This window comes from Dipodomys spectabilis, unplaced genomic scaffold, assembly GCF_019054845.1.
Source record: "Dipodomys spectabilis isolate Male_0828 unplaced genomic scaffold, ASM1905484v1 ptg000001l, whole genome shotgun sequence".
Taxonomy (NCBI): domain Eukaryota; kingdom Metazoa; phylum Chordata; class Mammalia; order Rodentia; family Heteromyidae; genus Dipodomys; species Dipodomys spectabilis.
In genome coordinates, this window is record NW_024870678.1 from 842,501 (window position 1) to 959,752 (window position 117,252).

General features: G+C 39.3%; 1 protein-coding gene across 2 annotated transcripts; it reads right to left on the reverse strand.

Annotated features, from left to right (window-relative positions):
- Positions 1 to 30,262: 30,262 nt before the first annotated feature.
- Atg5 (autophagy related 5) lies at positions 30,263 to 109,602 on the reverse strand. 2 transcript variants are annotated; one of them, XM_042665601.1, is made up of 8 exons: positions 109,338 to 109,602; positions 101,511 to 101,676; positions 95,002 to 95,129; positions 85,584 to 85,662; positions 74,200 to 74,362; positions 65,842 to 65,936; positions 48,943 to 49,060; positions 30,263 to 31,679 (listed from the first exon to the last, which is right to left on the reverse strand). In XM_042665601.1, exons 2-8 carry the CDS (start codon positions 101,616 to 101,618, stop codon positions 31,543 to 31,545), a joined length of 828 nt encoding a protein of 275 aa, XP_042521535.1. In that variant the 5' UTR covers positions 101,619 to 101,676; positions 109,338 to 109,602; the 3' UTR covers positions 30,263 to 31,542. The 2 variants fall into 2 exon arrangements, with proteins under 2 accessions (XP_042521535.1, XP_042521575.1); XM_042665641.1 differs by lacking the exons at positions 95,002 to 95,129; positions 109,338 to 109,602 and having other exon boundaries at positions 101,511 to 101,597.
- Between the last annotated feature and the right edge of the window lie 7,650 nt (positions 109,603 to 117,252).

The window sequence follows — 117,252 nt, forward strand, 5'->3', positions numbered from 1 at the left end:
AAGGTAGAGGTAGTATTTGGTGGGGTGAAGGGATGGGGGAAAGGGTAGGATTTTCTTTAAACTAAGCTAGGTGCTAGGGGCTTGGGCCTGAGTCTGAGATCTGAGATGAATGGTCCAAAGCCAGCTTGGGAAGAAAAGTACCATGCGATTCTTATCTCCAACTAACTAGCAAAGAGTCAGAAGTGAAGGTGTGCCTCAAGTGGAAGAGTACCAGCCTTTAGCAAAGAAGCCAAGTGAGAGCACAGGCCCTGAAGTCAAACCCCAGAACTGGCACAAAAACAAAAACAAAAAAAGAGAAATAGCTAAGCCAGCTATGGTACCGCACAACTATAATTCCAGCACTCATGAGGCTAAGGCAGAAAGATTAAGTTCCCGGCCAGTTTGTGCTACACAGTAAATTTCATACTCTGTCTCAAAACAACCGAACAAACAACAGCAAAAAAAATAGGTGACACAGATATCCTGGACAGTTGACAATAGAGTAGAAAATAAATTTCCCTGCTTTGAGAGCTGTTGATACATTTTAGCGTTATGTTTTGTTTTGTTTTGTTTTTGCCAGTCCTGGGGTTTGAACTCAAGGCCTGGGCATTGTCCCTGAGCTTCTTTTGCTCAAGACTAGCACTCTATCACTTGAGCCACAGCACCATTCCTGGCTTTTTCTGTGTATGTGGTTCTGAGGAATTGAACCCAGGGCTTCATGCATGTTAGGCAAGCACTCTACCACTGAGCCACACTCCCAGCCCATGGTATCATTTCTCTTTTTCTTTTGCATGTGTGTGTGTGTGTGTGTGTGTGTGTGTGTGTGTGTGTGTGTGTGTGTGTGTGTGTGTGTGTGTGTGTGTGTGTGTACAGGCATATGCAGGTACTGGGGCTAAACTCAGAGCCTGGGCGCTGTCCCTTAACTTTTTCACTCAAACTTGGTACTTTACCCCTTGAGCCACACATTCACTTCTGGCTTTCTGCTGGTTAATTGTAGATAAGAGTCTAATAGGCTTTCCTGTTTGAGTTGGCTTTGAACCAGGATCCTCAGATCTCATCCATATGAATAGCTAGGATTATAGGCATGAGCCACTGGTACCAGCTAGTGTTGTTTCTCTAAACAACAATGCTTTATTTACAGCAAATATCCAGATCTTCTGGAATTGTCTGTCCAACTTGCACTGAATGAGGGAGAATAAAGCCACTGCAAAGGGTTAAACACACAGTGATGCTAAAACTGATGGTGAGGGATGCTGGGGAGGGGAAGTGAGCTTTCTCTCCTCCATCTGTCTCCTCAACTTCAAATTATAGTGGAGAAAAACCATAAACAACCCAGGACTATGCAAAGTGGCATACTACAAGAAACTGGACATCCTGGGGGCTGGGAAGGTGGCTCAGTGGTAGAGCGCTTGCCTTGCATGCATGAGGCCCTGGGTTTGATTCCTCAGCACCACATAAGCAAAAAGAAAAAAGCTGGAAGTGGCGCTGTGGCTCAAGTGGTAGAGCGCTAGCCTTGAGCTGAAGAGCTGAGGGACAGTGTCCAGGCCCCACGACCAGACCCAAAAAAGAAAAAAAAAAAAAAGAAACTGGACATCCTGATTGGTCCCATCTAGGTACATGACAATCTGATAACTGTTGTACTTAGAGCAGAGATGCCAAAGTCATAAGCCAAATAAGTGACCAGGAGAAAGCGTTAGTCATCTGTCTTCATGAGCAATCACAATACTTCTGAAGTTCCCCTCAGCTGGAAGTTGCAATTTAGGGCCTGTCTAATGACAGGGTGAGCTCTTCTTATTGATCTTCAGACTTCTTACTAAATTAAATGGCAGGTACACAAAAAGGTGAGGGACAGAAATGTGACAGCTGCTTCAGAACTCTTGCTTGGGTACAGTACAGCTCTGGGTTGCCCCAGAATGCCAGAGCCAAAACTTATGAAGAGCCAGAGCATGCAGGACTTGTGTCTTATCCAGGGAGATAGACATCACCTGTTGATTAGCCTTTGATTTGTGGCCCAGCTCATGGCCTTGGGCTGTATCTTGTCAGATCTCAGAAACTAAAAGCAAGGTGAGCGGTTGGCTTAAATCTGGCTGGAAGATTTTGGAATGATAATAATAATTAACACAGCTCGACTTCCACTTGCACTATAAACAATAATTAATGCACACAGCAGCCCAATGAGGCATCTCAGTTTGAATTATGATCCTTATTTTGCAGACAGGGAAACTGAGGCCAAGAGGTTAAGAGGCTTTTTCCAAGGCCACACAAGGACTCCGTAGCATATCTGAAGTTAAAATTGAAGCATGTCTCCTGTTATGAGATTTAGATTATACCTGTCTGTAACCAAGGACTTAGGAACAACAACCAAGTTAACACCTATTCACAAAATAGGAAAAAATAAGAGATGAAGTATGGAGTAAGTCTTCTAGTTCCTTCTAAGCCAATCATCTAGTACTTAACTTAGGCAGGTTGTGACCTCCTTTCTCTGCCGCCTATGTTTGTGTGTATGCAGATCAAAGCAGTTTCTAGAGTTAATGTATTGCCTCAACTTCTTCTGCACTTAGAACTGAAGGTAATTTCTTAAACACTGAGATCTTACTTGTCTTCTGTTTACTTTGCCCAATTATCACATTAACTTAAAACTGCAAATGTAGTTGGACATCAGTGGCTCATGCCTCTCATCCTAGTTACCCAAGAGGCTGAGATCAAGGTTCAAAGCCTGACCAAGCAGACAAATCGGGAGACTCTGAACTTGAATCAGCAGAATGACAAAAGTGGAGAGTGCCAGCCTTGAGTGAAAAAGCCAAACTAGATCACAAAGCCCCAAATTTAAGCCCTGGCCTAGGTACCCCATACTCTTATAGCTAATAATCCATAAATCCCAGCATAAAATAAGACAAAAATGAAATCACCAAATCAATTGTTCTTCCTAGAAGATCATGTGTAGTACAATTATTAAAAAGAATAGCCTTATTCTACCCTTTTTTGCTTACCAGTGAAAAACTCCATTCAAACTGGTTCATACTAAAAACTCCAGGTAGCTTCAGGGACCACTTAACTCCTTGTGATGAAATCAATCATGTCAATTGTACTGAGTCTCTTTTCTCTGCCTAGCATTGTCCTCAGGCAGGGCTTCTTCTTCTTCTTCTTTTTTTTTATTGTGAAAATACTGTACAGAAGGGTTACAATTACATGGGCAAGGTAATGCGTACATTTCTTATCAAGCATTGTAGCTTCCTCCTTTGTTTCCTCTTCCCATCTCCCCTCTTCTCCTCTCCCTCCCCCCTCCCCGCCAAAGTTGTAAAGTTCTTTTTTCAACATAATGTCTTGTACATCTCATTGTTACAATGGGTCCACCTGTATCTCTATTTAAAATTTGTTTTTTTCCCTTCCCCTCCACAAATTATACCAACATCAAATACAGTGAAAACAGGGGTTATACCCTGGGGGAGGGACATACAAAGCAACAAAGAAATCACATGGCACCTTATAAATATGTTAGAAACAATTGCAAGAAAGAAAAAACATTTGAGTCCTTGGGGTTCCTTTCGCCTAATATCCACTTATCTGACTGTTTCTGCTTGAGGGCTTCTTTGTGAGGCAATAGTGGCCACTTATACTCAGGTTGTCTCCTTTACAGGGGTGGGGGGGCAGTGGTAAGGGGAGGTAATGCTCTTAGCTCCCTGCAGGTGGAGAGCCCTTTGCTGATAGTGCCGTCATGATTTCAACCCAGCATAACCAGCAAGTAGATCATGTCCTCTGGGTCACTGCAGTAGAGGATGCGCTGTTCTTGTTGCGTAGGCCAGTCCCATGTTTGTCCATGGTACAAAGGATACGGGGTGGTCCCTTGTAGACTACTGATGTCACAGATGGGGATGCAGTGGCTCCCCTAAAATTGGGGTTCTATTGGCAAAAGAAGAGGGGAAGGATGCAAAGCAGGTAAAAGCAACTGGAATTGAAAAGTTAACATTTTGCCATATGCACTAACGTCTTCTCCTGTGCACTATGTCACTCTCACTAGTGACACGTCAGGAGCTTGTCAGTTAATATGACTCTCCTACCGGCTAGAGTGTCTCTAGTCCTTCGGGCTGCTCTGGGAATGGCCCTTGGGAGCTCACTGTCAAGCTGAGAGAGGGACCCAGGATGGACAGGAAAGCAGAGAGCGTGGTGAACCAAGCAAGAGCCTGCCAACCAAAGCTGAAAAATAAAATGCCTTCAAATGCTCTGCATCACTCAGACTCACACAAGGAGCACATGCGGAATATTTTGTAATGGAAAATAACACTCCCAAAATACATGGAAAATAAAGACGCAGAGAGGCTGGGGGGGGGGTGGTAGTATAGCTGTTGGGCTGGCTGAACACACAAGGTCTGAACCCACTTCCTGCACACCTTCATAAATGTCCATGTCTGAAGGAAGTCCATGGGAGATTGCACTCCCTCTGTTAATAAATCCTTACAAACCTAGACCTCCCATCACCCTGTCTCCTGAGTAACCCAAGTGAGAACATTCAGCTCCCCCCATCCCTCTGGCCTTCCAGGAGTTCCTGGAAGTAGTTCTTCCTCTCCAAGTCCATCTGGTCCTTTTTCACTGTCTCTCCCTCCAGTCCCTCCTGTCAATGCCTCATGATCTGCATTGCTGTGTCCAAGGTCCCCTGTGGTTCCCTAAAGCGCAACCTACAGGCAGTGGCTCAACAAGCAGGTCCTGAGGGCTGCCACATAACAACGGGACTGCAGGGCAGAAACAGAAAGCTCAAAGAGATAGGAGTTCCTCCACAGGCTATGGGTCTTCCTTTTCCTGGTTCCACATCACCAAGGCAGTACTCTACCATCCCTGGGCCAGGATAGATGGCCTCCTACCTCTCCTGGAAGATTGTTAGAGAGGGAGAGAGGGAGACAGTCTGAGACAAGGAGGGAGGGAAGAACTTCTCACCAAAAGGGTTCCCTTCCGATCAGACCATATCCAGGGTGGCTCTTGTTTGGAGGGTACTTGGCAGGAGGAAGGTATGAGGCCCTGAATTCAATCCTTAGTACAAGCAAGCAAGCAAGCAGAAGATGCACTGACCAAAATGCATTTTCCCTTCCCCTTGTCTTCCTCTAAAGCACTGGCCAGAGGCCACAGAGTGCAGCATTCACTGGCTGGGAATGTAGAATTGCAGGTGCTGCCTCAGTTCAGAAGCAGGCTCCACAGCACTAACGCAGCCCCAGACTCTGACGCCCTCTTCCCTGTCCACCTCTGTCAAGGCCTGTTTAGGCCTATAGCCACAGACTTCCTTCCTCCATAGACAAGAGGCTGAAACATCAAACTCTGGGAGGTAGGTACTCATTCTGTTGCATTTGAAAACACTGTTGGAAATGATGTTTCGATAGTCTTCAGGACTTCACAAGGAAGGCTGGAGTCTGAGAAAGGATAGAATGTATCTTGCCCTCACCTGCTTTCTCCAGAACCATTTTCCTTCATACAGATGTGTGTTATTGTATAATTGTACTTCTTTTTCACAGTGGTAAATGTCAATCATTTAACCATCTGTAAGAATACAATTCACTGGTATTTAATAGAATCATGATATTATAAGACCCTGACACTTGGGCTGGGAATATGGCTTAGTGGTAGAGTGCTTGCCTGGCATGTGTGAAGCCCTAGGTTCAATTCCTCAGTACCACATAAACAGAAAAAGCCAGAAGTGGTGTTGTGGCTCAAGTGGGAGAGTGCTAGCCTTGAGCAAAAAGAGCTCAGAGATTGCCCAGTCCCTGAGTTCAAGCCCCAGGACTGACAAAAAAAAAAAAAAAGACCATAACACTATGCCCCAAATATTTTCATTCTCCCTAATAAAAAACTCTATACTCATTAAAAAGTAACTTTCCTTCCCTCGTTCACCATTCTACTTTCTACGAGTTAACCTATTCTATGTATCTCATATACATGGAAGTACATAATATCTGGCATTTGGTATCTGGATATTTCATTAGACTGTTCCAATGTATCAGAATTCATTTCTTAACTGGGTGTGACGGCACATGTCTATAAGCCCAGAACTCAGGAGGCCAAGGCAGGAGAATCATGTGTTAAAGGCCAACCTGGGCTACAGTGAGACCCTATATTTAAAAAAAGTTCCTTGTTATGGGTGACTAATATTCCACTGGGAATGGATAGATGACATTTTGCTCATCCATTGAACTGTTGCTAGTCACTTGGGTTGCTTCTGTTTTTGGTTATTATTGGGACCAGTGCTAGTGTAAACAATGGTATATATACTGTGTGCTTGTGTAGAATTCGGGAGTCATATGGTAGCTCCATGTTCAGCCTTTTGAGAAACTTGCAGTTTGTAAGCATGTTTCCATGGAAATGTTGAGCAGTTAGATCTCTTAGTTGCAGATGGTTATGATGCTTGAGCTGGGAGTCAAGACCAGTAATGGTTGCAACTTAACATCAGGTGAAAGAAAGCAGTCTGTGCCAAGTGCTGACAGGCCACCCAGACACTTCCTTTGTCAGGGCTGTTGTCATGCCAACAGAAACCAGAAAATCATGTGACAAACAATTTCTCCCTACTGCCCCCAACGACGTGAGCACAACCCAGTCATCACCTAGGCCAGAAATGGTTACACATAATGCCACGCATTTTTATTGCTTGATACATAATAGAATGAGTGGATAAATATAGGTTAAACAATGGCAAAAAATACCTTTTTTTGGCAGTACTTAGGTTTGAACTCATGGCTTTGTGTTTGCTAGGCAGGTGTTCTACCATGTAAGCCACAACCTTAAATAATGATAAATTAGTGCCATCAAATCCATCACTCAGAGGGGCTGGGAAAATGGCTCAGTGGTAGAGCACTTGCCTTGCATGCATGAGGCCCTGGGTTCGATTCCTCAGCACCACATAAACAAAAAGAAAAAAGCCAGAAGTGGTGCTGTGGCTCAAGTGGTAGAGTGCTAACCTTGAGCTGAAGAGCTGAGGGTCAGCATTCAGGCCCCAGAGTTCAGGCCCCACGACTGGACCCAAAAAATTAAAAAAAAAAAAGCTGTTTATTCCAAATCCATCACTCAGCATAAAAAAATAGAAGTGAAGCTCTCTGTCTTCTGCTTGCATTTTCGTGTCACCTGTAACCACTCTTGATTCTAACCTATCATTTTCTTTTTTGTAGCTGTATTACATAAATGATGTGCCTAAGTAATATTTGGTCCACTTTTGCATGCTTTGGAACCTTGTGTAAGTAAAATCATTGATGTGTGTGTGTTTTTCCATGACTTGCACTTTTCACACATCATTATAATGTTGGGACTCACCCATGAGTGATTGTGGTTCATTTATTTTCAATGCTGTGTGTTGGTTCCATTTTTTTGTACATCCTAAAAATATTTTACCTAGTCTACTGAAGCTGGGTCACTTTGCTTATTTCCTAAGAATTCATTATATACTCAGTAGACACTATGTAGACAATAAACTATACAACTTATGGGTAGGGACAGGAAGGAAAAACTGGGAGAGAGGAAAGGGGTGACACTGTCCAAAAAGAAGTGTACTCATTGCCTGACTTATGAAACAGTAACCCCTCTGTATATCATCTTTATAATAATAATAAAAATAAGTAAAAAATATTACTCATCATTAAAAAGAGTTCATTATAACTAGTTTTTCTCCTCATACTAATTAGCAATAAATTATTTTGATTGTCTTCCAACATCAAGGTTGTGAGCAAGAGGGAAGTAGGTACCATGTCTCCTGTTGAATTAATTCACTCTGAAGCAGTCCTACCATGACTCTTCCCATATTCTTCCTGAGCACTGCCTCTCTGCCCAGCAGCCATATCTGGATTCATGAACCAACTCTCCCATCAGAACTGAGCTGACTGGGCCACAAGCAGATACCTGAACCAAGCTGGACCAATCAGAGAATTATCTCTACTTTGTGAATGGCCCTGTCAGCATGTTGATTTAGGATCCTGGGTCAGCTGTGTCTCCCTAACCCTGTGTTTGGAGGGGAAATGGCAAGTCAGGTAAGAGGGCTGGGTAGTTACAAATGAGAGAGGTGGAGGGAGATAGATTGAATAACCTAGGGAGGGTGAGCCAGAGTCCTGAAAGTCTTTCAGCTCTCTGTCCACTTTGGGGAATTTGTGTTTGTTTTAGTTGTTTTCTATTACTTGGACACAAAATCTGAACTTACTCAATTTGCTTCTTTCTATTCATTCAGAAGAATTGAATAGATGTCCAGAAATGTTTAATTATCTAAGAATGAGTTAAATCCTTGCCCTGACCAATAATAGGAAAATTCTCTATTTCTGAAGGCAACTGGCTTCCTACAATGTAGTGGGAATTTATTCACAGCTACTATACCAGTTGTGTCACTGAGATATAAAGTAGATTAACTAGGTTTACCTTATCAGGTTCTATTGAGCAACTCTTAGAAATGACTGCAGAATTCTATTCCAAACTTCTTGGAAAATTTGCAGGATAAATATGGCCTCCCATTATTCTCTGTTGGTTGGGAGGGGAACCATAAATAAATGAATTCTATAGGTAATCTGAAAATCATATCTAAACTCTGATCTTAACAAATGGTTCCTCTTCAGCTTTTACCAGAGTTGTGGATAAGAAAAAAATGGACTGTGACAGGTGGAGATTTTATCTTCTATTTCCTTTATACATCTCTGCTGGAGAGCAGAGATGTTAATGAAATGGGGAAAGTAGACAGGTGGCAGGAGGGCAGAGAGAAGAAACAAAAACTCAGAGCACCAGGTCAGCCACATTAGGAAGAAAGAAGTTACTGGGCTTGAGAGTCGCATTACTGAAAGATGGATGTGAGAATGTAAGAGGAAAATGGTTGTTTTGCTGTTGTTGTTTGGGCACTTATCCCTTGGCTTTTTCCCTCAAGACTGGTGCTCTACCCTTGAGCCACAGTTTCACTTCTGGAGTTTTAGTGGTTAATTGGAGATAAGAGTCTCAGGGACTTTCCTGCCTGGGCAGGCTTTGAACTGTGATTCTCAGATCTCAGCCTTCTGAGTAGCAAAGATTACAGGCGTGAACCATCAGCACCTGACAATCTCTTACTCTTTATTCCCAACACAGTTTCTCAAAGTTTGCATTGTTGGATTTATGAAACAAAGATGAGGCTCTCACTAAATGGAAGCAATGTGCCCTAAGTTTCTTCCTGTTTGGTTTTACCTAAAATCTTTTATCAGTATGAGCAGTGTCCAAAGACATCAGAATTTTAAATTCTAGTCTCTGCCAGACGAAGAAGTCTGTACCACTATCTAACTCGTAGCCATCAGCTTTGAAGTGTAATTTTGAAGCAAGACATCTACCCTCCATGCTCTGTACTCTTTTCCATGAAAACTGCTGTCTGGTCACAAAGATGGGACACAGAAGCATGATGGCTGAGCAGCAGCTCCCTCCAAAGAGTTGTTTAGCCCTCAGCCAACTGCATCACACAATTCTTTATTGGAATCTTTCAAACTGTAGCATTTCAAACTTGCTCTCAGAAACTGTTAGGTTATCCATCCTAGTGTCTTTCAAGTAGGAAAATACCAGAACAGACAACTGTGAGCAGAATAAGACAATGGTGTTTCATTATTCATGGAAACATACTGCTCGTGTGTGTGTGTGTGTGTGTGTGTGTGTGTGTGTGTGTGTGTGTGTGTGTGTGTGCTTTTGGGTTCAAGCTTTTGATGAATAGAAAATGTGCTCTGAACTTATTTCCTTTTTGTGAAATCCTGACACAGCATCTCTGGGTTCAAAGGAAGCTGTATAAAAGGACCAACAAAAGCTCCACAAAATGAGACCACCTTAAAAATCAAGTTTACTGGCTAAATGGGATTAAGCTAGAGTTGTGTTTTAAGAAGAAGAAACCAGAAAAAAACAAGTCTCTGCTGTACAGTACCCACTTCGATCTAAACAGCTCTGAAGCCCAGATGCAAGCTGTCACTGGAGCATCTCTGCAGAGAGCGTGGGAAGTTAAAAGTCAGTGTTTTTGATTAATTAATAATCATCCTCAGCTGTGTTGGCAAATGATAAAAACAAATTGTCTGCCTTTAAAGTAAGGGTGGAAGATGTGTGCTTACCCAGACGGAGCGGGAAGGAGAACAGCTCTGTTGGCCTAGTCTGCCCTTAGCTGGTCTGGTAGTGCTAGAACAAAGACGGTGTTGTATGCTTCTTACTCTATAAATTCATGGTTAGGAAGTTTCAGCCATGGTTTGGGCAGTCAGTCAAGGAAAGAGGCCGAGAAGGCCACTGTCTAAAGAATAGCCTAAAGGACAATTTTATGGCTACCAAGTTGTCTTCGAGAACAACACAACTAAGCATGGACAGGAGTAACTTTTTCTGTGTTTGTCATTGGAAAAGTTGTTTGAGTTAAAGTCATTAGGCTATAGATGAGTGAAGAGTGTGTGTGTGTGTGTGTGTGTGTGTGTGTGTACATACATGGGATAAGGTAAAGTTTGGTTTTGCTTGGTAGTTTAGAGGAGAAATACTAGATTATTCTCCTTTTCTCTTCCTTTTTTCCTTCCTTTCTCATTTCTCTCTCTCCTTTCCTACATTTCTCCCTTCCTCTCTTTTTTCCTGGCAATGCTGGGATTGTCTCCAATGTTCTACCACTAAATCACACCCGAAGTCCAGTCACAGTTACTTTGCTTGTTTGCTTGGTTTGGGGAGACCAGTTCTTGCTATGTTGCCCAGACTGGTACCAAACACCTCACTACAAGCAATCCTGTTGCCTTGGCTTCCAGAGTAGCTTCCAGTATAGGCACATGCTACCCACCTAGCTACCCTCTCCTTTCTCAAATTTGCCATCTAGATGCCAGTCAGTGACTCGCTGCCATTCTTTCCTGAAGACCCTGTGCTGCAGCTGGGTGTCAATCTCTCCCCCCAAGCCCATTGTTCTGTAGCCACACTTCTCACACAGGATTCACTATTTTTTGCCTGGTATTGGACATTCTTTGCTCCTCAAATGAATGACTTTTGCCTTTTGAGCAGTACTTGGGTTGAACAGACATGCAGCTTACAGACTGGGCTGGAGAAAAGCTGGATTGAGGGGAGAGCTCTGCTGGAATGCTATTTTATCATCATGCAGTGGCTATGACATTTGTCACCTTTTTTTTTAATATCCCAACTGCTAGATCCACCATGAAGACTGATCGACTTTTGCCTAGTCAAACTTTCATGGTCTGGAAAGAATCCTCATGTCCTATATTTACTTCCATCCATTTTACACACTCAGTTTCCCTTGAGTCTATCCTGTCCAGTCCTCAACCTTTTTGTGGCCTCTCTTGCTTTCAAAATCGCCCAAGCTTAGTGCTGCCTGTGGCTCAAGAGTCTTCCCACGCTGTAAACCCAGAACATACCTCCAGCCTAGCCCACACTATGTCTGTGTTATCAAATGCCTTACATCCTGTGAAATTGAGCAACAAGCAGTCTCTCTAACTCACTCTTAATTTCCCACCTTTATCCTGAGGTAAAATTGACTCAGTCTTCAAGTGAGCCTTTAAGGCACATGCAAATATCATCCCCCAAGGATTTTATTTCATGTTTGGGTGCAATTTCCCTTCTCTTGATCTTTGGCCAGTATTCTCTTCAATCTCTTCTTTTTTTATGAAACACATTTTTTTTTAATTATGAAAATACCATACAGAGGGTTACAATTACATAGTCAAGGTAATGAGTGCATTTCTTATCAAGCATTGTTGCCTCCTCCTTTGTTTCCCCTTCCCATCCCTTCCCATCTCCCCCCCACTTCTCTCCCACACCCCCAACCCCCTGCCAAAGTTGTAAAATTCATTTTCGACATAACATCTTGTACATCTCATTGGTGCAATGGATCCACCTGTATCCCTATTTAAACAATTTGTTTTTTCCCTTCTCCTCCACAAATTATACTAACATCAAATACAGTGAAAACAGGAGTTATACCATGGGGGAGGGACATACAAAACAACAAAGAAATATCTTATAAATATGTTAGACACAATAGCAAGAAAGAAAAAAAACATTTGAGTCCTTAACTTGGGGTTCATTTCTCTTAACATCAATTTTTCTGACGATATTTCTGCTTCTTTTCTTTCTTTATGTGAAACTCTTTACTTGTTCTAATGACCTGATCAGAAACGCCTGAGGGCCAAAAAGCCAAACTCACCTTTGCCTCCAAGGCCCAACCTCTCTTGCTGCTAAATTATAGAGTGAACCAGGTGGCAAGCTCTCCTAATTTGCTGGAAACTTCCATTCCTCCTCTAAGACCTGGATAAATCTTAAAAAATCAGTCTGGGATGGGTGCCAGTGACTGATGCCTATAATCCTAGTTACTCAGGAAGCTGAGATTTGAGGACTGAAGTTTGAAGGCAGTCCAGGCAAGAAAGTCTCAGACTTTTATCTCCAATTAAATACCAAAAAGCTGGAAGTGGAGCTGTTACTCAAACTGGTAGAGCACTAGCCTTGAGCAAAAAAGCTCAGGGACAGCACCCAGACCCTGAGTCCAAAAACCAGGACCAGCACCAAAGGAAAAAAAAAAAAAAAAATCATGCTGGTGCTGGTGGCTCATGCCTGTATTTCTAGCTACTCTGGAGGCTGAGATCTAAGGATTCCGGTTGCAAAGTCCATGAGATTCTTACCTGCAATAAACCCACCAAAAAGCCCAAACTGTGGTTCAAGTAGTAGAGTATGAGCCTTGAACAAAAGATGCTCAGGGACAGCACCCAGGCCTTGAGTTCAAGTCCCAGGATCGGTACACACACACACACACACACACACACACACACACACACCAGCACACACACCCCAGCATACCCACACCCCAGCACACACACACACACACACACACACACACACACACACACACACACACACACACCCCAGCCTGGATATGGTAGCAAATGCCTATAATCCCAGCACTTGGAAAGTTGAGGCAGGGAGATAAAGAGTTCTAAGGCTGTATAGGGAAATCCTATCTCAAAAAAAAAAAAGAGAAAAAGAAAAATCCAAAACTCTAATAAGATTTAATATTCACTTATATTAGTTTATTGCTATACAACAAATATACTAACCTTGAGGATTCAAAAAATACCCACTTATTAGGCTCCAGGTGTATAAGTCAGAAGTCTCCTATAAATTGTGTGGCTGTGTCTTTTTCTTGGAGCATGCTATAGAGGCCATAAGACTGTTGTGGGAGGCACTGATTGGCCTGGGATAGGACTTTGTGCCCATGATCATTCTCTGGGTGGACTGGGTCTTCTGGGTTCCCAGGTAGGTAAGCTGGCCCTGACCTAGAGCCTGGGTTCTCCTGCAGTGTCTGTCTTTGGGGCTCGAGTTAGCATCCACTCCTGAGCTTCTCTGCTCAGCCTGGGCTCTTTCAGCATCTTGCTAGAACTGCTTGTACTGCCAATCTAAGGTGACAGAGCTGGTAAACCTTCCATTACTGTAGTAAGTACCTGAGGTAACTAACTTATAAAGAGAAAAAGGTTGTCTTGGCTCATGGTTTTGAACGTTTCTATCCATGATCAATTGGCTCCATGGCTTTGGGCTTGTAACAAGGCAGCAAATCATGGTCGAGCACAAGTTGAAGCAAACTGTTCTCATCATGATGGGAAAGTGAGGAAATGGAAGAGGCTGAGGTCCTCATAGTCCCCTTCAAGGGCATGACTGGAAGAGCCCCTATCTCTTACAGTCTCCACAATTACTCAGTAGTGTCATCCTGATGACTAAGCCTTCAACAAAAGGACCTTGGGGGGGGGGGGGGGATGGTCAGGGGACCTATACTGTGGCAGAGGCCTTGTTCACATTAGTTCTTAGCCACAGCTTCTGTTCCTGAATATATTACCTTTAACATCTATCATCATACCCCTACTCTGATGAGTAGCAGCAATTAGCCTAAACACAGATACTTAGTCAGCTTACTGACTTGCTTAAGTATTGATTTATAGGGAAGAATGTTTCCACTAACTCCACCAGTCAAGGCTTCTGTGACTTTGGCTAAGTCACTCTATGGGTTTGGATCTCAGTTTCCTCACCCAAACAATGAGGAAATGAAATAGATAATATCTAAGGTGCATTAGGCCCCAACATCCCAACATCCTTTATCTTACTGTCCTGGGGCCTTCCTTGAAAGCATTAGGTATAGATTCAACAAATGTTCATTCAGTCACTATCAAAAAGACAACTTCTGTGCTTGATGGGATGGTGGGATGGACTATGAATGGGACTTGGTCACTGGTTCAAGGAGTTTATGGTCCAATTTTTTTTAAAGAAAGAAGCCTGGCGCTGAGGGCTCATAGCTATAATCCTAGCTACTCAAGAGTCTGAGATATAAGGATCACAGATCAAAGCCATTCTTATCTCCAGTTAAGCATCAAAGAAGCCACAAGTGGAGCTGTGGCTCAAATGGTAGCTCACTGGCCTTGAGCAATCTAAAGCTCAGGGACAGAGTCCAGGCACTGAGTTCAAGCCCCAATAACTGTCAAAAATCATTGGAAGGAAGGAAAGGAGGAAAAATGAAAAGGAGGGAGGAAGAGAGGAAAGAAGGAAGAAAGAACCTTTTTTTTTTTGGTCGGTTGTGGGGCTTGAACTCTGGGCCTATGTACTGTCCCTGAGTTCTTCAGCTCAGGGCGAGAGCTCTACCACTTGAGCCACAGCACCACTTCTGGTTTTCTGGTGGTTTATTGGAGATGAGAGTCTCATGGACTTCCTTGCCCAGGCTGGCAGGATCTCAGATCTCAGCCTCATGAATAGCTAGGATTATAGCCTGATTATCGTAGAATACCAGACACTGGGTCTGGTACTGGGTACATTATAATAGACAGAAAGTTATTGGTTCAGGCAGGGTTCTATGGGCAGGAAGTTCAAGATTGAAAGGGGGGGGTGTTGTTATCTGACACAAGCTTTCTTGCTACATCATCCCAAGGTAGAAGAACAAATGGAGGGAAGAGTAAAGAGTGAGGGAGGAGAGGTAAAAAACCAACTTTTGTAAAATCCCATTCTGGTGATAACAGCATTGATCCACTCCCTCTGCTCCCTGGCCCTCATTAACTTTCATTAGGCTCTACCTCTCAGCCTTGTTGTATTAAGTTTCTAACACATGCTATATGGATGACATGGTCCAACTCTGGGTGGTGGGTTTTTACACCTGCTCCTTAGGAGATAAGAAGAGGATGCTGAGATTAGGTACATTTCTGCTTTGGAACTTAAGAAGATGGGAAAAGACTGTTCCACCTGGCTCCAGAGCAGACAAGAGCAGGCCATGCCAGCAGCTCAGAAGCCGGCAGCACTGGGGGCACAAGTCACTTTCACTCAGCTGCTGGGGCTGGCTGCAGCAGGTGCCCTCAAGGCTTCTTCCCAAGGGTCATTTCATCAAACCAGCAGGAAATGGATGATTATCAGAAACCTACTCTTTCTTAGACATGAACTGTATTTCTAATCTAGTTCCTGGCTTCAAAGGGCAACTGCCTTTAAGGAAGTGTTGGGCCAAATCCAGGTCTTCCTATTTGAAATAACATTTCTTGCTTTCTGAAATTATCCTAAAAGACCCCATTCCCAGCAGCCTTAACATCCCCTCCCTTCTCCCACTTTGCATCCACACTGTCTCAGCCATCCTAGCAGATGGCTAACCCTTGGGAATGGAGGTATAGCCAAGCAATCCCAGACCTCACCTCCTCTGGGACCATTTTACAAACCTTTACATAAGAACAGATCGCACAAGCCCACATGTGCAGTGTTGAGGGAGAAAGGGGAAGAACGATTTCTACTTATGACTGGGCCAGGGTGTTTCAGCTGAGTTTCATGGATTAGGGGGCCCAGTCATGTCAGCACTAGAAACCTCCCTGGTGTCAGTCATACATGTTACCCCACCTCTTCCGCACAGTCCATGCTATTCCTTTCAGAACCCCCCAGCACCCCCGCCCCACTTGTGCTTTCATAGACTGAAGCTGTTCTGAGTACTGTCTTGGCTCACACCCAGCACCACTGCCCAACAGAATGTGTCAGGAGAAAGCCGGGCGCTGGTGGCTCACGCCTGTAATCCTAGCTACTCAGGAGGCTGAGATCTGAGGATCGCGGTTCAAAGCCAGCCCGGTCAGGAGAGACCGTGAGACTCCTATCTCCAATAAACCACCAGAAAACCGGAAGTGGCGCTGTAGCTCAAGTGGTAGAGCGCTCGCCTTGAGCTGAAGAGCTGAGGGACAGCGCCCAGGCCCAGAGTTCAAGCCCCACGACCGACAAAAAAAAAAGAAAAAAGAAAAAAAGAATGTGTCAGGAGGTCTGGGGGATTCTCTGTGGCCTCTATCTTTGATCCTACTCTGGTCCCCTGCGATGGGCAGGAAGTAGGACCGCTGTGAGAGCGGGCCCTGGCATCTGTGCATGTATCTTCCCGAAGTGGTTCACTGAAGGAAGGCTGGTCCCACGAAATAAATCCACGGTGGCTGTGTGATGTGGGAGGTAGCAAGTACCATGTTCCCACACTGTAAGTCACAGAGAACTGTTAAAAAGACTAGTGGGTGGGGGAAAGTGAAAGAAAAAGAACAAGAGGGAACAGAAACCAAAGTGAGACACACAGAAGGACCAGGCATGTGACAGCCAAGGCATGAAGAGAGGCCCGGGGAAAGGAAAAAGGCCCCGAAAGGGAATCAGGGAAAAGCAGGCCAGTGAGACGAGGTAGGAGGAAAGATATTAGACCAAGGAAACACAGTGAGATGAGAAGATATACTCTTTTGTTTGAGTAAATGGGAGGTCTTCTGCCAAAACATACACCAATAGAGGGTGTTGTTGACCACACGCAACAACACTGGAACATCACCTCAAAAGACCCAAATATAGGCTCAAGCAGCCCAAGGCTTGGGAATCTGTCTCTCCTTGCCGAAGTTCTAAATTCTGGCAGAAAGGCCTGTGAGACTTGGAGAAAGGATATCAAAGCAGAGGAAAAAGGCCAAAAGGATTCATATGTCTTCTCATGAACTGATCCCCAAAGAGACTGTCTATGGTCTTATGGGGGAATAGGCTTCAAGAAATTCCAAACCTAGGACAAGGGATCAGAGGTACATAGGCAAGGCTCCCAATATTTTTGGACTGCTCAGGTAAGCATAGGGGCATGAGAATATCAGCTGACAGAATGAATAAAAGAATTTTTTTTAAAAAGAATGCAGAGAATGTGGGGTGCCTGTGGTTCATACCTGTAATGCTAGCTACTCAGAAGGCTGAGATCTGAGGATTGAGGTTGGAAGCCAGCCAGGGCAGGAAAGTCCATGAGACTCATCTCCAAAAAAGCCAGAAGTGGAGCTCAAGTGGTAGAGCATTAGCCTTGAGCAAAAAAGCTCAGGGACAGACCTTAGGCCCTGAGTTTAAGCCCCAGTGCTGGCACATGCACACACACACACACACACACACACACACACACACACACACACACACACACACACACACACACACACACACACACACACACACACACACACACACACACACACACACACACACACACACACACACACACACACACACACACACACACACACACGGGCAATTTCATTGTAGAAAGCATTTATTTTAGGTCCAAGACTGGGACTCAAACTTGATACATTCTGCTTTTGCTCATTAACTAGCATTCTACCAACTGAGCTGTACCTACAACCCCTGTGATTATTTTTAGTTTTTAGAGAACAAATTTCTTTTATTTTTATTGTAAGGTGATATACAGGGGGATTACAGTTACATAAGCCAGATATTAAATCTATTTCTTTTTGAAAAGTGTCACTCCTCCCTCATTTTCTCCTAGGTTTTTTTTCCCCCTACTGATGTCCCTCCCAAGTTATATAGTTCATTTCCAACATAGCAACACAATGGGGGAAAAAAGCAGAAAAGAAAAAAAAGCACCTCAAAAAGTAAACTAAAAAACCTTGTTTCCACTTCTTGGAGTTTATTTCAATATACATCATTTTATATGACCATATACACATAGCTATTGAGCCCTTATGATCCTCTCCTAAGAATATTTTCCTTTGGTCTCATTGGGTAAATGTTTAGAGTCGTATTTAATTTATTTCCAAGTGTAATTTTTTTAACTATTCATTTGGATTTACTTACAGATTTAAAAGCACATTCTAATGATTACAAATGCAACCTATGTTGCTTTGGGTCTGGCTTACTTTGCTTGATATAGAAAAATATTTTTAGTATATACAATTTGGTCAAACAGAGGAAATGTTTAAAACTGGACCAAGAAGTTCTAGAACCTGGGCTTAAAAACAGAACAGCACAGTCAAAGCAAAGAATAAGCCAAATCTAGTCTATGTGATTTGGGTCTTCCTCAACATATTTTATATCTAAAAAATACCTTTAAAAATTCGTACCCCTAGGAGTCCTGTTTAGCCCTCAAAGACAAGGAAAGACTGCTGGTTGGCTGTGGAGAACACCAGCTTGTTAGCATGGAAGCAAGGCTTGCCTTAGTCTGTCATATTTGAACAGAAGCAAACATTGGAAAACAACTTGAGATCAAAGATCAGATGGCTGAGGTTGAGGCAAGCCAGTAGGGAAGGATATGAAGAGCAGGCTCTGTACCAGGTGCTGTTCCAAACATTTTGCATATATTAGTTCATATGATCTTCCTTCCCTTTCCATCCCTTCCTCCTTTCCTCCCCTCCCTCTCTTTTTCTTCTTCTTCTTCCTCTTCCCCTTTCTTTCTCTGTATTTAAACCCAGGGCTTCTCATATTCTAGGCAATGCTCTGCCACTTGATCCATATCCTCCAGCCGTCTTGTTTTTATTTTTATTATTATTTTTAGGGAGTACTGGGATTTGAACTCCCATGCTCACATTTGCTAGGCAGGCACTCTAACCATCAAACATGTCTAGCCCTTCTGTTCTTATGTTTAAGATAGAGTCTCTGCTACTTTTAGCTAAGCTAGCTTTAAGCCCACAAACTTCCTGTGTTCATCTCCTAAGCAGCTTGGGTTATATGCATATGCTACCATGCCCAACTTAGTTCATATAATCTTTACTATATCCCCTGAGGTATATATTATTTTTATTTGTATTTCATATACAAAGAAACCCAGATACAAGAGAGATCAAGCAATGACACCAAAGTTAGCTCAGGTTTCTAAATAAATTCTATAATTCTCTGAAATCCTGTTAGATTCAATGATTCTATTTTTTTATTGGTAAATATTGTTTAACCTTCTTATGGAACCATTGTAGATCATAATACTTTTGTGAGGAGACTGTATTGCTATTAAAATCATTATTCTTAAGGCAATGCTTTTTTCCAGAAATACCAAATATAGGCTCACATTCTAATGTAATACTACCAGTTTTCAGGGACTCATCAAACAAAGAACTATCCAGTGTATTTATAATACACAGTAATGCTCAGGGATCTTCTCTTAAGAGAAGTAAGGTCTGAAACTATCAGAATATGTACAAGGTTTAGGGATGGCATGCTTTTTCTTCCTGAATAGAACAGCCAAGCTCTTGTTCTTGAAAGAGCATCTCCCACAGGGACCAGCCCTGAAGAGTGAGCCCCAGCAGAAATAAGGGTTTGAGTTTGGAAGGCTGCAGATAGAGACACAGCTAGCAAATACATCTGTTTTCACAAGACTCTGTTGTTCTCTGTACTATCTGCTATAAAAATGACATGAAACTAGCCACACATTAGTTTTGGTTCTCGTGACTAAATCAAGGAATGGCACGATGGTGCTGTGTCATTAGAAATGAAACCAGTTTTTAAACAAGAGAATAGGGCTGACATTTTAATAACCTGAACGATTTCATAGAAAAATCAAAGCTGAAACTTTAACACCCAGCACTGAACACCTGCTGCCTAAGATTGGTTCTGAACCAGTGAAACTTCTTTCTTGCAATGAAGGCAGGGGATGAGCCCTGACTTGCCCAGCACTGGTGGTGGCCAATCTTTCTTCCATTTGCTTTTCTGTCCTGCCAGAGGCCATGTGGGATCAATCTTCGCTTCAATGACTATGGTTGACACATTAAAAAAAAATACAACAAAGAGCCAGATGCCAGTGGCTCATGCCTGTAATCCTACTCAGGAGGCTGAGATCTGCAGATGGAGTTTGAAGCCATCCTGAGCAGCAAAGTCCATGTGACTCTTATCTCCAATTAGCCACCAAAAGCTGGAAGTGGAGCTGTGGCTTAAGTGGTAGAGTGCTAGCTTTGAGCAAACAAAACTCAGGGACAGTGCCTACACCCTGAGTTCAAGCCCCAGATTGGCATGCCCGTGCGCACACACACACACACACACACACACACACACACACACACAAATAAAGAATACTTCACATTGGATTTTAAAACATATTTCCTTGTATGTTTAGATATCTATACCTGTATTTTGCTATATGAATTTGATGCTCCCTGAAGCACTAGCATTTACATTTTTGCAGATGAAGAAATTGGGACTTGAAGAGGTAGCTTGGAAACAGACAGAGCTGAGGGTTTGAAACTGGAGTTTCCTATCTATATCTGCATTACCTCTAACTCTGCCTTTATCATAGTAATAATGATGCGGATGCCATAAACCTTCGTAGGTTGCCTCCCTAGAACCTATTTCTCCTTTCTGACAAAACACCTAGGATTATTTCTGAGGAAACCACCTTTTCCCTACTTTCTCCTCTTTCTCTAGCAACTATATGTATGGGAACCCCTACGTGGGAACACCCCTGTGCTTGGGGCTGGGCCTTGATGTACTAAGCCAATCAGAATATGTAAAATCAGGCCAAGTGATTGGTTCAGGAGTGGATCTATGACTCAGCTCAAGCCAATTTGGCTTGAGGAAATATTTGGCAAAGCTTCTGGGCAAAAGATTCCTCAGTCCTCATGGCAATGGGTGTGTGAGGATGGGGGAATGAGTAGGAAATTCCTCTTTCTAAGATGATGTACTGAAGAATGTAAGTTCCCAAGTCTTTTCAGGTATTTGTGTCACCAGAGGTGCCAGCGTCAGGATCTAGGACACAGAAAAGGCAATATTTATGAATGAAACAGATGTAGACCTCATAAAGAGGATATAAATTTTAGATCAATTTCTGGAGTTTTTAGGATATGAGTCAAAGTAATCCCTTATTTGCTTAAGCCAGTATAACTGAATTTGTGTCACAGAGAAATTCTTAACCAATGAAAACACTATTGGTGCCACTCCTAAAAACATTTGATTTGTTTTGGCTTCTAGATAACTAATACTCATTTGACCAAAATGACCAGCCCCTCAAAATCCATCAGCATTTCTAGAGCACACTCATCCCTGATCTCTTCCTGATATTCCAGAGACTTGGAGATTTCTATTCTGACATCTGGCTTTGTTAGCTGGACTTGACTGAGGAAATCAGCAGGGTACAGACAGTCAGTTGCAGATGGCAGACAGCACAGTGACAAGAAAAGTAGTTTCCAGGATGGATTCTCCCACAATACATTGTGTATGGGTGTAGATATGGATGGGCGTACATGTAAAAGTGTACACATCAGTACTTAGACTTGAACTCAGGGTCTGCACACTGTCTCTTGGCTTTTTCACTTAAGGCTGGCACTCTCCCACTTGATCCATGGCTCCATTACTGACTTTTTTGCCCATTAATTGGAGATAGTATCACAGACTTTCCTAAGCAAGCTGGCTTTGAGCTATGATCCTCAGCTCTCAGCCTCTGGAGTAGCTAGGATTAAAAGTGAGAGCCATCAGTGGCTAGCTTATATTTGTAATACGATGTAAAAACAGGTTTTTGGAACATATAGGATTACCTCACCAGTCCTCTGTGATTGAGACGGTTCTGACGATATTTATATGTTGGTGGTTGACTTTCCAAGAGGTCTACATATTTCACACTACAATATAGTTTATAGGTTTGTAATATGTGAACTGGTTTTTGTGATTCTACTCAATCTCAGTTTCTCTTGAAAAATTCTGTTATTTCCACTCCTGGCCAATATGACTAAGCACAGTTAAAAGAACTTTGCAACTATCCTCTGTACTCCAATGATGAGAAGAAAGCATAAATGAGTGTGCTGGGGTTAAATGTATAAAGTGGGGGAATTCCTCTTCCCATCCTCAATTCCTCTACACCCTGGGTATCAGCTAGATTTACCATATTCCAGGTATGACACTCACTTTTCTCCATCTTTCCCACAACTATGTAATTTACTCATTCAACAAATGGAGAGCTTCTATGCTGCAGGCATTGTTCCTGTGGCTTGGAGAAGACCAAACAGGGAATGAATACAAGCTATATATTCTAGTAATATCTCCTGCCTGGACAGGACAACCCATCCTCTGAGCTTTCGCTCAGGTGGCTCTCTCCAGCTCACTATCACTGTTTCTTCCCTCTGTCCAGTTTCAACCTTTCTTCATTACCAGGTTCAAAAGCCACTTCAAAAGAGCATTTCCGGGGTTGAGAAGGTGGCTCAGTGGTAGAGCGCTTGCCTTGCATGCCTGAGGCCCTGGGTTCGATTCCTCAGCACCACATAAGCAGAAAAAATGCAGGAAGTGGCCCTGTGGCTCAAGTGGTAGAGCACTAGCCTTGAGCTGAAGAGCTGAGGGACAGAGCCCAGGCCCAAAGTTCAGGCCCCCCCCAAAAAAGCATTTCCTAATGTACATCAAAGTTGAGTTAACAACCTGGCACTGGTGGCTCACACCTCTAATCCTAGCTACTCAGGAGGTTGAGATCTAAGGATCCCAGTTCAAAGCCAGCTGGGGCAGGAAAGTACATGAGACTCTTATCTCCAATAAACCACTCAGGGAAACGGAAGTGGCCCTGGGGCTCAACTGGTAGAGGACTAGCCTTGAGCTGAAGAGCTGAGGGACAGTGCCCAGGCCCAGAGTTCAAACCCCACCACTGACAAAAAATAAAAAAAATAAAAACAAACAAGAAAGTTGTGGAAACATGTACTCAGCAAATATTTAATAAACCACTGGTATTGTTGGTGATACAGACACAAAAAGAATAAAGCCTCAGTTCTCCTAAGACAACATGAACAACAGCAGTCTGTTGAGAGAACAAATGTAAGCCGAGGTAACTGCAGGAAGTGGGTACAAGGGTAGACTCTGGACTTTCGTTCCTGGGTCTTCTATTTGTCAGAGGCTTGCTGTACAGCCCAAGTTAACCTCAACCTTGTGACCCACCTGACTCAGCCTGTCAGGAGCTCTGTCTGGGTTTAAATCCTGACTTTATCATTCATCATACAGGGCAAGTTTAGTTGTCCTGTGTCTCAGTTTCTCTCTGGGGAAATATTAGTAACTAATTTAGTTCTAAAATGAAATGAGTTAATACTTGGAAAGCACTTAGAACAGTGCCTGGGCCACTATAAGTATTCAATGATGTTTATATAGCCATATGTCAAGAGGCACATCATTTCAGAGAAAGAATTTTTCTTTTTTTCTTTTGTCGGCCATGGGGACTGAACTCTGGGCCTGGGCACTGGTCCTCAGCTCTTCTGCTCAAGGCTAGTGCTCTACCACTTGCCACAGTGTTACTTTCAGCTTTTTCTGCTTACATAGTACTGAGGAATCAAACCCAGGGCCTCATGCATGCAAGGCAAGCATTCTACCACTGAGCCACCTTCCCAGCCCCCAGAGAAAGAATTTCTATGAAGGAGAAATACATGGGTGACAGTAAGAGGGGCCTGGGAGTAGGACATAATTTTAGTAAAGTTGTCAGAAAATGCCTCTATGAATGAGCACCATACTAGCAGATATCTGGAGAGAGTGAGGAAGCAAGCCTGCAGGGAGAGGTGAAATCAAGGAAAGCCTCAGGAAGAATTACCTGGTCCACATCAAGAGATAAGATGAGCAAAATCAGATAACAAAGTAACTGAGGGAATGAGAAATAGGCAGCATTCTCAGAGACCAAAGGAAGCAAAACTTGGTAGGAAATCTACAACCTTCTTGGTAAGAAGACACTGGAATGTTTTGACCAAGGAACTGACATGATGTCATTTATATCTTAACAGTATAATATACACTTGTAATCACAGTACCCAGGAGATTGAGGCAGAAGGATCAGGAATTCAATGCCAGTTTACCCTACCTAAACTCCAAAACAAAGAAAGAATAGTGTATAGACCTTATTCTGCCTAGAATGATCATTGTTCACCAAATATATTAGTTGAACTATTGCTAGTTATGATGGCTTGATTAACTTCAGTGGTTCATGTACTGTTGAGTCCAAGTCAATTTGGCTTTGACCCATGACAATCTGTTCTCTCCACTTTAATATCTGATCTTATAGTGGTACTCACTAGACACTATGTTGAAAATGAACTATGCGATTTGTATATAGGGAAAGGGAAGGGAGGGAAAAACTGGGCAAAAATGAGGGAAGGAGTGACAATACCCAGAAAGAAATGTACTTATTACCTGACTTATATAGCAGTAACTCCTCCATATATCACCTTTATAGCAATTAAAAAATACTAGTGCAAAAAAAAAATCTGCTCTAGGACCTGGTTATCATTATCTCTGCCACATGAATACCAGCACAATTAATGTACATCGGAGACACCAGGATAGGGTGACATTTCATATAATTCCAAAATCATGACTAGGATGCTATAGAGTTTTAGAAATAAGCACTAGGAATGACAAAATATTTAAAAGCAATATGGTTAAGATGGCATAATCAGGAAAACAATTTTTGCTCTAGCCTTGCACAAAACTATAGAGATCAGACATAATTTATGCCAATGAGTTAGATATCTCTGTAAAAGTAACACAAATATCAAAACCCTTCCAAAGTGGATTGGAGGCTATCAGAGGTTACAGCTGAGAGCCAAATCATGGTAAGCACATCCATTAACATCATTTTATCTCCAGGGTCTTCAATGCTCAGGACAGTGTCCAAACATCTTAACTGGTGATAAGCAATTGATGAGCGGTAGGTCTCTGCTCAGTGTTTAACATGCTCTTCCTCTTCCACTCCTTTTAGTGTCTAAAAACCTCCCAGATCTTCTTTGGAGTGCAGTTGTTATGGGCACAACAGTCCTCCAGTCAATAAGAAGACGTTACTGACAGTCCTGGCATGCTTGTGAATACAGCTCAGGCCAGATTCCCTCACACAGTTACCAATAACTGCTTCAAACAGAGCTCACGTAAGCTCTGGAATTCCTTCTAGCTCTTTAAAACATAGATTATATGCAATGTATATACTAGTCAAAACAGAAAATAGCCATTGCATCTTCAAAAAGAAAAAAAATTCATTATCTAGCTAGAGATCAGAAACATATGTTGACCATTCATATGGAAAGACTTGGAAAAAATCAAAATTATATTAAGTAAGCCAGACCCAGAGGAAAAAAGTTTGCACGTTTTCCCTTATTTGTGTTTGATAGAAAGAACCAAAAAAGCCGGGAGCTGGTGGCTCATGCCGTAATACTAGCTACTCAAGAGGCTGAGATCTGAGGATCTCGGTTCAAAGCCAGTTCAGGCAGAAAAGTCCCTGGAACTCTTATCTACAAATAACCACCAGAAAACCAGAAGTGGTGCCGTGGCTCAACTGGTAGAGCACTCACCTTGAGCTGAAGAGCTCAGGGACAGCACCCAGGCCCAGAATTCAAGCCCCACGACCAATGGGAAGGGGGGGGGGGGAGAGAGAGGAGAGAAAGAATCTATAAATGTATAAGTAAACACATTAGGTGATACTCAAGTGGCTACCTAACCAAAGACTAATAGAGTCTATGAAAAATCTCAAATAGTATAATCTTTTAGACTAGGTCAAAGCCCAACAAAATCAGCATCAGGAAATGGATACATGCAAGAGGGGGGATTGGGACTAAGGGGAAAAGAGTAAAGAAGGAAGAAAGAGGAGAATGTAGTCAAGAATTCATTGTGGGCTGGGAATGTGGCTTAATGGTAGAGTCCTTGCCTAGCAAGCATGAAGAAGCCCTGGGTTTGATTCCTCAGTACCACTAAACAGAAAAAGCCGGAAGTGGTGCTGTGGCTCAAGTGTAGAGTGCTAGCCTTGAGCACAGAGGCTCAGGAACAATGTCCAGGCAGAATTCAAGCCTCAAGACTGGCCAAAAAAAAAAAAAAAAAAAAGATTGCAACATACCAAAAAAATTAAGAAAAGGGAAGAACGAGTTATGTTGAAGGGAGTGACTCTTGATCAAAATGCATTGTATTCATAAACTGCTTTGTTAAAAGGCACCAACTTTGTCAAACTAAATTAAAAAAAGCAAAAGAAAAAATACCTGCTGTATGTGGTAGTACCAGAGACCCACACTGTAAGAGCTGACCCTGTATGACTATAACTTCAGTTCTAGTGCTCTTGATTCCCAGCTTAGCAACTCTCCAAATTTGCATTATGAGGGACTCTCTAAAAGCAAAATATGGGCTGGGAAGTTGGCTCAGGAGTTGAGCGCTTGCCTTGCATGCTCGAGGCCCTGGGTTCGATTCCTTAGCACCACATAAGCAAAAAGAAAAAAGCCAGAAGTGGCGCTGTGGCTCAAGTGGTAGAGTGCTAGCCTTGAGCTGAAGAGCTGAGGGACAGTGCCCAGGCCCAGAGTTCAGGCCCCACGACCGGACCAAAAAAAAAAAAAAAAAAATAATAATAATAATAAAAAAAAAATAAAAGCAAAACATTCCCATTTAATTCCTGTTTACTCTCCTCGTGAAGGACTAGGAAAGGTTTTTCTTTAATCCATTATATGCAAGTATGACATAGCATAAATGGCAAAAAAAAAAAAAATTTCAAGAGTCATACTAACAAAATGGGACACATCTGGATGAAAGAACAGACAGACAAGAAATGATTTTGTTTGGAGATGAGTCACCAGCTTTGGAGCTTCTTTCAAATAGTTGTCAAAAATGGAGGAATAAAGTGGCACTGTGGCTCAAGTGGTACAGCACTAGCCTTGAGCTGAAGAGCTGAGGGACAGTACCCAGGCCCAGAGTTCAAGCCGCACGACCAAAAACAACAAAAAGGAGGAATAAAAGTAATGCTGCAAAACTGAAACCATTAGCATCTAAGAATCTCCATGTAGTATTTCTCAAGCTGAGTTCAAGTATACTTGAGGGGGAAAAGAAATCTAGTCAAGGAAAGTTTGGGAAATGTTGGGTTAAAACAGCTCTCATTTTTCAAAGTGAGGTCTTAGAAGCAAGCAAGACACAAACCACCCATTTATGAAAAGGTCAGAATTAATAAATACTTCCAGATGCTTGGTAAGAATGGCTCCAACTTGAGGGGCAGCTTAAATTAGAGCTCCGTTCAACCAAAGATGTGTTGCGGTCTACACTACAGCTCAAGTGAAATGTGGACTGACGCACGGATCCAGTCCTCAGTGGTTCCTACTGAAAGTGGCTGATTTGAGTAAGCAAGTCTCCCGTCAGTGATGCCACCCGAACCAACTGAACTTTGTATATCGATTTCTAAATGACAAGGCCCTTCCTATTTTTATAGCTGGTATGTGTGTGTATATATATATACACACATATATACATATGTATGTATGTATGACCAACTTTTTTTTTTGGTCGGTTGCAGGGCTTGAATTCTAGGCCTGGGCACTATCCCTGAGCTCTTCAGCTCAAGGTGAGCACTCTACCTCTTGAGCCACAGTGCCACTTCTGGTTTTCTGGAGGTAAGAGTCTCATGGACTTTCTTGCCTGGGCTGGCTTTGAACTGCAGTCCTTAGATCTCAGCCTCCTGAGTAGCTAGGATTATAGGCATGAGCCACCGGCGCCCAGCTAAGACCAACTTTTAAAATGTTTTTTTGTTTTTTTCTCATACTTCCTAAGCACTAGACATGTGCTAGTTACCTCACTAAGAAAGACTTAAGGAAAGCAAAGGAGAAGCTTGGTTGTACTTTTGTGGTTTAAAGGAGGAGAGGGGAGGGCAGAGGAAAGGAACACTCATCACTTCAGAGGAATTCACTGCTGTCAGAGAATGTGGACATCTCTAAATCTTCCCAATTATCTTTAGCTCACTGTTTACCGCTCTAACACATTCTGGGTGAACAAAAACAGTGAGGTACTTAAAAACCCTAAGTGCTTAGTAAACCATCTTAAGGATCTAGAAAATGAGCCTGTCACTCTGTGGTTATTGTTAATGACTATATTCCATAGTGGTACCACATCTGCTACTAAGTTTGGATAACTTAACGTGGAATTCCTGTTGGAGAGAACCTGAACAATCCTTTGGCTGCACTGGAATACACAGTAAAGAATTTTTACAGAAATGCCCCTTGACTTTTACAGTCAGGTTGAAAATAAACCAGTGAAATTATTTGAAGTTCCAATGGATACAATTTTTAAAGACTAAAATGAAATTAATTAAGCAAAAAATATAATTGTTTCCCTTAACCTGTGTTTTCTATAAATTAGTGTTTAAGGCTTAATGTAATTTCAAGTTTTATTGTATTTTAAACAAAGCTACTACAGAAATGTTGTGAACTACCACTGGAATATATATATGAACTGGTCATCTACTTTCTTGTAACTCTACACAGTCAGCAGGACTTGCAAAGTGCTACTACATTGTTACTTTCTATATTGGTTCTCTAGAATATTTTATAAAGAGAAACTATCTCATTAATAATAGGAATGCCTGAGGTATTGTTCTGACAGAGAAGTATAAGATCTTCTATCAATTTAATTACTACTTTTGAACTTGCATCCTACAAAGGTCACCTTAAATAAATTTTCTAAATTAGAATTATTACAAAAAAAAAAAAAAAAAAACCACCCAAACCAAAAGAAAAAAAGTGCATTCAACACACAGAATCCCAGTTAGTACTTTTGCAGTCCTGTCACTCAGTATCAAATCTTACATAATGCTTTCCTATAAAATCAATCAACTTCATGGAATAGGGTAAGTGTAACAAGACTAGTTAGTGTTCAGACTCCTTTCATACTCAGAGTGAAATGTGTTCCACATACCATAATCTTATCTTGTTCACTAGATCAGCTTAGTTGAACTGTAAGTAGGTTACTGCAGGTATTTAGATACATAAAGAAATCGTAATAAAGCTGGGGTGATGACTAACAACATAAACCCAGCTGCTCAAGAAAGCTAGATTTCATGTTGTATTCCATCCTGGATGAAAGTTAGCAAGATTCTATCTCAAAAAATAAAAAGGAGTGGAGGATAGTTCAAGTGGTACACAGTATGATTGCTTAGCAAATGTCCAATAATATGTGCAGCAATGGACACCTAATCAAGCCCCCCCCCAAAAAAAATCCAAAGCAAAATACACAACCACTATGATGCTTTATCAATTGACTATATCCATGCCAAGAACTGAGATAACAATATTAGCATTATGAAGGTCAATGATTTACTTTAGCCTGATTTATTCCTAGTCAAAAATGCCAGAAACTGGAAAACTTTTTCAGTTTTCCAAAGAGTATATGAGGGAGAGGGATGACTGCCAAGGATGAGCCAAACACTGAGATCTGAGGTCCTCTGCTGTTCTGTTCTTTACCCTCCATTCTTTCTCCCCTGGAAAATGTGCACCACCGTTTTAAGATAAGAAAATTTAAATGGCTTCTCCTGTGGTTAATTTGAATCATATATGCTTATTTTCAACTTCTACAAATAAAGACAGACACAACATTTCCTTCATTTTTTAATAAACCATAAAATTGAAAGATTCAAAGAAAAAAAAGCTAAATTTAAACCAGCACTAATTTCTGGCTTTATTCTTCCTCTAGGACATTGGAAGTTGGACTTACCTGGGATTACAGAAGAATAAAATAATGTTATGATGCTGGTATCACAATGAACAAGTAACATGTGTTCGATAAAATTTACTTTCCAATCTGGAAGTACAGGTCAGTAGCTCACTCAAGTCCACTGCAAGTACCTCACCCGGGTACAGTGAATGGAAAACTTGTATGGCTGCGTTCTCATCATATGTCATCACCACTCCGCACCCCCTGGCATTCTGATCCTCTGGCCTAGTGGTGCTCACTTCAGTCTGTCAAAACATCAAGGGGAAAACCCCCAAACCCAATAGACGAATAAATTCTTTTAATGTGAACAATCATATTCAGACCAACGTCTTTTGCAAAAATACAAGTCAGTGGATTTTTTTTTTCCTTACATAACTCAAAACAGTGCTATTTTTCCCCTTGCCTTTACTAAAATCGCACTTTTTGCTTTGTTTACATCCACTGGTTTTCTTTTATACTTGCACTTTGATTCTTCAGTGATTACCACCCTACATTATTACTCTGTTTGGTTGTGCTTTAGAATTCCCATTCCAGAATATTTGCTCTTTGGCTTTCTTGTTCTGGGAATAAACTTGCTGCTAATCAGTGAAAATCACAAAAGGAAAAAAGAAAGGAAAGCAATCAGAACTAGTAGGATCTCATTTGATCATTCACATAATTTTTTTGTAAGAAAAAACATTCATTTTTATTGTGGAATCTAAAACCATTATTGTATCATAGTATAATTCTTTTAGCATACTCAAATGAGTTGACATTCAATATGGACAGCAGGCTAGCTCACAAGTAATAAACTGTAATGCACAAACACATTTGACTGGGAAAATCCCCACAGCCTGTTAATAAAGTGCAGCAAACTTTCCTTTTAAGAACTCCAGTAATACCTCTGGATATTTTTGGTAAAGGTAAGGAAAAGCTACTGCAGTCAGGACCTAGGTGATGTTTAGGCTTCAAAAACTGGTTGCCAGGGGTCACAGTGAAAGATTAGACAGGGAGCCAATGAAAAACACTACCTCGGAACAAAATGGGCTTTTCCAGAAAATGCAAAATTCTTATACAGATACTTAGTATACTATGATCTGACAAGTTTACACTGATAAAACAGTAAAGACCGTTAACATTATTTATACTTTCAGTGTGTAAAGAACACAGATTTTTAAATCAACAGCAGTAAGTTTGATGACAGCTCCTGAGACAAGTTGCCCTCTGCCCTCTATCCACCCATGCCAAAGATGGTAACACACAGAATAGAAAGTGATTTACTGCATGGGATTCAGAAAGCACTTGAAAAGTGGTAAAATTCTATGTTACTGAATGACAAAACAAATTTAGAGGCTTTATTTAAAAATCTCTTACTGTTCATTATCAAAGTTACAAGATTGTTTGCATACCAAGACAGACTGTAAACATAGGAAATTTTCATTAAGGAAAGATGGGTTTACTGTAATTTTATCTTTTACAAAAAATTACTATAAGGTATTGACAACCAAATTTCTCTTTTACTTTAAGTCTAATTCTCTTGGAAATTCAACCAATGTTTCCACTCTCTTGATCTAAAATTCAACCATGGTCATTTCAGGAAATACCCAGTTAATTTGTTAATCAGAAACAAACTGAGTGGCATGTATTTCCATTTTCATCTTAGGCCGAAGGCCTCAACTTCATTATACTGTACAAGAAGACAGAAGACGGCAGTGGTCCTGTGGTGTCTGTCTTCCACACTGTAGCTGGGGTTAATGACACAGTGGAAGAGGCAGCAGTGATGCAAAGCAAGGCCAGCCCAGTCGCTTATCTCACAGGGAGTCTTCTTCTTGCTTGGCTGGCAGCAGCCAAGTGTTGTTAGGCTGCCTCTATCCAAACTTGATTTTGCAGCAAAGGGTGACATGCTCTGGTAAATCCTGGGTCAGGGAGATTCCATTCAGGCCAGGAGTTGTTCCTTCAATCTGTTGGCTGAGGGATGATGCTAATATGAAGAAAATTATCTGGGTAGCTCAGATGTTCACTGAGCCACTGCAAAGGTGTTTCCAACATTGGTTCAATTCCGTGAATCATGACTTGATTCTTCTTTTCCCCATCTATTCCAAGAAAGAAACCCCCAACAATAATCAATAGAAGTCAAAACTTTGAAGAAAAAATAGTAATCTTTTGCCTTTTGACAATCCTTCATGATTTTAAAGCTGTTTTGTCCTCTGAACAGGAAAAGCAGGCCTGGAGAAAGTTTAAATGTTGCAATATGTATCACACAAAACAGAAACCTGAGGCTTACAATGAATTCTGATAAAAAAATTCAGTTGCTATATGTGAAAGTATTTGTTCTTTCCTAATTACTGTGCTTACTGTGCTTACCAAAGACTGACGTTAATGAAACTATAGTGGCGAAAACAGCCCAGTAAACCCACGGACAAAAATTCTTTAGTTCTACAGTAAAAGCAGGTGGCCACTAGAAATGACAGGAACATGAAAAATAATGTCCCTAGTTTTAAAATGCACAACAGAAAAGTGACTAGAATTGTTAAGAACTGGGTCAGTATTTGACAAACTGGATGGGCACTTAGGCTTGTTCTCTGTAATCTCTCCAAGCCTATCTCTAAAAGTGCTGACTGCTGTTTAAAAGACTAGTACAAATCACCTATAAATAAAAGAGTAAACTATGTACAGAATACCATAAATCACGTATAAACAAAAGATTAAACTATAACATGCAGAATACTATAAGTGTTGGTATCAAAATGGATAAACCCTGAGTCTTTGTAAATTCTTGATTGCCAAGGTTTTACTATATTTTTCTTGGAATATCAGAAACCATTTCACTATATAGTTCTCTTTGCATTCTTATTACACATTTCTTTGAACTCTTAATATTCTCAGAATCTTGTTCCTACTTAGCACTGAGTCAAAAAATGAATGTATAGTGCTGTAAGAGTTTCTGTGTGTGAATGTCAGAGCACCTCTGCATCCTCTGAAACGGAAATAAATGTTATAACTCATTACCCCAAACACTATTCCCAAAGCAAATGAACACGTGTGGCATAGTTCAATGATACAGTGTGTTTGCAAGACAAAAGACCAATCCTAATTCAAGAAAGGGACAGTGGAGTTCCAGCTGCATAAAAGTTGGACAACATAAGCATTATTCACACACTGTGGCAAGTCTGTTAGATTATGGTTTGAGAGCCCTGAATAGGGAGCACTGATTCTCTGGCTGGATGTTGGGACTACTTTTTAAATCTTTACCATGGAGTTGGAGGCATGGCTCAGGTGATACGGCACTTGCTAATGAGCATAACGTATCAGATACCAAGTTCCAGCACCAGTTTCCACATTTACTAGATGTCTACTAAGAAGTGGATATATCACTGCAGTATCCCAACAGAACAGTTCTAAGGTGTAAAATTACCTTTTCACAGCCTACACTTATTCTGCATTTATTTTTATTTGTTTTCTGACTTTACAAAACAACATAATTGTGAACAGAGGGATTCTTAGAATGGGACTGCATTTTTAATGGAATTGTATCTAAAGTCTTGTTCTTACTCATTGTACCCCTACTGACTAGCATGGTACCTGACATGTGTAATCACTCACAGTATAAGCATCTAATCCAGGGCAAACACTTTGCCACCAAACTATACATTCATCCCTTCCCCATTTGTGTCTTTCAAAATGTTAACCTGTGAAGATCTTTTTAAAATTAGGCAAACTAGCCAGGTGCTGGTGGCTCATGCCTTTAATCCTACCTACTCAGAGCGCTGAGATCTGAGTATTGAGGCTCAAAGCCAGCCCAGGCAGAAATGTCTCCGTGAGACTCTTATTCCAATTAACCACTCAAAAACCAGAATCAGTGGTAGAGTGCTAGCTTTGAGCACAAAGCAACTCAGGAACAACACTCAGGCTGTAAGTTCAAGCCCAACAATTGAGAAAAATAAATAAAATAAAATTAGGTAACTTAAGAGAAAAGTCAAATGATGTAGTTCTACATGGTATTTCATTCACACATGTCACTTTTGGGGGATAGCTTTGATTTTTATATAGCTTATTTGTGATGGTGGTGTTGCTGGTACTAGGGCTCAATCAGAGCCTGGGCACTGTCCTTTAGCATTTTTGTTCAAAGCTGGCACCCTACCTCTTGAGCCAGAGCACTTCTTCAATAATTTGATACTTAATTTAGAGATAGGGTCTCAGATTTTCCTGCACAAACTGGCTTTGAACTGTAATCCTCAGCTTCATCATCCTGAGTAGCTAGAATTATAGTGAGCCACCAGTACCTGGATATATATATATATATATATATATATATATATATATATATATATATATATAGAGAGAGAGAGAGAGAGAGAGAGAGAGAGAGAGAGAGAGAGAGAGAGAGAGAAGAGAGAGAGAGAGAGAGAGAGAGAGAGAGAGTGATATCAGTCTCAGAGACAGATGGGATGTAGTGGTATCCTCCACTATACTCAGTTATTGATTGAAAAGAAGTCTCGTGAACTTTTTTGCCTATACTGTCCTTAATCCATGATTCTTATGATTTAAGCCTTCCAAGGAGCTACATCCAACATCCAGCTTACAGTGTGTACTTCCTTTTTCTTTTTTTTAGTGCCAGTCCTGAGGACTGAACTCAGGGCCCTAAACACGATCCATGAACTTTTTTTTTTGGGGGGGGTGGGGGGGGGGGTGGGGGGGGGAGGTTGGTGGTGGGGTCTGAACTTGGCCTGGGTTCTTCAGCTCAAGACCAGCGCTCTACCACTTGAGCCACAGCGCCCACTACCAGCTTCTTCTGTGTATGTGGTGCTGAGGAATCGAACCCAGGGCCTCACACATGCTAGGCAAGCACTCTACCAGTGAGCCACCTTCCCAGCCCCTCCATGAACTTTTTTTGCTCATAAGTAGTGCTCTACCACTTGAGCCACAGCTCCACTTCTAACTTTTGGAGGATTCATTGGAGATAGTCTCACAAACATTCCTGCCCAGGCTAGCTGTGAATCACAATCCTCAGATCTCAGCCTCCTGAGTAGCCAGAATTACAAGTGTGAGCCACCAGCACATGTCTGGGTAATTTCTAAACTGAAATTTATCCCCCACATTTCTTGAGGCCAACTGCTGACACAGGATGTAGGCCTGTGGTCTTCAAATTATGGAAGGTATAAGGGGCAAGACATTGAATTCACTCCTTCAGCCTTGTGTACACCAGCATAGTTACTAATAAAAAATTATAAACTATAAAAACAAATGCCTATATAGGTATATATACAATTACCATGATGACATATAGTAGTATGCTTAAGAACTAAGAGAATTCTTATAATGAATACTGTAGTCAGGTATCATCTCTTTCAGATGATTTCCTTATATATAATAGGAGGTTATCAGTATAGATGCACAATTTACAAATCTAGCTTACAATAAGAGTTATGTGGGAAATTTAGAAAGTCTCCAGGATTTCTGGATCAATCTCTGGAATAGAGTTCTCTAGAGTCAGTCTTAGTACATATACTGGTACTGGTTTTATTCTTTAAAAGTTGCGTTTAGCTATCAAGTATATAGCACAGGAAAAGATAGAGAAGTTTTGGATGATGTTACATGGAGATTGTCTTCCAAGTCTTGCTGGTTGGTTTAGAACCTATGGCTGCTTGACATACTCTGTGAGTCTCATATAAACTTCTGGTGCAAAGGACTACTAGTATTCTTCCAGCTCTGCTATATTGGCCTTTCATGAATAAACAGTAAAATATTTCTTTCAGTCACCTTATTAGTTTTGAATTCTTAGGCAACTCAGTTAACTTCTGATCTCTATTCCTCACCATAGACTGTGGATACAGAATTTAAATTTCCAGGAATACAATGGGGATTAAATGGAGTATCTGATGACACAGGGCTTGGTTTAGTACATATTTTCAATTATGTGACTAAATCTTTTCTCCATCCCTCCCAGGTGTCAAAAACATTACTTAGGAAAACAAATGAGCAAGGAAGGACAAGTTTTTAAAAGGTCACAGCTTAATAACAAAAAGCAAAGGTATGAGAATTCTTTTAGTATTCAATATACCAAAAGATATAAAAAATCATGGATTCAATTACAGGATTGGCAAAGATTAATTAAGGTTGGACAACGTTTACAAAAAAAGAAAATTAAAAAATCAATAACCATAAAAATTAAATATTTGAAAGTACTTTCAAAATAAATGTAGATAAATCATCTGCATAAACTTATTGTAATGTAAAAATTCAGTACAATACACTTCCTAAGTCAAATAAGCACTAGTATATTATGATTCTATTGTTTAAAAGACTAAGCCTTTTTTTGTTGGACCGGGGGCTTGAACTCAGGGTCTGAGTGTTGTCCTTGAGCTCTTTTGCTAAAAGCTAGCAAGCAGTCTACCACTTTGACCAACAGGTCCACTTCTAGTGATTAATAGGAGATAAGGGGGCTGGGAAGGTGGTTCAGTGGTAGACCGCTTGCCTTGCATGCATGAGTCCCTGGGTTCAATTCCTCAGCACCACATAAGCAGAAAAGGCCAGAAGTGGCACTGTGGCTCAAAGTAGTAGAGTGCCAGCCTTGAGCTGAAGAGCTGAGGGACAGCTCCCAGGCCCAGATTTCAGACCCCACGACTGACTCCCCACCCCCCAAAAAAAGGGCAGGGTAGATAAGGGACAATAACAGGCCCTGAGTTCAAGACCCAGGACTTGCACAAATAATAAAAATACTGTAAATAAAAAGGTGAAAATACTGCATAGATCTTTGTCATTTCTTCGAAAGCTTCCCTTCCAGGAACTAGACATTTCCAGTAGTATTCTAGGGGATTTAAAATGCGGGATAAATGTGACCTATTTAGGAACAGATGTCTAATTAGCTATAATATAGGTCATTTATTGCAATGATACTATAAAACTTTTATCTTGTGACTTGTTTTCCTGTTTCTTGCCCTTCAATATTCTGTAAATAAACAGTGGCACCCATGGTAGCATGTGTTTGATTTAAAATGTTTCACATGTTAATTAACTTAATTTTACATGTTTCCTCATTGTAAATAAGCTTGATTCCTAACTAAATGTTCTACCTATTAGCTTCAGTTAACCATGTATGATTTCTTCTATTTTGTTTTATGTAAAAGGAGAGGAAGATAAAGGGAGAAATAATTGAAATAGCAAAATATTTTTATATATTTCCTACTTTCTGTGCACTATTCTTGAAGAAATCATAATGAGTTTGGCCTATGAAAAATCTCTATTACTAATGAAATTAAATTCATAGCAATCTTTAGTCTTTATTACTAAAGCAAATTTCAATAAGCAATATAAATAACCTAAAAGTGTAAAAAGAAGTTACATATGATTCTATTGACATGTTTGAGTATAATTATTATTAATACATTAATAAAATTTCTTAGTTTAAAAAAGAAAAAAATGGATGGTATTATCTTTAAGGGATTATAAGCTTTTGATGAGAAAATATGAATTAAATTTTTTCTTTTCAAAAGTCTTAACTTTGAATATGGCATAGTAAAAGTCTAGAGTCTTGTATTTAGCTTTGTGACTTCATGTTTATATATTATAGTCAAGAGAAAAATTTTGGAAAAAATATGTAATACTTCTGAAGAAGATTTAAACAAATAGGTGAGCTTTTTGATTACCATTAGTCTGAACAATTTTATTCTATGTGACAAATTTTTTAACCTCTGATACATTCATTAGTAAAATGCCATGTAATTGAATCCATCGACATGAAAAAGCACAGGCTGAAATCTGAAGTGCATACATCATGGTGAAGGATTTTGACTTAGCCACGGCAGTAATAGTAAGGTCAGGTCAAAGGGGGTTAAACCAAGCCAGGATATAGCCAAAGGAATACATCAAACGCTGATTTTAAAAGGGCAATTAATCTTGGACAGAAATGCTTCCTGGGGAATGAGATCTCAATCTTAAGAGCATACTACACGATGTAGCAGTAAAAATGAACATATACAAGCTTACAGAGCTTTTATCCTATGATCACAAACAGAAGGAGAGTGCTGCTTATCAAAGAACGACAAACCATTTAAAAATACTTACATTAACATCTTCCGGACCTATACTCTCTTAGCAGTACGGACTTACTGAATACAAATTCTAGTAAATACATCCTATGTACCTTTACCTATTTATACGTCTTCTAGCTTACATTTTGTATTGTTTCAGCCCCAATGTATTTTCAGAGCCTTAACTTCTAATATTTTAAAGAATAATTTCAAACAATGCCCAAACATAATTCATTTGCCTCTATATCTGTTAATGGGGACATGAAATAAATTTGAAAATCTAACTAGCTAAAATTTAGTAAGATCATTTTAATAAGCTTTTATAAAGCCTCTTGACATAACACCAAAATTAAGATATTAAGATTTATTCACTAAATGTAGAATTTTGAAAATATATGCTCAAAGTATTTTATCTCTTTAAATGAGGAATAATTCTAGTTGGGACTATTATAAGCCATGTAAAGATTATAAAATAATTGTATTGTTTTATACATGGCTAGACTAAAGTTCCACAGAACTTGTTTTAATAAAGAGTTTGCTTTAAACTGCCTGCATAAATAGTTTACTATTTTAGCAAGAGAATTTTGTTATGAAGTGCAAGGATGGAACATTAGATGTACAGGCCTCTGTTTCCCACTTTTAAGAAAGCAATGTTAACTCATTGGGGCTTAATATAAGGAACAATAATTAAAGAGGGGATTCGGTGGCATCTTTTGTTAGGTTAAGCAATCTCATGATCTCTATTAATGAAGGAAATTAATTAGCTATCTATATTTCTTTGATTTTAGAAAGATGTATCAATGGTCTCAGATATTAAGAGATTCTGTATCACCAAGATTAGTCAATAATGTCCATGTGTCAAGACAAAGCAGACATAGGGAAAAAAAAGGAGAAGGAGCCAACTAAGGCCAAGAATTTATGATAAATTGAAGAAAACTACTTACTAAACAGGCGGGCCTTTTATAGATTTAAACATGATTATAGTAAATGGCATGTATCTTTCTGCATACTTTGAGCAAGTCTATCTTCATAATGAGTTTGATACTGGCTTACAGTAAATAGTTTACTATAGATTATATTTTCTTTCATTAACTGGAACTTGGATTTGTAGGAGGATTATAACATGTCTAAATTGCTTCTTTATATAAACTGACTCTGCAATTATCATGAGTATAGCTTTTTTTTTCAATTTGTACAAAAATATTAAAGCTATGCCAGGAGCTGGTGACTCATCTGAGCTACCCAGGAGACTGAGATCAGAGGATCATGGTTCAAAGCCAGCCCAGGCAGGAAAAGTGCTTGAGACTCTTATCTCCAATTAACCACCAGAAAACCAGAAGCGGTGTTGTGGCTCAAAGAGGTAGAGGGCGAGCCTTGAGCCAAACAGTTCAGGGACAGTGCCCAGGCCCAGAGTTCAAGCCCCGTACTGACCCCCTCCAAAAAAAATGTTTGTAACTTTAAGTATTACTATCCTACAATACTGTGAAATTTATGTAACCATTTACTCTGAATAAAAAATTATTATTAAAAAAAGGCTAAAGTTCTTGTGGCTCACATGTGTTATCCTATTACTCAGGAGGCTGAGATCTGAAGATCTTAGTAAAAAGTTGGCCCAGGCAGAAAACTCAATGACATGTTTATCTCCAACTAACCAGCAAAAAAGCTAGAAAAAGGTGTGGCTCAAGTGGCAGAGCACCAGCCTTGAGCAAAAAAAGCAAAGTAAGAGCATGAGACAGATTTCAAGCCCCAGTACTGGTGTGTACATGCATGCATGTGTGAGTGCACAGTTAATTATAAAACTGGGAAAACACAAGGTAAAAAGAAACCTTACTTTATAAAATAGTACACATGTGCACTAAAGCCCTATTTCCCAAAAGAATGCAATTTTGAAACGTGGCAACTTTGATAGTTATTATCAGGCAAGAACACACAAATAATGACCAACTCTATGAAAATTGTAGCAACCAGCAAAACATGCAGGCACTGAGAGAGCTCAAACTGGCCCATATATATGGAATAAAATCTTTGACTCTGTTTGAAAAGGCTGGTTTAATTAAGGGTGTCTGAAAATACCACTGTAGTCCTCTTTAATGTTCAGTTTCTAAACTGATGAAAAGTGAGATGTCAACACTCAAGGCAGCTGAAAAAGAAGTCATGCTTGTTGGAATTAGTAACAAAATCAGGAGTATATTTTATAAGACTCAATCTGACAAGTTTCTGATGATATTCAAAATATGAGAAGAAAGTCTCCTACTTTTGGAGATGTTTTAGTCATTGCCCTTGAATTATTAAAATTCTGGATGTCAGTCTGATGAATACTATCATCTCCAATCAATTTATATCTGCCATTTTCAATACAACAGAAGCCCATCTGTTCTCTTAATACCATTCCAAGAACTGAGAATATGAGCACCTATGATAATATAAATGCTGATGGTGCTGCAAAATTACCAAGAGTGTAATCTACCCAACATCACTTAACACTGCCTGAAAGTGCCCACAACTAATGAAAATAGAGCGAGAATGACAGTTATTGGCAGCACCAGCAAGAAAGCTTCTGATGACAGAAAATTTGACTGATATTCGAAATCACACCAGACAAACATCACAAAAGAGATTGAAATTAGCTCTATGTTGCCACTCAGTATTAATGAAAATCAAGTTTTGTCCTGAGACACAAGCAAAGAAGGAAAAATTTCTGAGCTGATTTTGTTTTTTAACTTACTGTTGTCTTTACCAAAACAATTTTTTTCCATTGTTTGAATTACTAAAACCAGTAAGATAATTGTAAATTATATTAAAATAAGGATTGACAATGTGTGTGTGTGTGCGCGCGCGCACTGACCCATTTCATGACTGCTCAATTCAAATATGGGAAAGTACAAAGGGAAACTATTCTAATTCAAATTCTAAATAAATGTATAAATACTGAAATTATAAAACCATTATTATTTAACTCTTAAACCGGCAATCTGAGGAAGCTTGGCTTGTGCTTGCAAGAGGGGGAAGTGTCATAATGCAGATGATTACTGAAGGTTTCAAATCTCAGGTCATAAGATGTGATCAACTAGCTTTAATTCTGTCCAAACATTGCTATGGTCAGCATGAGATTTAGATGTTTCTTGTTTGTGCCTGAAAAAATGTATCACCACATCCCATCATACAGTGAATTCACTGTACAAAAACAATCTAATCATATTGAACAAAGGGGGAAAAAAGTATGAAATTCATTTCTAACTTATAGCAATTATTCTGTGATCTTTCTATAAAGCATATTAAGAATAAAATAATTTTGTTACAATTCCCAAACTGGGTTTTCTAATTTCCAAAGCTTAACTTCATGAAGTTCCTCAGCATCTTTCAAACATTTCTGATGTTACTGAAAACTTTATGCACATACACATGAAAAAAGCAGAAAAATTCTGCTTCTTCAGCAAATGGCACAGGAACATTTTACAGCACCATTCACCCTCTAGCAACCAGCCCATGGGTGGTTGGGTGAAGGATCTACAATGAATGTGTGGGATGTGTGACCTGACCCTCTACTGTTTTTTAATTTGCCTAACTTCTGTTATCTTCCATTTATGACACTTGTGTGTGGGTGACAATGGAGTTGTGGGGTAGTGGTGTTCAACTCTGGGTCTCGTTCTTACTACCACTTGGGCTATGCCCCCAACTCTCATTGCTTATTTAAGATTTGAGTTCTTACTCTGTTCTCCAAAATCAGTAAGGACAATGCTAAGCTCTTCCTAATGTTCTTTGCCTATATGCAGTCTTGATCATACAGTAACTGTAAATTTTTCTGTCTAATCCAACTGGACCAAAGGCTTATAAGGAAGGGATTATATCCTTCGCATCTTAGAATCTTTCATATCACAAAGTAGTATAGACAATGCAAAGAAAATGGCTGATAATGAACTTTATAGCATCACAAGGAAGCCTAGAGATAAAGATATCAAGGAGTCATGAAGCAGGACAGAAATGGACAGGGGAAAACCAACAGTCACAATGTTGTTTTCCTTGGCAAGTGTGATACAGGGAGTTTCTACTTATTTATCATGGAATATAAGCCTTTCTTTACATATGTAAAGCAAGTGAAGTATGAAATTAGGTTATGAGGTGCCCAACACTTACAGGACTAACCAACAAAACTTTGACATCAATTGATAGATGAAAAAGGGCAATTGTATTTCAACCTAATTTACCAGAATGGGAAATAATAAATGACAGGCAAAGCTTACCATGTTTATCTTGTCAAAAGTAGAAATCTAACACTAAGATTCTGTTACTGGAACTTTAGCATATTTGTTCTTAATGAACAAATAAAGTATTTCACTTCAGGTATGGTACAGAATCTTAAATCTGAGTCATTTTTAATTACAGCAAAACCACAAGAAACAATTTACCTTAGCTCACCTTTGATTATTTCCTGTTACCTCTAACTAGGCTAACTCCCCTAGGCACTTACAAACCAAAAGAAGACAACACATAAACCAGGTCATGATGAGTTACTCCACAAGAACAATGACCTAATGCACGTCTTCATAAATATTAGTACATTCTAATGTCATATGATAAATTAAGACAAAATTCCTTGACACTTGAATCATTTTTTGTAGGGAGTGGTAGACAATAGAGCCACATAAGTTTTATAAGTACTTTCTCTTTTTATTGTATGACAGCCGGTTCTTATCTCTACTATACACATAAGTTGAAAGTTTTTGACACTTGAGTGCCAGTATGTCAATATGCTCCAGACTTCATAATATATAGGAGTACTAAATATAGGTGTACACAAATTAGGTGTACTAAACCATAAACAGTGAGCAGTTCTTTACTGAAACAGTTAATTGGTGCTATTTTCCTTAAAATTCTTTATATGACAATTATTTTCTAAAAATAACTATGATGTAACCAAAGAAGAGGCAAAGAGATGAAAGATTTTCTAGCTATGTGCCAGTGGCTCAAGCCAGTAACTCTACCTATGCAGAAGGCTGAGCTGTGAGGATCACAGTTCACAGCCAGCCTGGGCAGAAAAGTATGAGCCTCTTCAATTAATCACAGAAAAAGCTAGTGCTGTGGCTTAAGTGGTAGAGTGCTAGCCTTGAGCAAAAGGAGCTCAGGGATTGAGCCTTGGCTTGAAGTTCCAGCAATAGACCAGTTTAAAAAAAAACAAAAGATTTTCTAAATCACAATTGGTACTTAAGGGTACTTCACCAAAAAGGAATATTTTATTCTTCAAAATAAAATGAAAAGTTACAGAGTTGTGGAAAAAATAACCATAAATTACACATAATAGAGCTAGGCATCAGTGGCTCACACCTGTATTCCAAGCTACTCAAAGGGCTGAGAACTGAGTATCTTGGTTCAAAGCCAGCCTGGGCAGGAAAGTCTATGATGAGTCTCTTATCTCCAAATAACCAGCAAAAATGCTTCTAATTGAAGAGTGGTAGAGCTCTAGTCCTGAGTGAAAAAGGCAAGCTAGAGCACAAGAAACTGAGCTGAAGCCCCAGTATTGGCAACACACACAAGCAACATTAAAATATTAATTTCATAAAAGGAAGTCAGGGAGACCACAAAGGGAATGCTGAATGGAACCCAACAGAAGGAATGGGAGCCCAAAGAAACCATAACCAATCAACTAAGCGATTTGAGGACAAACACTGAACACCAAATTAAGGAAGTAAAGAAATTCATACAAGACCTAAAACAGAGCTTCAACAAAGAACTTGAAGCCATCAAAGCTGACCAACTAGAAGGAAAAGAGATAAAAAACAAAGTAGAGAGTCTTGACAGCAGGTTAGACCATGCAGAAGATCGAATCTCAGGGATTGAAGACAGCCTAGATATTATAGAGAAAGAACATACAACCATCCAAGACAAGTCCAAGAAATATGACAGATCTATCCAACACCTGGAAGACACCATCAGAAGGCCTAATCTAAGGATAATGGGTGTAGAGGAGCACCTAGAAACAGAAGTTAATGGTCTAGGAAATTTGTTTAACAGGATCCTAGCAGAGAACTTCCCAAACATGCAAAAAGATAGGCCTGTCCAGATACAAGAAGCCTTTAGAACCCCAAATAGACCAGACCAGAATACGACATCCCACCGCCACATTATAATCCACACAGGATCAACTCAGAACAAGGAAAAGATCCTTAAAGCTGTCAGAGAGAAAAGGGTAATCACTTATAAAGGGAAAACAATTAGAATCACCTCAGATTTCTCAGCAGAGACAATCAAAGCAAGAAGAGCCTGGAATGATGTATGCCATGCCCTAAAAACAAACAACTATCAACCAAGAATACTGTACCCAGCTAAACTCTCCTTCATAACTGAAGGCCAAATAAAAACCTTGCATAGCAAAGAAAAATTGAAACAATACATCTCCACCAAACCAGCCCTACAAAAGATTCTTAAAGATGTCCTACACATAGAAAACCAACAAGACCGCAATAAAGGCCAAGAAACTGCACCCAAACTGAGAATCCAAGAACCATAGGAAGAACCCAGTTTTCGCAGCCCCCAAGAAGGTAGGTAACATGGCAGGAACTCCCAAATACCTCTCAGTCCTATCTAATGTTAACGGACTGAACTCTCCAATTAAGCGACATAGACTGTCTAGTTGGATTAAAAAACAAGACTCTTCTATCTGCTGCCTGCAGGAGTCACATCTTGCCCGTAAAAACAAACACATTTTCAATGTTAAAGGCTGGAACAAAATCTACCAAGCAAATGGACCGCATAAACAGGCAGGAGTTGCAATCCTAATATCAGATAAAATAGACTTCAAATTAAAATTCGTGAAAAGAGATAAAGAAGGTCGCTACATACTAATTAAAGGATCTCTCCTTCAGGAGGATATTACAATTCTAAATATCTATTCGCCAAACAATGGAGCACCCAAATTTATCAAAGAAACACTACTTTCCCTCAAATCCCATATAGATCCAAAGACATTAATTGTTGGGGATTTTAACACACCACTCTCCCCACTAGATAGATCAACTCGGCAAAAACTCAACAGAGAAACCGCAGATCTAAACAGCTGCATAGATCAACTAGACTTAACAGACATTTACCGAACATTTCACCCAGCAGCATCAGAATACACGTTTTTCTCAGCAGCACATGGAACATTTTCTAAAATAGACCATATTTTAGGCCACAAAGCAAACTTGTCTAAATTCAGAAACATTGAAGTTATACCTTGCATTCTCTCTGACCACAAGGGAATAAAATTAGAACTCAACACCAAAAGCCACCAAAGAAAGTCCGGTATCACATGGAGGCTGAACAACACACTGCTGAATCATGAGTGGGTCATGGAAGAGATTAGAAAGGAAATTCAAATGTTCATGCTATTCAACAAAAATGAACACACAAAATACCAGCTCCTCCGGGACACAGCAAAGGCAGTACTCAGAGGCAAGTTTATAGCTCTGAGCTCCTACATCAACAAATTGGAGAGATCTGAAACTAACAATTTAATGACACATCTAAACCTCCTTGAAAAAGAGCAGCAAGATAAACCCCAATCCAGTAGACGGAAAGAAATAATCAAAATTAAATCAGAATTAAATGAATTAGAATCCAAAAAAACTATAGAAAGAATCAACAAAACAAAGAGCTGGTTCTTCGAAAAACTTAACAAAATTGACAGACCCTTAGCAAATCTTATCAGAAAAAGAAGAGAACACACCCAAATTAATAAACTCAGAGATGAGAATGGAAACATCACCACGGAAACAAGCAAGATTCAGAACATAATAAGGGAATACTTCTCAAAACTTTATGCTAATAAGTTTGAGAACTTGACAGAAATGGACCTCTTCCTAGCAAATATTGACATGCCAAAACTAAACCAAGATGAGTTAAACTATCTTAACAGGCCCATATCAAGCATTGAAATAGAAACAGCAATAAGAGACCTCCCAGCTAAGAAAAGTCCAGGACCAGATGGTTTTACAGCGGAACTTTACAAGGCCTTCAAAGCAGAGCTCACACCAATTCTCCTCCAACTCTTCAATGAAATTGAAAGAGAAAGCTCACTACCGAACACATTCTATGAAGCCATCATAACCCTCATCCCAAAACCAGGTAGGGACTCATCAAAGAAAGAGAACTATAGACCCATTTCTTTGATGAACATTGATGCAAAACTTCTCAACAAAATTTTGGCCAACCGACTTCAACAATTCATCCAAAAAATCATACACCACGATCAAACAGGATTCATTTCAGGGATGCAAAGCTGGTTCAATATACGCAAATCAATTAATATTATTCATCACATCAACAGGAGCAAGAATAAGAACCACATGGTTATCTCAATAGACGCAGAAAAAGCATTCGACAAGATCCAACACCCCTTCCTGATGAAGGTTTTGGAAAAATTAGGAATCCATGGAACATTCCTCAATACAATAAAGGCTGTATATGACAAACCTACAGACAGCATTATACTCAATGGTGAAAAACTAAAGCCATTTCCTCTTAACTCAGGAACAAGACAAGGATGCCCACTCTCTCCACTTCTCTTCAATCTAGTATTAGAATGCCTAGCTACAGCAATAAGACAAGATGCAGACATAAAGGGGATCCAAATAGGGAAAGAAGAAATAAAACTCTCCCTCTTTGCAGATGACATGATCTTGTATTTAAAGAATCGCATAGACTCCACTCCCAAATTACTCAAGCTGATTCAAAACTTCGGCAAAGTAGCAGGTTATAAAATTAACCCCCAAAAATCAATGGCTTTTCTGTATGCCAACAATGAGAAAAGTGTGGCTGAAATTAGGAAAGCAACTCCATTTGTAATAGCCCCACAAAAAATAAAATACCTAGGAATTAACTTAACTAAAGAAGTGAAGGACCTCTATGATGAAAACTTTAAAATCTTGAAAAAGGAAATCAACACAGAACTTAAAAAATGGCAAAACCTCCCATGCTCCTGGATTGGAAAGATTAACATCGTGAAAATGGCAATACTTCCCAAGGCTATCTACAAATTCAACGCAATACCTATCAAAATTCCACCCTCATTCTTCAAGGAAATAGAAGAGGCAATCCAAAAATTCATATGGAACAATAAAAGACCCCGAATAGCAAAAACGCTCCTCAACGGAAAGAACACTGCTGGAGGAATATCAATACCAAATTTCAAACTCTACTATAAAGCCATAGTAATCAAAACAGCTTGGTATTGGCATAAGAACAGACCTCAGGACCAATGGAATAGAATTGAAAACCCAGAAATGAACCTACAGACCTATAGCCATCTAATCTTCGATAAGGGAGCTAAAACAATAGAATGGAAGACAGACAGCCTCTTCAGTAAATGGTGCTGGCAAAACTGGTTAACTACATGTAGAAAACTAAAGCTAGATCCTTATATATCACCCTGCACCAGAATCAACTCCAAATGGATCAAAGACCTTGAACTCAAAGCAGACACTCTGAAAACATTACAGGATGGAATAGGAGAAACCCTGGGTCTCCTTGGCTCAGGCCGAAATTTTCTGAATAGAGACCCGGAAACACAACAAATCAAAGAAAGGTTGGACAAATGGGATTGTATAAGGTTGCAGAGCTTCTGCAGGGCAAATGACATAGCTAGCAAGATCAATAGAAAGCCCACGGATTGGGAGAAGATCTTTACTAGCCATACAACGGACAAGGGTCTCATATCTAAAATATACTTGGAACTCAAAAAATTAAACCACCCAACAACAAATCCTCAAAGAAACAACTGGCAAATAAGTAAGTGGGCAAAAGACTTAAAGAGAAGCTTCTCTGAAGAAGAAAGAAGGATGGCCAATAGACACATGAAGAAATGTTCAACATCCCTAGCCATAAAAGAAATGCAAATCAAAACAACATTGAGATATCACCTCACTCCAGTTAGAACAGCAAAAATCAAGAACTGTAACAACAACAGATGCTGGAGGGGATGTGGACAGAAAGGAACCTTACTTCATTGTTGGTGGGAATGTAAACTTGTTCAACCACTTTGGAAAGCAGTATGGAGGTCCCTCAAAAGACTCCACATAGAGCTCCCCAATGACCCAGCAATCCCACTTTTGGGCATTTACCCAAATGATCACAAACATGGCCACACTAAAGCTACCAGCACAACTATGTTTATTGCAGCATTATTTACCATAGCTAAGATATGGAACCAACCCAGATGCCCCTCAGTAGATGAATGGATCAAGAAGATGTGGTATATATAAACAATGGAATTCTATGCCTCCATCAGAAAGAATGACATTGCCCCATTTGTTAGGAAATGGAAAGGCTTGGAAAAAATTATATTAAGTGAAGTAAGCCAGGCCCAAAGAAACATAGGTCCCATGGTTTCCCTTATTTGCAATATCTAGTATAGGTATGAGTCAAGCAAAAAAGTCAGAGAATGTGATGTTAGGAAAACGAACCCTCAAATATGTATTTTAATGTTTTTGTTTCTTTCATGCATATGTTTCTAACGCATTTATAAGATTATTTCTTTGTTGCTTTGTATGTCCCTCCCCCACAGTGTAACCCCCGCTTTCACTATATTTGATGTCAGTATAACATGTGGCGGAGACGGGGACAAACAAGTCGTTTAAGGATTCAGGTGGACCTGTTGCAACAATGAGAAGTACAAAATGTCATGTCAAAACCAGCTTTACAATGTCGGTGGGGGGGGGGGGGGAGGGGATGATTGGGTGGGGGGTAGGGGGGAGGCTCGGAAGGGAGGTGAAGGGTAAACAAGGGAGGAGGCTGCAATGCTTGGTAAGAAATGTAAGCATTATCCTGCCCATGTAATTGTAACCCCTCTGTACAGTATGTTCTCAAATAAAATAAAATTAAATTAAAAAAAATATTAATTTCATAATAATGCCTTAATCTTCACTAAACTAATACAATAAACAAGGCTATTCAATGTTTCAGTGAACATGGCAATGTGCCACTGAAAATTTCTCCTCAAGTTAATCAATAATGATTAATCATAGGCTTGAATTAGAATCTAGTCATTAGGAAATTATTAACAGAAGAAATGTGTGTGTGCATGTGCATATGTGGGTATGATTAAGCATCCCTAATGTACAAATATGAAATGTCTACAAACATTTTACATACCAATACAACCAATATAATAGTACTATTGAGAAATTCCACATCTAACCCTATGTGACAGCTCAAATCATAGGAACACCAAAAATATTATAGAAAATTACCATAAAGCTATCTATATTTTTGAGGTATATATGAAAACAAGCTTGTCCTAACCTAAGTAACAAAGCGTTTAAAACAGAAATGTTGCTATGCACAACATTACCTTCAGGAGTAACTGCAGAAGGACAGACTTCTTTGAGGAGGTCTCCTAGTGTATGCAGTTGCCCATCTGCAGCCACTGGACGAAATAGCTTCTGAATAAAAGGCTGTTCTGTCGTTGTCTATTTGAAAAAAAATAAACATAAAATAAGCCAATTAAAAGAATAAACAATGAAACCTTTGCTGCTGCTAATTACAGATTAATAGATCATTGCATTTTTATGCTGGCATTGTAAGGTGTAATCAAGATACCTAACATCAGAGATGTGGTAACACTTTTAACATGATAAATCAAGCACATCTAATCCTTAGGAAACAATTGTGCTAATCGAGAGCACAAGACATTCTAAATATATCTGGCCAAACTCTTCAAAAAAGCCAGGCCTTGAAAAACAAAACAGAAAAAGAACAGAGAGGGAAATTCTGATCAGAATTTATTTATTTATTTAAATTGATTTATTTATTGGGGAGGGGGCGGTCGTGGGGCCTGAACTCTGAGCCTGGGCGCTGTCCCTCAGCTCTTCAGCTCAAGGCTAGCATGCTACCACCTGAGCCTTAGCACCACTTCCGGTTTTTTTTTATTTTCTGCTTATGTGGTGCTGAGAAATCAAACCCAGGGCCTCATGCATGCAAGGCCAGCGCTCTATCCCTGAGCCACCTTCCCAATCCCTGATCAGAATATATTTAAAAGTAAAAAGGGACAAAGGTGACAAAAAATAACGCAAGTAATAGTCTGGTAAGACCTAACAATCAAGTTCAACAATAAACTCTGGCTAAACACATTGGGGGACCAGAGGCAAGTGTGGCTCATGTGGCAGAGTGCCAGCTATCAGCAAGAAAGCCAAGCAAGAGCTTAAGACCCAGCTTAAGACTGAGTTTAAGCTGGGAAGGTGGCTCAGTGGTAGAGCGCTTGCCTCACAGGCATGAGGCCCTGGGTTCGATTCCTCAGCACCACATAAGCAAAAAGAAAAAAGCTGGAAGTGGCGCTGTGGCTCAAGTGGTAGAGCGCTAGCCTTGAGCTGAAGAGCTGAGGGACAGTGCCCAGGCCCAGAGTTCAGGCCCCACGACCAGACCCCCCCAAAAAAAATAAAAAAAAAAATAAAGACTGAGTTTAAGACCCAGTACTGGTCCCCAGCAAAATAAATCCAAAAACAAACAAACCCCTCAAAAAATAAAGAACAATTTTCAAGTCTATTATAAAATTTCAAGGTAATTTATTTATTTTTTTCTTTTTTTTCCCCGGTCGTGGGGCCTGAACTCTGGGCCTGGGCGCTGTCCCTCAGCTCTTCAGCTCAAGGCTAGCGCTCTACCACTTGAGCCACAGCGCCAATTCCGGCTTTTTTCTTATATGGTGCTGAGGAATTGTACCCAGGGCCTCATGCATGCAAGGCAAGCGCTCTACCACTGAGCCACCTTCCCAGCCCCTCAAGGTAATTTATTAAGCAAATTTCTATGGCATGACAGTCTCCTAAGAATTTGAGTAATATTTACAATACAGTTTACATGACTTTGCCCACATTTAAAATAGCTTCATTTTCCTCAACTACCCTACTGATGGAGGCATCAAGGTCTTGCCAACTGGTATGTGACGAGCATTTCATCTTCTACCACTTTTTCTTAACCACGAATTTATTCATTTGCACTCTCTCTCAGAAATAAGATCTCAGTAATATGCAATTGCACATAATTCACATCATAAACTGAACTTTTTGGTAATTTTTTAAATGTATGATTAATGTACTTCAAATTTTGTATGTAGTGAGGGATCCTGGGGCTTGAACTCAGGGCCTGTCCCTAAGATTTTTTTTCCTCAAGGCTAGTACTCAACCACTTGAATCACAGCTCCATTTCTGGCTTTGTCTGATGCTTACTTGGAGAGAAGAGTTTCATGGACTGTCCTGTGCAGGCTGGCTTTGAACCACAATCCTCAGATCTCAGCCTCCTGAGTAGGTTGTGTAAGCCACTAAAGCCTGGCTCCTCAAGCGACATTCTAGGGCTTGAAAGCTGGAACTGGGTGTTGTCCCTAAAATTCTCTTCTTGCCCACCTCGCCCCTTTTTTTTCCCCCATCGGCCATGGGGCTTGAACTTTGGGCCTGGGTGCTGTCCCTCAGCTCTTCAGCTCAAGGCTTGCCCTCTTCCACTTGAGCCACAGTGCCACTTCCAGCTTTCTGGTGGTTAATTGGAGGTAAGAGTGTCACAGACTTTCCTGTCGAGACTGGTTTTGAACCGAGATCTCTACCTCCAGAGTAGCTAGGATTACAGGCGTGAGCCACTTGTGCCTGGCTGTGTACTTGTTTAAGAAGCCGTAGTTCCCCACACAAATTGAAACCAAGAACAAGAGCATGCCCAGACAAGTAGTTCACTAGGTAAAGATAATAAGGGTTAACAGTTCAGATGGAAGGAACAGCTAGAAGACTGCAGTAGCAACAAGTCAGCCACCATGTACTTTGGGCTAGGAAGAGGCAAAGGAAGTGAAGTGATGAGGTCTAATGGCAAGTCCCACTGAGTGTGATGATTTGGTTAAAAGGTAAAATGAGGCTAGCCAGTGAGAAGTTGACTGAATAAGCCAAGTTTATATAATGACAACTGGGACAGTAGAACAAGGGCAGAAATGCATTCTCAGTTTAAAAAACACTCAAAATGGACCACCTATAGTCTGACCTGTAAGGTAGCTTAGCTCTTATAAAATTACCTGAAAACAATATAACCAGGAATACTCAAGTCACCCTAGTTACATAAAAAAAAAAAAAAAAAAAAAAAGCCCTGTTATTTCTAAGCACCTCTCCTTCCAGTCTCTGCACTGAAAAGCTATTTATTTTATTATTATTTTTTTTCAGTCATGAGGCCTGAGCTCTGTGCCTGGGTGCTGTCCCTCAGCTCTTCAGCTCAAGGCTAGCGCTCTACCACTTGAGCCACAGCGCCACTCCAGCTTTTTCTGCTTATGTGGTGCTGAGGAATCGAACCCAGGGCCTCATGCATGCAAGGCAAGCACTCTACCACTGAGCCAACTTCCCAGCCCTGAAAAGCTATTTATAAAAGGTCTGCTCATCAACAATCTTGTGCAATTAACATAGTCACTTAGTTAACAATACTAAATTCTGTAGTGGTATCATGACAACTCTCAGGGCTGCCTGCAAGTGCAAAGAAAGAGCCTATCCCAAACACAGCCAAGTAGGTTAACATCAGTGATGATAAAACAAGAAGTGCTGACTTACTTCAGAAATTTAAACATTGGAAAATATATAGATAATGTAAGAGGAACATTACCACAAATAGAGATAGGAGTCTGAGTCTTATGACTGATTTCAGTATATACTACAACAAAAAATTGTAAAAGAGGGGCAGGCATTGAAGCCAGAAAGAACTGGCTGAAAGTCTTGGTTCCACTATTTATTTTGGAACTATTGGCACAATATCTAACATATGTAAACTTCAATTTCCTCAACTGAAAATAACTCACATATGGATTTATATGAATGGATGTAACACCCACATTGTATAGTTTTTGAGATAATAAAATGTACAGTATAACCCTGGCATATGATAACTTATAACTTTAAGGACCATACCACTACCAGGACCACCACCATATTAGAACACTGCTGTGTATATTTTAACCATTATCTTATGCATAACTTAACATCATCCAAATTTAGTGCAAACTTTTATATACTCTGAGTTTCAATCTCTTTACTCTAAATTCACTTTCTTGATACAAAAGGTACCAAATCATGAAATTCAGCAGCTTCTATTTTAGTATTCACTTACATGAAATAAGAAAAAAAATAAAGTCATTTTAGGACATTATCCAAAACACATCTAAAACTTAATATCAAGAGCTGAGCATGTCTCAGACGGGTATAGCACTTTCCTCAGTACTACTACCATTAAATAAAATACTGATAAACTGGATTTTAAAAAACATTTCCAACAAAAGTCTGAATTTCTAATATATGGTACATGCTCAGATGCTCAAAATTCAATATTTAAAAAAAAATAAAGAATCTAGGAGCTGAGCACTAGTGGTTCACACTTATAATCTTAACTACTCAGGAAGCTGAGATGAGGATCATGGTTTGAATAAGCCAGGCAGGAATTAAACACCAGAAAACTGGAGGTGGCACTATGTTGGAAAGTGGTACAGCACTAGCCTTGAGCAAAAGATCTCCGAGACAGCACCCAGGCCCTGAGTTCAACCCCCCCAGGCACTGTGTTCAACCCCTCATGGACTTACAAAACACACACACAAACTCACACACAAAACAATCTAGAAAACTGGCAAAAGATAGGGACAGAAATTTTGTTAAAGAGAACACAAAGGATTTTTTTTAAGCAGATGCTCAACACATCATTATTAAAGAAATATAGTAAAAAATCACAATGTACTACCACTACATACCTACCAAAATAATTCTTATTAAATGTGACTTTAAGCTGGCAGTGATAGCACAATTCCAGGCCAGTTCCTGTCTCAACACCCTACCACCCCCAAGTGATACTTTATAGTATTTTACAGAACACTAATAAAGGTTTTATGTTGAGGTATGAACCAAGAAGATGGTTACATACTATAATGATTATAATAACATATACCCTATAGTCAACTCTATTCCTAGCTTAGTATTAATGTGACTTTTGTGGTTTTGGTGATAAGAGATTTTTTTGTGAATTAAGAGATTTTGATTTGTTATATATGATAATTTATAGCTATAGTCAGTGACCATCAAGAGAAGAACGAATCTCACTAAGAGTTTCTACTCATTGAAACAAAGTGATCTTTTCTTCTCTAGTGGCTGGGGTTATAGGCACAGCCTACTATGCCCAGCTTGATACTCGATTTTCAAACAAGCAGCCAAGAGAGTATGTGCCTCTAATCCCAACACCGGAAGGCAGAGTTATGCAGAATATTATTAAATATGAGTAAAGAACTTAGAATGTAAATTTCATTGAATATCGAATTTCAAATAAAAAACTTACACTGTCAATCAGAACTTAGACTATAAATCATAATACAGAATTTTACTGAATCACATACATGACATTCCATTAACAGTGATAACAGGTATTATGAGAACTGAGAAGAAAGAATATTGTTGTTTCCTGCTTAAAAAGGGCTTAAAGGGAACATAAAGCAAAAGCATAGGGATAACAAGGCAAATCTCCTAAAATATAGTAGTATCTGGGACCAGGACCTCACACTACTGATGTAAGAATAACAACAACAACAAAAACTATGTCAAAAATAGCCTTAAAACATTTACTGTACACTGAATAGAACATCATTATGCTAATAAATTTATTGACTAATACAAAAACACATATTGTAATAAAGTGGTAAATGATAACAGAAATACATATAAAGAGTTTAATCCTAACTATTTAGGAGGCTGAGATCTGAGGATCACCGTTTGAAACTAACCTGGGCAAAAATGCAAGTGAAACTCTTATCTCAGATTAACTAGCAAAAGGCTTATAATTGGGGGGTGGGCCAAGTAGTAGAGCTTGAGCAAAGAAAAACAAAGTTAAGCAAAGGCCAGCTATCTCCAATTAAACACCAAAAAGGCAGAAGTGGAGCTGTTGCTTAAGAGGTAGAGCACTAGCCTTGAGCACAGAGAGGATCAGGAACAGCACTCAGGCCCTGAGTTCAAGCCCTACAACCCCTCACCCCCATCCCCCCCCCAAAAAAAACTAATGAAATAAGTGGTCAACAATGACTAGGTCTTTGTTGCAACAATGAGAAGTACAAAATGTCATGTCAAAACCAGCTTTACAATGTCGGGGGGGGGGGGGGGGTATGATTGGGTGGGGGGGAGGGGGGAGGCTGGGAAGGGAGGTGAAGGGTAAACAAAGGAGGAGGCTGCAATGCTTGGTAGGAAATGTATGCATTATCCTGCCCATGTAACTGTAACCCCTCTGTACAGTATGTTCTCAAATAAAATAAAATTAAAAAAAAAAAATCAAAAAAAAAAAAAAAAAAAAAAACAATGACTAGGTCTTTTTCATTCCTCTTTTAAACTATTAAATGTAGAATCAGAAAAGTTAGAAATTCATTATAGAGCAAATCAACCTTCAGTCTTCTTTGTTATCTTATTAATACTATGTGGTACAAAGTAAAAGGAACCAGGGCTTTACACAGAATATACTGCTAGACTTTACCAACAATGATATATGCATCAAAAACACAAGAGATAAATACTTCAAACTGACAGGTGTATTTGGCCTAAGATATACCTATTCCTGTTAAATTACCACATACACAGAAAAAGCCAGAAGTGGCGCTGTGGCTCAAGTGGTAGAGTGCTAGCCTTGAGGAAAAAAAGCTCAGGGACAGTGTCTAGGCCCTGAGTTAAAGCCCCAGGACTTGGGGGGAAACATATATATCCACACTTTTATAGTAAAAAAAAGACCAAATTAACATTAGTGCTTTTAGACTTTTACAGTAAATGGTCTTTTTTTTTTTTTTTTTTTGTGGGGCCTGAACTCTGGGCCTGGGCGCTGTCCCTCAGCTCTTCAGCTCAAAGCTAGCGCTCTACCACTTGAGCAGCGACACTTCTGGCTTTTTTTTTCCTTTTTGCTTATGTAGTGCTGAGGAATCGAACCCAGGGCCTCAGGCATGCAAGGCAAGCGTTCTACCACTGAGCCACCTTCCCAGCCCCAGTAAATGGTCTTGGTAGTGGGGAATGAAGGAACAAGGAAAGGAATGGGAAGGAAACTATCTTTTACAGAGGAAAGTAGACTTGAAAATAAGCAGTAGTAGTGTCTGAAGTTCATTTTTAATATCCCTAACACACTAAAAAATAATAATTAACATTTGGAAAGCTGTCATTACTATAGTTAGGGACACATAATCTCAAAGAAGCAGTGTCTTAATTGACACTATGATTAAAGAAAAGCACTCTTGCAAATAATATCCACACATCTGGTTTAAAGTTTGTTTAGTCTTCTTTAAATTATATTCATTCTAATTCTGTCTAGACAATACCAAATATATTTTGTGACATACTAGCAACAGCATTACAGGTTAGCACTATTATCGGCCTTAAGATTTAGATCATGCCTATAATATCCTAGAGCAACTCAGGAGGCTGCGATCTAAATATCACAATTTCAAGCCAGCTGAAACAGGAAAATTCATGAAACTTTTATCTTCAATTAGCTATCAAAAAAGCAGAACTGGAACTGTGGCTCAAGTGGTAGAAAGCTAGAAAACCAGCCTTGAGCAAAAAATGCTAAAGGACAATGCCCTGGCCCTGAACACAGCCCCAGTGCTGGTACAAATAAATAAACAATTTCTGCTGTTTTTATTGTATCAAACTATAAAGACTAATACAAGAATAATGTGGGCTGAGAATGTAGCCTAGTAGTAGTGCTTGCCTAGCATGCATGCATGAAGCCCTGGGTTCAATTCATCAGTATCACATAAACAAAAAAAGCTAGAAGTGGCTCAAGTGGTAGAAGGCTAGCCTTGCGCAAATGAAACTCAGGGATAGTACCTAGGCCCTGAGTTCAAGCCCGAGGACTGTCCAAAAAAAAGGGGGGGGGGGGGGAAATAATGTAATCAATATTTTCTTCTGGAAGTCAAGAACTTTTTGAATGTACACTTTTATATTTTTTGGGGGGGAGGGGTCAGCTGTTGGGCTTGAATTCAGGGCCAAGGCACTGTCCCTGAGCTTCTTTGTGCTCAAGACCAGTACTCTATCATTTGAGCCATGGCGTCACTTCCACAGTTTATGAGTAGTTAATTGGAGATAAGAGCCTCCTCGGGACCTTTCTGCCTAGGCTGGATTCAAACTACATCCTCATATCTCAGCCTCTGAGTAGCTATGATTACAGCCATGATCACAGGTACCTGGAGAACTTGTTTATCTTTAGGACATACTTACATAAAACAAATTAAGCAGGACTTTAAGTTGTACAAATAATCAAAGTAGTAAAAACAAAAACAAATGAATTTTAAAAGGAGCTATGTGACATTGGAAAGTGAAGTTCTGGCAAGTTGACTACCCAGAAGAAAGCAAAAAAGTTAAAGCCACTGGCCAGCACAAAATAAATAAATTAAAAAAAACAATGAAGCAAACAAAACAAACAAAAAAAAACACCCTTTGAGAGAAAATATAGGATCTGGGCCCTAGTGGCTTCATGCCTATAATAATAGTTATTCAGGAGTCTGAGATCTGAGGATATCAGTTAGAAGCCAGCCCAGACAGGAAAGTCCATGAAACTCTTATCTCCAATTAACCACCAAATAAAACGGAAGTGGCCTTGTGGCTCAAAGTGACAGAGTGTAAACCTTGAGCACAAAAGCTCAGGAGGGCTGGGAAGGTGGTTCAGTTGTAGAGTGCTTGCCTTGCATGCATGAGGCTCTGGGTTCCATTCCTCAGCACACATAAGCAGAAAAGGCCGGAAGTGGCACTGTAGCTCAAGTGGTAGGGCACTAGCCTTGAGCTGAAATGCTGAGGAACAGCGTCCAGGCCCTGAGTTCAGGCCCCACGACTGGAAAAAAAGAAGCTCAGGGGCACCCACGTCCTAAATTCAAGCCCCAACATGGGCAACAACAACAAAAAATAGGAAGTGTTGGCTAGGAGGCTAGAATTTTCATTCATTATTCTTAGGCAAGTAAAGTAGTACAAATGCTTGGGAAAATTGACTGGCAATATGATATTTCAAAAGATTATTTAATAAACAATTACACACAATTGCCCAATGACTTTATTCCTAAAAATTGACTCACAGTAATTGAAAATAAATGTCCACTAGAAATTTATACATGGGTGTTCACTGCAGCATACATTCATAATAGCCCAAAATAGAAACAATCCAAATGTCTACCAGCTGGTTAAGAAGATAAACAAAATATTAAATTAGCATACAGTGAGACATTACTAAGCTATAAAAAATGAGGTACTAATATTTTACTATAAGAATGAACCTTGAATATATATGGACATGAAAGAAACAAAGGACTTTGCATTATATCGTAATTACTAACTGCTTAGAAATATGCAGAAAATAACAAATAACAAAAATATGCAGAAACAAAACAAACAGTATCTTTTTTAAAAATTATTAAGTAGTTTTACAAAGAATGCAATTCATTAATCAGGTTATGAATACAATCATTCTTGGTCAATGTCCCTTTTCCATCATTCTCCACATTTGTCTTTCCCAACCCTACTTTCAAGTTACATATTTCAATACTTACGTTATGTACATTGACTATAATGACCACATGTGCTTTATACCTTCTCCCCCCCAAAAACACATTTCCACTTCCTGGTATTCATTTTGATAACCAGAACAGTAGTTACAGCTTTTAGTCTGCCAAATAGTATTCTTTAAATAAATAACCTGTTGGATATCAGAATTATACTTCAATAAAGTTGGTGAGGTTTTTTTTTTCCTTTTTTTGTGCCAGGCCTGGGACTTGAACTCGGGGTGTAGGTGCTCTCCCTGAGCTTCTTTTCTCAATGCTAGCACTCTACCACTGGAGCCAAAAATCTACTTCTGTCTTTTGGGCAGTTTATTAAAGAGTTACGGACTTTCCTGTATTAATATATGAACAGGGGGCTGTATATAGAATTCAAATTAAGTTCATACATCCCAATAGTATTATTTTATTTCAAGAGAATAGCCCAAAACTCCAGTTCAACAGGTTATATTATGTTTCTTTTCCATAATTAAAATTTTTTAAGTAGTTAAGAATTGTTTTTTATTACCACAAAGCAATGATTTTTTTAAAATATGGTTTTAAGAGAATTTAATACATCAAAGACTGATGTAATTTATCCATCTGAGAAATAGAAAAGGATTGAACTAAGAACAATTCTGCAAAGAATACACTAGCTTGGGTGTGGTCCCTGGGCTCCTTTGTGCTCAAGGCTAGCACTCTACCACTAGAGCTATGGCTTCACTTCATCCTTTTTCTATGGTTAATTGGACGTAAGAGTCCCGCCTAGCTGGCTTCAAACCACAATACTCAGATCTCGGCCTCCTGAGTTAGCTACATGGGTGAGCCAACAGCATCCAACATAACACTTGCTTTAAAGCTGTCTCATGACCCACGCCTCATGAATAACTATCAACCAAACTACAAAAATGAGAAGAGTATGGTACTAAAACTTAAAATGAGATGCTTAATTCAAAGAATTTCATTTAAGAATTCAAGAATGACAGTGTCACTGCTCAAATGAATTGCAACTAAGGGAAACTTTCCTCATTGCACAAAACATGAACTACAAAAATATCTATTGTGACCATTGTTTAACCATCCCAAACTAATATTACTGCTTCATTATTTATGCTATGGAACAGAAAGGCTTAGAAGTTAAAAGTATGGATATCTTCTTTAAAAATGACAATGGGGGAAAGCAAATTTGTTAATTCTACTCGATTAAGCATTCTTCAAGCAATGAAAAAGCAGAGGTTACACTTTGATGTGCAAATCCTTTTGAAAGCTACTCTACCCTGTTTTATATGAAGCATCTGTAGCTAAAATGAACACCTAGTGAAGATAGATGCTACATTACATAAGCAGACGTCAGAACTCTCCGAAGCTGATTCTAAGTTACTTTAAACATGAACAGAGTCAGAAATTAGCTATGGCTTACCTTCTTAGAAGCAACAGATAATTATCCTCATCCTGATGAAAAGCTAAATGTAAGCTAAGAGAGGTAGTTTTCCTTTAGCAAAGCTCTGTTTTAAAATGTAAACTTCAAGACTTTAATTAAAATAGGAAATGCTTTCTACAAGTAGTAGAAACACTTTTCAGATTAGTGAGGCAAAGAAGAAAGGATGATATGAGGAAGAAAAGATGGGGCAGCAAAAAATAAGAAAGAGGGCAGGAAAAAAGATAAAAGGAAAACCAAGGTAGACTTACTGAAATAGATTCTTTAAACAAGCACAATGAGCTCTTTCCTACAGTGTATGTAAAGTAACCTGTTTACATTTGTTTTACAAAACTAGACACAATATTAATAAGCATACACTAGAGTAACTAGGTCTTTAGTTTTGAAAATATGCTATTTCTTAATATATATTATTTCCCTACATTTCTAAATTTCTTAGTCTTTTTGTTTTGGTCAATCTTGGGGCTTGCACTCTGGACCTGGGCACGGTCCCTCAGCTCTTCAGCTCAAGGTGAGCACTCTACCATTTGAGCCACAGCGCCACTTCTACATTTCTAAATTTCTAATTTCACAAAGACATGAAGACAAATTCTAATATGGCTAAATGTTCAACAATAAGTAATTTATATTAGCTTGATTTCTAGTTCATTCACATTAATGTGACCAGTAACTATATATAATTTAGCTATGAACTCAATAATCATTTGAAGCTGTAATTGATGTAATTTCACTAATACAATTTCAATTAGTTTGTTATGTATTCATAAGTATGTCCCAACATGCTTGTGCACAGGCAGACGACTTTCACAAAAGATCACATCCACAAGACATGCAATTGACTTAATATGATTTTGAAATGTGAATTCAATCCTACTGAATATATTTATAATTAGATTTCATTACTAGGGATCTCTCTCTCTCAGCCTTTCTAAATTCTCTAAGCAATACTCTCAAATAGTAAGTAGCTCCTTAAACCAGCATTGACCTTCCTTTATATCAGTCTTTAAGGAGGACATTGAAAAATACATCCTATTCAGTATGCAATATACTCTATAAAATGTTCCATTTTGTAAAATCAGACAACATAGCTAATTATCTTTAAGTAGTTGTACAAAGAAGTTCCCATTCAACAAAACAGCATATGAATACAAGGTGTCAGACAACACTGTCACCCATCCCAACATGAGACTTTGTGAAAGGCGTAGGGAGGGGCATCTGGCCCTGCCTGACAAACCCAGCAAGAGCAAAACCAAAATGTTTTCTTTTGTTCCAATGAGAAATCTAACTTTTTCTTCTAAAGAGAAATTAGAGTGCCAATACCTTGTCAGATTGTATTTCTTAACTGAGAGTTAACGATATTAATATATCACAAACTGCAAAGAGGCTACTAGCCAAGTTACCAAGTTATAGATGGTCTGAATCTGATGTCAATACTTTTTGTGTATGTGGTATCAATATAATCTGTGTACACGTCAGCATTCCTGTACATATAAGTGTACTTGTTTCATCTCAGTAATTATTATTTGAAAAATTGCAAGGAACTACAAAGGAAAGTAAATATGAAATCCTATAAAACCTTGAATATTCAAAATCAGAAACAGGACCCAACAACTCTGATATCCACTTAAGACTGAAAAGAAGAAGATAATTAGACTTTCTCTTTTCAATAGATTTTCTTTCTAATATTCACAAATGACTCTCACATTATCTAATATTCTCTTATATACAACCTTCTTGAAAGTATTAGCAGTAGTAATTTTTAAAGTATGACTATACCAAAAGCAACTCTCATATTTACCCAAAAGAAGGAACCACTACTAAGAATCAAAGCCTAGTAATTCTGTTCTTCCCTGACAGGTGTTATGTGTTTTGGCATGCTATATGAAAATCATTTATGAGAAGAACAGGAAAAAATTAGTTGTTTTCACTATTGAAATAAATGATTAAGCAGATTTCTGAAACCTGAAATTGTCAATAGGATGAATGATCATCCTAAGAATTATTCTAGAGGCTGTCATTACATAATATAAAAAGAACTGAAATAAAAATGTTAATAGGATATAAAGAAGTTAATCTGGGCTTTAGAGAGATATTTCTGAATTAGGTTGAGGGAATGAACATTCTTTGGACAAGGACTAAGCATAGGTTGCTATGGCTAACATCATATGAGACTAGTAGTATCAGGAATCTAAGGTACAAGTTATCCTGGCATTTGATAGGAGTGCTAACAATATTCCATAGGAAGTCTCACATTAACTGTGAGTGCTGTGAAATATAAATGATAATAAAAGTGAGAAAATAAACTTTAAAATACTTTCTTCTACATATTAAACTCACATTAAAAAGGGAGGCCATTATGGTTTTACTTTCTGCTCAGGCATTTTCTCTACACAGAGGAAAGATAATAAAAGGCTTGATAGGTATGAAAACTGAAACTCAGTCTCAAATGAAAGTTAAGTAAAGGGGAAAAACTAAAGAAATAAAAATTTTAAAATATAAAAGACAAGCTCTAGAGCCACACTACATAATCTGCTTCAAATACTGACTCTACTCTGCCAGGCACTGGTAGATCTCACTTATAATCCTAACTATTCGTAGAAGCTGAGATCTAAGGATCCCAAATGGCAACTAGCCTGGACAGACAAATACAAGAGACTATTATCTCTAATTAATCAGCAAAAAGCTGGAAACTGAACATATGGCAAAGTGGTAGATCACCAGCCTTTAGCAAAATAGTTAAGCAAGGGACCCTGAGCTCAAGCCCCAGTATTGGCAACCCACAAGAAAGGGGAGCGCACTTAATTACTAGATAGGTGAACCTGAACAAGTTTCCATTTATCAATACTAATCTCAATTATTTCAGTTTTTTAAATAAAACAATAATAGTGCCTAACCGAGAGGCCAATAGTGATGAACAAGTAAAAAAATCCAGGAAAAATAATTAAAACAGTATCTACCACTAAGTACAACAAATATTAATTATTGTTACCATATATATAGTTAGCTTTAATTACTATGCCTGTTTTTAATTTCACAAGTACTGAATGAAACAATGACCTAGCTTATTTTTAAAAAGTAAGGAGAAAATGCTTACTTCATTGACAATTTTAATTGGGACTAATACCATTAACTTGGCTCAATTACATTTTTCTAGCTATAAAGACAGACATAATATTTCCCATCAGGTTATTCTGAAATTACTAGATAAGGCTAATTTTTAAAAAGCTCAAAAAGTAGTCATGTTTATTCTCAATCAATGCTCTAAAAACAAAACTCCACATCATCTGCATCAAATTGTTCCAACTCCTATACATTATAGTTTTAAAATCTGGCCCAAAACAGTTTACATTGCTTCCATTAAAAAAAAAAAAAACCCTCAAAGGCAATAATTAAGCCTAAATAGATCTGAGTACTCAGTAATGGCTTCCAAAACTTGCTGTGTTGGGCTGCCACCTACAGGCTTCAATTTACCTATTGCTTTTTAAAGGTGTGAAAGTTTTAGATGAAACACATCAACACCAAGCAAATTATTTACTAGGACAAAGTCTGAAAACATCTATGGGACACACAAAAAATAAAATACGGTTTGTCCTTATGAGGATTTATACTTTATTCTTAACAGAGAAAATATATCTATTTCAGGAGAACAAACAATGGTGAAATGCTGAAAAATTACTTATGTATTGCACTATACTTCTTGATATATTAAAAATGGAAATGATATATACCTAGCTTTCATTACAAAACAAATGCATATGACTAAAGACTTCATAACCATTTTGTATTGACAGGTAACCTTATTAAATCACCATTTCTTAGATATATGTTCTAAATAAGATTTTGGTTACATTTCTGAAACACTTCCTGTCATTAACCTCATTTCTAGAATACTGGCTCATACTGAAGCACCTGGATTTCAGGAACACAAATCTGAAACTCACACACCATACTAAACTGTTATGTAAATGACAGAAACATGGTCTGTTTCTCTAGAGAGCTGAAAGAATTTAACTTATCACTGTATTTCTCTCATTTGATTACAGTTATTTTGAGCCCATGACAACATACTACAACAGATGAAAGGAACAATTTTCCAACATCTTACAGGGCTGGGCATGTGGCTCAGTAGTAAAGTGCTTGTCCTGCATGCTTGCGGCCCTGGGTTCGATTCCTCAGCACCACATAAGTAGAAAAAGCCCAAGGTGGTGCTGTGGCTCAAGTGGTAGAGCACTAACCTTGAGCTGAAGAGCTGAGGTTCAGGCCCCACAATAGAAAGGAAGGAAAGAAAGTCTATCTTACAGAATACCAGCAATCACACTTTTTTTTGGTCGGTTGTGGGGATTGAACTCTGGACCTGGGTGCAGTTCCTGAGCTCTTCAGCTCAAGGCGAGCATTCTACCACTTGAGCTACAATGCTACTTCCTCCTATCAACTTTTGATAATTATGTTTTTAAAACACTCTAAACTTTCATATTCCAGAACTAGGTCTGGACTTAGTTCTTAAAATTTTCATTTGTATAAAGTACAAATCATATAAAATCTTAGCTCTTAGTTTCCTCATATTTTAAGTCAGATGATTCCTGTTAATAAAAAAGGAGGGAGGGCTGGGAAGGTGGCTCAGTATAGTGCTTGCCTTGCATGCATGAGGCTCTGGGTTCAATTCCTCAGCAACATATAAGCAGAAAAGGCTGGAAGTGGCACTGTGGCTCAAGTGGTAGAGCGCTAGCTTTTGAGCTGAAGAGCTGAGGACAGCGCCCAGGCCCAGAGTTGGGCCCCACGACCAGCTAAAAAACAAAGCAAAACAAAAAAAAAACCAACACAAAAACAAAAACAAAAAAGGAGGGGGAAGTATGCCAACTAATCAAATTGTATAAATAACCACATTTGATTACAGAATATCTCAACCATACACACCAATCAGAAATTAGCAACTAAAATCTGATGTTACTTTAGGATCATACAATTAGGAAAAATGAGTATAGGGGTCATCTTCCTTTGGTCAGGCCATGAATAAAAACTCAAACATGCAAAATAGGAGAAATGAGAAAAACAAGAAAATGATAAATTAGTAAAAGCTACAGCTCTTAGACTTCCATAAAATTTCTTCACAATTCAGACTTCTATTTAAAAATAAGAAACAAAGTGGAAAGAGTGTAGATCCAAAAGAAAAGTTATTATTAGTCAACTGAGAACCAAAGAAGACCTCAGGCTCTCTGCCTCTCTCTGTTGAAGGAGAAACTACCCAATCTCCTGTACAACGGAAACATCAGTCAGCAGGCAATTCTGTTCTAAGAATCTCAATCTGCCAGCCAGGTCTGTTCAAGTAAATTTTAAGAACTCTACTACTTTTCCACTTTCTAACGGTAGACTTTTATTTAAAAAAACAAAACAAAAAACAGTAACACTCTCTTGAGCTGGGCCAGGTGGCACACACCTGAATCCCAGCAATCAGGAGGCTGAAGCAGGAGGACTGAGTTTGAGGCCAGCCTGTGCCACACAACAAGATCCTGTCTCAAAACCAATCAAACAATTCTCAAACACACACCCATATTCTATCTCCTTGCCCCTACAGTATGTCCTGTATTTGTATTATATAAATACTGAACCAGTGTGCCAAGGGGAAGTAAGCCTTCTGAGTCATGTGTTCAATACCCAATCAGCACATGATTATGCTTTATGTGTTTCTGACTAAAAACAGCATAATGCTTAGAACTAATTTGAACAAGAAAAATCACCAACACACAAGCCACAAAAATACATGTTTTAAGAAAGCACTAAACAAAATATGAAAAGGGCATTTATTTTGAGACTAATGGCAAAGTGTTATTTTTTTCCAACTCATATGGTTGCTCATCAGGCAAATCAATTACTTTACTACTCAGTACATCTGTGAAAGACTAAAAAAAAAAAAGCTTCAAGTATTGACTCAGGGATTACAAATAAATTGTAGCAAGTAGGTAAATCAGGCAATACTGAAAGTTACCATAATCAGTAGCAACTCTATATAAGACAAATATTCGATTTGTCATTGTAATGCCCATCTGATTACCTCCAAAATGACAGTTCTGAAAACCCTAGAGTTATTTGCTACTATGAAACCAAGAGTTGTGGACTAGAGAGTCTGAGGTTTTCAAAAAATGAGTAATTTTCTCTGGACTTGATAGCCCATGATTAAACATAGGAAATGGAGGCTGGAGCCTGAGGTCAGCTTGAACATAATGAAACCCTGTTTCAAAATAAAAACAGCAAAAGTACTTTTTCAAAGTACTATATCTTACCTGATATATTCTAAAAGGGATATAACGAAATCCATTTTCTTCTGCAGGATATTCCATGAGTTTCCGGTTGATGGCCCAAAACTGGTCAAATCTGTCTGAAAGATACAAATTACATTATTAAAAATGAGCAATATAATGGAATACCTTGTATGAAGACATGAAGTTTGTTGAAACATCTTCCTCATCATTTATACAATAGCTTTTCTAAGTCATTTTCTTTTCTTAGAAGATATTTTTTCACAGAATCCCAATCCAGGTGTCAGTGGCTCCTGGCTATAATCCTAGCTACTCAGGAGGCTGAAGACTAAGGATCACGGTTCAAAGCCAGACCAGAGAGAAAAAGTCCATGAGACGCTTATCTCCAAAACCACCAGAAAACTGAAAGTGAGGCTGTGGTTCAAAGTGGTAGAACACTAGCCTTGTGAAAAGGCTCAGAAACAGACCTAGGTCCTGAGTTCAAACCCCACCACCAACACAAAAGAGAGTTTGAGAGCATCTCAAAACCAAATACATGACCATTGTATAAGACAAAGAACACTGTGTAGTAACAGAGATCTGGCTCTTATACCAATGTTAGCCAGAACTTGTATAAAAAAGAACCTGCATAAAAAAGGTATTATATATTTGTAGACTAAGAAAGCACTAAATACAAAAGCATTAAAGGTTTTGATGTGGAACTGACACTGCAAACTCTCAATTACAGCTAAACATCAGACTGACTAATCTTTTTTTTAATGTTTTGGATTCACTGAACTCTATACTATAATTCTACACTACTAAAATTTACACTACTATATAAGACTATAAATCTAAACTACTAAATTCCACAATCTAGTGGTTTAAAAAAAAAGAATTCTAGCCGGGTGCCAGTGGCTCACGCCTGTCCTAGCTGCTCAGGAGGCTGAAATCTGAGGATCGCAGTTCAAAGCCAGCCCACGCAGTAAAGACCGTGAGACTCCTATCTCCAATAAACCACTAGAAAACCGGAAGTGGTGCTGTATCTCAAGTGGTAGAGCGCTTGCCTTGAGCTGAAGAGCTGAGGGACAGCATCCAGGCCCAGAGTTCAAGCCCCATGACAGACCAAAAAAAAAAAAAAATAATAATAATAAATAAATTCAGAGTTCAGAGCAGTTTATAATGTGGTCACGTAATTTATGGCATTTCCCATTTGTTTCCCTCACTAGCCATGATGTTTTCAAACTCATTCTTGTTGTAGCATGTATAAGAAACATCATTCCTTTTTATGAAAAAATAAGCATTTCACAATAAGGAGTTACAAGAATGTTTTTATCTAGCAGCTAACAAACATTTGCACATCCACTAGGAATATTAGTGTACACATTTTTGTATGAAGGTCTAGCTTTAATTCACTTGTGCAGTGCTCAGGAGTAGAAATGCTGGGTCATAGGCAACTGTTTAACTGCTATATAGTAATGATTTTTTTTCCCAAAATGACTAAACCAATTTCCATTCCCTGGTGGAAGCGATGAAAGAAAGTTCCAATATGGCTACATCACTGTCATCACTAATTATTTTTTGCCTTTTTGATTATAGTCTTCTTGGTTGACATGAAGAAGTAACTCACTGTAGTTTTTATTTGCATTTTCCTAAGAACTAATAATGCTGAATATCTTCTAAAGTGCTTATTGGCATTTTTGTGTATCAATCAAATCCTTTGTCTTTCAAAATTGGGCGCTGTCCCTCAGCTCTTCTGGCTGGAGTTTTTAAGAGTTTTTTTTTTAATATATATATATTCTGATTTGACAGTGTACTTTCTCCTTTCCTATATAATGTTTTAAAGCAACTTACTGGCTCACGCAGAATCCATGAATATATTATTTTAACAAAGTAACATTTTACACTCAAAATTGTAATCAGAATTAACTCTCTCTAGCAAGTAAGCAGCTCCAAGATTTCAGTTCATCTCAATGTTAGAGCACATACTATACTATTAGACTTGTTTCATTCATATCCAAGGTCTATCTACAGACACTACGTAGACATCAACTAAAAACTGTAATTCGAAATAATCAAAAATTGGGATTCTTGAGCCAGGCATAGTGGCCATGCCTATAAACTCAGCAAATAGAAGGCAGAGGAAAGGAGATATGAAGTTCAAAGACTGTCTTAAAAAGTCTTTAAAAATAAAAGTAGGGCTGAGATTGTAACTTAGTGGTTAGTGTACTTCACTAGCATGCATGAAGCCCTGGGTTAGATTCTTCAGTACTACAGAAAAAGCCAGAAGTGGAGCTGTGGCCCAAGTGGTAGAGTGCTATAGAAGCTCAGGGACAGTACCTAAAGCCATGAATTCAAGCCACAGGACTAGCATGTGCACAGGTATACGCACGCACAAGCACGCATGCACGCGAGCGCGCGCGCACACACACGCGCACACACACATCAAATATTCATTTTTCAGACAACAAGTTCAAGAAGAGTTCTTATGCCTCCTACTGACAGTTTTACTCCATAAAGCTATTATTTAATAAGTTTTTTATTGTGAAAATACCGGACAGAAGGTTACAATTACATGAGCAAGTTAATGAGTACATTTCTTATCAAGGATTGTTGCCTCCTCCTCTGTTTTTCCCCTACCATCCCTGCCCTCCCATCTCCATAACTACACTCCCCTAAGCCCCCCAAAAAGTTATAAATTTAATTTTTCAACATAGCATCTTGTAATCTCATTGTTGCAATGGGTTCACCTGTATCCCTATTTAAACAATTTGGTTTTTTCCTTTGCCCTCCCCAAATTTTACTAACATCAAATACAGTGAAAACAGGGGTTATACCATAGAGGAGGGACATACAAAGCAACAAAAAAATCATCTTATAAATACATTAGAAACAATAGCAAGAAAGAAAACACCACTTGTGTCCTAGGCCCAAAGAAATATGGGTTCCATCATTTCTCTTATATGTCTCTTATATGTCTGAGACAAGCAGAAAAGGTCAGATAAGATGATGTTAGGCGAAATGAACCTCAAGATAAGGACACAGTGGTTTTTTCTTTCTTGCTATTGTTTCTAATGTATTCATAAAGTGATATTTTTTGTTGCTTTGTATGTCCCTCCCCCACAGTAAAGCTATTATTATATAAGGAGTCTCCTATAATACAACTAGACTAGTTGGCACTGTAAAAAAAAATCATAGTAATGGTAGCTTTAAGATAATCATACAGTGGGTGCTGATGGCTCACGCATGTAATCCTAGCTACTCAGGAGAATGAGATCTAAGGATTGTGTCTAACTTTTGACTAAATCTATGTAGTTTTGAAATTCTTACGTTTTCTGTAATACATACTCAGCAATACACAGGTAATCATTAAACTCCACATCTCTGCTTCCTAATTGCTGCCATTTTTTGCTTAGCTTCTCAGAAACATTCAATAACTAGCTTTTCATTCTAATTTTGTCTTTAATCTTAGCATTTTATTTATATCATTTTTTGTTATAGTTCTGGCCAAATTATATATTATACTTCTCCATATATAATACATTCGCTGGTCCTTCCTCCTCCTATTACATCAGAAAAGTAGCAAGAATCAAGCACTACAAAAACAATACAAGGAGCCAGGCGGCTCACGCCTGTAATCCTAGCTACTCAGGAGGCTGAGATCAGTGGATCCCAGTTCAAAGCCAGCCTAGGCAGGACCATAAGACTCTTATCTCCAATAAACCACTCAGAAAAACCACAAGTGGTACTGTGGCTCAAGTGGTAGAGTAGCCTTGAGCTGAAGAGCTGAGGGACAACTTTCAAGTCCAGAGTTCAAGTACCATGATCAACAAAATAAATAAAGAAAAAGATACACAAACAGGCAGTAGCTACACAGTTTGTGTTATTTCTGGCAAGTTACTAACTACATTCTACCTAAATCCTCCTCAAAAAGAAGGGGGAGGGAAAGAAAATAATGGTAATTATTCATCATGAAATAAATTTGAAAAAAATAAACTAATCATCAGGTGAACATTGGTGGATCATATCTGAAATCCTAGCTACTCAGGAGGATGAGATCTAAGGATAGCAGTTTGAAGGCAGCCCTAGCAGAAAAGTCCATGAATCTCTTATCTCCAGTTAATCAGCAAAAAGCCTGAAGTGGAGATGTGGTTATTGTGCCAGCTTGAGCAAAAAAGCTAAGCAAGAGTGGAAGGTCCTGAATTCAATTTGTTTTTCTCCCTTGCCCTCCCCAAATTTTACCAACATCAAATACAGTGAAAACAGGGGTTATACCATAGAGGAGGGACATACAAAGCAACAACAACAACAAAAAATCACATGGTACCTTTTTTAAGTGTGTGTCATCACTGTTTACCTGTGCTTGAACTTAAGTCCTATGAGAGATTTTATGTCCTGTGGACTAATAAAGGTAGTCCATAGAACAGTAAATGAGAGGTCCAGCCCTCTATCTCAGAATACCTATGCTTCTATAAACCAATAATGAAATAAAAGAGGTGCAATGACAATATACTTGTCTAGCATACAAGCCTGCAAAGGGCTGGGGCACCTACATTTATCTTTTTATATTACCTATCAAACCTATCTGTTTTCTAAATATTTTGAATTGTTACACATAATCACTATTTCCCCTTAGAAACCAGCTTAAAGTGGCAATACTGGCACCTCATGTAATCATAGAACTCTGAAGGTAGAGGCAGAAGGGTAAAGAGTACAAGGTCACGATCAGAGATCCTATCTCAAAAATAAAATGACATGGCATTAAGATTAAAAATTTAATTCTAGGAAGTGGTGCTGTGGCTCAAGCGCTAGAGTGTTTGCCTTGAGCTGAAGAGTACAGGGACAGTGCCCAAGCCCAAAGTTCAAGCCCCACCACCGACCCCCCCAAAAAAAACTTGGACTTGCATTGAGCTGGGAAGGTGGCTCAGTGGCAGAGCACTTGCCTTGCATGCATGAGGCCCTAGGTTCGATTCCTCAGTACCACATAAGCAGAACAACAACAAAAAAAGCTGGAAGTGGCGTTGTGGCTCAATTGGTAGAGTGCTAGCCTTGAGCTGAAGAGCAGAGGTGAGGGACAGCGCCCAGACCCAGAGTTCAGACCCCACGACCAGACCCCAAAAAAAATTTTTTTTAATTTAATTTTAATTAAACTAATATCCACTAAAAATAATATAAGCTTTTAACATGTTTAACAGTCAAGCTGTGTCTTTATTCACAAGCACATGGAACTTAAGATTTTTTTGTATTTTGTTAAAAAATATGTACTCATGAATATAGGGATAAGTCATTAAGTTAAAATAAGTCAGGTTAAAAATTTTCTTTTAAGGGGCTGGGAAGGTGGCTCAGTGGTAGAGCGCTTGCCTTGCATGCCTGAAGCCCTGGGTTCGATTCCTCAGCACCCACATAAGCAAAAAGAAAAAAGACAGATGTGGTGCTGTGGCTCAAGTGGTAGAGTGCTAGCCTTGAGCTGAAGAGCTGAGGGACAGCACCCAGGCCCAGAGTTCAGGCCCCACGACTGGACCAAAAAAAAAAAAAATTTTTTTTTTAAATTTTCTTTTAAGGATTTCCTCAATTTTCTAACTCATTTTAAAAAATGACATTAAGTAGAAAATAGCCTGCATAATTAGTGACAACTACCTCAGAAATAAAAATGCTACTTTCTTTCTTGTGGCTATTTTACAGAGAGGTTGTATATTTTTATATCTGAAATGAAAGCCCACAACAAATCCTGAAAGGCACAGTCTATCTTAAATGAGTTTTCCTGGTTTCAAAAGCTTTTCTTATTTCACCCCCAGAGAGCTTCTGAAATTAAAATTAGCATATGAAAGTATTCAAAACTTGTTGAAGTTTCTGTTTACTTGTTATAGTATACAGGTGCAATACTGAGTAAAATCAAATTACCATCTGTTTTGTCTTGATTATTGCAAATTATTAATTCTACTACAAAAAGGTGAAGTATCTTTGACTTTACAACTAAGAAATTCTTATTCATAAATTCAAATAATTCCACAACTATTATAGCATTTTTTAACTATTTTAAGTTATTCTTAATGTTTTCTGGTGACATGAGAACTACAATAAAGGAACTGATATCTATTATTTTTAACTAAGACCAACACTATCTATTGAAGATAATTAATATGAAAATAAAGTACTACATAAATGTGAAACTAAGCCATGCACTGGTGGCTTAGGTACTCATTAGGCTGAGATCTGAGGATCAAGGTTCGTAGCCAGCCAGGACAGGATAGTCCTTGAAACTTTTATCTCCAGTTAAATATCAGAAAGCCAGAAGTGGAGCTATGGCTCAAGTTGTAGAGCACTGACCAAGTTCAAGCCCCAGGAGTGGCACAAAAAAAGAAAAGGGGGGGAGAGAGAAGAAGAGAAAGGAAGAGAGAAAGGGTGGAAAGGAAGAGAGGAAAGGGTCAGGGGGAAAAAGGGAGAGGGAAGAGAAGGAATGGGAAGGAGAAGAGGAAGGAAAGGAATGTTTTATTTTTTAATTTTTATTTTTTGGGTCCGGTCGTAGGGCCTGAACTGTGGGCCTGGGCGCTGTCCCTCAGCTCTTCAGCTCAAGGCTAGCACTCTACCACTTGAGTCACAACGCCACTTCCGGTTTTTCTTTTTGCTTATGTGGTGCTGAGGAATCGAACCCAGGGCCTCATGCATGCAAGGCAAGCGCTCTACCACTGAGCCACCTTCCCAGACCAGAAATGTTTTGGTGATACCAGCCTAAGGGCCTGGGCACTGTCTCTTCTTATGGTTAAGGCTCATACTCTACCACTGAAGTCACAGCTCTACTTCCAGCTTTTTGCTGGTTAATCAGAAATAATAGCCTCATATACTTTCCTACCATGGCTGGCTTCCTCAGATCTCAGCTTCCTAAACAGCTATTATAGGTGTGAGCCACTAACACCCGGCCATTTTTTTCCTTTTTTTTTTGCCAGTCCTGGGGCTTGAACTCAGGGCCTGGGCACTGTCCCTGAGCTGCTTTTGCTCAAGGCTAACACTTGAGCTACAGCACCACTTCCAGCTTTTTCTGTGTATGTGTTACTGAGGAATTGAACCCAGGGCTTCATGCATGTGAGGGAAGCACTGTACCAATGAGCCACATTCCCAGGCCCCAATTATTTATTTTATAAAATGACAACTGAAACAAGCAACACAATTACATATTTTGCTGTCTGCAGATGACATGAATAAAAATAGTCTACATAATGGACCAACAGAGACTAAGATGTGATATGATGCAACAATGACCACTAACACATGTTGTATGTAAAGTTCCTGGACCAAAGAGCAATAAAGTTGTATTAAATGTAAATATTTATACTAAATATAGCAATGGAAATTTGAACCATACAGCTGGGGAAGCTAAACACAAAGTTTATGCTATTTTAAGCACTAGGTTAAAAAATTAGAAAATAGGGGCTGGGAAGGTGCCTCAGGGGTAGAGCGCTTGCCTGACATGTATGAGGCCCTGGGTTCCATTCCTCTACACCATGTAAGCAAAAAGAAAAAAGCCGGAAGTGGTGCTGTGGCTCAAGTGGTAGAGTGCTAGCCTTGAGCTAAGGGAGAGCGCCCAGGTCCAGAGTTCAGGCCCCATGACTGGACACCCTCCCCCCCCCCCCAAAAAATTAGAAAATGCACTGAAGGACGCGCGTGTGTGTGTATGTGTGTGTGTGTGTGTAAAAAGTACCTACTGTGCTAATTTAGTCATTGAGGATAGATTTAACTTGTGCCATTTTTCTATTTTTTGTTGGTGGTGGTGGTGATGGGGCTTGAATTCTGGGGCTGGGCCCTGTCCCCGTGCTCTTCAGCTCAAGGAAAGCCCTTTATCATTTCAGTCAAAGCGCCACTTCCAGTTTTCTGGTGGTTTATTGGAGATAAGTGTCTCATGGACTTTCCTGGACTGGTTTTAAATCATGTTCCTACTTGTATTGTCAAAACTCATAGAACTCACACACTGTGTAGACCATGCTAATGATAATTTGCCTTGTGAAGGTTAAAATGTGTTTGTGACTTTAAGTATCACTATTCCACAATACTGTGAAATCTGTGAAATTTATGTAATCACCTAATCTCAATTAAAGAAAAAAAGTGAGAGAAGGGATGGATTAGGAGAGATGGGTGACAACGTTGTCAGATACTTTGTATTTATATACTGTTTTGTAATATGGGAACTTCTTTGTACAACTACTTAAAAATATTTTAAAAAGAAATAAAAAAAGAAATACAGGAGGAAAAAAAAACCCATGATCCTCAGATCTCAGTCTCCTGAGTAGCTAGGATTACAGGCATGAGACATTGGTGCCCAGCTTGCTATCGATTTTTAAATGTGTAAATTACTTAGTTTTATCATATTTTATAAAATAGCATTCTTAAATTATACAGTATATTAATTACCATTTTGTAGTCCCATCCAAAGCTGCTTGTGATCTTTTTTCTGCATTTCATTAATTACTTGACTTTTATGCTTTAAAGCATCAGCTTCTTTCATACAAGACATAAAATGAGCTTCAATTGCATCTTTAGATGGACAGTGCAGAAGATCCTTTTCTGGAAAACTCTATTAAAGGAAAAACGTATGTTAAAACAAGTATGCACATTATGAAATTAGCTGCTCGAATATTTGTAGCAAACCATCTTTTACCATAAACTTTATTTTAATTAACTTAAAAATCATGCCGGGCACCAGTGGTTCACACCTGTAATTCTAGCTACTCAGAAGGCTTAGATCTGAGGATCGTGGTTTGAAGCCATCCTGGGCAGAAAAGTCCCTGTGACGCTCCCATCTCCAATAAACTACTCAAAAAAGCCAGAAGGGATGCTGTGGCTCAAGTGGTAGAGCACTAGCCTTGAGCACAGAGAGGCTCAGGGACAGTCCCCAGGTACTGAGTTCAAACCCCAGGCCCAGCAAAAGAAAGAAAAGAAATTAGTACCTATTTGGCACAATTTGTACTTTTCCAAAATGATACTTATCTATGCTTGTAAAAACACAGATAATGAAGGGAAATTGTTTTCAAAATAGTTTTTCAATTGACCATGCCAAGGGGATTGTTTGTTTTCACAGAGACAGGATACTGGTTTAGTTTTCATCTTGATAAAGGATCTCACTATATAGCCCAGTCTGGATTTGGAACTCACTGGGCTGGCCTTGTAGTCATAAATCCCCCTTCTTAGCCTATAAAATAATAAGAGCTACAGGCATGCACCACCATAACCTGCCATTCCCAAGTGTTTAAAGGGACATGGAATGGAACTCTCTCTCACTCACTAGTGGTGGGAATGTAAAAAGATACAAATTCTTTGGAAACACAACCTACAATATGCCACAGTATCCTAAGCTAGGTTTTTAATCTTTAAAATAAATAAATAAATAAAGTGGCAAAGAATGGGGCTTAGTAGTAAAGTGCTTGCCTAGCATGCATGAAGCCCTAGGTTCAAATTCCTCAGTATCACATAAACAGAAAAGACTGGAAGTGGCGCCATGGCTCAAGTGGTAGAGTACTAGCCTTGAGCCAAAAGAATCTTAGAGACAGTGTGCAGGCCCTGAATTCAAGCCCCAGGATTGGCAAATATAAAAATAAATAAATAAAAATAAATGAAATCCTATGCCTAAAGGCTTACACAATACTGTTCCCAAATGTTTTAAAGGCTTACACAATACTGTTCCCAATTGTTTTTACTTGTAACAATAAGACAGGGAATAGGGGCTGGGAAGGTGGCTCAGTGGTAGAGCACTTGCCTTGCATGCTCAAGGCCCTGGGTTTAATTCCTCAGCACCACATAAGCAAAAAGAAAAAAGCCGGAAGTGGCGCTGTGGCTCAAGTGGTAGAGTGCTAGCCTTGAGCTGAAGAGCTGAGGGATAGCACCCAGGTCCAGAGTTCAGGCCCCACGACTGGACCCCCCAAAAAAGACAGGAAATAAAAGTGGACAGAGCACAAAATTTAATTTTTATTAATGTATATTCTTTGATTATGAACAGTTTATTATTCAATGATACTCTAAAACAGTTTTTCAGCTGGACTGAAGGATAGTTCAAACTTCAGTACCACAAAAATTCAAAACTAACTTAATAGAAAACAGCTAAGTTTGTTTATGACTTCACTCACAATAGTACATGTATATTAGCCTATATTCAATGCATTAGTTTTTTAATTATTTCTATTTAAGTTAATTGATCTTCCATTTCAAATCTGCATATCAACCTTTAAAGGTACATATTCACTGTATTATTATTTGGAATACAACATTAATAATTTCCAGAAAATGTTAACTTTGGTATAATTTATAATGTGGTTTTCAATTATAAAACAGTTAATTTTGTCAATAAAAAGTCTTAAGTTGAGAATATACTTCAGTGGTAGACCACTTGCCTATCATGCATGAAGCCCTATATTCAACCCCTGGTCTGCAAAGAATAAAAAATAATAATGTCACCGGGCATCAGTGGCTCATGCCTATAATCCTAGCTACTCAGAAGGCTGAGATCTGAGGACTGCCGTTCAAAGCCAGCCTGGGCAGGAAAGCCCAGGAAATCCTTATGTCCAATTAACTACCAGAAAACTAGAAGTAGCACTACGGCTCAAAGTGATAGAGCATAGCCTTGAGCTAAAGAGTTGAGACAGGGCCCAGATCCAAAGTTCAAGCCCTAGGAATAGATGATAGAGATAGATAGATAGATAGATAGATAGATAGATAGATAGATAGATATAGATAGATAGATGGATCACCTGCTCCATTGTTTAGTAAGCAAGGCCCTAGTATTATGCTGAAGAAAAGGGGGAAGGGAGGGAGAAGTAGATGAAAATTAATGTCTAAAATAGCCTTTCATATAGTATACAATTCTCCATGTTGATTATACAGTTTTGTTATAAATGATTAGCTGCACATAGGAATTTTTTGTATCTCAAAGTAAATTACGTTTTTTGGATAATTTGAATTATTTACCTTTTTAAGTATTGTTTTAATTCCTTAAAACTTTGCATGACAAAAGGAGTTGATTTCTCAAAACAGTGGCTGCAAAAGACTGAAGAGAAACTTTTCTTTAGCCTCATAGTAATGTGTTCAGCCTAAGCTACTTAGGCAAGTAGCCCATGTAACCACCAATTGCTTTGCTGTTTTCCCATCTTTTCACTGTAGATTCTTAAGCTTAACAAATCTGATTCCTACAATGAACATCTGACAATTATAAATGAGCAGCTTTATAGCAAGGTGAGTCTTGAGAGAGTACAGATAGATAATAGGATGACCCTCAGTTCAAACCCCAGTACTGCTGTGGTGGTGGTATGTGCAGATAGCTGTGTACCGTTAAGCTTCAACAGAATGCCTATACCTAGTGACATGAACTCAGGAGAAGGTGAGAGGGCAAAAAAAGAAGAAAAAAAAGAAGAGATATGCCTTGTGCAGCCAAAACAAAGCAGTTGAATTAATTTTGGCAAAGAAAGTGACAGATATCTCAGCTAAAACCCCTCTTTCCGTGAGTAAGTGGAGGTAGGAGTACAAAGTCCTTTTTTTAAGCTTCAAAATGAAATTACAAACAAATCCTTGATTCATCACACTTTAATCCTCCTTTCTACTGTGCATTAGCCATTGTTTATAAATGCCTTTCTTTTCAACCCAAACAAATTCTCTTGAGTTTGACACTCAGTTTACTATCTTCCATTAATCTAAATCAGATGCATTACAAACTAATCCTAATTTCACTTTTACAAAAGTAATTGGAAAGAATCCATTAAGTTCAATATTATTATTAAAAGTGTCATTTAACATTAGAGATAATTGGCCACCATTAAACATTTTATGTTTACAAGGAAGCAAAAACAAGAAAGTGGGAACATTCATCCTCTACTGTATCCACCATATTGCAAACTCAAAGAACTCGTGGCAACAGAAAAAAAAATGTATTTTTCAACTCATGTATACAAAATCTAGCAACAGAGCCAGGTGCCAATGGTTCATGTCTGTAATCGTAGACACTCAAGAGGCTAAGTTCTGATGAACACAATTCAAAGTCATACTGAACAGAAAAGTCTATGAGATTCTTCTACCTCCAGCAAAAAGCCGGAAGTGGAGGTATGGGTATGGTTTGAGTGGGAAAGAGACAGCCTTAAACAAAAAACCTAGTTCAAGCTCCATAACTGGCATAAAAAAAAGGAAGGAAGGAAGGAAGGAAAGAAGGAAGGAAGGAAAAGATAAAAGCCTGGTACCTACGGTTCCTGCCAGTAATCCTAGCTACTCAGGAGGCTGAGATCTGAGGATCCGGGTTCAAAGCCAGCCTTCAAACCCTTCAAAGCCAGGGTTCAAAGTCCATGAGACACTTATCTACAATTAACTCTCAAAAAGTTTATCTGTAAACTGAAGTGGTAGATCTAGTGCTAGACTTGAGCAAAAAATCCTCAGGGACATCACCCAGGCCCAACACTCAAGCCCCAGGAACACAGACATGAACAAACACACACTCACACACACTAACATCTGATCAAACATTCGGTAGTTGGAAATTCACAGCAATGTTGTTTTATTAGTCACCTCCAATAGTAGATTTAGCATTCCAGGAAGGGAATCTTCTCTCCAAGGACTAGTTGCATATTTATGAAAGCATTCAAGGGACATACAGACTATCAACAAACAAAAAGAAACATATGTGATCTAGCCCTGTCATATACCAAGTAATTTTCAGACAGAGGGCCACCCCTGATTACACAGAAAAAATAAAGCCATAATCTAAAGTCTTCATTTGAAAACAATTCTAAAAACATTTCCCAATATTATATAAGTATGTATACACATATGGGAAGGACTGGATTTTTTAAGTATTTCTTCCAAAGTATAATATTCTCAATAAGAAAGACTATATTATGAAGCTAGGGATATAGCTCAAGTGGTTGCCTAACATGTGCCAAAGCCTAGGGTTCAATCCCTAATAACCAATAAATTAGATAGAAAAGACACATATACATAGAGGAATATAATAGAAATTAATTAAACCAATGCTAAAATCAGTGAACCAAAAATTAACATTTCTTGGTTTCCTTCCATTTCCTAATTCTACCAAGTTACAAAATGTAAAGTTACCTAAATCAGTTGTCTTTTTATTTACTATTATAATCTATAGGATATGTCGCATCCTGTTTTCTAAATCCCAAATGCTATATCTTTGAAACCCAGATCAATTTCCCATCCTGTCCAGGATTGTATCATTAGCTAGTTCTCTTGTTTCCCATCAGTTTCAAACTTAAAATTGATATCCAAAACTAAAACCAAACCCCTTCCATCTTCTTCACCTAAAACCTCATATTGACATTCAACATTTAAGCTCACCAAGGCCTTTGACCCTAGTCAATCCTCTGCAACTCTTCTATCTCCATTTCAATTGTTTTTTTCCAAGGTTAACAGTGTATGTCTAAAGCACATGCCAAATATCTAACAACTGAGTATATTCCATAGAGCAGTCATCCACAAGTTCTTGTGTTACCAAACCTTCCTATGTTCCTTTCTCTTGCAGCCACTTTCACCTCTTCCAAAGCCATTCTTTAAATATTGCTATTTTTAAAGTTTGTAGTCTAGAACTTCTTCACTTTTTCATCCCATATTCTCATATAAAGTTACCCATATGAAGTTACCTACAACATAGATTAATGATTATCTCTTGACAAGATATTTGCCATAACTCTCAGCCCTGAACAAATCTGTAATGTCTCTTAGGCATGAAAAGCTCAATAAATTCAAAAACTGAACCAATGATCCATACCCTTCTCCTTCCCTTAAACAGATCTGGAATTCATTTCTAGTGGCCCTCTCCTTGTACAAACCTTCTCCTATACATCTACTAATGGTTTCTGAAAATCTTTGTAACTGGCACCAATGCCCATAGTCTCCTCCTTAATTAGTATTTTGCATTTGGGAGCTCTGCCTACCACACTTTCTCCTTGACTATCACCAAAACACACACACAGCTGGTACCAAAGTTCTCAGTTTCAGTATAACTTCTACAAACAGTTCCTTTGGGAAGCTTTCCATTCGTCCATCAAGTCAGAGTTAAGTTCACAATGGCCCCAGACTTGAAATTATAAAAACGTCTGTCAGTATTACAAATCTTGTTGGCTTATCTATCCATAGGGATCAATACTCAGAAAGTTTACAAGCAAGGCAGAGACCCTAACTTGGTCTTGCCCAGCTTAATAAATTTATCTCATTCACATAAAATAAAGCAGGAATTTCAAGAAAACAGTTGACTTTTGATAGAGTAACTGTCAGCCCAATCAAGTTATGGAACAATACAACCACCACCACCAATTCTTCCTCCTCCTATCACCAAGTTATTCACTTTGTGCCCTTTGCAATCAGCTCCCTAGTTCCTACCCCAACCAATTACTGATTATTTGTAGCATCAGATATTAGTTGTCTGTGCTAAATCTCATATAAATAGAAACATGGATTCTTGTATAATCTATCATCTTACACTTAGCATAATGTCTGAGATTCATGTTATTTGCACGTATCAGTAATTAGTTCCCTTCTATTGACAAGTTGTATGATGCTGAATGAAAATATCACTGTTTATCCAAAAATTTGTTAATACATATTGGGATTGTTTCCAGGTTTTAACTATTACTAATAAAGCTGCAGTGAACAACGGTGTTTAAGTTTCTTTAGACATATTTTCATCTTTCTGGATTATAACAAATGGAAAACAAAATGTTGGGCTAGAGCCAGTGGCTCACACCTAATATCCTAACTATTTCAGGAAGCTCAAGATCAAGGTTTGCCACCAGCCCAGGGAAGACAAAAGCCACATGTAGAACTGTGGTTCAAATGGTAGAATGCCAGCCTTGAACATAAAAGCTAAGGACAAAGCCCAGGACCTGAGTTCAGCCCCAGTGCTGCCTTCTCTCCAAAAAGTAATGTTGGACCATACTTGGAATGAATGTTTAACGATTCAAAAAGTTCAAAATTATCTTTCAAAGAGATGGTATAATTGTAAACTCACATCAGCAATATTAACAGCTGTGGTTCCCTGTCCTCAAACAGTTCTGTCAGTCTTTTTAGTCATGCCGGTGAATATAAAATATTATCTCACTATAGTTTAATTTACATTTCCTTGATAACTTGAAATGTTAAGTAACTTGAAATGTTATATCTTTTCATATGGTTATTGGTAATTTATACAGGGTCTTCTGCAAATTTTCTATTCATGTACTTTTTTTCTTCTTCCTTTATTTTCTTTTTTGTGCCAAAACCTGGGCTTGAACCCAAGGCCTAGGTACTGTTGTTGAGTGTTTTTACTCAAGGCTGGCATTTGAGCCACAGCTTTACTTCCTGCTTATTGATAATTAACTAGAGATAAGAGTCTCACAGTTCCCTGCTTGAGCTAGCTTCGAACTGCAACTCTCAGGATTATCACAAGAACCTGACAACAATGAATCTTTTATAGTTACTACTTACTATTTTCTATATTTTATAGCACTCTATCATTGTCTTTTGACTTTTGCCACCAACTTACAGTGTTCCCTGAATCCCTGTTAAGTCATTTTTCTTTAGCAACTTTAAATTTTTTCTCCTTGTAATTTATCACCACTTTAATTACATATCTAGATGTGGTTTTCTAAATTCTCAAACAAAATGATTGAATATTTAATTATTTAGTAATTAAATTTATCCTGCTTAAGATACGAGAAGTCTCCTTTTTCTGAACACTGCATTAAAGAATTATTCCAGTCTCACTATAGGCTCATGCCTATAATCCTAACTACTCAGTAAGCTAAGATATGAGAACATGGTTCAAAGCTAGCCTGAGAAGGAAAGTCCATAAGACTCATCTCCAATTAGTTGCCAAAAAAGCCTGAAGCAGATCTGTGGTTCAAGTAGTAGAGTGCTAGCTGTGATTGAGCAAGCAAGTTCAGGGATAGAGTCCAGGCCCTGAGTTCAAGCAAAAGTGTATATTTATTATGTGTATATACAGGAATATATTTACATGTACACACACACACACACACACACACACGCTGCCAAACTAGTAATCATCGTTTAAAAAAAAACTCAGAAATTTACATTAAGCCATGTGCTAAATGATCACCCCTATGATCCTGGCTTCCTGGGAAGCTGAGAATTGTGGTTCAAAACAGCCTAGCAGAAAAATCTGAGACTCATTCTATCTACAATTAACCAGCAAAAAGCCAAAAGTGTCTCAGAGTGCTGGCTCTGAGCAAAAAAGCCAAGGGAGAAAGAGAGGCTGAGTTCAAGACCCAGCACCAACACTGTAAAATAATAAATAAATTCAGTGGTAAAATGTATGCCTATGAGCTCAAGACCCTGAGATAAGTACTCCCATTTTTTTTCAAAAATACTTTTATATAAGAAAAGGTACAATTTCAGTGATTTTCATTGTAGTTGCAAGGTACAACCATTATCACTTATCTAATTTGATAACATTTTCACTATCCATCACAAGAAGAAATGAAGAAATGCTAGGCCCATTAGCATAAGCAGCTTCCTGTGCTGGGAATGTGGCTTGGTGGTACAGTGCTTGCCTAGCATGCATGCATGAAGCCCTGGGTTCCATTTCTCAGTACCACATAAACAGAAAAAGATGGAAGTGGCACTGTGGCTCAAGTTGTACAGTGATAGCCTTGAGCAAAAGAAGCTCAGAGACAGTGCCTGGGCCTGAGTTCAAGCCCGGGACTGGTTAAAAAAAAAAGACAGCAGTGTAAGCAGCTTCCTGTGCTGATCTTCCTCCAGTCCCTAAAAACCACAAATGTGCCATGTATGGATTTGCCTATTCCAAATATCTAATAGAAATGAACTATACAATATGTAATTTAGTGAATCTTCCTTCATTTACTTAACATGTATTCATGTTAAGTTGGTAGCCTATATCAGTAATTCATTGCTTTTCATGAAAGAAATGTATCATGGAGTTCCATTGTATGACATATATTTCATTGACTCACTTATCAACTGATGGACATTTGGTCTATTTCTACTTTCTGCCCACTATGAATAACAACTATTAGCATACAAAGACAAGGTTTGGTGTGAACTTGTTTTCAAATCTATTGGGTATATTACTAAGTAGAACTAATGGGTCACAGGCTAAATCAATATTTAATCACTTGAGGACATGCCATAAGGGCTGAAGTTGCATATTACCAGCAGTACTTCGTTAAGGTTCTAATTAGAACACACCCTCTCTCCAACTTGTTATTATCCATACTTTCTTGATATAATCAATCTAGTAGGTGTCAAAGAATTACTCATTATTGTCTTCTTAAAAAAATTTCCTTAATGACTAATTGTGCTTAGCAATTACAATTACTCCAGATATCTACATGGAAAATAGATAGGACTATTACAGCTATCACACTCAGCCCTATATATCTTCTTTAGGGAAACATCTATTCAAACCCTTTGGCCATTTTTCAGTTTTCTTATTAGTCTTTGTTTTTTAATTAGTAGAGAGTTTACTTTGTTGTTTTTTGGCAGTACTGGTGTTTGAACTCAAGGCCTCATGTTTGCCAGACAGACACTACAACTGAGCCATACCTCTTGCCCTGGAAGATTTTTTTTTTTTTTTTTTTGGGTCCAGTCGTGGGCCTGAACTCTGGGCCTGGGCGCTGCCCCTCAGCTCTTCAACTCAAGGTTAGCACTCTACCCCTTGAGCCACAGCACCACTTCCGGCTTTTTTCTTATGTGGTGCTGAGGAATCGAACCCAGGGCCTCGAGCATGCAAGGCAAGTGCTCTACCACTGAGTCACCTTCCCAGCCCCGAAGATTTGTTTTTTTTTTTAAGTGTATCCTAGTCCCATATTAGACATATGATTTGCAGAGCTGAAGATGTGGCGCAAGTGGCAGAGCCAAATTATTTTGAAGTACATATATGTTATAATAATTTTTAAACACAGTATGTTTAACTCTAATAAAAATGCTTATGCATTTTAAGTCTAAGTCATTCTAACCAAAATTTAGAAAGAAACTGAAAGGCAGGTCAGTGGCTCACACTTGTAATCCTGTAATCTACTCAGTAATATAACCAAGAGAACTGAAAACACGTTCACACCAAGCCTTGTACCTGTATGCTAATAGTTGCTATTTATAGTGGGCAGAAAGTAGAAAGAGCCCAAATGTCCATCAGCTGATGAGTGGATAAGTTGTGACAGTGAATACTGGTTCAAATCTAGCCCCAGCAGAAAAGTCCAGGAAACTCTGTCTTCAACTAACCAGAAAAGGCAGAGCTGAAAATGTGGCTGAGCACCAACTGAGGAAGCAAGCCAAGCCAAGTATGAGGCCCTAGTTCAAACCCTAGTACCACCAAAAGAAAAAGAAACTGATAAGCATTTTATAGACAAATTCTAGTGGAAGCCTAGGAACTCAAAGAGTAGCAAAGGAGCCAGGCACTGGTAGCTCATGCCTGTAATCCTAGCTACTCAGGAGGCTGAGATTTGAAGATGGTGGTTCCAACCCAGCCCAAGCAGGAAAGTCTATGAGATTCTTATTTCCAATAAACTACTCAGAAAAGGGCAGAAGAGGTCTGTGGCTCAAGATGTAGAGTGCTAGCTTTGAACAAAAGAAGCTCAGAGACAAGAGCCCAAGCCTCAACTTCAAGCCCCATGACTGACCCAAAAAAAAAAAAAAAAAAAAAAACCAAACAAATCAAAGGAAAAAGTAATAAGTAATTGCGCTTTAAAAAAAAAAGTGGGGGGGCTAGGAAGTGGCTCAGTGGTAGAGTGTTTGCCTTGCATGCATGAGGCCCTGGGTTCGATTCCTCAGCACCAAATAAGCAGGAAAAAAAGCCAGATGTGGTGTAGCGCTAGCCATGAGCTGAAGAGCTGAGGGACAGCATCCAGGACCAGAGTTCAGGCCCACGACTAGACCACCCCCCCCCCAAAAAAAAGATTCCACTCTTAGACTTGGAAAAAATATAGTAAGTGAAGCAAGCCAGATTCAAAGAAGCCCAGGCTGCATGTTTTACTTCATTTGTAATAATTAGATATGTCTATAGAACTACAAGTTAATCCAATGCATAGTAAAGGACAATTACATTTGGACATGATTAGTTAAACAGCACTCTAAGCATTCACACACTGAGAACAAAGGAGGATATTCTTAGGATAGCTATGTGCATATGACCATATAAAATGATGATTATCAAAATGAACTCCAAGAAATGGAAACAAGAGGTTTTCTTTTATACTGCTTGCAGTTATTTTTTCTTTTTTCTCCTTAGGTCTATTTCCTGGTATCACTGTTTTTTTATTTCTGTACCCTTTGTCTAGTATAAGTTTATCTGATTTGGTGGGACAAAGGGTGAATCAAATTAACAGTGATACTCATTATACACTGTTGGAAATGAACTTTACAACTTTGGTGAGAAAGGGAGGAAAAGTGGGAGAAAATGAGGGAGAGGTTAACACTGTTTAAAAAGAAATGTAGGGCTCAGCACCAGTGGCTCACGCCTGTAATCCTAGCTACTCAGGAGGCTGAGATCTGAGGATCATGGTTCACAGCCAGCCCAGGCAGAAAAATCAGAAGTGGGCTGTGGCTCAAGTGGTAAAGCACCAGCCTTGAGCTGAAGAGCTGAGGAACAGTGCCCAGGCCCAGAGTTCAAGCCCCACGACCAACAAAAAAAAAAAAAGAAAGAAAAAAGAAAGAAAAGAAATGTACTCATTTCCTTGTGTAACTGTAACCCCTCTAGTATATCACCTTTATAATAAAGTTTAAATTTTTTAAAAAAAATTTCCACTCTCTTACTGACCACAATTGGGACAGGTAGAAATACAATACTGTACCTTAAAATGTACTGTGATATTCCAAGGAAGAGCTGAATTTGATGCAAGAAGATCAAATAGCAAACCAATTGGATAGTGCCTAAAAATGAAAGAGTATAGTCTGAGAATAGATCTAAATAATTTTTAACTAAACAAATTTCTAGTACATATTTTAACACAAACGACCCAGATACATTTTAGATTGTAGCTACATTTCTAGACTAATTTTATAAACTTTAAAGGCATTAGGTATTTTTCATCTACCCATTTCATTTCCCACAGAAATATGTGATTAGAGTACAGTAAGCCACTCATTATCAATTGTTATTACAATCTGTTACATAAAATTACCATCCCAGTATTTATGATGGGCAAACGTTTTTGTTTTTCAGCCCAGACCGGGACTCAACTCATTATCTGAAGCATTATGCTCAATGGCAGGTGTCATACCACCTCAGCCAACAAGCCCAGCCCAGGACGATTGTTTTTTAAAGTTTATTTATAAGTTTTAACCAACTTAAAACTTTACAAAATCCTAAACTAAGTACCTGAAAAACATACAAATCACCTACAAATCTGTGGTTAATACTAATGACATTACAGCATGTAAATGTCCAATCTTTTATCTATGTGAACATCTAAATACAGATTCAGAGTTTAACTTTTACAACTTGCTCTTCTCACATAATACAATGTTGCATTTTTTTTCCAAAGCACTAGTTCTAACTTATTTAAACTAAGTTTTGGATTTCTCAAATAAGAAAATGTTTCCTAAAATAGCCATTACAGTGAATCAAATTACTTAGTAATAAACAAATAAGTGAATAATAAAATTCTAGAAGGTTTCAAGGTTTTTACGTCAGCCTGTTAAAGAACTGAGGTATCTTAACCAATGAGTCAAAATTAAATACTTCCAACAGAGGCAAATAAAATGAGGACTGTTAGATGCAGTCTGGTTTCTACCTATGCAATTTTAAGTCATTCTGCAAAACCTGAAAATATGTCTCATAAGTTACTCTTTTTTTTTTTTGGATCCAGTCGTGGGGCCTGAACTCTGGGCCTGGGCACTGTCCCTCAGCTCTTCAGCTCAAGGCTAGCACTCTACCACTTGAACCACAGCTCCACTTCTGGCTTTTTTTCTTTTTGCTTATGTGGTGCTGAGGAATCGAACCCAGGGCCTCAGGCATGCAAGGCAAGCGCTCTACCACTGAGCCACCTTCCCAGCCCCTCATAAGTTACTCTTATCTGGGGTTAAATATTAGTTACAAAGGGATAAGGGAGGAATGGCTTAGTGGTAAAATACTTGTCTACAATGTATAGTGCCATAGGATTAGTCTGCAAGATTGCCACTGCCTCTACCCTGCGCCCACAAAAGCTAATATTGTTTACCTCTCTATAATTGTGAAAAGCTCACTGGTTACCATAGATCATATGTTTATTTAGAATGAATTTATGATAAGTGCCCTGATGATAAAAAAAAATTGAGTGTTATCTTAACAACAATCTTTAAACTGCTGTATTTGAAAGTAACTAGCACTAATCCTTTATAAATAGAAAATTTTAAAGAAAACTTGGGAACCTGGAAAAATCTGGCCTTAGTCAAGTCTTAAATACCCCAAAATATTATACCATAGACAAGTTACAGATTCTATTCAATTCTGATCCTTCTCTCAAAACAATAAGGGCTGTGGGTGTGACTTAGCAGGAGACCTCTTATCTATAGTGTGTGAACACTGGATTTAATACCATAGAAGATGCCAGGTAGTGAAAACACGCCCGCGTGCACACGCACATGTGTGCACACATCCACACACACACAAAGTTCTAAGTAGACTCAAATTTCAAAAATATTGCTGTCTATGGCTTTCCAATTCTTCAACAGCACTACAAAAAAAATTACACAAAACAACTTTATGCAAGTTACACAGGTAATATCACCTGAGATCATAGAAAAATAACTAGTATTCCAGTTTTTTGGGCATTCCTTATCATTCACAAAGGTACTATAAACTAATTCTAACCAAATCAAACATCCTATCTTAAAAGCAATTGATGTCAAGGGAGAAAAAAGTCAAACAACTTTAAAAAGAATTATGTGGATTGAAATACAAGTTAAATGTAAGACCCACATTCAATTATTCCTTAACTTACATATTAAAAATGTGCAAGGGCATATCATTTTGTTATACCCACCCTTTGTGATAACAAAATGAAGAATAATAAAGTACACAGACACTCTGCCAAATGGATAATAAATGGTTGTCAAATACATAAACACATGAATAAAGAGCTACAGAATGGTTTCCATATAGTACATAAATAAAAATCAGGCTGGGAATGTAGCTTAGTAGAATGTTTGCCTAGCATGATGCCCTGGGTTAGATTCTTCAGAACCATATCAACAGAAAAAGTGGGAAATGGTGCTGTGGCTCAAGTGGTAGAGTGCTAGCCTTGAGCAAAAGAAGCTCAGGGACAAGTGTCCAGGCCCTGAACTGGCAAGAGTGGGGGGGGGGGGGGGGGGGGCGGGATTGGGGAGTTGGTGCTGGTGGCTCTCATCTGTAATCTTAGGTACTTAAAAAGCTGAGTTCTGAGAATCACAGTTCAAAGCCAGCCTGGGCAGGAAAATCTGTTAGACTCTTGTCTCCTATTAACCACCAAAAAAACAGGAGTATGGCTCAAAGTGGTATGGTGCCTACCATGAGCAAAAAGAGCTCAGGGATGGAGCCCAAGCTTGCAGTTCAAGCCCTACAACCAACAAAAAAAAAAGGACTGAGGATATCGCTCATGCAAGGCTCCAGACTAAGTAAGGGAAAAAAAAAAAACTAAACAAAACAGACTTATGGTATCTAGATGTCAGGAAGATGATACAATAATGTACTCTTCTATTTCCCTCTCTGTAAATATTGCATCATCTTTCAAGAAAGTGCAAAATAAAAATGCAGAAAGGTGTTTCACAATGATTAGCCAAATTATTAGACAAATAACTGAAAGCAATGGCAGTACTCTCAGTTTTAATAACTGGTGAAATATGATCACTGGAGTAAAATCTCAAGACTGTCTTAGATGATATCCTAGATAAATTTAAAACTCAAGAAGACAACATCAGCATAAAACAAGGAGAATATGGTATTTTTATAAATTTAAATCATTTAACAGATAAGACTTCACTGCATATTTTGTAATCAGACCATTTTACTAAAAGGATAGATGACATTATTCTTTGTCTTTTGTTTTAAGTACAGCATAATTACTTCAGGTCAATTGTACACAAAAATACCTGGAAGGAATATATTGATGGTGAAATGTGGAAAAGGTATTAGAGTCATCATTCTAACTAGTGTTTACTGACATTAAAAATACAGTATTTTTAAAATTTCTCAAACTAGGAATATAGCTCAGGTAAAGCACTTAGGTAAGTGCTAAAACTCTATCAGAGCCTGGATTTTATCACCAGCACCACAATAAGAAAATGATTTATTTTCTTCAAAATCTACTAAATGGTATTAAATAAATAAATTTCTAACAAAATGGCTACAGATTATACCTTTATTCTAACTTTTTCTGTGTTCTTCTTTGTCCTACTGGTGATCATGCCCAGTACATTGTAGGCAAGGCTCTACCACTATATCCCCAAGTCTACAAAGGTTGATGCAAAAATTAATCTGTTCCAAGACTGTTTCCTTCTGATAAAACTATTAATATTCATGAGAATCTATAAAATAGAATCATCAAAACTCAAAGACACTGAACTTCTCATATACAATTTACATAAAGGATTTACAAAAAGAATTTCAAATGTACTCATTTGCACAACTCCTTTAAATAGGAGGCTCCTAACACAATACAGAAACCACTTAAGTCAAAACTACAAGTAAATCATAGCGTAGCCATTTGGCTGAAACTCCTTACATTCACCCTAAATTTAACAGAAAATTATGTGATAAATGTATGAACTTGAAATATATCCCAGAAGAGAAAACTACTAGCTAAAATTTCAATCTACTGTCCTATAACCTATTACATAAGACTATATAGTAAGTTCTATTTTCCTATTTTAGTCTTCTTGCCATTTTTAAGCACTATAAGAATCAATTCTCAAAATGAATGTATCTTTTGATGTACAGTTCTTTGTCCACTGGTCATTGCTAATATGGAAACAACACAGTAACTTAACAGAAAAAACTAGGGCTGAGGATGAATGAAGCTCAGTGGCAGAAAACTTGCCTAGTAAATATAGCTCTGTTTGGAAGCTATTTACCAATAGTAGTACACTAAGACTTTTCTATTCTAACTGGGACAAATATTTTTAAAAGCAATTAGAGCATTCGAGAGAACACACAAAATTTAGATTAAAAAAAAACTATTAGCAGGTATGGTAGAAACCGGCCTGAAATCAAATCTGAATCATATTTATTTGAGCAAGAGCTTGTACTTGAGTCTGTTTTCTAAACAAAAGCCAAGTGTGGATAACTATATTCCATTTTATGAAATAAGTTTTGCTCAATTCTGAAAATGAAAATGAAGCCAGTTTAATAAACTGACTTAAACCAGAGAGGGAGGGAAGAAAGAAGGAAAGTAGACAGGCCAAGCGAGCAAGGGACTCATTTAGGTTCATTTATCCATTTGGTAAAAAAATCTTACTGAATACCTTTCATTTGCTATTGCTTAATAGCCTGCTCAAGCATCCTACATGTTTAAATGATTTAAGACTAACACAAGAAAAGAAGTATGACCTTGACAGTGTTAGCTAGACCTATTGAGTCTGAGGGCACACAACCCTGAATTTTACATGCATTAACTCACATAATCCTTGAAACACACTGATGGGAGCACAGGCCTTTATTATCATCTCCATGTAACAGACACAAAGTCAAATACCTTGCTCAGTGACTATATTATCTAGTAAGTGATACAGAGCAGGAATTTTTACAGTGATGTGTCAAGTATATATGAAGTGTCTACACAGTGGTATAGCAACCATATGAAGGTAGAGATGAACACTTTTGCTAAAGGAAATCACAAAAGCAGTGACCCATTAGAAAAAATAAATTAGGAAAAAAAGATGAATAAATTAGTAATATGAGAGACAAAAAGCATCCTGGAAAGAACAATCTTTACCAGAAAATGCAGCAGGACAGAACAATTTTCTAAATCTTTTTTTCTTGTTTGTCCACCATGGGGTTTGAACTCAGTGCCTGAGTGCTGTCCCTTAGCTTTTTTGCTCAAGGCTAGAGTTCTACCACTTGAGCTATAGCTCCACTTCTGGATTTTTAGCAGTTAGAAATGAGTCTCATGGATTTTCTAACCTGAGCTGGCTTTGAACCATAATCTTTAGATTCCAGCCTCCTGAGTAGCTAGGATTATAGATGTGAGCCACCAGTGGCTGGCCCCAAATCACTTTTCTGGCAGTCGTGGGGCTTGAACTCTGGGCCTGGGCGCTGTCCCTCAGCTCTTCAAGCTCAAGGTAAGTACTCTACCACTTGAATCACAGCGCCACTTCTGGTTTTCTGGTGGATAACTGGAGATAAGAGTCTCAGGATTATATTGCCGTGCAGGCTCTGAACCATGATCCACATAACTCAGCCTCCTGAGTAGCTAGGATTACAGGCATAAGCCACCAGCACCTGGCACCAAATCACTTTTACAGCCAATATTATACCAATACCAAATCACACAGTCCAAAATTTAAAAAAAAACAATCTCTCTCATAAAATAAGACAAAGACACAAAGATCTCAACAGATTTTTAATTACTCAATAATATATTAGTAAATTAAATCCAATGATGAGTTTTCCATTTGAAATTTTTTTTTGAAGGTAGTGGGGCTTGAACTCTGGGCCTGGGGCACTATCCCTCAGCTCTTCAGCTCAAGGCAAGTGCTCTACTACTTGAGCCACAGCGCCACTTCCCGTTTTCCGCCCAGGCTGGCTTTGAACCTCAATTCTCAGATCTCAGCCTCCTGAGTAGCTAGGATTACAGGTGTGAGCAATGGGGGCCTGGCTTCCATTTAGATTTAATAAGTTCAAGGTTAAACCTAAGCAAGATGGTTCAAAATCAAAAATCATGGATATAGCATTTGTTGAACATGTATTCTACCACATGCTCAACAAGTCTGATGACCTGAGTTCAAACTTCAGCACCTTCCACCCCTAAAAAGTCACAAATGAAAGCCAAACAGTTACAAGCTCAAGAAAACCCACATGATATTAATTTAAATATTTCTCATCCAAAAACCTGAAATGCTCCAAAATCCTTCACTTAATTGAGTACCAACAGGACACCATGAGGAAAACCCTATAGCTCATCCTGTATAATAGGCCATGGTCAAAATGCAGGTGTGCTGGGGCTAGTTCCATGTAGCTTCAGTAGTAGGGTTCATGTTAAACATGCATGATGCCCTGTATTCAATCCCTAGCAACACATATGTGTGCATGTGAGCGTGCACACACACATACACATACAATTCATGTACACTAAATATAAGAACATATAATTACCCTTATAGTATGTATATAAAGTGGATATGAAATATAAATCAACTTTGTGTTTACACTTCCAAATCTGAAACTTGAAGCACTTCTAGTCAAGTATTTCAGATAAAGACACTAATCTGTAATTAAGCCCACAAAAAAAAAAAAAAAAAAAACAAATTCAGGGCTGGGAAGGTCGCTCAGTGGTAGAGCACTTGCCTTGCATGCTTGAGGCCCTGGGTTCGATTCCTCAGCACCACATAAGAAAAAAGCCGGAAGTGGCGCTGTGGCTCAAGTGGGAGAGCACTAGCCTTGAGCTGAAGAGCTGAGGGACAGCGCCAGGCCCAGAGTTCAGGCCCACGACTGGACCCCCCAAAAAACAAACCAAAAAAAAGCACAAAATCAAATTCATTTCACCTCTCTACTTGATTTAAAAAAAAAAAAAAAGGAAAACCTACCTAAAAGCATCAATACGTTCTCAGGGCTGAAAAGGTGGCTCAGTAGCAGTGCTTGCCTTGCATGCATGAAGCTGGAAGTGGGGCTGAGGCTCTAGTAGTAGAGCACTAGTCTACAGCTGAAGTGCTGAGGGACAGTACCCAGGCCCAGAGTTCAGGCCCCAGGACCGACCAAAAAAAAAAAAAAAAGTAGATGTTCTCAAGTAGAGAATAATGCAAAACACCTACTCCTATTATTCTTATTCAACATATTACTGTAAGTTCTAAATTACATCTATTTGCAGATGTCATGAATGCCTACATAGAAAATCGTAAGCAAGAGCTGGGCATGATGCTGTGACCTGTTATGTCAGAACTCAGGGACTGAAATAGACAAACCAAAGATTTGGCCAATGCAAAATCTTACCAGGGGTAGGGGGGATGAAGGGGCTACAGGAAGCCTAGTGCCTATGGTTCATGCATGTAATACTAACTATTCAGAAGGTTGAGAGCTGAGGATTGTGGCTCAAATCCAGACTTAGTAGTATTTTAGGAAAGTCCATGAGGTGAAGGCTGCATCCAGGTACGTAAAATAACCTACAATGTATAGGGTAGTCCCACAACAAAGAATTATCAAATTCAAAATGTCGGGGCTGGGAAGGTGGCTCAGTGGTAGAGCGCTTGCCTTGCATGTATGAGGCCCTGGATTCGATTCCTCAGCACCACATAAGCCACAAAGAAAAAAGCCGGGGGGCTGGGAAGGTGGCTCAGTGGTAGAGCGCTTGCCTTGCATGCTCAAGGCCCTGGGTTCGATTCCTCAGCACCACATAAGAAAAAAGCCGGAAGCGGCGCTGTAGCTCAAGTGGTAGAGCCCTAGCCTTGAGCTGAAGAGCTGAGGGACAGTGCCCAGGCCCAGAGTTCAGGCCCCATGACCGGACCCAAAAAAAAAAAAAAAAAAAGAAAGAAAAAAGCCGGAAGTGGCCCTGTGGCTCAAGTGGTAGAGCGCTAGCCTTAAGCTGAAGAGCTGAGGGACAGCACCTAGGCCCAGAGTTCAGGCCCCATGACTGGATAAAAAAAAAAAAAAAATGTCAACTGTAGCCCTGTTTTGAAACCCTTTATAATGATAAAAGAGAAGGCTATTGATTATTTTTAAAAAACCTTTATAATCTATATACCTATAAAGAAATGTAATTTAGATGTCTAATTATAATACTGACAGAGCTGCCAAGTACTTTTCTCCTATTGCTACTCATCCACAATCTTGCCCTTCCTGTCTCTCCCTTTCCCTCTATGTCACTGCTCCTTTTATGCTTCCTTTAAACCACCTTCTGGGAAATGGTTTAAAATACCACTTCCATTCTTCTGAGAAATAAAAAGAAATAGAAAACATTGCTTTATCTAGGCTATCTGAGGTCTAGAACTATTCACAGGTCATAATCTCACGTGACAATATATTGCATACATATACCCACAAATTACACACACAATTTTTTTTTGGTCGTTCTGGGGTTTGCTAGGCAAAACTTGAGTCAAGTGACAGAGCTTGCATTCAAGTTATTTCTAAGATACGGTCTCAGTTTTTTGACAAGACAGGCCTGGTCTGTAAGGATTATAGGAATGGACAACCAGCACTTGAAGGTGCATTTTGACATACTTGGTTGCATATTCTTTTGACAATCAAAAATATATTGCTGGCACAGGCATCAGTGGCTCACGCCTGTAATCCTAGTTACTTAGGAGGCTGAGATCTAAGGATCACAGTTCAAAGCCAGCCCGGGCAGGAAGGTCCGTGAGACTGATCTCCAATAAACCACCCAGAAAACCGGAAATGACGCTATAGCTCAAGTGGTAGAGTGCTAGCCTTGAGCTGAAGAGCTGAGGGACAGCACCCAGGCCCAGAGTTCAGGCCCCACAACCGAGACACACACACATACACACACACCCCTCAGGAAGAGTGCCCAGGCACTGAGCTAGCTCCAGGACTAGCAAAAAAATTATATTTATTAAACAAATGATACATATATAACACATATTATACATATTCCTGAAAATATATAAATCTGTCCCATAATTGATGCATCCAAATCAAAGGCAGAGAGTTATACTAGTGGCTTCATTCTTTGTTTTAATTGATTTTTACAACACTGGAGATTGAACCCAGGGGCCCACACATGCTAGGCAAGTACTCTATCACTTGAGCTAGTTCCTTAGTTGTTTGCTTTAAGTTATTTTTCATGTAGGGTCTCAAGCTTTAGCCCAGGTCCAGCCTAAGACTTGAGTAGCAAAGCTGGAATTATAGGCATTTGCAACTATGTCCAACTTGTGCTTTAGACAGTGTTCCACTAACTTGTCTCAGTTGGTATCAAACTACAATCTTTGTATCTCTGCCTCCCCCACCCCACCTCTGTAGCTGAGATTATAGGTATGCACCACCATACCCAGGTTTCTTTTTTAATGGAACTTCTTTTAACTGTTTTCAGGGCACTATACTATATGGCATATACTTAATGTTTAATAATAGAGAAATTCACTCACCATTTCAGTGGTGTGCCTTCATATTCAAACCATATCTCACTAATGTCTTCTTGTCTCATAACCTTCTGAAAATGTTTTTTCACTTTGTCAGTTACCAACGTCAAATAACTTACTCTTGGCAAAAGCAACTGAAATGAAAATTTATAAAACTGTATTTACCAGTTATTTTTTCCAAAAAAATGTACTAAATAGGTTTTAATTTTAAGGAAAAAACAGCTACAATCTGTGCATTCATTTAAATATCCAACACATCGTCAATCCCTTTCTATAGAAAAATCAAAGGCTATAATAATGGTTAATATGAGTTACTTATTAATGGGGCTATTCCTCTCCCCACCAATGGTACTGGAGTTTCACTCAAGGCTTTGTACTTCCCAGGCAGGCACTGTCATTGAGCTATGCCCCGTCTCTTTATGCTTTAGGTATTTTTTTAAATAGGGCCTCCCATTTATGCCTATGCAAGCCTGAACCAAAATGCTTCCTATACCACCACACCCAGGTCTTTTTTACTGACTAAAAGGGTCTCATAGAGTTTCTGTTGGGGCTGGCCCTGAGCCATACATAATCCTCATAGTATCTGCCTCCCCAGTAGCTAGGTCTACTGGCATGAGCCAATGTGTCTGGTTGGGGCATTATTTTCTGTTTGGTTGTTTGTGCAAGGCCTTGAACTTTCCCTCAGCATTTTCAGTCATAGCTGGTACACCACAACTTGAGCCATGTCTTTAGTCCTGGAACATTACTTTTAATTATAGTTTGTCTACATGCCTATAATAATTAGTGCAAATCTATCCAGTCTTTTGTACTGCTTTACACAAAAGTTCAATTTTGCCGGGTGCCAGTGACTCATGCCTGTAATTCTAGCTACTCAGGAGGCTGAGATGTGAGGATCGCAGTTCAAAGCCAGCCTGGGCAGAAAAGTCTGTGAGACTGTCTCCAATTAACCACCAGCAAACTGGAAATGGTGCTGTGGCTCAAGCGGTAGTGTACTCGCCTTGAGCTGAAGAGTGCAGGGATAGCGCCCAAGCCCAGAGTTCAAGCCCCATGACCGACCAAAAAAAAAAAAAAAAAAGTTCAATTTTATTAGAAATCATACTACCTAGGATTACTAGTTCTATCAAGTTAACTTAAAATTTTTAATTAATCACTTGTGTTAAACTGTTCAAAGGAAACAATAAATTCCATGCTCATGTATACATAGACTTATCAAGCAGGATTTCACAATAAGCCCAAGTTTGAAGGCTTAGAAGGAAATGTTAGGCTGGCATAATATCTTAATAGTATTCTAGTAAAGCTTTTACTCTACTAGAATACTATTAAAACATTATGTTTTCCCAGGAACAGAACTCTCAAAGAAAATCTAACAAGGAAGATTTGAAAAAACAAGTTACCACTTACATAAAGAATACATAAGTACTCATCAGACACTATACAACTTGTAGGAGGGAATGGGAGGGAAAAACTGGGAGAGGAGCATGGAAAGGGTAACATTGTACAAAAAGAAATGTAGCCGTGGGGCTGGGAAGGTGGCTCAGTGGTAGAGTGTTTGCCTTGCATGCATGAGGCCCTGGGTTCGATTCCTCAGCACCTACATAAGCAACAAAGAAAAAGCCAGAAGTGGCGCTGTGGCTCAAGTGGTAGAGTGCTAGCCTTGAGCTGAAGAGCTGAGGGATAGAACCCAGGCCCAGAATTCAGGCCCCACAACAGGACCTTCCCCCCCCCGCCCCCAAAAAAAAGAAATTTAGCTAGGCGCCTGTGGCTTTCGCCTGTAATCTTAGCTACTCAGGAGGCTGAGATATGAATATGACAGTTCAAAGCCAGCCCAGGCAGGAAAGTCAGTAAGACTCTTATCTCCAATAAACCACTCAGAAAACTGGAGTTGAAGAACTGAGGGACAGGACCCAGGCACAGAGATCAAGCCCCACGACCAACAAAAAAAGAAATATACTCTTTACCTGACTTAAATAACTGTAACCCCTTTGTACATCACCTTTATACATACAATTTAACAAAAAACAAATCATTTATGAAAAAAATTCCATGAGTAGAAATAAGGAAATTGTCAAAAATTCATGTTTTCTCTTCTTTGCAGTAGAACCATTTCTAGTTTCTTCATCTTCCTTCTTTTGCTTATAAACCTGACTCATGACTGTTTGTGGCTGTTTTTATGTGTCTAACTCTGAATCATGTTTCAGGCTGCCTATTCAAAGTGGTATCTTTTGATCAGAAAATCCAATAGACCCAGTTGGTGGGCAAATAATATAAAGAATTATTCTAACTAAAGAAACTGATACTTAATCATCGAAACCCAAAACAATAGAACCCAATGATGCAGAAGACAATGACATGGTACTAGAAGATACAGGGCAAGGGTACGGAAGTGCTATTATTGTTATGCCCTAGTATGGATGAAATGGAAGGTATTAAATACTAACAGCAAACTGCTCAATAGTATTAAAGATTTCACAATGCTTTTCCTTTATAAATAAATAACTGGGGGTTGGAGGTATGGCTCAATTGGTAGAGTGCTAGCTAATAAGCAAAACAGTCCCATCTCAGCAAAAGTAAAAAAAATAAAAAAGCTAGTGAAATGATTAGTGAAGAAAGGAAATTAATACTATATATAAGTTAAAGTAGAGGGTTTTTTTTTTTCCTTATGGGTAGTTTTATCAATTTTGCATAGAGCATGAATAGCTTTCCAAAATCATAGGCTATTACATAAATGGCAGTGGCTAGGTACTTATAATCCCAGCTACTCAGAGGTAGAAGCAGGATAGTAAGTTCAAGTCCAGGCCAGACAAAAAGTTAGTGAAACCTCACCTCAGAAACAAAACAAAAAAGAAGCCAGGCACCAGTAGCTCACAACTGTAATACTAGCTACTCAGGAAGCTGAAATCTTAGGATCATGGTTTCAAAGCCAGCCCAGGCAGGAAAGTCTGTGTGACACTCTTGTGATACTCTTGTCCCCTATTAACCACCAAAAAGTGAAGCTATGGCTCAAGTAGTAGAGTACCAACCTTGAACAAAAAAGCTAAGGGACAGCATCCAGGTCCTGAGTTCAAGCCCAGTACTGGCACGCAAAAATTAGTAAATAAATAAATTAAATAAGGCAACTTTCAGTACTACAAGAATAAAGATAGACACAAATTCTTTCTGAAATGACAAAATCTGTAGAAGTGTGACAGAAAGTGTGGCAGCACAGTAAGGCAGATATTTCTAAATTACTAATTGTAAAGAAGTACACATTAGTAAAATCTAACTTCAGTTTAAAATTACTTTTGGCCTTAACATATTAATAAGCTAGTCTGCAGAGTAATATTAAGCAATGGAGTAAAGAAAAACACACTGTAAAGAGTGCTTCTGATTTTGTACTAGATGTTGCTAAATAGTTAATGGTTTCCTGAAATATTCTCACAATAAAGATGTACAATATTGGGGTAAAACTTCCATTTAGACAGATTTTTGTCTCTCTTGTTTCAATGCTTCATTTCCAATGACCAAATAGTATCTGCTTGATAGAAGACACAAAATAAATATTTTCTGAATAAATCAAATATCAAAGGTTAAGTGAGGCAAAGAGCCAAAAATGACAAAAAAAGAATGCCCACTCACTCTATATCAAAACACATATACAATGTAACTGTAATCTTGTGTTCCAATCTGGCATGTGAGTAACCCACAAGTAACATAAATATTCACAGTAACACTAGCAAATTACCATCCCTTCACATTAACAGTAATAATGTATACACAGGTACAATTTTTACCTAGGAAATCTTTTTTTTTTTTTTTTGGGTCCGGTCGTGGGGCCTGAACTCTGGGCCTGGGCGCTGTCCCTCAGCTCTTCAGCTCAAGGCTAGCGCTCTACCACTTGAGCCACAGCACCACTTCCGGCTTTTTTTTTCTTTTTGCTTATGTGGTGCTGAGGAATCGAACCCAGGGCCTTCGGCATGCAAGGCAAGCGCTCTACCACTGAGCCACCTTCCCAGCCCCTACCTAGGAAATCTTTACATGGGCAAAAACAAAAAGAAAGTCACAGGGGCTAGAAAGGTGGCTCAATGGTAGAGTGCTCACCTTGCATGCATGAGACCCTGAGTTCCATTCTTTAGCACCACATAAGCAGAAAAGGCCAGGAAGTGGTGCTGTGACTCAAGTGGTAGAGCGCTAGCCCTGAGCTAAAGAGCTGAGGGACAGCACCCAGGGCCCAGAGTTCAGGCCCCATGACCAACAACAACAACAACAAAAAGAAAGTCACACAATAACATTATCCTGCCTTTTATCTCCAGGCTGTATATTACTCACTGTTTCAGGCAGGCATATCACATTATTGTCTTTTATTTTCTTTTTTTGGTGCTGGTCCTGGACTTCAACTCAAGGCCTGGGTTTTGCTTAAAGCTTTCTGCCTAAAGCTAGCATCTACCACAGCTACACTTTCAGCTTTTTGGTAGTTTATGGGCGGCAGTAAGAGTCTGATGGACTTCCTGCCTTGTGTGGCTAGTTAAAGTAGCTTGGTAAAGGCATGCACCTAGCTGCATAGCCTTTTTCTTTTCCAGTGTAGTAATACATTTAACATATTTAACATTTTAGCCTCTTATAAGTACAGTGGCATGAAGCACATTCACACAGTGGTATAACCATCCCAAAGAAACACTAGTCATTAACAGCTAACTTTCCAGTCTTTCCCATCCTAGCTCCTAGCTGGTAACCTTTCCATCTCTACAAATATAACTACTTAACATACCTCACAAATCTAGAGTCCTTTGTGTCATTGATTGTACTTAGCATGTTCTTTCAATGTTATGGTGCCAGTGGCTCAGATCCTTAATCTTAGCTACTCAGGAGGCTGAGATCTGAAGATTGTAGTTCAAAATCCACTCAGGAAGGAAAACTCTGTGCAACTTTTTATCTCCAACTAACTAGCAAAAGCCAAAATTGGAGCTGAGGTACAAGTGGTAGAGTGCCAGTCTTAAGTGAAAAAACTAAAGGACAGCATCTGGGTCCTGAGTTCAAGTCCAGTACCAGCACAAAAATAAATAACCAGAGCACATTGTAAGTACAATGTTATTTATTTGGTGAACTGAAAACCTTTTGTACAGCTACTTTAAGATGATAAAAATAACCAGGAAGTGGGGATGTGGCTCAAATGATAGTGCACTAGCCTTGGGCACAAAGAGGCTCAGGGACAGAGTTCAGGCTGTGAATTCAAGACTCACAACCAAAATAAATAAATAAAATAACCAGAGCAAAAGGGATAAAGGCATGGCTCAAATGATAAGAGTATTTGCCTAATGAAACACTAACAAAGTTTTGAGTTTAAACCCCAATATCACCCAAAAAACAAAAAAATATCAAGTGTAAGTTCAGAAACTGATTTTAGTATGTGTTTCAGGTGAGAGGAGACCAGGGCCTCACATATGCTAAATAGATAATCTAGTACTTTGCTACATCCCAGGTCCAGTATATTAAATTACATTATAATATATACTAATGCAATACTATATATGGACTATTATATCATATATCACATATATAACGGAATATATGAACAAATGTATTTCTAAGTTCACTAAGCTACAAAAATACTTGAGGAATTAGTTGCCTGGAATTATCTAAATATAAAAAAACCAATCGTGAACCTTTTTTTTTTTTTTTTTGAGTTGTGGGGCCTGAACTCTGGGCCTGGGCTCTGTCCCTCAGCTCTTCAGCTCAAGGCTAGTGCTCTACTACTTGACTTACAGTGCCACTTCTGGCTTTTTCTGCTTATGTGGTGCTGAGGAATTGAATACATGGCCTTATGCATAAAAGGCAAGCACTCTACCACTGAGCTACCCTCCTTGCCCAAATGAACATATTATTTCACAGTAACATTTTATTAAAGCATAGTACATAGCTTAGGATTCCACTATCATATATCTAAAATCCTATTTCTCAGGGCCTTGCATATACTTACATATACATGTTCTTCTACTAAGTCTTGTCCTTAGCCTAATTCCATTACCTTATGTGATAGATGCATACATGCATAAGAAGAAAGTCGGTATAGCACTGATTGCTCATGACTATATAATCCTAGCTACTCAGGAGGATGAGATCTGAGCATAGTGGTTCAAAGCTAGCCCAGGCAACAAAGTCTATGAGACTCTTATCTCCAGTTAAGCATTAAAGAAGCCAGAAGTGGAGCTGTGGCTTAAGTGGTAGAGCACTAACCCTGAGCAAAAAACCTCAGGGACAGCACCCAGGCCCAGACTTCAACCCCTGGGACCAAAACAAAGTAGAAAAAGAAAAAAGTCAAAAAAACATGTCATTATTTAACAATACTTTTGCACTACAGTTAGTAGGATTATGTGGGACTTTCACTTCTTTCTATTTTGCTGACCTATAGCTTTTAGTTTTTCCCAAAACATAGATCAGTTGCACACAAAATGTTGGATAACAGCCTCCAGGATCTTAGAACGTTATTTACAAAACCAGACAAAATTCAACATCTCATTTGTCACCACCAACATACTTACATAATATGGTTCTGCTTCCCTTTCAGTTATCTCATCCTGGTACAGAGTGAAGCAAGTTGGAATTCGTCCAAACCACACATCTCGAAGTACATCTTTGTCATCTGTCATTCTTCCAGTGGTTAAAGCAGTACATATAGGCTAAATTCTTTCTTCAATCAAAGCCAAACTGAGAATAAATGAAGAGCATTAGTCAGATCCTTGCAAGTATGAATGAACCTGGTATAAAATGGAAGTTTATATTAAGAACTGAATTGAAACCCCTTGGTAAAACTATTTAAGAATAATTTTTAAAATGTGTGTATGAAGAAAATGAATGGAATAAAAATTATTCACTTCAAAAAATCTGGAGCTGGGAGTGTGTTTTACTGGTAGAGTGCTTGCCTAGCATGCATGAAACCCTGGGTTCGATTCCACAGTACCACATAAACAGAAAAAGCCAGAAGTGGCTCTGTGGCTCAAGTGGTAGAGCGCTAGTCTTGAGCAAAAAAGAAGCTTAGACAGTGCCCAGGCCCTGAGTTCAAGCCCTAGGACTGGCAAAAAAAAAAAAAATTGCGTGGGCCAGATCAGTGGCTCATACTTGTAATCTTAGCTTCTCAGGAGGCTGAGATCTGAAGCCAGCCCAGTCAGTAAAGTCAGTGAGATTATTATCTCCAATTAACAACCAAAAAAAGCTAAAAATGGAGTTGTGGCTCAAGTGGTAATAGAGTGCTAACCTTGAGCACAAAAGCTCAGAAACAGCACCCAAGGCCCTGAGTTCAAGCCCCGAGATGAGTACACACACAAGAAAATCTGTACAATTGGTGGGGCCATGGTGACTAATAATACCTATAATCCTTGCTACTCAAGAGGCTGAGATTTGAGGATCACAGTTCAAAACCAGGCTAGGCAGGAAAGTCTGTGAGACTCTTACTGTCAATTAATCACCAAAAAGTGAGAAGTGGAGCTGTGGCTCAAATGGTACAGTGTTAGTCTTGGAAAAAAGTTCAGGGATAGCACCCAGGCTCTGAGTTCAAGACCTACTTCTAGCTCAAAACAAAACAAAAACCTACATGACTGAGCAGGCAGAGTAGAACAAATCAATAGTCCCAGCTCTCCAGGAAGCTGGACAGCTTGAGTCCAGGAGTCTGGGGCTAGCTTGGGCCATTTGAAGCCCCATCTCCTTAAAAAAATAAATGGGGGCCAGATGGCAGTGGCTTACGCCTATAATCCTGGCTATTCAGGAGGCTGAGATCTGAGGATCATGGTTCAAAGCCAGGCCAGACAGGAATGTCAGTGAGACTTGAATTAATGTCAGTGAGACTCCAATTAACCACCAGAAAACCAGAAGTGACGCTGTGGCTCAAGTGGTAGAGTGCTCACCTTGAGGGATAGCGCCCAGGCCCAGAGTTCAAGACCCATGACCCACCAATAAAAAAGTCAACATTTCAAACTTCATAGGCAAAGCTTGGTGTTCTGGTTCATACTTAGAAGCCCTAGGCAACTTAGGGAGACTGTATCAGAAAGTCTATGTAAACGTTCACTACATAATCAAGTAAATCAAGTAAAGCACAATCAAAATACAACTATACTTGCATCAACTTTTCAAGCCCAGAAGTCTTATACTTTACCTAAAGAAAACCTTTTACCTATGTCCTATGATCCTCAATAGCCCAACTCTAAGTAGTACTGGGGATTGAACACAGTTTCTCAGATAAACTCTACCTCAAGAGCCACTACCACTTTCAGCTTTTTGGTTTGGTAGGTGTTTTCTCTTTTTCTTTTTCTTTTTTGGTGCTGGTCCTGGGGCTTGAACTCAGGAACTGAGTACTGCCCCTTAGTTTTTCTTTTTTTCTTTTTTTTTTTTTTTTTTGGGGGGGGGGGGTCCGGTCGTGGGGCCTGAACTCTGGGCCTGGGCGCTGTCCCTCAGCTCTTCAGCTCAAGGCTAGCGCTCTACCACTTGAGCCACAGCGCCACTTCCAGCTTTTTTTTTTCTTTTTGGTTATGTGGTGCTGAGGAATCGAACCCAGGGCCTCATGCATGCAAGGCAAGCACTCTACCACTGAGTCATCTTCCCCCAGCCCGTGCCCCTTAGTTTTTTTTGTTCAAGGTTAGTGCTCTACCATTTAAGCTCCACTTCTAGCTTTTTGGTGGTTAATTGGACTTTACTTCCCAAGCTGGCTTCCAACCTTAAATCTTCAGAGCTCAGCCTCCTCCATATCTAGGATTACAGGTGTGAGTCACTAACACCCAGTTTGGTTTAGTGTTTTATTTCTGAGATAGGGTTTTGATAATTTTGCCAGGGCTGACCTCAACCTCCCTAGTAACTGAGATTGTAGATGTGCAAATGCACACTACATTCAGCTAGAATTAGAGTTAGCCAGCTCTTATCTCAACCAATAAATAGCTGGGCATGGTGGTACACTTGCTTTTCTTTGTAGAGTCTGCCCCCAAAAGAGATAAGAATGGACTTAAAGGAAATAAGATCACCCAATAGGAGTGTTTAAAGTCTTACATTCCAGCCACATTCATCAAAATTCTACAGTATGATTTTTAGGAATAAAAACTATTTACAATGGGATTATGTTCTAAAAGATACTTAAGTTAAAAATATCGAAGTTGAAAATGTTCCTACTATAGCTAATCTACTGAACACATCACGGCTAAGCAATACAGTACCTTCATGATCCCATAGTGTCTGTGAGCTGCACTTGCTGCAGCTGCCAGGTATCACAAGAGCACCACACACAAATGGCCAACCAGGAAAAAAAATCAGAATTCAAAATGCCAAGAACATGTAACTGTGGCTGGGTCTGTTTAAAGGCACAAAGGAAAATGGGGAAGGGCAGAGGACAAATAAAATGGAAATATATAATGTCTGTGCATGAAGACAGCATAAGGAAACTCACCAACAGGTTTTAAATAGGTGGTAGAAAAGACCAGGAAAGAGAAAGCAATAGATGAGGTTAATCTAATTATATGATTATGTGAAATGCCATGATAAGACTCCTTTGTATACTCAACAGGTGCTAAAAAAAAAAAAAAGAATTACAATAAAGTAAAACAAGCTATACGCTACACACCAGCAGGAGTGGAAAAGGCCAAGAAGGAAAAAGCCAACAAAGACGATAAATGAGAAACAGGGTGAATAAGGAACAAGATGAAGGATGAAGTTCTTTATATGAATTATGAAAATAGAAAAACGAAACCTGTTAAAATTGTTTTAAGAGGAGGAGGAATGTAGGCTACAGAGGGGGTTGATCAAGATACCTTGTTTAGATGGACAGATGGAAAAGTCTCAATGAAACTTCCCTTTGTATAACTAATCTATCTTAATAAGTCTTTTAAAAATTCTCAGTATGATTTCTACTGTATCTGTATTGCTTTCACATAATGATTCAGTCATCAGTGAGTTAAAAAAAAATCCTAAATTGAAGACAGATGCTTCCTGAATGAATGTCCTATTTCTGCATCCAATTCAGGGTTACCCAGTTGACATTTGTTATATATTCCAAGCAGGGTAAAATATCATCTATAAAGACAAGAAATGGGCAATGACATCATCTGTCAACTTTTTTAAAATTTTGAGTTAGGTAGAATAGTAATCAAATAGCTGATATTATAACACATTTTAATATCACACATGATCTTAGGCAAGTCACTTCACTGAGCCTCAACCTACTTTACCAATGAAAATGAATACAACCTACTTTACCAATGAAAATGAGTCACAAAGTTGAAAAAAATATGCATTTGATATAAAATGCAAACAATTCTTGCTTTTATGTCATTATCTGTAAAAATTCATTCCAGTATATCATATATCAGCTCTTTGGTTTGGGGGGTGTTTTCTGTTTCTCTTTTGCTCTTTTGATGCTGGTCCAGGGGCTTGAACTCAGAAACTGAGTTCATTTGGGGGGAGGGGGTCCTCAGTTTCATCCACCAAGCCTAGAGAATCTAAAAAGGTTTGATTAACTAAAAAAACAATCATTTGGTAGCAATACACAAGAGGAGAGCCTCATTTGGGGAGGGAAGGGAAAAAACAAAATGTTTAAATAGGGTTATAGGTTGACCCACTGCAACAATGAGATGTACAAGACACTATGTTGAAATACAAACTTTACAATTTGGGGCAAAGTGTAGTTGAGAAGGTGAGAGGGAAGGGATGGTAGGGGAAAAACAAAGGAGAAGGCAACAATGCTTGATAAGAAATATACCTTGCTCATGTAACTGTAACCCCTCTGTACAGTATTTTCACAATAAAAAAACTTATTTAAAAAAAAAGAGGAGAGCCTCAAGTTAGACTATCTTGGAAGTAATTTCTGCAACTAAGTGCTCAATCTAGAATGGTCCTAGTGAACTGTTATGAGATGAGTCTTTCAAAGAAAAAATTGATGTTTGTAAAGCATGAAGAATGAAGACAGTGGGCTATAAGGTAAAGCAGGCTTTTAAGTCAAACTGATAGGGGTTTAAACTCTGACCTATTAGTTGTATACCCTAGAACAACAACCTGTCCTTTCCAAATCCTATATCATGAAGTATGCAGACAATTCTAGTTTTCAATCAATAATTGTTTGCACTAAGTAGTCTCCTTGTGCTTCCAAGGCAGGTATGCCTTGGCAGGTATGCTCCTTCCCTCTTTTTTGGTGAACTCTTTAATCTTCTCTTGAACTACTGCTAATCTTTTAAGAGCTTAATATCAGCTCCTTGGGCAGCTTTCCCCTAAGCAGCCTCTAGTCTAATTACTTTAGTAACCTATACTGGAAAGCATAGCAGTTATTATATCAGTTATGTCTCTTGCCTCTCTCCTCTTTGAACTGTGAGTTCTTTGATAGCAAAGACAAAAATTAAATCAGATCTACCTTATCTCCAATTAACAATTAGCAAATATTAGGCTTGGCAAGTTTTGTTAACTAAATATAAATAAAATCCCTACTTTTGGTAATAAATATAATCCAAACTACCTAAAAAATAATTTTACTTAATCAGTACAATCACACTTTAATTTCAGCAAAGTTATTTAGTTATTTAGAAAGGTTTCCTTACATACATTTACAGCATTGTCCCCACCAATTGTCAGGGTACAGAAACCTATGATGCAGACCTCCACAAATAAGCTGTTTGAGGATAAAGGCTTCCTAACTGGAATATTCTATTTCTGCATCCAGTTCAGGGCTTGTGCTAGTTAGGTGGCCAATTGACATCTGTTAACCAATTAATCATTCAAACCAGAATAAAAATGTACAAGTAAGCTGGGCGCCAGTGGCTCATGCCTGTGATCCTAGCTACTCAGGAGAGTGAGATCTGAGGATCGAGGTTCAAAGCCAGCCTGGACGGGAAAGTTTGTGAGACTCTTATCTCCAATTAACCACCAGAAAACCAGAAGTGGTAATGTGGATCAAAGTGGTAGAGTGCTAGCCTTGGGCAAAAAAGCTCAGGGAGTGTGGCGCTGTGGCTCAAGTGGCATAGCTCTCATCTTAGCTGAAGAGTTTAGGAATAGCGCCCAGGCCGAGTTCAAGCCCCACAACCAACAACAACAAAAAAAGTGTAAGTAAGCTTTCTATATCACCTACCAAGAAAAGTCAACAACAAAATCCACAGCTACCTAGAAATTTCAAAATATAGATTAGAGTAAGTTTGTAAGCAACTAAAAATAATAGTAAGTGCTGGCTGTTTTTAAAGTTAAACTGTTGTGAGTAGTCTATATACCTACATTTCCCTAATCCAGCAACATTCCCAAACTTCCACCAGCATTACGGCTTATTTTCTTGTTCCTCAAATCTCCAAATAACCTTCCCCACCCACTCACAGCTAAAGACCTTGCTTTCAATTTCATTTCATCCTATTTTACTTGTCTGCAGAGGGGGAGGGGATGGAACTGGTAAATTCCCTAAACATTGAGTGCCCCAGGGCTCAGTCCTTGAGACACGCCCATGGAGATTCCCCAGGCTATATTATAAACACCATTTATACATTTACAGTTCCCATTTACATCCTTACATCCTCAGCCCAGAGTAGAGCTTGCTTTACTTTGTACACCACTACACACAGACATAGCAATCGGAAAATTCAACCTGTGCAAAACTGGAAATGGAATTTCAGAACTTCCTCCCCCCTCTTCCCTATTATTCTGTTGTCCTCCCTATTTCACTAAGTGGTAATTCTACTCTTTGGTTTCCCAGATCACAAACAGTCTGCTCAAACTATTCCTTTGCAGTAGACTGCTCCACCTTAGAAACAAGTCAACTGCCTTATCAGTTGGGACCATCTCTTGAGTTACCACCCTAATCCAAGTCACCTTGACCTTTAAACTGGATAGGCAAAGGCCTAGTACCAGCTCTGGTGTTAGCACTGCAACAGTCAATATAGCAATCTGATCTTTTTAATATCCTAGATTTAAACTACACTCAAGACCTACCTCAATCAAAGCAAAAACAGCTCTGAAAGCTTACAAGTGTCTACACAATCTTGCCCTATTTCTACCAGTGTATCTACTTCCCTCTCCACTAGCTCATTGTTTTCCAGCCAAATTGTTTTCCAAACAAATTTGAGGAGCAAATAAGCTTGTTTGCTCCACCTCTGGGCCTCTTTGGTAGAGCTGTGGCTCATTCCACTTACAGCTTCACCACTTTTAGGTTAGGTCTTCCACTGAAAAGTCTGTTTCTATGGCCACCACTTGACCTCCCACCCACCATCTAACATATACTTTTTTTTTTTTGGTCGGTAGTGGGGTTTTAACTCAAGGGCTGGGAGCTGTCCTTGAGCTTTTTCCTTCACAGACAGCTTCTACCACTTTGAGCTACAGCTCCATATCCAGTTTTCTGGTGGTCAATTGGAGGCAAGCATCTCACAGACTTACCGACCAAGGCTGGCTTTGGAACCCCGATCCCGAGATCTCAGCCTCCTAAGTAGCTAGGATTACAAGCCTCAGCCAACAGTGCCCGGCTTGACAGGTACTTTTTGATTCAATGCTTTCTCTTCCTCATCTCCAAAGTGAACTTCAGAGTGACATACTGTTCGATTCACACGACACACAGTAAATACTCAGTATTTGTTATTCAAAACCACACCTGATGTGTATTCACTATCTTAAAAGTCCACATCCATACAGCTCCTTCAGTTCATTTTTTTCCCAATTAAGATAGACTTAAATCTAGTGTAAAATCCCTCTCACTACCCTAAAGCCCACCCTTATTTTCAAAATTCAACTAACTACTCCTGGTATTAAATTACTTCAGTCATAATCCAGTACTCAAGCCTCAAGGACTGGAAAGATTTATCAGGTGAACTCTGGAAGGTCTTGGAGGTTCAACTGCTTCTTGATAAAGTCTCTAGGTTCTGATTACTGAAAGTATGCAGTGCTTTCTCGCCCTTCAGAAAAATCGAGAACCACCCAGTTCCTAGATTCCTTCTCGATGGCTGAGGAGTGTAAAAACAATCCAAAGTATAACTAACGACTGCGAAAGTGCTTTAGCAACAGAAAATGGCTTTGGTCGCATCAAATCTTATTATGAACATGAGATTTCAGAAATACCAAGGTGAGGATAACATTTCCTCATCTCGTATAAAATCGAAATGCCCAGGGAAATGTTTGAGTAACGACTTGAATTAATATTTGAACTGTCGAGCCAGGCACTCAACCTCCCTACCTTAGAAAGACACTGACACGCTGCCCAGGACTGACCGCACAAGGCCGGGCCAAGGGCTCCGGAGGCGGTGCCCGGAGACGCTCCGACAGCGCTACCCGGGGTGTCTCTTCCCACCTCCCCACCGTCCCCTACCGGGACCCCGGCCCGTGACCCCTGACCCGGCGTGCGCCTCACGCCCGCGCTCCAGCGCGCGCACACACACCTTCTCCGAGCGCCGGCTCCTTCTCGCTTCCCGCACCGGTGAAGTGGCACCGTCCCAGCACTGCCTGCTTGACCCACACAGTCCTGCAGAAACACGGAGACTAGGAGTCCGGGGAGCTCGCGCAGCCGCAGGAAAGCACCAGCACCGAGGTCCGAGCGAATCCCGCTGTACTTCCGCCCTCCGGTTCTCAGGGACTACAACCGGCGTCGACGCCGCGGAATCCTGGAAGCCCACCGCGAATCCAGTCACCCTGGACGCCCGAAGATGACGTCACGGGACCCCACGTGGCCTGCGCTCCGCCCTCGGAGCCCGGCCCAACCCCGCGAGGCTCCCGCCGCTCTCGAGCATGCGCAGATCAAGCGGGGTGTCGGGCGCTGTCGGGTAATGCGGAACGTCCCCAAAGACTGCAGGCTTTTCCCTGACCCTGGTCTAGTGCCAACACGTGGTCAGTGATGTTTAGAGGGGTTGAGGTAACATAACAAAGCGGTGTTTTGTTGTTGTTTTGTTCTTGTGCCAATCCTGGGGCTTGAACTCGGGGTCTGGGCGCTGAGCCCTTCTGCTTTTTTGGCCACAGCTCTACTTCCGGTTTTTTGCTGGTTAATTGGACCTGAGAATCTCACGGGACATTTCTCCTGGGTGGGTTGGAATCGGGATCCTCCGATCTCAGCGGGAACCACCAGCATCAGGCAGAACAGCATTAAAAAAAAATCCCAAGACGTTGCCTTCCCTGAGCCTTAAATCTCCTCATCACAAAATACTTGTGTAAAGTAAAACCTTAACTTTCAAAATGCTTTGACATGGGCGTCCTCAGTTAATCCTTCAATTTTATTTTTCTTTTAGAATTATGGTACAATAGCTGTATTTAATTGAAGGCTGAGTACTGAACCCCACACCTATCCAGAAGTGTCTGTCTTTTTCTTACTGTTTGTGAAGCAATTAATAAGCTTCTAAAGAGTATTTAAATTAGGTCTATCCAGGAGTCTTACTAGGTACTTAAGGTGTTTCTGGGTTTTGTTTTGTTTTTTGTTTGATGATCGTGGGGCTTGAACTCTGGACCTGGAAGCTGTCCCTCAGCTCTTCAGCTCAAGGCAAGGGCTCTACCACTTGCGCCATGGCGCTACTTCCGGTTTTTGGGATGCTCTGTATGCTAAGTAAATACTGGCAGACACTCAGAACAGGTTCTGACAGATAAGGAAAACCTTGGTCTCCAGCTTCCTGAGTGCTGGCATTATCGACCTGCTCCACCATGCCTAGCTGGCACTACAGGATTATTTAGAATCTTTCTGAAAGTTGTCTAGCTCAATGACTTTCAAATGGTTGGTTACTATCCACAGTTAGGGGAGCATAGCTAGCATCATTTTAAATGAAATAGTAATTGAAAATATAAACACAGTTCACATAGGTAAAAGGTAAATATTGTTTTCTAAAATGTTTGCTTAAGTATGTATGTAGTATCATTGGGTAAGACTTTGAAATATATATCTTGCCAGGTTCACATCTATAATCATAGCTACTTAGGAGCCTGAGATGAGAGGATCACAGTTGGAAGCCGACTTGAGCAGGAAAATCTGGGGACCCTTCAATTAACCAGCAAAAAGCCAGACATGGAGGTATGGCTCAAGTGGTAGGGTGCCAGCAATACTGGCACAAGAAAGAAAATGTTAGCCCCAAGGTGTGCATTTGCTGGAAATGTACATTCATTATAAAATTCTTTCAGTTAATCCTAGCTACTCTGGAGGCTGAGATCTGAGGATCATGGTTCAAAGCTAGCCCTAGGCAGGAAAGTCTATGATAGACTCTAATCTCCAATTAACCTCCATAAAACCAAAAGTGGTGCTGTGGCTCAAAGTGGTAGAGCACTAGCCTTGAGCGCAAAAGCTCAGGGACAGGGCTGAGAATGTGGCTTAGTGGTAAAGTGCTTGCCTAGCATAACTGAAGCCCTGAGTTCAATTCCTCATTACAGTTAAAGAGAAACTTCAAGGACAGTGCCCATGCCTGAGTTCAAGCACCAGGACAGGTGTGTATGTGCGTGCACACATGCACACACACACACACACATACACACACACACACACACACAAGCTCAGGGACAGCACCCTGGCTCTGGGTTCAAGCCCTACCACCTACCAAAAAAAAATTCTTTCGCCAGACACCAGTGGCTCATGCCTGTAATCCTAGCTACCCAGGAGGCTGAGATCTGAGGATTGTGGTTCAAAGCCAGCCTGGGCAGGAAAGTCCGTGAGACTTATCTCCAATAAACCACTAGAAAACCGGAAGTGGTGCTGTTGCTCAAGCGGTAGAGCACTCACCTTGAGCTGAAAAGTGTAGGGACAGCGCCCAGGCCCAGAGTTTAAGCCCCACAACTGACCCAAAACAAAACAAGACAAAAAAATTCTTTCAATTACTATACAGTTGAATGCTTTCCTAATCAGTTATTAAAGGAAAGCTTGATGCAAGTCCAAGTAACAAAGAATGATTACTCTGTCCTAAAATCCAGTTCTAGTGATGTTCTTTTCCCCCTGTATCCTTGATTTCCTTCCATCTCCCTTTCTCCAATCTCCAACCAACAAAAGAAATATCCAATCCCTGTTCTTCAAAACAGCATTGCAGTGGCTGGGAAGATGGCACAGTAGTAGAGCACTTGCCTTTCATGCATGAGGCCCTGGGTTCGATTCCTCAGCACCACATAAGCAAAAAGAAAAAAGCCGGAAGTGGCACTGTGGCTCAAGTGGTAGAGTGCTAGCCTTGAGCTGAAGAGCTGAGGGACAGCGCCCAGGCCCAGAGTTCAGGCCCCATGACTGGACCCCCCCCCAAAAAAAAAAAACCAGCATTGTAGATATGAAAACATGGCTCTGTATCTCATAACCCACCCAGAAATAAATATTGTTGGTTATTTCAGCCATTCTTCCCATGCCATATTTCCTCTTTGAAGGTGTTCCAGTTATCATTGTTTCCTTCACATAGCTCATGAATTCTTTCCAATCTGTTTCTGAATCTCCTTCAGCAGCTAAAAGGTGGACTTACAAGGAATTCCCTACTTATTTTTTGTTGTTTCCATGTGCTAATACGTGTCTTCCCTCCCAGTTACTGACACTGCATATTTCTTTTCTATGAAGATAACTTTAAGAGTTCTTTTTGAGGGGCTGGGAAGGTGGCTCTGTGGTATAGTGCTTGCCTCACATTCATGTGACCCTGGGTTCAATTCCTCAGCACCACATAAACATTAAAAAAAAAAAAGCCAGAAGTGGTATGGTAGCTCAAGTGGTAGAGCATGCGCCTTGAGATGAAAAGCTGAGGGACAGCATCCAGGCTGAGTTCAAGACCAATGACCAACCAAAAAAAAAAGTTCTTTTTGATGCCTAATTGAAAAGTTCTTATTTGGGGGCAATAGCTGCAGTGTAGGTTCTTGGGGTTTTTTAGTCCAAATTTAGTTGGCGTCAAGAAGTAGCCAGTAGCCGCTTCTGGTTTTATACTGGACTAGTCCCATGATGTGGGGATCATGCATTTCTGGTCTGAAGCATTCCTTCCTTAGACTTCACAGAGCAGTCATGTTGTACCTGCTGGGATTACTGCAAGATGGTATCATATGCATCACAATTGAGAATGTCACTGGATATGCCTATAGCTTTTGTTATATAATATTCTATTTTATATAAAATTTCATGGGAACAATTAGAAAACACATTTAAAGAGGCTGTTAGAGAGATTATAGTTTTTAAAAGGTTGAGGAGTATTTTCATAGACTACATGTTTGCTTCAGAGATGTCAGTCTGCGTTGAGCCTCTCTGGAGTTTGACAAGGGTTAGAGTGCCTCTTGTCTGTTGCTTGGCCTGGGCTTCATGTTTAGCCTCATTTTACTTGTTTAATGTCTTGACCAATTATGTATACTCAATTGGAGCAGAATAGAAGTCTTAAGTAAATGTACTAGACCCAAAAAAGGACTAGGTTTATTTTTAATCTTGTAAATAAAGTTAAAAGCCTAAATAAACACCATTCCAGTCTCTTAAAAAAAATAAAAATAAAAGGTTCTTTCTGAGGCAGGCACCAGTCACTCACTCGTGTAATCCTAGGCTGAGGTCTGAGGATCGAGGTTCAAAGCCAGCCCAGGCAGGAAAGTCCATGAATCTCTTAACTCCAATTAACCACCAGAAAACTGGAAGTGACACTGTTTAAGTGGTAGAGTACTCGCCTTAAGCTGAAGAGCTGAGGGACAGTGCCCAGGCCCAGAGTTCAAACCCCATGACTGACAAAGCTTCAGCTCATTTTGAGAGAATCTAAAGCAACCATTGTTTTTTACTTGTTGAAGAACTTTATAAAGTCCTGCTTTTTCAACAGATGTCACAAACATAAATCCTCCAAAATTCCGAACCCAAAAGAGAGACACCAGAGAAATCTTTGTTAATAATATGCCCTCTTTTCCTCTCACTGTAATAGTTTGCATTTGTAACATCTTTTATTTTTGTTAACAGTTTGTAATGTTCAGAACCAAGGAATATTTTTACTCTAATTTGCTTTCCTCCAATCTAAGTTATATCTCAACTTAACACCACACCACTATCATAATCACCAGTACCACCACCAACAACAACTGAACTCTAATAGGCCATTATTACAGTGGCAATGAATGTTGTGCTTCAGTACTAACTTCTTACTCTGTATGCTTTAAATAACTTGCCTGTCTTTCAAATTTCCCTCACTACTAGTTTCTTCCTTCAGCCTACAAGTGTTCAAGTGTTCTTTCATGCTATTAAAATCTTTCCTTCAACCTTCACTATTTTTTCTCTCCTCCGCTCTGTCTGTCCCTCCCTCCCTCTCTCTCATCTTTCCATCTTCTCCTTCCCTCCCCTCCCTCTCCTTCTCCTTCTTCTTCTCCCTCCACCCCCTTCAGTACTAGGAGCTCTATCATGAGCCATGCCTCCAACTCTTTTTGTTTTGTTTCTTTTTGAGATGGGAGTTTGATTTTTGCCTGGACTAGCTTGAACCTCAGTATTCCTATCTGTACTTCCATGAGGTGAACCCCATGTGACGCCTGTAATTCTAGCTGCTGCTTCTTCTTTTTTTTTTTTTTTTGGTGTGGGTCCTAGAGCTTGAACTCAAGATCTGGGTGCTGTCCCTGAGCTTCTTTTTGCTCAAGGCTAATGTTCTACCCCTAGAGCTACAACTCCACTTCTGGCTTTTTTTTGGTGGTTAATTGGAGATAAGAGTCTCACTGACTTTCCTACTTGGGTTGGCTTCAAATCGTAATCCTCAGATCTCAGCCTCCTGAGTAGCTAGGATTACTGGCTTGAGATTTTTTTTTTTTTTTTTTTTTTTTGGTGGTTATGGGGCTTGAACTCTGGGCCTGGGAGTTGTCCCTCAGCTCTTCAGCTCAAGCCTAGCACTCTTATCACTTGAGCCACAGTGCCACTTCTGGTTTTCTAGTGGCTAATTGGAGATAAGAGTCTTACAGACTTTCCTGCCTAGGCTGGCTTTGAACCTTGATCTTCAGATCTCAGCTTCCTAAGTAGCTAGGATTACAGGCGTGAGCCACCAGCACACGGCTTGAGAAAATTTTGACTGTGCTGGTCTCAACTAAATCCTTCTGGTCTCCACCCCTCAAGTGTCTAGGATTACAATATGAGCCACTGTACTGGATTTGACCGCTTCTTACCTAAACTGATAGGATAGGTTCCTGCCTGATTCCTCTATCTCCATTTTTGCTTCATTTGTCTCATTTTGCTTTGATTTTAACTATTATGCCTTTTCTAAAATGTGCTCTAACAGTGTCTCTCTCCTGTTTAGCATCTTTTAACAATTCCTTCCAGAACATGTATTCTCTTCTACAATTCAGATCACTGTTACCTTGCCACTAAATTATTACTTGTAGCTTATAAATTGTGCCAGTATAAATTGTGCCAGTGCAGGAGCTTACATTCAGAGCCTGTGCCAACTTTTTCCCTCATGGCTAGTAATCCATTACTTAAGCTGCCCCTCTAGACCAGCCTCTTCCCCTCTCTGTTTTTCTGCCCTATCAACCACGATCCTTAGATCTTAGCCTCTTAAGTAGCTAGGATTACAGACCACTAGAACCCAGGTATTTCAGTATATTATTATAATCTTCTACTGGTTATTGTTAATTTCTTATTGTGTCTACCTTTTAAATTTTATCACACACATATCTATAGATGTATACACAGACACACACACACACACACACACACACACACATGGAGAAAAAAATAGAGTATAAACACTGTTTGATTTACTTCATGGTTTTAGGCATCTACTGGGGATCTTAGAACATATCCTGCAGATAAGAAGGACTGTTATATTTATAACTATTATGTATTATGTACTAAGGTTTCATCCTATAAATTAATATTATTCTAAAATCATTTTCGAATCAGATAACTGTTCCAGCATTAATTTTTTTTATTAAAATATCTATTTAAAGCCAGGCACTGGGGGCTCACACCTGTAATCCTAGCTACTCAGGAGGCTGAGATCTAAGGCTCATTTGTTTAAAGCCAGCTTGGGCAGGAAAGTCCGTGAAACTCTTATCTCCAATAAACCACCAGAAAACCTGAAGTGGTGCTGTAGCTCAAGTGGTAGCGTGCTTGCGTTGAGCTGAAGAACTCAAGAACAGCACCCAGGCCCAGAGTTCAAGCCCCATGACTGACAAAAAAAACTGTTTAAAAATAAATCAGGGGCTGGGAAGGTGGCTCAGTTGTAGAGCACTTGCCTTGCATGCATGAGGCCCTGGGTTCGATTCCTCAGCACCACATAAGCAAAAAGAAAAAAGCCGGAAGTGACGCTGTGGCTCAAGTGGTAGAGTGCTAGCCTTGAGCTGAAGAGCTGAGAGACAGTGCCCAGGCCCAGAGTTCAGGCCCCATGACCAGACCCAAATAAATAAATTAATTAATCAATCAATCAATCAATCAAATGCCTTCTTAGTGCAGCAGAGAGCACATCAGTTTCATAAAGGAATTACTCCCCAAGCAGCTGCATTGGAACTGATGAACGTGAATTAAGCAACTCAAGGGTAGCAATGGGAGGGAGGGAATGAGAGAGAAAGAGGGAACAGTTTACGCTAATTAAAAGGAAAGAAATGTACATATCACCCGATTTGGAAAAAATAGTTGTAATGTCAAAGTTTGTAGAATTCATAAGCTTTATAGACCATGATAATGACCATGCACCTTGTGAAGGTTAAAATGTGTTTGTGATTTTGCTAAGTATCACTATCTCACAATACTGTGAAATTTATGTAATCACTTAATCTCAAAAAAATTCAAACAATAGGGCTGGGAAGGTGGCTCAGTGGTAGAGCGCTTGCCTTGCATGCATGAGGCCCTGGATTCGATTCCTCAGCACCACATAAGCAAAAAAGAAAAAAGCTGGAAGTGGCACTGTGGCTCAAGTGGTAGAGCACTAGCCTTGAGCTGCAGAGCTGAGGGACAGTGCTCAGGCCCAGAGTTCAGGTCCCATGACTGGACCCCCCCCCCAAAAAAAAAATTCAAACAAAAACCCTCCAAAAATAAATCCTTAAACAACCACCCCACTAATAATGGGCTGAAGAATTAAAAAAGAGACTTTAAAGAGGAAATAAGAATGGCCAATAGACACATGAAGAAATGTTAACATCTCTGACCATAAATGCTCTTGGGGCTGGGAAGTTGGCTCAGTGGTAGAGTACTTGCCTCACATGCATGATGCCCTAGGTTCAGTTCCTCAGCACCACATAAGCAGAAAAAGCTGGAAGTGGAGCTGTGGCTCAAATGGTAGAGAGCTAGCCTTGAGCTGAAGAGCTGAGGGACAGCTCCCAGGCCCAGAGTTCAGTCCCCACAACCGACCAAAAAAAAAAAAAAGAAAGAAAAGAGAAATATACTGCTCTCTAACAATGCTAGATAGCTAATGTATTCATTACCTTACTCAT

Excerpts from the sequence above, each read along its gene's own strand:
- Atg5 (XM_042665601.1), bottom strand. The coding sequence starts at position 101,618 with ATGACAGATGACAAAGATGTACTTCGAGATGTGTGGTTTGGACGAATT. Across the intron at positions 65,937-74,199 it reads TTGGATGGGACTACAAAATG|ACAGATTTGACCAGTTTTGG; the intron begins GTAATTAATATA and ends TGTATCTTTCAG. Across the intron at positions 49,061-65,841 it reads TCCCTTTTAGAATATATCAG|ACAACGACAGAACAGCCTTT; the intron begins GTAAGATATAGT and ends TTTTTCAAATAG.